The sequence below is a fragment of the Adiantum capillus-veneris genome, chromosome 22 (genome assembly GCF_014529385.1).
Source record: "Adiantum capillus-veneris isolate H3 chromosome 22, ASM1452938v2, whole genome shotgun sequence".
NCBI lineage: Eukaryota > Viridiplantae > Streptophyta > Polypodiopsida > Polypodiales > Pteridaceae > Adiantum > Adiantum capillus-veneris.
Genome location: NC_140952.1, coordinates 115508883 through 115653061, shown reverse-complemented (window position 1 = coordinate 115653061; position 144179 = coordinate 115508883). Strand labels below are relative to the sequence as shown.

Genomic DNA, 144179 nt, shown 5'->3' with positions numbered 1-144179 from the left:
GGAAATAGCTGGCACAGTTCATTCCAGATGGATGTTCTTCTTAGAACGTTTCATGAAAACGCTTAAGGGATATGTGCGTCAAAAGTCACGTCCGGAGGGTAGCATGGTAGAAGGTTGGTTGGTATCAGAGTCCCTAGTGTACATTGGAGAGTGGCTAGACGGATTTGATAAATCCCGGGACACGCTATGGCGAACCATAGATGATGAGCGCATATCTGGGATTGTCATGTGCAATCTCAGTGTTGAGAAGAAGATGATGGAAGATCTAGAGGCTAAAATCAACCGATTTTGCATGCTTCACAATCCAGTGATGCAAAAGTGGATTTCACAATATGAGGATGCAAAGCAAGAGCGACAAAGGGCACGAATAGAGTGGAGACGGGGAAGACGACCACCGATACACTATCCAGCGGTTCTGGAGAGCCTGCCAACCTTCATGAGCTTAAGATGGTTGCACAACCAATTGAAAAGCGCACAACAATGCGGTGACGAAGTGACTGAAGAAGAGTGGGAGTACTCTCGGGGTTGCGCGACCAAGGTAAGTTTGCAATGTACGACTAGCAAGTGACTTTATTTATAAACGTTTGAACGGCCACTCATAATCTTTGTTCGTTGTAGTATAACTCATACACAGCAGCATGGTGTAAAGGTCGACATTTTAGGGTGGAACGAATCGACAAAAAGCGTTTTACTCAAGATTGTGGAATCATGGCAAAATTTGAACAGTCTAGTCGACGACGTTCCTCTGATGCAGATCCTGTTGTGGCGGAACTCACTTACTTCAGCACGCTGCAAGAGATTTTGAGGATCGATTACAGAGGATTTTTTGTCGACTTGTTCGACGTGCAATGGTTCAAGATAATCATGGAGGGTCGCAACGCTACTGTGCGTAGAGGAGAGTCTGGTTTTCTTGAGGTGGATTCTACTAAGAAATGGACTGACCTAAGAGACACTTTCGTACTACCCGAGCATTGTGAACAAGTAAGTATGTAAATAGTTAACATCCCCCTTTTACAAGTTATGTGCTTGAAAGCTCTCATGTAAGTTATGTGGCTCTGGCAGGTAATATTTCATCCTACAAAGTCTACATCAAACTGGTGGTACGTCATAGAGGTAGCCCCTCGTGGTGCAAGGACGTATGAAGGCTACCATGTGCCAATCACAACGACATCAATGGAGGAGATCAGAGAAGATGCTCAATCAGAAGCCGCTGCGGTGGTGCCAGACGAGCATCAAGATGCTACTACTCTATATGGGGTGCATGCAGAGGAGCTACAAAATGAAACAGAGGATATGTGTTTAAACGGAGAGCTCTATATAGATATAGGAAGTTATGCTGAGTTATGCGAGGATGAGAGAGAGATCTCTTAAAGCCACAAAAATTGTATTTGAACAATTTTGCTCCGTGTTGTAAAAGCTCTGGCTCTCTAAGTACCTTCCATGGTGTATAACGCTCTTTTCTACTCGCGCTCACATCTTTTGATTGAAAATTCTGAGTTTTCGACTTGCCTCTTCTATCACTCAATTCATTGCGTCATTGTATTTATATGCGTCATTACGTCATTGTATTTAATGGTCTTTGCGTCATTGTCTACTCTATTCATTCAATATTAAGTTTAAATATTCGTGTGTTTAATGCAGGTATGGATGATGAGGAGTTTCTTTCTTCTTTGTCACCGCAGCAGAGACAGTGGTACGTGGAGCGTCATCACTCTGGCGCATCATCGCGCATTCCTACTCCATCCGCATCTCCCTCTCTTTCGGAGCATTCGGCGCGCTCCGAAGCTTCGGTGTCGACGAGACGATCTTCACACTCGTCTAGACACCGGCGCTCTAGTGGTGGCGATGGCGGTTGTTGTGGGGATTCTGCCGCCGATGCCTCCACACCGCCTCATGTTCGACGAGGCTCTTTACCCTCCCCTTCTTTGCCCGCCCCCACACTAGCCACAGCATCGCCATCTACGCCAGGTTTTGCGCGGCTGACTGTTCCTAGCAGCTACACACCTCTACCTACTCCGCCAGGAGCCACCCCACTCGACACTCCTCGCTTCGGGGCCCAGACGCCGGTGGAGACACCTGACGTCCGTACCCCCATCGACACGCCGCTAGAGACCCCTGCCGGGACACCCAGGTTCATGCGTCAGCGGCCAGAGGGCTTGCCTTACTCCGTCGACATCAGCGGCGGCATCATCATGGATGATGACGGCAAGAAGGTGATCTCGCGCATGCGTGGTCTTTGCTCTCAGCTGTTTAGACACTACATACTAAACAAATGGAGTGAAGTACCAAGTGATTTAAAAAACAGAGTCATCAGCATACTTCATGATGAGTTTCCCGTTCCAACACGAGATCAGCGCTTCAATGAAGACCTGATGAAGATTCGAATGCGCGAATACTGCAAACTCAAGCGTTCCGAAGTGCAAAAAGCAATCAAGAATGGGTGGAACAGGCCAGATTGGCTGGCCAAAGAAGATTGGAAGAATGCGAAGAAAGCAGCGCGCGAGAATCTCGACAAGTGGAAGCAACAAAAGGATGCAGCCAGAGCGCGAGTAGAGGCAGGGAGCTCGCACCACTTGGGGAGCGGTGGATGGGCATCATTTGAGGCCGATTTTGTAAGTGTTTTCACATTGCTCTTTATGTTCGATAGTTTAGGGTTTATGAGTTTTTTAGTTCTAACATAATGAAATCTTTGTATGTTTTGACAGTGGTCGATGACAGGACGTGATCCCACATCGTACGAGCGCGAGTACGCAGGCAGGAAGGGCTTAAACGCCCTGATGGACATTCTCAGTTCTCGCGGCGGCATGGTTAGTATTAGGGTTTACTCTTTTTTATTATTTGTATTGTTTTATAAATGTCGTTATATGTTTATACTTACTGAAAGCTGTCTTATTGTCTTTTTTTGCAGAATCCGACAGATACGCCGCTTGGACGCGATGAGACGTCTGACTAGACGACGTCAGTTTAGCCGTAGCTAGATAGCATTAGTTTAGGGTTTCTCATAGCTTATGTATCATGAGACGGATTTTATACGTCTTTTTGAACCATGTATATTATTACATTTGTCACCGCAGTTCCTTTTGCCAATCAATTCTTTATGCCTATGATGTTGTACAATTGTCATTATTACATTTGCCAATCAATTCATTTTGCCTATGATGTGTACAATTGTCAATTTTCCAAACAATGCGTCTTGTGGGTGACTATTTTGGGTCTATTATTTTTCCATTGCACTTTTTTTAAAAAGTGAATCAAGTACAATATGGTTGATGGGTGGAAGAGCATTCAATGCCCTGCCACCAAAAAAAAATTCTCTCGGGCGTCGCTATTTATGGCTCTGTAGCGTCGCTATGAGTGTCGCTATAGTCTTCTGTGTAAACGTCGCTATAGGCGTCGCTATAAGCGTCGCTATGAGCGTCTCTATATAGCGACGCATATATCGATGCCTATAGCGACGCATATAGCGACGCTCTGGTAGCGACGCTCATAGCGACGGTTGTAGCGACGCCGGGGGTTATAAAAACCCAATGTATTTCCGTCGCTAACAGCGTCACAAGAGCACACAACCTCTTGTAGTGTTCCTTTAAGGTAGACTGAATCCCTATATGCCTTGCATAAGGTGAGCATGAGATACATACATTACTTTCTCACGCAGTGAGTTAGTAACACATAGTCTATTACCATAGAGAAGATAACCATCTTGTAAAGTAAATGGTTCTTCTTTCTTCCCTAATGCAAGGGCTGAAATCACATCTCTAAAATCGGGATCAATAGCATACTCATTTATCATTGAAGATAGATCATTGTGAGTTGCTATGGAAACCGCATTCACTCTCGACCGTCTTGAGAGTGCATCAGCTACTTGTTTATGCTTGCCAGCAATGTGAGCAATATGAAAATGACATTGCGAAAGGAAATTTGCCCACCTCATTTGTTTGTCGGAGAGCTTGGTTTGCGTCATGGAGTACTTAAGACTTTGGTGATCCGTTTGCAGAATGAAAGGAGTCCCCAATAAATAGTGCTTCCATGAGTCTAAGGCATGTAGAACTGCAAGGAGTTCCTTTTCATATATGCCTAGAGCTTGCTCAACAGGGTCGAGCCTTCGACTTTCATAGCCTATGGCGTGCCCTTCTTGGAGCAAAACAGCTCCAAGGCAATCACCACAAGCATCACATAGGACCTCAAATGGTTTTGAGAGATCCGGTAGTGTAAGCACATATTGAGAGATAAGCTTTTTGAAAGCATTGTTCTCCTTAGCAGACCATGTATACCTAACGCTTTTCTTTGTTAGGTCATGTAATAGTCCCACAATTTGTGAGAACTTTTCTATGAAGCGTCTATAGTATGCACACATACCTATAAAGCTTCTTAGTTCATGAAGATTTTTTGGTTTAGGCCATCCTTTTATTACCTCTAACTTTGATGGATCCATTTGGATGCCATGTTGAGAGATAATGTGACCTAAATACTGAATCTCTTGCAAGAAAAATTCACTTTTCTTTCGATTAACATAAAGTTTATTCTCTCTTAAAACTTGAAATATTACCTGGAGATGTTGCTTGTGTTCGTCTAATGAATTAGAGTAGATGATAATATCATCAAAGAACACTCCAGTGAAGGTTCGATGAGGCCTGAACAGCTTCTCCATCAAGCGGTTGAATGTGACTGGTGGATTGGTCAAGCCAAAAGGCATGACAATGTATTCGTAAAGACCAAATGTGGTGCGAAATGCGGTCTTTACAATGTCTTGATCAACTATCCTTATTTGATGATAGCCACTTTGTAGGTCAATCCTACTGAAGTAGGTCGATCCTTGTAGCTTATCATATAGGTCTTCTACCCGTGGAACGGAAAACCTATTCTTGATAGTGATCCTATTTAGTGCTCTATAGTCGACACACATACGATATGTGCCGTCTTTCTTTTGCACTAGTAGCGCAGGTGAGCAAAATGGAGATGAGCTAGGCCTAAGCATGCCCTTCTCAAATAACTCATGCACTTGACGCATAATCTCCTCTTGTTGAGCTTGAGAAACTCTATAAGGAGGTTTGTTAGGCGGTGAACATCCTGGAAGAAGTTCAATTGCATGGTCATCATTACCTCGTTCAGGAGGTAGCTCACAAGGGATGTCGTCAATAAAAACATCTTGAAACCCCTTGAGAAAATTGGATAACTCTAATTCCTTTTGGTTGCTTTTATTTTCTTTTGCTAAAGCATTAGGTTCATTTTGATAATCTTTAACAAAAATCATGTACACGGAAATAGATCTCTTTATTGACTTGTTGAAAGCTGGTGTATGTACAATGGGAATAGTGTTACCCATTTCCTTAGCATCTATATACATGTCTTTTTCCCTGAACGTAAAGGAGATTCTCCTTTCAGGGAATTTAACATTGGCAGCCAGGCGATCAAACCATGGTGCCCCTAGGATTCTTTCCTCATGCTTGAGAGGAGAGATAAAGAAGTCCTCTTTGTCCACATAGCTTTGGACATGAAGCCTCAATTTCCCGATTAAGGGAGTGACTGAAGCTTCTTGCCCCTTGAAAGCACTATCTGCGGGTAAGACATCTCCGATCTCGTAGGCTTGTATGCCTAGCTTGGTGGCCAACTCTATAGATATAAAATTGTGAGTAGAACCAGGGTCAAAGAGAATAAAAGAATCATGTTCTCTTACCTTTCCCCAAGCATGGCATAGAGGATATCCTTTGTGGTGAGTTTGGTGAGTCTCCTCCTCTTGGATTTCAACCAAGGTATCTCTAGGAGGATCTTGGCGGTTGTTCTTTTGGGGACAAGCGCGGTACGCTTGCCCTTGTTCACCTCACTTGAAACACTGGTTATCCTTGCGATAACAATCAAGCTCTTCAAGAGAGATTTTGTTTTTACCTTTGTAAACTCCCTTCTCTTTAGCTTTGTTGGAGTTGCCCTTAGGAGACTTTTGGACATTGTCCTTCCCCTTAGGCTCGTAGGAACCCTTGTTTTTTGTGGGCTTATTATTTCTTTTAGCCCCCGTTTGGAAATTGATTTGAGAGGCCACCATAGTATTGTGTATTACCGTCGATATGGTACGTGGCCTTTGGGAGTTAGCATACTCCGCCATTTCTTCGGTTAAGCCCGCACAAAATTGTTGCTTTTGCTCTCCAAAATCCAACCTTTTGAAGACAGTGGCTTTGAGTTGTAGGTCCCAAAACTTGTCTACATATTTGTGGATGGATTCATAGGGAGAGAGCTTTAAGCTTCGCCATTCGGTGAGTACTTTGTCTTTGGCATCGGTGGCCAAAAACTGCTTCATAATGGAAGCTCTTAAAGCTTTCCATGTTTGCGGAGCTTCACCGTTGGCTCGTAGGCTAGACCACCATTGTCTGGAGGACTTTTGAAAGTGCATAGCTACATGGCACAGCTTAGAGGACTTCGTGAAGCCCTCATCTCCAAACGCCGCATCAAATTGCTGGATAAAGGCCAAGACTTTGTCCATAGCACCAAAGGTGCCATCATAGGTAAGGAAAGAGATGCTCTTCCCTCCCTCTTTGAACTTCCTCAGCTTGGACGACCTCTTCCATACGGCATAGGATTTCCTATGGCCTCTTCTTTTTGATGGTTCAAAGGTTGTACCATCACTTTTTTTAGACGGTGACGAATTTGAAGAAGGTGGAGAAGAGGGTGACCTCTTTCTCGTCTTTTTCGTGTCTTGATCTTCGTCGTCTTCACCATCACTTTCATAAGAGGAAGAGGATGAAGAATATGGAGAAGAGGGTGTCCTCTTTCTCACATTTTTCTTCTCTTGCTTTTTATCATCCCTCTTTGAATTATGGTGTGGAGAAGGGTGCGATGGTCTTCTCCGCTTTGGTGGTGATGGAGAGCGTTTAGCCCGCCATCTTTGTGGAGCCATATCCATCGAGGTGGCGGTAGACTCACTTCTTTTTCATTCCTTCGGTGGAGGCTCTTGAGTTCTCCTTTGGGAAGGAGATGCATCATCAAGAAGTAAATTCTTGAGCCCTTTGTATGGATTCTCTTCTTCTTCCCGAATCGGAGAGAGACCTCTTTTGGGAGTCTCACAAGGAGGCTTCCTAGGTGTTCTCTCGTCATGGTGGTGAGTTTGGAGAATCCCGTGAGCACGGAGCTGCCGTTGCACTTCACTTTGGAGAGATGGATTGCCCATGGCTTGTTGAAGCCTAGAAACAAGATAGTTAACAAGCATTGAAGCATCATTAGTAGCTTGCTCATTAGCAAAATCAAAGTTATCAACATTTAATTTCACTCTCTTTACTCTTGTCAGCCATTCTAACAACTTTTAGGTGTAAACTTTTCAGGTGTACTTTGGCACTTCAAGCCCTAGTTGCTACTCCTCTTTACCCCTTTAGAAAAAGCACTCAAGCTACTGTACCCGTGGCTCGAATACCATTAATTGCAAGGAATAGAAGAGAGGGTCTTTCAACACCAAAACAGCACCGGCTCCTGTCAAGCTTCTAATAGCTCAATAGTGGTTAAGCCGTAGGCAATCCCCGTAGGACTCCACCATTAAGACCATAGCTCTCGACGGTGATGTCCCGTTAACTGCACGAAGGCAGACGCACTGCAAGGCTGAAAAATCCCTATTCTACTTACTCACAGGCAATTAATAATACCAACCATTTATAGCTAGCTTGAGGACCTCCCTTCTTGAGCAAGAAAAGAGAAACCTTGTGCTCTAATACCAATGTAACATTTAATGGCCTAAAAACTTGTGTGTAGCGGAAATTAGCATGAACATAGTGGGCATTTCATTAGAATAGATTCCTAATGAGAATTACAAGAGTGCTTCGGTGGAGAGTGCAACAAAAAGCATAACACCTAGTTAGATAGCATCAATAATACTTTCAAAAGAGAGAAGAATTAAGCTATTGACAACAGTTGAGGACCGGATTTGCATGGAGCCTGTCCCCCCTCCAAAAGGCTTTGTATTATGGTTTCTCCCATCAAGAGAGACATTGTACAATACAATTCTTTGTGTTCCTTCAAAACTAGCTAGTGCAATGAAGATGAAAGCTTCATGTACTAATCAAAACACTTAGCAAACACAACATCAATTATCCCCTGTCTCAGACCCAAGATCTCACACACCTTCAAAGATGGTGAGAGCTAGCAGGGTATGAGAGTAGATTGAGAGGAAGAAGGAGTATCTTACGAGTAAGATGTACATCTCCTCACATAATCACTCATATTAGTATATCTTAGCTTAGTAATTAGCATGGTAGAGGAGATGAGCATGCATTGAAGCTTGGCTCTTGGTTGGATTTGCATCCACATGCCAAGAGTGTGTCGACGTAGGCTTCTATCTCACAAGCTTGGAGTAGGTGATGAGATCTCCATTAAAGCTTGGGAAGAGATAGTCTTTTTCTTGCTTCTCACATAGACTGTCTGTGAGTGTGTGTGTGTGTGTGTGTGTGTGTGTGTGTGTGTGTGTGTGTGTGTGTGTTAATGCCTTGCAAAAATCAGCCCCCTCTCTCTCTTGGGCGACCCCTCTTGCTATTTGCTCTTGCTATTCTCTCATTGGACCTCCCAGGCCTAGCCAATGGCAATTAAGCAGCATAAGTGATAGCCTTCTGACATGTGTCCCCCTTTCCCCTTTTGTGAGAGCTTTAGGTCATTTAATGATTCAACTAAACTCTCATTGGACCCCTTTGCCTCCTGGCCACTAGGAATCAGGCAAGCCATTGGGCTGCTGAATGCTCATTGGCCCCCTTGGGAAACTGTCCAATAGTCATCCAGGAGACTTAATTTTCATTGGTTATTTTTATTAAGTGTTTTTAAATTAATTAAACTAGATTTACTCTAGCCTAATTCTCATTGGTCCACCTCCAAGGCCATCCAATAGGAATTGGGTACACCTTGTGGGCATCTGGCCTAGGGAGCTAACATGTGTCCCTCATTCCCTTTCTGTAAAGGGAGCTTGTGTGTGTGTGTGTGTGTGTGTGTGTGTTTTCTCTCTTATGCCCTACATGCAAGGCTTGCCCCCTCCTAAGTGGGGATTGCAAAGACTTTTTTGTACACACACAAAGCATCCAATTCCCCTATGGTTGACCTTTGGACACAACCTTTGAATTTTGGAACCTTAGCATTTTGGAAGTCTTAATGAGCTGAACCTTAGGGTCTTTTTAGCCCATTGTTACACATGGCTCTTTTGCAGATGGCCCCCCTTTTGGATCCCTATTTTCCCTCCTTTGGATCCCTACAGTGGCCGGTCTCCTAGCTTAACCAATATTCTAGCTTTTTCTCCCCTGGGACTTCCCCATATTAAATGATCAGTTTAACATGAGAAAATCATTTAGGAGAATTAGATATTGATTATTATGACATATTCATTATTATTTTCTCTCTACTCTCTATCTTCTAAACCCTGATCCTAATATTATATTTAAACCATAATCTTAAAGACAAGATTAAATATTGAACCTAAACCCTAATCTTAATACTATATTTAAACCCTAATCCAAAAGCTATATATATATTAAATCTTAGTCCTAAATAATTTTTTATCCCTCGAGCATTGTTGATGATCATGATGACGATTTTAGTCTTTCAGTTTACTTCCTTTTTTATAAATTTTTATCTCCATACATTGGATTAGATCCACCACGATTATTAGTCTCATAGGTCATTTTGGCCTTTTGAAGACGTTTAATAAAACATTTAATTTTGTCTCTCTCTCTCTCTCTCTCTCTCTCTCTCTCTCTCTCTCTATATATATATATATATATATATATATATATATATATATATATATATATATATATATATATATATATATATACATATATATGTGTGTGTGTGTGTGTGTGTGTGTGTGTGTGTGTGTTTCAATAATATTAATACATAGACACCAAAGAATTTGACCAAATTCAAAAGACACTAGAAACTATGTCAGGAAAGAGGGCTGTATAATTCCATTATCATGTCAAAAAATGGTCTTATACACAAGTGGGGAAATTTAAAAAGCTTCCCTAGTAAGGATGAAGAGATACAAGTCCTACAAATCTCCAAACCAGCAAAAATTTGATAGCTTAGAGTTGAGAAGGTAACCCTCACCTGCATCCATAGAGACAATATAACATTTAGTTAGTATTGGCACTGACTGCAGGTGATGCATAGGTATCCCGCTTGTTATCGATGTCACCCAAATTTAAAATTGCTATCAATTAAAGTAAAGAGATGAAAAACTTTTAACCAGTGCGATGGGAAAAAATGTTTTAGACTTATGTGTTTCACGATATCAAAGACCATACAACTCTATCAGTTTAACAATCATAAAAAACCAAGCTGTATGGGGACAAAATGTAGTTTTAATTAGCAGAATTCCTGATATCAAAACAGATTTGTCTAACCAGAACAAACTTAGATTTAGGAATTCTAAGTGGAGCTCTTTTTAATTTTACAAGCTCTAAAAAGGAAAGGTCGCAGGCGAGCTTTGGAGGCTATCTTTGCCCCGAAGTGGACTACGTACGCCCATCTCTCACTTGGCGGAGTTTGGCATTTATTGCCGCAATTTTTTAGGTTCTGAAATTGTGCTCATGCGTGCCGTTAATGTATATTTTGGTGTTTCCTGTAAATATACAAGTATTAGCTCCCAAGGTAAATAATAATAACTTGAATTAGTTACTACCTTTTAGGTGTTTTACGGGTCATCTTAGCCATATAAAAAAAGTTGCTGCTATTAAGGTTTTAGTAGAAAGAAACTCTCAACATCCCAATAGCTAGGTTCATTCCGGTCTTCAGAGAGCAAAAGAGATGACACAAAGGTAAATATCAATACTCTTACTAGGTGACGGCCCTGCCAGAATTATCAATTACAAGAAACATATCATAAAGTTTCAAAAAAAGAGCCATAAGAAGTATAAGCCCTCTTTTAGCATGTAAAAAGAGATGACACAGTCAGCTGGTACATGTAATAAGCTTTTAGAAAAACAAGCAAAGTGCAAAAACCAGTTACAGCCAAGTGGAGTTGGCCTAAAAAACATCTGTCTGAGATTTATAAGACTTAAAATACCAAGAAGACTCAGCTCAGTCCTGGTAGCATACTCCCGAGGAGATCCTACCAAGTTCCAAAGATCCCCAAAAAAAAAAGGTCAGTAAATAGCAAATAAAAAGAGGGACCAGTCTGACAAGAAACTGCAAATCAATCAAATATATAAAAAATGTGTTATAGAGCAGAGCTATTGTTAGAAAAAAAGATATTTAAAGTAATCAACCAAAGGAAAACCACTCCCAAGCTTTATTTAGGCTTTTAAACAGCAACCATCAAAGTGATGACAACTGCTATATTTTTTTCAAAACCAGGATCGTGTTTTTTAAGCATTGATCCAGTAGATCCCAGCTCAAAAAGAAACAAAGGTATCCTCTTCCCCATCTTGGAGGTTCAAGGAAACCATAACATAAACACATAAGACCTAGTGTAACAGGTGTCAGCACTCATTATTTACAAGGGCAGCTCAGTACTGAGTAGAAACTAGTTATTACGGCAGTATATGGCTGTTATCATCATCTACTAAGCCATAAGTATTTACATAACCTGATGTACGGAAGAAAAGTAAGTTCTAACCGATAACCGTTAGCCAGCAGCCAGCTTATGAGCGCCATATTTGGTTATGGCTAAACATCCAAAATAAGCAAGACCCAGCCCAAAATCTAGTACAAAAAATCAATCAGCACCCAGTGAAAAAGGGCCATGAGATACCCTTTAATACAAAAAACCTGGATAAATTTTTAAGAAAATTATTCTCAAAATTTTTCCAGATCAACATGATCAAAGTTTTCCACTATAGCAACATTCCCAAAATCTCTGGCCAGCAAAAAACAAACCAACCCAATGAGATGCTTCTACCTACACTACAAGAGGTTGTGTGCTCTTGTGACGCTGTTAGCGACGGAAATACACTGGGTTTTTATAACCCCCGGCGTCGCTAAAACCGTCGCTAATAGCGTCGCTACGAGAGCGTCGCTATATGCCTCGCTATAGGCGTCGCTATATAGAGACGCTCATAGCGACGCTTATAGCGACGGTCATAGCGACGGTTATAGCGTCGTTTACACAGAAGTCTATAGCGACGCTTATAGCGACGCTCCATAGCCATAAATAGCGACGGTTATAGCGCCGCCCGAGAGAATTTTTTTTTGGTGACAGGGCATTGAATGCCCTGCCACCCATCAACCATATTGTACTTGATTCACTTTTTTAAAAAAAATGGAAGGGTAGATAATAGACCCAAAATAGTCACCCACAAGACGCATTGTTTGCAAAATTGACAAGCGTAAAAGTGACAATTGTACACATCATAGGCAAAATGAATTGATTGGCAAATGTAATAATGACAATTGTACAACATCATAGGCATAAAGAATTGATTGGCAAAATGAACTGCGGTGACAAATGTAATAATATACATGGTTCAAAAAGACGTATAAAATCCGTCTCATGATACATAAGCTATGAGAAACCCTAAACTAATGCTATCTAGCTACGGCTAAACTGACGTCGTCTAGTGAGACGTCTCATCGCGTCCAAGCGGCGTATCTGTCGGATTCTGCAAAAAAAGACAATAAGACAGCTTTCAGTAAGTATAAACATATAACGACATTTATAAAACAATACAAAAAATAGAAAAGAGTAAACCCTAATACTAACCATGCCGCCGCGAGAACTGAGAATGTCCATCAGGGCGTTTAAGTCCTTCCTGCCTACGTACTCGCGCTCGTACGGTGTGGGATCACGTCTTGTCATCGACCACTGTCAAAACATACAAAGATTTCATTATGTTAGAATTAAAAAACTCATAAACCCTAAACTATCGAACATAAAGAGCAATGCGAAAACACTTACAAAATCAGCCTCAAATGATGCCCATCCACCGCTCCCCAAGTGGTGCGAGCTCCCTGCCTCTACTCACGCTCTGGCTGCATCCTTTTGTTGCTTCCACTTGTCGGGATTCTCGCGCGCTGCTTTCTTCGCATTCTTCCAATCTTCTTTGGCCAGTCAATTTGGCCTATTCCACCCATGCTTGATTGCTTTTTGCACTTCGGAACGCTTGTGTTTGCAGTATTCGCGCATTCGAATCTTCATCAGGGCTTCATTGAAGCGCTGATCCCGTGTTGGAACGGGAAACTCATCATGAAGTATGCTGATGACTCTGGCTTTTAAATCACTTGGTACTTCACTCCATTTGTTTAGTATGTAGTGTCTAAACAGCTGAGAGCAAAGACCACGCATGCGCGAGATCACCTTCTTGCCGTCATCATCCATGATGATGCCGCCGCTGAAGTCGACGGAGTAAGGCAAGCCCTCTGGCCGGTGACGCGTGAACCTGGGTGTCCCGGCAAGGGTCTCTAGCGGCGTGTCGATGGGGGTACGGACGTCAGGTGTCTCCACCGGCGTCTGGGCCCTCAAGCGAGGAGTGTCGAGTGGGGTGGCTCCTGGCGGAGTAGGTAGAGGTGTGTAGCTGCTAGGAACAGTCAGCCGCGCAAAACCTGGCGTAGATGGCGATGCTGTGGCTAGTGTGGGGGCGGGCAAAGAAGGGGAGGGTAAAGAGCCTCGTCGAACATGAGGCGGTGTGGAGGCATCGGCGGCAGAATCCCCACAACAACCGCCATCGCCACCACTAGAGCGCCGGTGTCTAGACGAGTGTGAAGATCGTCTCGTCGACACCGAAGCTTCGGAGCGCGCCGAATGCTCCGAAAGAGAGGGAGATGCGGATGGAGTAGGAATGCGCGATGATGCGCCAGAGCGATGACGCTCCACGTACCACTGTCTCTGCTGCGGTGACAAAGAAGAAAGAAACTCCTCATCATCCATACCTGCATTAAACACACGAATATTTAAACTTAATATTGAATGAATAGAGTAGACAATGACGCAAAGACCATTAAATACAATGACGTAATGACGCATATAAATACAATGACGCAATGAATTGAGTGATAGAAGAGGCAAGTCGAAAACTCAGAATTTTCAATCAAAAGATGTGAGCGCGAGTAGAAAAGAGCGTTATACACCATGGAAGGTACTTAGAGAGCCAGAGCTTTTACAACACGGAGCAAAATTGTTCAAATACAATTTTTGTGGCTTTAAGAGATCTCTCTCTCATCCTCGCATAACTCAGCATAACTTCCTATATCTATATAGAGCTCTCCGTTTAAACACATATCCTCTGTTTCATTTTGTAGCTCCTCTGCATGCACCCCATATAGAGTAGTAGCATCTTGATGCTCGTCTGGCACCACCGCAGCGGCTTCTGATTGAGCATCTTCTCTGATCTCCTCCATTGATGCCGTTGTGATTGGCACATGGTAGCCTTCATACTTCCTTGCACCACGAGGGGCTACCTCTATGACGTACCACCAGTTTGATGTAGACTTTGTAGGATGAAATATTACCTGCCAGAGCCACATAACTTACATGAGAGCTTTCAAGCACATAACTTGTAAAAGGGGGATGTTAACTATTTACATACTTACTTGTTCACAATGCTCGGGTAGTACGAAAGTGTCTCTTAGGTCAGTCCATTTCTTAGTAGAATCCACCTCAAGAAAACCAGACTCTCCTCTACGCACAGTAGCGTTGCGACCCTCCATGATTATCTTGAACCATTGCACGTCGAACAAGTCGACAAAAAATCCTCTGTAATCGATCCTCAAAATCTCTTGTAGCGTGCCGAAGTAAGTAAGTTCCGCCACCATAGGATCTGCATCAGAGGAACGTCGTCGACTAGACTGTTCAAATTTTGCCATGATTCCACAATCTTGAGTAAAACGCTTTTTGTCGATCCGTTCCACCCTAAAATGTCGACCTTTACACCATGCTGCTGTGTATGACTTATATTACAACGAACAAAGATTATGAGTGGCCGTTCAAACGTTTAGAAATAAAGTCACTGGCTAGTCCGACATTGCAAACTTACCTTGGTCGCGCAACCCCGAGAGTACTCCCACTCTTCCTCAGTCACTTTGTCACCGCATTGTTGTGCGCTTTTCAATTGGTTGTGCAACCATCTTAAGCTCATGAATGTTGGTAGGCTCTCCAGACCCGTCGGATACTGTATCGGTGGTCGTCTTCCCTATCTCCACTCGATTCGTGCCCTTTGTCGCTCTTGCTTTGCATCCTCATATTGTGAAATCCACTTTTGCATCACTGGATTGTGAAGCATGCAAAATCTGTTGATTTTAGCCTCTAGATCTTCCGTCATCTTCTTCTCAACACCGAGATTGCACATGACAATCCCAGATATGCGCTCATCATCTATGGTTCGCCATAGCGTGTCCCGGGCTTTATCAAATACGTCTAGCCACTCTCCAATGTACACTAGGGACTCTGATACCAGCCAACCTTCTGCCATGCTACCCTCCGGACGTGCCTTTTGACGCACATATCCCTTAAGCGTTTTCATGAAACGTTCTAAGAAGAACATCCATCTGGAATGAGCTGTGCCAACTATTTCCACCTCATCAACTATGTGAACAAGAAGATGCACCTGAATGGTTAGCATGGTAGTAGGAAAATGTTTCTCAAACATGCACACAAGCTCCGCAGCATTTAGTTTGGCGAATGGTATGGAGTCTACGTTGATCTCCTTTTGTGAGATCCATTGCACAAGATTTGCAAGTTTGTAGATTGTGTTACGGATGTCGAGAGACAAACATCCCTTAATGGCAACCGGTAAAATAAACTGTAAAGTATGTGCAGCAATGATATTAAAGTCCACATTTTATGCAATGATATTAAAGTCCACTATGAACGTACCTGACACATTTTATGCCAATCGTGTGACTTCAAACCGGTAAGCTTTCCTTCTTTAGTAAAACACGTTCGGAGCGAGTGCATTACGCCAGTGGGGGTCCGCAAAGATCGAATGGTCTCTTTTACTTTGCGTTCTTGGGCTCCTGTGAAAATCCATGGTGCTTTAGGGAGTTTTATCGATCCATCAGACGCTGTTTGCAGCCAATATTGCTCCATACGATCCACATTTCTAAGGTCAACTCTGGCTCCCAAAGTATCTTTCTTGCCGGTCAGATGGTCCCATAGTAGATTACCCACATTCTTGAATATGTGCATTGGATCGAGCAAGTGATTGATCATGAGTCGGGGCCAGTATGGTAACTCGTACCATAGAGATAGTCTCTTCATCCCTGGAGGCAATCCGTCATCGCACATCTCCTTCTGCTCTAACCATGCTTGTGCAGACATCCTTGGTGGCTCTCTTCCCAAAAAGCCGTCGCGTAACACATGATTCTTTGGAAGATATGCTTGATGACCTTCGTAGATTTTCTTCTTTAGTGAGGGCGCCCTACGTGCATTCAGTCTAGGTCCACATGTGACACATGCTCTGTATCCGCTTGTTTGAACCCCTGCATGTATACACATGATAATAGATCAACTATGGGAAAAAACAAGATTTACAGTGTCTGAGTGAGGAGTGTCAATAGATCACCTGAGCATTCTGTTAGCCCAGGATAGTCATGCATGGTCCACATTAGAATGCCTCTGATCAAAGCATTCCGTCGTCCTGTGTGTCGGCTCATATCCACCACCTCTATGCCAATCCACAATTGTTGTAGCTCTTCCAATAGTGGACGAAGATACACATCCATATTCTCCACTTTATATCGCCCTGGCACAATCAAGCTTAGCCATAGGTGCCCCTTCTTCGTAGTCAACCACGGGGGAATGTTGTAGTTGACGATGACAACGGGCCATACACTGTAAGATGTTGATCTTTGACCAAATGGATTTACGCCATCCATAGCCAGGCCTAAGCGCAAATTTTGAGCTTCCCTGGCAAAATCCGAACATGTTCCATCTATATGTTTCCAGGCTGCACAATCTGTAGGAATTCGTAGCACACCATCCGAAGATTTATTCTCCTCATGCCATGATGCTAGGGCGGCCATGGACTTACATTCGAAGAAATGCTTGATGCGAGGAAGCAAAGGAAAATGTCGCAAAACCTTTTGTGGAATTTTTGTCCCGTGGAGATCTACTCGATATCTTTCGGAATCACATTTCGGACACTTCTCCATGTCTATGTATTCCCCTCTAAAAAGAATGCAGTCATTAGGACAAGCGTGGATAGAATTGTAATCCATCCCCAAGTTTCGCAAAATCTTTCTTGCTTCATCTCGGGAATCTGGCATCACATTGTCAGCTGGTAGTATGTGCTCTTTAAGCAATCTACACAACATAAAAATACGATACAGTCGTGTAAAAATCTATCAGATCATTATACATTTAGAGTTTTATTAAAGTAAACTAATTGTAATAGATCACCTGAAAAGCGTTGTGACGCTAGTGTCACTCCATCCAAACTTTGCCTGCATGTTGAGAAGAACCAGGAGTGCTTTCAATCTAGACATACGTGCTCCATTATACAATGGCGTATCGGCTTCACTTTTCATATCATCATAGATAAGCCTTTCTGAATCCATGATCGTCTCGATCATTTCATCAATCTCGGGCTCAAACATTGCCTCGTTGGGAATGTGCTCTGCATGATCATCCCCTGAGCTATCAGAGGCTACATCTTGTGGCCTCACATATGCTGCTTGACCAAAGCGCCTGCGAACACGTCTATTGGGTTGCAAGATTGCTGCTTGTTGGCCAGCGTCAGAGTCCGACGAGTTATAATTGGCAACAACTCGATCTATAATAGATGGATCAAACTCGCCAAATTCATGAACGTGCTGCAAAGAAACACGTCTTGTCCATCGCACAGCATGCTTGCATTGATTACAAGGACATAAGACCCTCGTTGAGAGATAGGTGTTTCGGTTGGACGGTCCCACATCCTCGTCACTACTCATAATGAGGATAAAAATCTTATAACCTGGACAACAAATTTAATATTCTATTGGCATTCTTCGTCTTATCTCTCTCTCTCTCTCTCTCTCTCTCTCTCTCTCTCTCTCTCTCTCTCTCTCTAGTCATGTCCAATCCCCGCACACCTCGGTCTAGAGGTGCACGGAGATCAGAACCACCGGGTTATAATCTCGTCTTTATTGGTCAATACCTATATTTGTGGGTAAAAGAAATCTACAGACCCACGTCTACATGATACTGCATGTAGTGGACAAAACCCCTTTGCCTCTTCTCTAGCTGTAGCACTTCACAGCATCTTAACATCTTTTCATAGTAGATCTTTTCATTGTTCGTCTAACTCTAAACCCTAAACCGTAATTAATTCTTGCATGGACTCGATCTAACGTAAATAAGCGTAAATCTAAATAAACGTAAATCTAACTAAAAATAAACCTAAATCTAATTTAACGTAAGTCTACATCTAACCTAATCTTTAACGTCTTTTGGGATAGTTTCCTACGACGTTAAAACTCTCTTCTTCTTGTGTGTATGTGTGTGTGTGGGTAAACCTAAATAAACCTAAGTCTAATCTAATATAACATAAATCTAAATCTAACGTAAATTATGTTATATTAAAAACAAAGAACTAAACTAACAGGGATTATAAGAACCTTAAACTGATTTAACACATAATTTTTCACAGAACTCGGCAAGAGTTGGCATTCTCATCACTAAAGATGTGAGAGTTAACTTCCTGCAGTGACGCTGCCTCATCTCCATCCACATCTGACAACAGCAATTGGCCCTTTGGACCGTTCTTGCTCTTGTTACTAACTTTGAAGTTACTGTTGAATGACTAGAGGTTGTCTAGATGGTCATTGTCGGGGATGTAGTGACTCTTGCCGCCCTGAAGATCCACCTTCTTCCCTATCTTCTCAAGACATTTCACCAGTACTTTTGGATCGATGGAGCCCACCATGAGTGAAGGCAGCAATACCCTATATTCCATTGAGGGCTTTCTTCACCCGCTTCATGCAGGCATCGCAGTCTATGGAGACCTAAATCTAATCTAATATAACGTAAATCTAAATCTAGCGTAAATAAACGTAAATCTAACTAAAAATAAACCTAAATCTAATCTAATTTAACTTAAATAAACCTAAATCTAATTTAACGTAAGTCTACATCTAACCTAATCTTTAACGTCTTTTAGGATAGTTTCCTACGACGTTATAACTCTCTTCTTCTTGTGTGTGTGCGCGTGTGTGGATGTGTGTGCCAATAAAAAGAGATAAATGGTATAACCTTTCTATCACCCATGCCAAGTATGATAGATTGGTTATGCCATTTCCCTCTTGATTAATAGGTCTTGAGTTCAACTCCTGTCGGCTAGATCTTTAGGTCTTTTAATTTTAATTAGTTTCCTACGACGTTAAATTAGTTTCTCTCTCTTACTCTCTCAATGTGTGTGCGTTTTTTTGTTTATGCATGTTTTCTCTCTCTTTTCCTCTCTCAATGTGTGCGTTTTTTGTTTATGCATGTTCTCTCTCTCTTTTCCTCTCTCAATGTGTGTGTTTTTTGTTTATGCATGCTCTCTCTCTCTCTTTTCCTCTCTCAATGTGTGTGTGCATTCTTTGTTTATGTATGTGTGTGTGCGTTTTTGTTTATGTTTGTACTCTCTCTCTCTCTCTCTCTCTCTCTCTCTCTCTCTCTCTCTCAAAAACACTATGTGTGTGTGTGTGTGTGTGAGAGAGAGAGAGAGAGAGAGAGAGAGAGGGAGAGAGAAAGAGGGGAAGGGAACATGAGATCAAGTGAGGAGAGGGAAGGAGCATACCTGGCTCTCCTTCCTCTCCTCGTGTGTGTGTGTGTGTGTGTGTGTGTGGAGAAGAAAGAGAGAGAGAGAGAGAGAGAGAGCGTTACCTGCTCCTTGCTTGAGGGCGCCGAAAAACTCAGATCTGAAATCTGAGTTTTTGGGCGCTCTCTGTTATTTTCTTTAGCCCAGTCGGCGTCGCTATGAGCGTCGCAAATTTACAAGTAAATTTGCGACACTCATAGCGACGCCGGGATTTTTTTTTTTGAGCGTCGCTGTGTGAGCGTCGCTAATATGAATAGCCTCTTGTAGTGCTATTTAACCATGGATAGAAAACTATAGCCAAGATACGAAACCATCGTAGGCCACATGCTGTTGAAACATCCAGGCCTAAAGGACACAAACCAACTATATTGTGTGAAGTAAAAGAGAGACACAAAACCATTTAGACCGCTTCAAGATCCACAAGCTATCTTGACAAAAAACCAAGAATCCGGTATCCGAATGTTGCCAAAGTTGTGTTCTTGGACACCATAGCAGCCAAAAAAAACACAAAAAGCTGTACAAGAATGATGCTCAATTCAAATGCAGGTATAAGCATTCAATCAACAAAGAGACAGCCAATACCACAAGATAGCATAGTTGCATTAAGTCACAAGCCAACTATATAGTTGCATAAGCAAAAAGTTCAGGTTAGTAACAAAACAAAAGAGACTGCAGCCATGATTAGCCACTCCATTATCCAACACATTGACCAGATTTTCATAGAGTTATACTGATGCACCTCAGCCCCAAACAGAGAAGCGGCCTAGCTCCCAACCAGAGCTCCAAAACTCAAATATTCCCAAACCCATAGTCAACCTTAGTGGAGTTCTAGCATGCCAAGTTCTATCAAAACCATCGGCTATATCAAACAAGCCATAATGCTTTCATGAGATGTTGGAAAAAAGACCATAAGAACCAGTCCATAAGCCATATAAGTCCTATTAAATTAAGAAGAGCAGCAACAAGACGTGAAGCTTAAAAAGCAAGGTATCCACCTCATAGTTGTATAGGTAAATTGATTGCAGAATATAACCGATACGGCTTTCCAAACAAATAAATAAAGTTCATGCCAATAGTGCAAAAGTGAATTCAGTCACAATCAGTTGCCCCCTTAAGCAAAGCGGTGAAATGGCCAGACTTTCTTGGAGCCATATAGATGTAGCTCAACCCCAAACAGAACAGTAACACATCTCCCAAACAGAGAACCATTCATATTCCATAGGCAGACCTAGAGAAGCTCCACAAGGCCAAGTTCCACCAAAATCACCAGTCATAATATGTATGTTATATTGCTGTAATGCCACACATGGCCTATCAGAATGGAAAAGAGCAGCTACAAAACCACATGAAGCTGAACCTAAATAAAGCTCAATATAAATGCAGGCATAAGCATTCAATCAACCGAGTTCTGCGAGTATCCTTAAGTTAGGCATGGTATTCACGCCAAAAGACCAAAATCCCACTACTTAGTTATAACCATAGAACATAAGTTGCTTGGCTAAGCACAAGAGCCCTTTAAAAACAGTCCGATCTCCAAAGCAAGCAAGCCTAGACAGAAGTTCATAGAATAATCGACAAAATCTGGATATCCTTTACTAGTACAAAATAGAGACAGAACCTGGGTGATATTTTAACCTCAGAATTTTCCAGATCAGAGTTTTCTCATTACATCACCATCCCCAAAATTTCCGGCCAGCAGAAAACAACCAATCCAATGAGATTTTCCTACTCATTTAGTCATGGGTAGATAACCAAAACAACGATATGAAAATGTCGTAGGCAACTTACAGTCGGATTATAACGGAAACAACCAACTACATTGAGTTAAGTAAAGGAGAGAAAAAAACTATTTAGACTGCTTCCAAACCGCAAGCCAGCTTTTTACCACAAAAATTAAACAAGAGATCAAGTATTTGAAAGCCCATGTCCAATAGTAATACCTGTGTTTGAGTTGGAGCAGCCAGCTCCACAACTGCCAATTTATCTTTCCCTTTAACCATCACTCAAAGCTTTTCCCCAACAAGAGATAGTGCGACTACTAAGTGGTATTTGCAAACACACAACGAAATGAACAAGTGCACAACGCTAAGTGAGCTCCAAGAGAGCTCACCTTTATATACAACTCGCGCAGCAGCTGGAGGAGTGGGAGAGATCCATACGGACGATCCCCGAGGTTAATGCCTTCGGTGGCGTTCTGAGTGAGCACAGCAGAGCGTATAGCTAGGAACCCGCGCGACAGAGTGCAGGAGTGAGGGAATGAGTGCGCCGTGTAGAGTGGGGAGACAGAACAGAGATCGCAGGCCGGCTCGATTTGGGGGAGGGCATTAAGTGTAATGGCCATATGCCCCCCAATATTAGGAGATAATAAGTTATATCATGTAAGGGTAGTGCCCCATGCAAGAGAGTTTAATAATCCAGTTTAAAGGTAGGTAGTATTAGAGTAAGTGTACGAGTGTCTAGGAATAAATGTCAAGAGTAATGTAGGTTTTTGAATAGCTAGCGGCCTTCATAGGTATTGTGTGTGTGTGTGTGTGTGTGTGCCCCATGCTAGGGGGTTTAGGAATCTAGTTTTAAGGTAGGTAGTGTAAGAGTAGGTGTAAAGGTCTCGGTAGCGGCCATAGCTAGAGAGAGTTAAGATAGATTGTGTGTGTGTGTGTGTGTGTGTGTGTGTGTGTGAGAGAGAGAGAGAGAGAGAGAGAGAGAGAGAGAGGGGGGGGGAAGGTGAAGGCGTTATCTTCTTCTTCGCCGCTTGCTCGAGAGCGCCAAAACTCAGGTCCAGATTTGAGTTTTGGCGTTCTCGGGTATTTTTTAACCTACTATCGATGTCGCTATATAGTGACGCTCATAGCGATGTCGCTAGTTTTGAGCGTTGTACAATGAACTTCGCTAAGCTTAAGAGGCTCTTGTAGTGGTTCATGACGGATTACAATGTGCACCTTTTACCAGGACATAAGGATTTTGTTGTGGACTCCTACAACTCTATTTCGTATAATCTAATTCCTTCGAAACAAACTTAGACTCCAACCCAACCAGGGCTAGAAAAATACATTTTTCCTAACCGAAGAAAATAAGGGCAAACTTGAAATTGTACCGGTTTTTAGGTCAAAATTTGAAGCTTTTGCGGGTATTTACACTAAAAATTGTGTAAATTTGTCGGTTTTCTTCAAGGCAAGCTCAAAATCTAACCGGGATTTTATGATTTTAGCTGGTTAAAATACATTGTACCTTGGTTTTTTTCTAACACTGAACCCAACCCTTGTACACAGAGTGAGTGGATCAAATTGCAGATGAACTTGATCGCCAAGTCCATAAAGCTGAAGAGAAGATCGCTTCTACTAAATCTATCTCAGGAAAAAGCATGATTTATAGCTCCGCAATGAAGGTAGCTACTCATCTTGCGCTCCAATTAATTATTGCAGAGATGGAGAGGGAGGCAACTCCATATGGGGTGTTGTTATGGGCTGCTAAGAGCGCCTGCCCATAGAAGCCGTACAACTTCCTCTGAGCAAACGGGCCGTCAAAAGCAGGTGGCCTACTTTCTATGGTTATGCATTCCCATACACCAAGCCTACAACCGGTTGAAGGTGTTGTTGGTGCCTAACTTTGTGTACACAGTTTGGTCATTACTGGCTTCAAAGATCAGGTTGACTGCCTACATCTAGTTCCGGATGCGATTCAATGTTTTAGAGGGTGGTCCAACGACTCTCCACATTGGAGGCGAAACCTGCTCCGAAGTTCATTGAGCAGCGTGTTCAGCAGGTTACGGGAGGGGGTGTGAGAGAACGAAGGCCCTTTTTAAAAATCCCGCTAGTAGTCTTATGAGAAAGCGCTCTAAATTAACAGTGTTACATTGCTATACTAAATTGTTTCTTTGTCAGCATGTGTGTGAGTGAGGCCTAACGGCGCAATTTTGGGCTTCTCCGAGCGCCCATGTGTGACACAGGCCTAAGTGGAAGTTTGCCATACATTTTGGTGCAGCCGTTGGTGCATGCATCCCAGCTGTTCAAGCTTGACTGTAAGCAGTGAACAGCATCTCTCGCGACGTGATACCCGAGCAAGTACGGTGGCCGGATCCCGGCGAATCGATTCAATTTATTTGATTCTGTGAGCCCGACCAGTACGTATTGAAATTTGAGAGAGAGAGAGAGAGAGAGAGAGAAAAGAGGAGAGGGGTGTACCTGTCGCCCACTTGCAAGATCAGATCTTGAACCAACGAGTAGAGTCGACTTGAGAGAGAGAGAGAGAGAGAGAGAGAGTGAGGGTGCGTGCGCGCACGAGAACGAGAGAGAGAGAGAGAGAGAGAGAGAGAGAGAGAGCCTCTGATCGGCAGCAAAGCTCTATATATTTACTAGTACGGGCATCAAATTAGACCCAATCAGCTATCTCCAAATTAATTCATCAGCTGTCAATTGTCTTTTCAATCTACGCTCTCTGGAATAATCTCCAAGTTGATTCATCCACTGTCAATTGTCGTTTACTCGCTCTCTCTCTCTCTCTCTCTCTCTCTCTCTCTCTCACACACACACACACACACACACACAGAACACTCTCTTTCACAGACACGTACGCAACGCTATCTTCTAGCAGCAAGTGAGCAACCCACTACTTGTACACATCTCCGGCCGACGCTTTGAGCCCTAGTGCAGCGCGCTCTCTCTCTCTCTCTCTCTCTCTCTCTCTCGATAGTCTCCTACGACGTTAAATTTCTCCTCTTCTTCTCTCTATCTCCAGGGATGCAACACCAGATTCCAGAGTGCTGTGCTGGCGCGTGATTGAGGATAGCCTGGAACGAAGCACGGAGGATTCCCTCTACGTCGTATTACAGGAGAGCAGCTTTAGTGGCGTTCTTGCATGCATGGTGCTATTGCAGCAGGCAAAGAGCAGCTGTAGCTGATGAGAAGCTGGGCGCTCATGAGGAGCGACGAGGGGCAGCGCCTGCGTGCTTCTTTCCAGGCTTGCCACAGTCGAAGAGGTTCGCCAAGGCCGAAAACCATTAAAGGGGTGGTAAAGTTATCGTCATATTAATGACGAAATTTTAACTCTGTTGATGCTGTGCAGATCATTCGACTAAGGTTTGAAATCCAATGGATTCCTTCCAAGGTTTATGAAAACGATTCGCGATCGAGTCACTCATATTCTCACACGGATAACTACAGGTGCATCATCCTTAAACCCCAAATCTTGATTTCGGTGCTCGAATGCTTTGCTATGCTTGCCTTCAAGGTGTTGATTCTTTGGTTTCTTGTTAATCTTTTCTACGGTCGTCACTATATATACACAAGAAGTTTTTGATAAATTCTCACAATAATTCCCACATTGTGACTTACCTTAACATCATGAGGTTCTGTGAGGGAGGCACCACATACTTAGCTAGGTCCGATTGGGGGTAAGGGACTGTTGGCTCGGTGGTGGGACCGGTGGTCCCCTGTCCCCAATCGTACCTAGTTAGGTATGTGGTGGCTCTCAAGCAGAAGCTCATGGTGTTATGCATGGTATGAAAAACTGTCATAATAATCAATATCTAATTTTTCTAAATGATTTTCTCATATTAAACTGATCATTTAATGTGGGGAAGTGTCAAGGGAGAAAAAACTAGAATATTAGTTAATATAGCAGACCGGTCACAGTAGGGATCCAAAGGAGGAAAAATAGGGATCCAAAGAGGAGGCCATCTGCAAAAAAACCATGTGCAACAATGGGCTAAAAAGTCCCTAAGGTTCAGCCCATTAAGACTTCCAAAATGCTAGGTTTCAAAATTCAAAGGTTGTATCCAAAGGTCAACCCTAAAGAAATTGGATGCTTTGTGTGTGTAAAAAAAAGTCTTTGCATATCCCTACATGGAAGGGGGCGAGCCTTTCTTCCAAGGATGAGCGAGAAAGCCCCACACACACACACACACAAGCTCCCTTTACACAAAGGGAATGAGGGACACATGTCAGCTCCTTAGGCCAGATGCCCACAAGGTGTACTTAATTCCTATTGGATGGCTTTAGAGGTGGATCAATGAGAATTAAGCTAGAGTAAATTTAGTTGAATTAATTTAAAAACACTTAATAAAAAGAACCAATGAAAATTAAGTCTTTTGGATGATTATTGGACAGCCCGTGAAGGGGTCCAATAGGAATTGAGCAGCACAATGGGCTACTTAATTCCTATTGGTCTTAAAGGGGAAAGGTCCAATGGGGATTTAATTCATTTAAATCAATTAAGTTTAATTGATTAAGCTCTCACATAAGGGGAAAGGGGGACACATGTCAGAAGGCTATCACTTATGCTGCTTAATAGCCATTGGCTTGATTTGGGGAGGTCCAATGGGGAGCTTGCAAGAGAAAATAGCAAGAGCGACTCGTCCAAGAGAGAGAGAGGGCTAATTTTTGCAAGGCATTATCACACACACACTCACACACAGTCTATGTGTGAAGTAAAGAAAATTATCTCTTCCCAAGCTTTAATCGAGAGTTCCTCATCTACTCCAAGCTTGTGAGATAGAAGCTTACATCGACACACTCTTTGCATGTGGATGTAAACCCAACCAAGAGCCAAGCTTCAATGCATGCTCATCTCCTCTACCAAGCTAATTACTAAGCTAAGCTATGCTAATATGAGTGATTATGTGAGGAGATGTAGATCTTTTTCGTAAGATACTCCTTCTTCCTCTCAATCTACTCTCATATCCTGTTAGCTCTCACCATCTTCGAAGGTGTGTGAGGTCTTGGGTCTGAGAACGGGGATAATTAAAGTTGTGTTTGCTAAGTGTTTTGCTTAGTGTATGAAGCTTTCATCTTCATTGCACTAGCAAGTCTTGAAGGAACACAAAGAATTGTATTATACAATGTCTCTCTTGATGGGAGAAACCATAATACAAAGTCTTTTGGAGGGGGGACCAGCTCCATGCAAATCCGGTCCTCAACTGTTGTTCTAGCTTAATTTCTCTCTCTTTTGAAGTATTGTTGATGCTATCTAACCAGGTGTTATGCTTTTTGTTGCTCTCTCTCCACCCAAGCACTTTTGTAATTCTCATTTGGAATCTATTCTAATGAAATGCCCACTATGTTCATGCTAATTTTCGCTACACAAGTTATTAGGCCATTAAATGTTACATTGGTATCAGAGCACAAGGTTTCTCTTTTCTTGCTTAAGAAGGGAGGTCCTCAAGCTAACTATAAATGGTTGGTATTATTAATTGTCTGTGAGTAAGTAGAATAGGGATTTTTTAGCCTTGCAGTGCGCTTGCCTTCGTGCAATTAACGGGGCATCACCGTGGAGAGCTATGGTCTTAATAGTGGAGTCCTACGCGGCTTGCCTACGGCTTAACCACTATTGAGCTATTAGAACCTTGAAAGGAGCCGGTGTTGTTTTGGTGTCGAAAGACCCTCTCTTCTATTCCTTGCAATTAATAGTATTCGAGCCGCGGGTACAGTAGCTTGAGTGCTTTTTCTAAAGGGGTAAAGAGGAGTAGCAACTAGGGCTTGAAGTGCCAAAGTACACCTAAAAAGTTTACACCTAAAAGTTGTTAGAATGGCTGACAATAGTAAAGAGAGTGAAATTAATGTTGATAACTTTGATTTTGCTCATGAGCAAGCTACTAATGATGCTTCAATGCTTGTTAACTATCTTGTTTCTAGGCTTCAACAAGCCATGGGCAATCCATCTCTCCAAAGCGAGATGCAACGGAAGCTCCGTGCTCACGGGATTCTCCAAGCTCATCACCATGACGAGAGAACACATAGGAAGCCTCCTTGTGAGACTCCCAAAAGAAGTCTCTCTCCGATTCGGGAAGAAGAAGAGAATCCGTACGAAGGGCTCAAGAATTTACTTCTTGATGATGCATCTCCTTCCCAAAGGAGAACTCAAGAGCCTCTACCGAAGGAGCGAGAAAGAAGTGAGTCTCCCGTCACCTTGGCGGAGATGGCTCCACGAAGACGGCGGGCTAAACGCTCTCCATCACCACCAAAGCGGAGAAGACCATCACACTCTTCTCCATGCCATAATTCAAAGAGGGATGATAAAAATCAAGAGAAGAAAAAGGCGAGAAAGAGGACACCCTCTTCTCCATCTTCTTCATCCTCTTCCTCTTATGAAAGTGATGGTAAAGACGACGAAGATCAAGACAAGAAAAAACCGAGAAAGAGATCACCCTCTTCTTCACCTTCTTCAAATTCTTCACCTTCTGAAGAAAGTGATGGTGCAACCTTTGAACCATCAAAAAGAAGAGGCCATAGGAAATCCTATGCCGCATGGAAGAGGTCGTCCAAGCTGAAGAAATTCAAAGAGGGAGGGAAGAGCATCTCTTTCCTTACCTATGATGTTACCTTTGGTGCTATGGACAAAGTCTTGACCTTTATCCAGCAATTCGATGCGGCGTTTGGAGATGAGGGCTTCACGGAGTCCTCTAAGCTAGCCATGTAGCTATGCACTTTCAAAAGTCCTCCAGGCAATGGTGGTCTAGCCTACGAGCCAACGGTGAAGCTCCACGAACATGAAAATCTTTAAGAACTTCCATTATGAAGCAGTTTTTGGCCACCGATGCCAAAGACAAAGTACTCACCGAATGGCGAAGCTTAAGCTCTCTCCCTATGAATCCATCCACAAATGTAGACAAGTTTTGGGACCTACAACTCAAAGCCACTGTCTTCAAAAAGTTGGATTTTGGAGAGCAAAAGCAACAATTTTGTGCGGGCTTAACCGAAGAAATGGCGAAGTATGTCAACTCCCAAAGGCCACGTACCATATCGACGGTAATACACCATACTATGGTGGCCTCACGAATCAATTTCCAAACGGGGGCTAAAAGAAATAATAAGCCCACGGAAAACAAGGGTTCCAACGAGTCTAAGGGTAAGGAAAATGTCCAAAAGTCTCATAAGGGCAACTCCAACAAAACTAAAGAGAAGGGAGTTTACAAAGGTAAAAACAAACTCTCTCCTGAAGAGCTTGAGCGTTATCGCAAGGATAACCGGTGTTTCAAGTGCGACGAACAAGGGCATGTGTACCGTGCTTGTCCCCAAAAGAACAACCGCCAAGATCCTCCTAGAGCTTCCTTGGTTGAAATCTAAGAGGAGGAGACTCACCAAACTCATCACAAAGGATCTCCTCTATGCCACGCTTGGGGAAAGGTAACAGAACATGATGCTTTTATTCTCTTTGACCCTGGTTCTACTCACAATTTTATATCTATAGAGTTGGCTACCAAGCTAGCCATACAATCCTACGAGATGGGAGATGTCTGACCCGCAGACTCAGTGCCTTCGAGGGGCAAGAAGCTTCAGTCACTCCCTTAATCGGGAAATTGAGGCTTCATGTCCAAGGCTATGTGGACAAAGAGGACTTTTTTATTTCTCCTCTCAAGCATGAGGATGTAATCCTACGGGCACCATGGTTTGACCGCCTGACTGCCGATGTTAAATTTCTTGAAAGGAGAATCTCCTTTAAGTTCAGAGAAAAAGACATGTATATAGATGCTAAGGAAATGGGTAACACTATTCCCATTGTACATACACCAGCTTTCAACAAGTCAATAAAGACCTCTATTTCCGTGTACATGATTTTTGTTAAAGATTCTCAAAATGAACCTAATGCTTTAGCAAAAGAAAATAAAAGCAACCAAAAGGAATTAGAGTTATCCAATTTTCTCAAGGGGTTTCAAGATGTTTTTATTGACGACATCCCTTGTGAGCTACCTCCTCAACGAGGGAATGATGACCATGCAATTGAACTTCTTCCAGGAAGTTCACCGCCTAACAAACCTCCTTATAGAGTTTCTCAAGCTCAACAAGAGGAGATTATGCGGCAAGTGCATGAGTTAGTTGAGAAGGGCATGGTTAGGCCTAGCTCATCTCCATTTTGCTCACCTGTGCTATTAGTGCAAAAGAAAGATGGCACATATCTTCCAAAAATAGGAGGTATCAAACTCAATTCCTTTGGTTGAAGACTTTGTGAGTAATCTCATAACGAGTCGCGTTGGCACACGAAGTTGTTGCCACTATCTATTAAAAAAAACTAGATCTTCTAGCCGTGCCTTGCTCGTGTTCGTCAACCGTTGCCGCCTCTTCGTTCTCATGGCCTCACCTCCCCCGTCACAGGTCGCCACCTGCTTGCGAGCAATCACTACACTACGCCACCCTTCTGCTCCGTAACCTTTCGCTTTGCTAGTGAGGATCTTCGTTGATTCTCACTATTAAAACTTTAAGAAAGATAGTAGCACCTACTGACCTCCAAAAAAATTTTTTAACCTTTTATACTATATCCAATTTTCCAAAATCTATCTACAATATATCTAAGAAGTTTTGGACAAACTCTCACAATAATTTCCACATTGTGACTTACCTCAACATCATGAACTTCTGTGAGGGAGGCACCACATATCTAGCTAAGTATGATTGAGGGCAAGGAACCGTCCGCCCGGTGGTGGCTTCAAAAAAAAATTATTATGTACCTTCCATACTATATTCAATTTTTCAAACTCTATCTACAATAGATCCACTGTCACATGCCCACTTCACTTGCGTCACGTGGACACGCTACTGCCATAGTCTAGCATGAGTCTTAGCTTAGGACTGAACCTGGCACCTTTGTGAGCCTCTAGTAGGACATGCATGTCCAGGCTAGTCACACTTGCATACCCTCTCTTGCACAAGAACAGACATTTCATCATGCATGCATTTTATCGTGCGAACCACCTTTTATAAGTCATTTTATTAAAAGTGACTTTTGAAATTCTTTTTGTAAGTTTGTTGGAAAAGTAGGTAGGTCAAATTGCTAAAGATCTATAAAAGAAACTCATTGGACAGTCAGTAGAAACAGAAGAAGCAGGGACACAAGGAGGAGGCACCCAGCAGTCAAGCAGCACCTTAGCAGGAGCCCTAGCGTTTTCTCAAGAAGAAGAAGGCCCAGATCAGCTTGGCGTTTTCAGTTTTCAGCAGATAGCCCAACGTTTTCAGTTTTCAGTCTTGACATCGTCATCGTCGACACCATCGTTGTCATCGTCATCGCAGCCCTTATCTTGACGAGGACACCTTCGTCATCGTCATCGCCATCGTAGATCCCTATCTTGACGACGACACCTTCGTCATCATCATCGCAGTCCCGGACTTGATGACGACACCATTGTCGTCATCTTCACAGTCACCATCGTCATCGACATAGACCAGCAGTACCCGTCATCGACATCATCGTCTTCGACATAGATCCCGTCGTCGATGTCACCGCCGTCATCGACACAGAATCGTCGTCGACTTCACCGTCTTCGACACAGTACAGTCGTCGACTTCATCATCATCGACAAAGACCCTTAGTACCTCGTCGTCGACTTCATCATCTTGGACATAGACCTCGTCGTCGATCTCCCCATCTTCGACATAGAACCCGTAGTACCTGTCGTTGACATCATCGTCTTCAACATAGAACCTCAGTACCCCTTCAGTACCTTAGTACCCAGTACCTAGCATCAATAGTGTCAGTACCCATTAGCATCAACATCTCAGCATTTAGTCATTGTAGCAGCATTGTGCAAGAATAAAGAAAGTACTTGCTCTGGCAACAGAGCAAGGGGGCCCTTCAGGGTTGGGACCCGACATCCTTGTGTCTTCTCTTTTCTCTCTCCTCGTCTCTCTTTGTTTCAATTCAGTTCAGTTTTTTCAAGTGAAGTAAAGTGTCCCTTGTGTTTGTGTGCGGAGTACTAGATCCGAGCAAAATCCTTATTCTCTTCCGCTGCACCTGACACCCACAAGAAGTTTTGAACAAATTCTCACAATAATTTCCACATTGTGACTTATTTCAATATCATGAACTCCTATGAGGGAGGCACCAGTTACCTAGCTAGGTACGATTGGGGGCAGGGACCCCCGGCCCGGTGGGGTGCTGGTGGTCCCCTAGCCACCGGGCCGACGGTCCCGTCCCCAATCGTACCTAGCTAGGTATGCGATGCCTCTCGCGCAAAAGCTCATGATAATATGCATTTGTATGTAAAACATTGAAAAAGACTCCAACTTTCTACATGACAAAATTTTTGAATCTTCTTGTGATAGTGAAAGAAAAGAACGGTTTTCATTCATATGAAATTGATATTTTTTTTAGGACAAGGCATCATGCCTCAAAAGAAAATGGAGGAGAATGACGTGTGGAGGAAAGATGTAGGTTGAGCAGACAGAGCGGAACGCAAACAAGCGGCGAGGCACAGAGAGACACAAGGATCAGATTGCACAGAGTGGTGAACCACTCTCTCTCTCACTCGTTCTCTCTCTCCCTCTCTCTCTCCGTGTATGTGTGTGTGTCTGTGTCCTGCATCTTGAGGCGAAGCGCATCAATGACGGTGATGGCGAGCAGGAGTGGCCCTGGTGGCAAAGAGCCTTGGCAGATAGTAGACAAGGTCTTGCATGGGATGCAGCTTGCGCATCAGCTCAACCAGAGCATGGAGTGGGAGCGGGACTTTGAGCGTGTCTCTCTCTCTCTCTCTCTCTCTCTCTCTCTCTCTCTCTCTCAGGCTTTCAACTGAGCACCGACAGGGTTTTGTTTGTATGTGCGAGGAATGGATGCACGCAGGGGGAGGGAGCGATGGTGGAGACGATCACTCCAAAGGGAAGGGGTTTCGTGCGGTGTTGCAGAGGGTTGGGTCACTGCCTTGGCAGGAATGCACCCCAATGGGTTTTGCTTGATTTTGGAAGATTCATTTTGGAATCGAATCCATCAAATTAATGGGTTTAGAGTGGAATAGGCCCAAAAAAAATTAAATTTAGGTCTGTACGCATGCTTCTTAATAGGAATCTTGAAAGCAGTAAGTGGGGGAGAGAATGACAGAGAGCGGTTCTATGTGTCACATGGGGAAAAAACACGGTTAGGGGATTTTTTATTTCTACGTGCAGAGAGGTGAACTTGTGAGGCAGCCATGCACAAGCACTGTTCTCTGTCTCTGTCTGTCTTTGTGTGTGTGCCTTTGCCAGCGCAGGCCGACGAACGGCAGATAGGGCCAAGGCGAGGTACTGTGGCCAGAGATATTGTGGGCAATGCCTATTGGAGCACAACATTGCGCCGAGAAGGGGGGGCGGCACCTCGTACTCTCTCTCTCTACATCATTTGTATGGAGCGGAAGATGGCCATTCTCTGAAGATCCACGTACCCCGCTGCAGGTGATGTTGAGAACGAAGAATGTGGGCGGGGTGCACCAGGGGACGGGCACCATGAGAGAGAGAGAGAGAGAAAAGAAGAAGAAGGCAGAGCTGCCATTTCTCCCTATTCTTCTTGTCGGCACAAGCCCTGACATCATTCGACTGCCATCCCTGTGTGTGCAGAAAAGACCAGACAAGGCCGCGAGCTGAGTAGGGAGCTCTCTCTCTCTAGGATTGTGCGCCGACGACCATGGGTTTTATTGCAGGCACCCAAGAGCAGGGAAAGGTGATGTATCATGCATGGGGCATCACCTGGAGCGCAAGGCACACATGAGCTCCGCTCGCAGTAAGACTTGCTCTGCACGCATTGTTGTGCAATTTTCAGACATGGCAGACACCACGAGCAGTGTGGGGGGCTCTACGAGCAGGGCGAGGCGGTTTGGGGGGGGGGGGGGGGGGGGGGGGGGGGGGGGGGGGTGGTTGGGGTTGCCTAGTTGGGCACATCCATTCAGCTTCGAAAGGATCTTACGTGATTCTCTCTTTTTTCCCAGCGGGGTACCCCTTACCTGGGTCCATTCTACAAGTTACTCATTAATCAAACGCAAAGATTCCCTTTCATCGCACTGTCAAAAGTATAAACTCTCTTTTTTCCCTTGTTCCAAAGCACACAACCGAAAAAACCTTCCACCCTGTTGTGTGCAAGAAAACAGTTTTCACCCTCAAGCTTTGCAGCAAAGATTGGATATAGCCTTGACCCCCTCTCAGCTCAGGCACTCACAGTCTACTTCCCACTCTGGTAGGGACTTGGTGGTGAACAAGCAGGGCTCCAAAAGCAACTGCATAAACGCAACTTCCCGAGATTTTGGACGCTCCACCGAAAGCTAGTCGCTTGTGTTATGAATGCATGGAAAGCACATCTTCATTTTCCCTTTACAGAACGCGCAGGAGGGGGAGCAAGGAAGATGGCAGGGGTGGTGCATGATGCAAAGGACATGGGAGGGCCCTGCTTGATCGCAATCCACAGAGAGAGAGAGAGAGAGAGAGAGAGAGAGAGAGAGAGAGAGAGAGAGAGATGATGCATTGCTCCCCCTATGCTGGGCCAAAACGAACAGAGAAGGAGAGAGAGCACGTGCCACTGCAAAAGAGCTTTGCGTTCTTGCAGCCTCCACCAAAACTTCCAAAAGTCTCCCCCCTCTTACCCTCAAGCTCCTCACTCTTGAAAAATTTCACAAAAGAAGATCAAGAAAATTTGTGTCTCTCTCTCTCTCTCTCTCTCTCTCTCTCTCTCTCTCTCTCTCTATCTATCTACGTCGCTCTCTCTCTCTCTCTCTCTCTCTCTCTCTCTCTCTCTCTCTATAGCTCTGTGTCTCGCTCTCCCTCTTCCTCTCTCTTTCTCTATGTCCCCAGTGTCCCTCTCTCTCTCTCTCTCTCTCTCTCTCTCTCTCTCTCTCTCTCTCTCTCTCTCTTCATTCTCATCAGCCATACACATACTACATCACATGTAACTTTGGTCCCATAGGTCATATTTGATCTCCGAGGACGATAATAAAATCTATCTATCTATCTCTCTCTCTCAAAATCACACCCGACCATGTCAATCAACTTCAAAATCTAAAGCAATCTTGTGTGCATCTTCCCTAGATTTGGGAGTGGATTTGTCGCCGCTCGGCGCTTAGTGATAACAAAATAGATGAAGCTGACAGGTAGTTGCAGGCTTGGTTCTTGCGTGTGTATGTGTGCATGCAAGCATGCATGACTACATTCAAAGTGTATGCCATCATTGTTCAACAACTTTAGGTAGCTCACTGTAGCTAAGCGCAGTGTTTGGGAAAAATGCGTCTCAACTTAATTGTGCCGTTCTCAATTTCAAAAATGTCGGTTGAGGGCAAGGGAAAAAGGAGAAACCCCGTCCAATAAAGAGAAAAATAGTGTGAAACCCCAAAAAATAAACCTTTTTTTTTAAATTTCCTCCGACAATGTTCCGAAGGAGAGAGCGAGAGGCCCCCTATTGATGATGTTGATGATAATCTGGCTCTCTCTCTCTCTCTCTCTCTAGCTCTCTCTCTAGCTCTTTGTCTTGCTCTCCCTCTTCCTCTCTCTTTCTCTATCTCCCTAGTGTCCTCCCCCCTCTCTCTCTCTCTCTCTCTCTCTCTCTCTCTCTCTCTCTAGTGAAGACGTTAATATACCATGATTTTGTTGGTACAGTGGTCATTGACAATGTGTTGTGCGTGCATCACTCGAGACCGTCCTGACTTCTTAGCAACTTCGACCTTACCCCATCCCTCCTTCCCTCCCTCGTCTCGTCTTGCCCAATCTAGCTTGCACAAAAATATTGGGGGAGCAGGATGCGGAGGTGTAGAGGAGCTTGAATTTAATGGAGACAATGGAGGACGTGCATGCACCGACGTCAAGAATTATCTCTGATTGGCTCAAGGCTAAGCAGAGGCACACTTTTTCCAAACACTGGTGCGACTCACATTGATGCGACCACTGCGGTGTATTCAGTCCTCTCTCTCTCTCTCTCTCTCTCTCTCTCTCTCTCTCTCTCGTATGCTCGTGGCTCACCCGCTTGCCTCGAAGTTGCTAAGTTGGCCTAGGCTAGATTGGAGCTAGTCTACAACGGGGGCAATGCTCTTTACTCAATGCATGTGCACTGTGGCAATGAGGGTGCCACTGTCCAGTGTCCACACCTCTCAACGGTCCAATCGCGCCTCCTCATACTCATGATCCCACAGTGGACCACACAGACGCACTCACAACACAGGCGCTGCTCGCTTACGGTCTCACACAATCCGGACCAATCATTTTTTCAAGCATACAAAATTCTTTCCCTTGAATTTTTCAAGAGGAAAATTTATAAAATTACCATATTTTTTTCTGGTTTTTGAGTGTTTTTCTCTATTTCGGGATGGAATTTCTCCTTTTCTCCTTGCTCTGAAGCGGTGAAAACGGCACAATATAAAACTGAGGCATTTTTCCCGAACACTGTCCGACTCCAGGCCCTGAGCCTCTCTCTCTCTCTCTCTCTCTCTCTCTCTCTCTCTCTCTCTCCCCCCCCCCCCCTTTCATGAAATTGAAATTGAAACCGCCACGGTATTAAGCTAAGACGCATTTTTCACGAACCAAAGGACTCCAGGAAATTGAAATCGGCACTATATTAAGCCGAGACGCATTTTTCACGAAAGCAAGGACTCCCAACAGGACGCGGAGACTGCGTGACACGACAAAGAGAGAGAGGCTCAGACTCAGCCCGTGCATAGTAGTCCTGGTCAGTGCGTGCATATAGGTGCCGGCTCGCCAAGGCCTGTTCTACTGTCTCCATTCCGCCTGCACTGTGCACGCACGTGCTAAGTCTCTCTCTCTCTCTCTCTCTCTCTCTCTCTCTCTCTCTCTCTCCTACACATGTCGCATTGTCTCATCTCTGTTTTGCTCAGTGCACACCAACCAGATGAATCTCCTCACCGTGAGCCCGCCTGAGTCCTCAGGAGATGACATGTGGCAGGGGGGGGAGTCGGAATTCCCTCCCCCATTATCCTTAGTGTAGATTCCTTCTTGATAATTGAGATCCGCTTTTGAGTGCTCAACATGTAATTTGTCACAAAATACCTTGCAAAAGAAAGCAATTATGTCTAAAAATAATGAAGCGATTCATCTTTGCAGCCTGCAAAAGCAGCTCGAATTCTAGTTTTTATGAATTACTCTCGTAACCAGGAGTGTTTTGGGAATTTTTTAAAATTTAAGGGCAGCAAAGCACTCGTGGTGGAGAGCAGATACTTTGCACGCGAACAGAGGGATTGCGAGGCACGGAAGATTGGCGAGGAGGGGGGAGACTTTTGGAAGTTTTGGTGGAGGCAGCAAGAACGCGGAGCTCTTTTGCAGCGGCACAAGCTCTCTCTCCTTCTCCGTTCGTTTTGGCCCAGCATAGAGGGAGCGACGCACCGTTCCTCTCTCTCTCTCTCTCTCTCTCTCTCTCTCTCTGTCTCTCTCTCTCTCGGGATTGCGATCAAGCAGGGCGCTCCCATGTCCTTTGCATCATGCACCACCCTTGGCATCTTCCTTGCTCCCCCTCCTACGCGTTTTATAAGGGAAAATGAAGATGTGATTTCCATGCATTCATAACGCAATGAACTAGCTTTCGGTGGAGCGTCCAAAATCTCGGGAAGTTGCATTTATGCAGTTGCTTTTGGAGCCTTGCTTGTTCACCACCAAGTTGCTAAGAGAGTGGGAGCTAGACTGTGAGTGCCTGATCTGAGAGGGGATCAGGGCTATATCCAATCTTTGCTGCAAAACTTGAGGGTGAAAATTGTTTTCTTGCGCACAACAAGGTGGAAGGTTTTTTCGATTGTGTGCATAGGAACAGGAGAAAAAGGAGAGTTTATACTTTTGGCAATGTGATGAAAGGGAATCTTTGCGTTTAATTAATGAGTAACTTGTAGAATGGACCCAACAAAAATAGACCCTGCCAATTTTGCATTTGGTAGAATTTAGAGAGATACTTTTGTTTAAAAGGATGTAAAAGTTTGAATAGGAAAGCATGCATCCGGCCACGTGTATCTATTTTTGTTGGATTGTTCAAGATTTTCTAATCTTTATTCCTTCTTGAGAATTGAGATCCGCTTTTGAGTGCTCAGCATGTAATTTGTCACAAAATACCTTGCAAAAGAAAGCAATTATGTCTAAAAGTAATGAAGCGATTCATCTCTGCAGTCGCAAAAGTAGCTCGAATTCTAGTTTCTATGGTTTACTCTCGCAACTAAGGGTGTTTTGGGAATTTTGGAAAATTTAAGGGCAGCAAAGCACTCGTGGAAGAGAGCAGATACTTTGCACGCGAACAGAGGGACTGGAAGGCACGGAAGATTTGCGAGGAGGAGGGAGACTTTTGGAAGTTTTGGTGGAGGCGGCAAGAACGCAAAGCTCTTTTGGAAGATTGGCGAGGAGGGGGGAGACTTTTGGAAGTTTTGGTGGAGGCGGCAAGAACGCAAAGCTCTTTTGCAGCGGCACATGCTCTCTCTCCGTTTCGGCCCAGCATAGGGGGAGCGATGCATCATCTCTCTCTCTCTCTCTCTTGGGATTGCGATCGTGCAGGGCCCTCCCATGTCCTTTGCATCATCCCCCTCCTGCGCGTTCTGTAAGGGTGCGCACATGAGCATGAGAGTTCACCGCTGCGGCTAAAACCCGTGACCTGGCAGGAATCTTACAGCCACTACGTCAAACGCGTTTAAGTAGGGCTTGCTACACAGTTAGACGTTGCGGCCCGACATTCCAGGTGCTTAGCAAAACAGGAGAGAGCGATTTCCATGGGTTACGTGCTCTCATGTCCGCAAAGGGGCTTCTGCGGCAACCTCCTGAATTCTCGGCTGAAGTACTGTCTCTGTTATGAAGATCTCATGTGCGTAGCCTTTGTAAAGGGAAAATGAAGATGTGCTTTCCATGCATTCATAACACAAGCAACTAGCTTTCGGTGGAGCGTTCAAAATCTCGGGAAGTTGCGTTTATGCAGTTGCTATTTTGTCTCTTGGCTATGGCGTCCTATTGAGGGCGCTGCACGCAGGTGGGCGATGGCCTTGGCTTGCAATGTGGGGTGAGTTTGGCCGCAAGGTAGCGTTGCAATGGTAGTTCTAGGTGGCGTGACCGCTCTCAGTGGTTGGAAATAGTTGATGATGTGGCAGCCCGTTGGGGCAATTCAAATGGCCCTAAGGGCCCAACATTTTTTAGGACGAGTGCCCTTTCCCTTGAGCAATGATGACATCGTCACTTCCTTGGGAAGGGGGGTTTCCTACAGGACTTAAAGGGATGGGAAAGCCTCATGGAAGAGAAATTCCTCATGCAAGCTAAAGATAGATGAGTGGTTGCTAAAAAAAGGAGGGTGCCAAAAAAACGCACGCCCTATAAGGGCATAAGTTTTTTCATTTTAGGAGGATCTAGAAGTCAGGGAAGTGGAGAGTTCTTAGAGGAGGTTTTTTCCTCCGGAGAAGAAGGATTTGAGAGTTTACAAAGGAAGAGAGTGAAGCCAGATGAGAGCTATAAGGAGCGTTGTACCAATGTTCCTTGATTGAATCAAGTGCACATTAGAAAATTTCGGAGGTCATTTGGAGGGCCTTGTAAGAAATTGTATTTCTCTCTCTAGAAACTTTTTTAAAATGCACTTGCACCTTGTGAGTACGTCCAAAAGGACAACCAGACACTGTAAAAAGTAGATTTATATTCCCAATATTCCTTGAAAACGATCACTTTTTTATTTAATGCGAGCGTCTTTTTCAAGAGGCAAGTACGGCACATTCAATGCAGCTTTACGTCATTACTAAAAGTTGAAAAGTCACAAATTGTCAAGTAGTGATAGATTTTGACGCTTTTGACACCACCAATGTGTCCGGAACGCCAAAATACCCTAAAAACGAATGTCTACTTGTCTCATTCCGACATCCGGAGAAGCAAAAAATGGGCTTTTTACTTAAGGCGCGCGATGAGGCATTCTAAAATTCTAGAATGCCCCTCTGCGCGCCGTTAGTACAAAGCTCCTTTTAGTGATTTTTGGACACTTATCTTTCCGGAAAGCCCCTTTTTAGAGGTTTTTGGACATTTTCCTCTCAAAAAGCTCCCTAAAAAGAGGAAAAAAGGGGCTTTTTACCAACGGCGCGCGAGGAGGCATTCCAAAATTTTGGAATGCCCCCTCGCGCCCCGTTAGTAAAATGTTCTTTTAGGGGGTTTTGACATTTTTTGCCTCTTTGGATGTCTGGCGAGGCAATTGGACATTCATTTCTGGGAGATATGTGCGTTCAGGACGCATTGACAGTATCAAAAGTTTCAAAATCTTCCACCACTTGATAGTTTTGTGACTTTTTGAGTTCTAGTGATGACGTAGCCCATATCAAATGCACCGGATCTACCTTCTAAAAAAGGTGCTCGCATTAAATGAAAGAGGGTGCTCGTCTTCAAGGACCACTAGATTATTAAATGAGGAGAGGGACACCTTTTATATTTTTGTTAATATCAATCTATTTTTCTACGTAATGTAGGCTCTTCTCTCATTGGAAGAGCTTATTTTCCTCTCTCTTCCAAAAGGTCCTCCAAAAGACCTCCGAAATCTCCTAATGCAACCCTTGTATTGTGTGTTAAACCCCCCTACCCCTTCTGCTCTCTGCTATCTACTCTTTTGAATAGGTTAAAAATATAAACAAATAGCAAACATGCTCGTATGAACAAATGGTATAGTGGTGATCATGAATATATGATGGACAAGCATGTCAAATATTGTTCAATTCTGATGGCAAAGATGGGAATCCCAATTAGGTCGACGATGCCTAATTTTACAAATTTTCTAGAAATTGAGCAAACAAAGTTCAAATGATAAGATTTGTGATGGGAAATAAATTTCACAACTTGGTGGGACTAACTGGAAGGTATGGGAGAGTTTGGATGGTAGGGTCTATAAATGTTTATACTAGGTAGGCCAAAACATGCCTCATTTTTACTTGTCACCTTGAGAGAGAGCTCCTAGAGGCCTATCTTTGTGCAATTTCTTGAGCTCCTAGCGGACACCATAGTACACAACTTTGCACCGGACATGAGGGATAAGTTTCTAACCTACTATTACAACTACTACTCGGTCTAGAAAAGCGAAATCTCAATTAATTTCTTCAGAAGATTCACATTGCAAAGGAAAAGTTTTCCTCCAGTCGCCGGCACTCCGTGCGTTCATACTGCCTCTTCCTTTCACCCCTTCGTCCATCTCCTCTCTCTTGAGGTCTGCGTTGCATCTACCATAGAGCTCCTCAAAGTCTTTTAGTGGAGCCCCATCGCGATCCCGCTCCCCGTCTGCCAATCTCTTCCACGCAGCTCTCCAAACCCCTCGCAGCATGCAGAAAAAATGAAGCTCCCTCTCACTTCCTGCGTGCACTGCCATGTCTCTCTCTCTCTCTCTCTCTCTCTCTCTCTCTCTCTCTCTCTCTCCACGCCTGCGATCTCCCTCTCACCATCTCGTTTGCGTCTCTCTGTCTACGTAGCTTGCTGCCAACACGAATGCGCTCCCGCCGCCTCCGACCTCCTCTGCTCCAGCACCACGTGACAAACTGTCGCCTGCAAATTGCTATCCCCTATGGATATCTCTAGATTCCACTCACCAAAAAGTTTGGCCCACTCTACTTGGTTGTGCCCGTCTGCAACGCATACCTGCGCGTATGCTGCACCAGCTGCCTTTCGCTCATGCTTTGCCACCTTAACCGACATCTGGCATTCATACATTTTTGGGAAAATTACCTAGGTAAGACCCTAAAAAAACAAAAATTCAATTTCCAGCAAAATTTTTGGTGCGATTATTTAATAATGGCGATTTTTATCATCATCCCCAAAAGATGCAATTTTTCTATCAAAGTCACCGCATGATGTGCTCATATATCCACCCCATATATCAAGAAAAAATCCATTTTGACATTTTTACTTGGTTATACCATCAAAAAATGCACCAAGTATCTGAGATTCCATTTTTGGACCCAAAGGCTACTTGGAAATTTCCATTTACACTCAAAGTTTTATTAGAGCCTTGTTATCATATGTATAACAACCCTTCTATAGCATCAAATGTGCAAAAAGTTGGAGGAAACTGACCTCAAATAATAATCTTGATTACTATCTTTTTGTCCAAAAATGAGTTTGTTTTCTCAATTCTTTGTTACTCATTGATGGAATATGCTATTACTAGCTCATATAACAGACTAGAAGGTTTTCGGATCACAAAAATCCAAAATTTTCCATGGTTAGACTTTCTTCAAAGTCATTTTTCCAAAATCAGACCTAATCATGGTATATTTTTTATCCAAATTCTTTTAAAACTCAAATCTAGCATGTTCATGAGAGAGAGAGAGAGAGAGAGAGAGAGAGAGAGAGAGAAGCTATGAATGAAAGCTCCAACCATATGGCACATTGTTTCTCCACTATGACCCCGCGTGCGTGCGTGCGTGCGTGTGTGTGTGTGTGTGTGTGTGTGTGTGTGTGTGTGTGAGAGAGAGAGAGAGAGAGAGAGAGAGAGTGGGAGAGAGTGGGAAAGAGGAAGAACAACTAGTGCTACTTGCAGACTTGCATTTGCTATGGTTATTACGCTCGCATTTACCTTTTATCTCTATAGCCAACTATGTGCGCCTTCCTTTGAATTCAATGCATATAATGGTTAGTTCTCTGTATTATCTTGTCGTATATAGCCTATCGAGCTCTTGCTTGCCAATTATAGGTAGCTAGCTTGTTTGCTTGTGCTCACAAGATGCATTGCACCGATGGAGGTGGATACATTGCGTATTTATCCAAGGGCGAGTATTTATCAAAGGGTTATTATTTCCCTTCCTAATTACTCCTTAAAAACAATGAGTATTTATCAAAGGGCTATTAATTCCCCTCCCAATTACTCCTTAGAAACAAACTTTAATACAATTTATATGCATGCTTTCACCCTTTTAATCCATTAAAAATCCGGATACGTATACAAGAGGTTTTGTTCCACCTTTTATATGAGAGTTTTTGTTAATGAACACCCAAGTTCCATTATTATTGGCGAACTCGCTATAGTTCAATCTAACAAACCATGTTCCAATAAAACATACAATGGTTTTAGTATGGGACCATATTTTTTGCTCAAACATCGAGTTAAGCCTTATAAAAATACGCTTATTCATAATCAACCATACTGAGACCGTGGATTTTGAGAGTTGCCATAATCCACCATACTGAGTCTGTAGCTTTTGTTCCATCTAGTTTGTACCAATAGAAGCGGTTGTCTGCATTTGGCATAAAAAGTTGTCAGATATGTAAATATGTGTTTTATTGTAAGTGGCATACTATGGTGTGTGTATATGTATACTCTTTTGTACTTGGATTACCATGTGGTATGTGTGTCCTAGTTTAGCTTTAGTCATCTTCTAGACCATTGGTATATATGGCTTATGTGTGTGTGTGTGTGTGTGTGTGTGTGTGTGTGTCCCTCTCCCCCATCCTTGAGGAAAGGTACACTTGGTGGAAGATAGGCCACCAAGTGGACCTAATTTATCTTCTTTTCCAAGACGTTGGAGAGGGGGAATGGGAGAACACGCCCGACACAAACACAAGGGTCTCTCTATAGCTCACGGTATCCACAACACCCCTATCCTCTCAGAAAACACCTTCAAAAAACACACCTTACACTAGCAGACCACCGTCTGCTCAATTTCCACTACTCACACTCCACAAATCCACCACACAAAGCACACCTACTGCCACGGTCTGTCTCCACCCTTACACACACTCACAGAAGCTCAATATCACTTTCTCACATAAAACACTGTCCATCCGGGGGGTCACACACATCCGCACTACCGACACCGAGGGAAAACACTAGAGCAGGAGAAAGAGAAGGGGGGAAGGGGAAACAACGACAAGACGGGGCAACGGTGGCTCAATTGCACTTCACCAAACATGTACACCGGCTTACACTGCCATCACCATGGCCATTTTCACGAGAAAATACAAAGGGCTTTGACATGCACACTCCTCCGTCAGAGAGCTCCACTTTGCAGGCTTCAAATGGCACAAAAAAGCCCAAAAAAAGCCCCTAATTTGATGAAAATTTGAGTTGTACAGGGGGGGGGGGTCTTCAATTTTGGAAATTGGCATCTCATTGGTCCATCTGGTACCCTAATTTGGTATCTTTGGGAAGGGGAGACCGCTTTGCTTCATCTGCTCAATTCCTCTCTCTTTTGCAGAGGGGGGGGGGGGGGGGGGGGGCATTAGTGATGTCGTTATTGCCCCCTAGGCTTCTTTTTATTTATTTTTATTTTTCTTCATTTTTTTACCCCTTTGGGGGGCTATCTTGCACTGCTCCTTGATTTTTCCCCTTGACCATCTTTTATCCAGCTCCCATCATCCCTCTTTCTCATTTTCTCTCTCTTCATTTGCTCCTTTTTTGGTCCGGCCTCCACCTTGCCCTTTGCCTTGGCTTGCCTTACCTCGGCTCGGGCTCCCTGGGAATGAGCCTTGCCCCTTTCATTTGGTCCATATAGCTGCCTTCGGGCCATCTCTCTCTCTTTCTATGCTCACCCTACCGCCGCGGGACATCGCCTTGACTTACCCTTGTCCACGGCCTTGGAATGCTTCATTTCATTGTGGGACCCCTCCCCTAGTCTTGCAATAGCGATGTCGCTATTGGGGGGGGGGGGGGGGGGGGGGGGTGACTCTTCCTCTAAAAAACGGGGGCCGTTTGACACGCAGGCACACTGACTTACAGAGCTGCCACGTCGTCAGCGGGGCATCGCCTCCTCCTCTCTCCTCAAGCGGGCGTGCGCCACCAGCGCCGCCCTTCCTAGCCAAAACCCATGCATCGTCCGCCAGGGCCACCTGCACAACGCCCGACAAGGCTACGCCATCACCCACGAGCTCCAAGCTCCCCACATTCCCTTTGTGTACCTACTGGGGCTCATGGTCAGGGTAAAATACCCCATGTCCGACTCCCACTGCATTGCATATGGGTTCATTTGCGGCCACATGGCAATCACTGGATCCCCTAAGCCTTTAAAGGCTTTGCAAATTTTCCAAGGGAAAAAAACTTCATATATAGCTTTTTTGGACCCTTCTTCCCTATGCTTCCTTTTACTGCTCCCATGCCCGATGGCCGAGCCATAAAGCCGTGCCGAATCATCATCGCATCGGTCAAGGGCCGTTCCAATCTCATTATCTTCGGACTCCTCTGAGCTCGCTATCCAAGGCCGCCAAAAACGAGAAAATTATCTGCATGCACTCCCCCGCCAAATGCTTCCTTTTCTCCCAGACCGTAACTCGGTGCTCGAGCTCAGAATCATGAACCGTGACTTCTTGCTGACTCCACTCGGCATTCTCTACCTGCTTGAACCCTGTCGAGGCCCTAAAAATGCCAGGTGGCACATTCTTCAATGCGGGCAAGTGGGCACAAACCCCGCCCTCGACAAACCTTCAACAACTCACATCTTGCTAACTAGAGCTCCGATTGGCAATCCGAGAAGACAGGCATGCTCCATAATTTGCGCTCTATGCATGTATCCACTGAAATTAGGTTGGGCCACCTGTTCCTAGCTGCTCTATCCGTCGAGGATCTACTACACCTTCTAACTTTGAACTGCAATATCTTGAGCACCGGGGCTCCGTTTGACGAGCCATTTGGACCGGCTTCTAGAGTACATCGAGCACTACATTTCAGGACATTGATAGAGCACTTTGGGCACCTTCACCTGCTACTCCAATTGAGCCATCTTTGAGCCTCCTTGGCCTAAAAAACCACATGGAGCATACACTTCCACTATCCTTTGGCTGCCCAGGACCTTGGTTCCTGCCTTAGCCTTTTGCACTGCAGTTGCCTGTTGCCTGCTGCCTCTGCCTTGCATAGACCATTTCCTAGCTCGGACCAACTTTGGCTGCACCATCATTGCCCACCCCCTTGTTGAACATTTATGTTCAACCACACATAGACTTACTACACTAAAAAACTGCACACCAAACACAAACTCTCTGTACACCACAAAAACACCTAACATATGTACAGAATTGGCATCTGCTACCCACTGCCTTTTCTCATGGGGGTTGCCCAACCCCCTGCTTTATCTATCATCAATCTCCTGGGTCAAACACCTTGCATTGGCCTCGTCCGTCCACCTATAACACCCTCGCACAGTGCCACACTAAGGCACACAACCAACTACATAGCCAAACTGCCAGCATCATACTTCTACCACTTCAAACACTCCTTGGCAAACTGCCTGCTTGCAATAGAGCACCTCTAAGAACACCAAATAGAGTATCCTCGTGCTCACCATCCAAAATCATGCTTGCACCATCGCTTGTACCAAGTAAACCTGACATACTTGACATACTTAACCCACCCTCCCAAGCATGTAAAGCTAGATCATCATTTATCAGATCCTGCACTTGCTCAACAACATACTTCACAACTGCCTTTATCACTATTCCTTTCAACCACCATTCACAGACCTCCTTAGAAATCTTGGACACCGCCTTGGAATCCACATCACTTGTCATAGAGGGCACTGACTGCATAGGAAGTACCTCTAACTTTAAGTTTGCCGTGTTCTTCTCACCTACCATGCACTCAATTCCAGCATCGTTGAGCTCCTCTTCATCAACTGGCCCTTCAAGGTCGATAAGCACCACCTGCTTGTCGGCTGCAACTATTTGCTCTTCTACCGCTGCATCATCAAGCTCTGCCAAGGAAGAGAGAAACTCATTCTCTATCGCATCACCCTTGTCCTCTTCCACCGGCACGACTGCTTCACGCCTTTTGGAAAAAATTTACATGTGTTGCACCATTATGGCACATTCCATCGCTACCTTCATCAACAGGCCCATTAGCATGGCACCGCACACCAGCCTTACCTGCACACCATCACTCGTAGGCCTATCACTAGGTACCTCAGCTTGCACTTGATGCTGTTCTTCGCACACATTCACTGCCTCTCCACTCACATGTAAGAGGTCAAACTCATCATATCTGGATTGGAACGACTTGGTCTCCCAACTAGAATCTGCGTCCATAGAGCTACTGTCACTTGGCTCAACCTCCTTGTCTATTTCAAGCTCAAGAACCTCCTCTAGCTTCACCGCTTTGACCTCGTCTGCAAACCACACCCTTTGGCCTTCACCCCACTTCAATGGAGCTTTAACAGCCGCACTTGAACTTGGCATCACATTCTTTGTCCACTCTAGAACCACCTGCACTTCCTCCACCATTGGAACCGCCCTAGCCGGCATATTCGGCATAGGAACCACCCTGTCTCTTTGTAACCAAGGAACCCTTGGTTCCTCTCGCACTTGCACTTCTCTTTGCATCACTTATGGCTCGGCTACCACCACATTACACTGCTTTGGCATTATTGCACCTTGCAAACCCTGTTTAGCCTCGCGCTTCTTCAAAATCTTTTTGGTTCTCCCTTTTGCTAGAGCTACCGCCTCCTCATACGACATCGGGCCATCTATCTCCACCTTATCATGCACTTCCTCATGCAGGCAATCCATAAATTTACTCAACTTCCAAAAACTGGGATTTTATGCAGTAGTTACCTTAATTAACTTCCCCCAAAGGGCTTCAAACTCCCACTCAAACGCTCAAAAATCATCCTCCAAGATTTGCTTCAAATTGTCCAGCTTACGCTTTACTTCATCCAGCTGCGCATCCGCAACACATTTGCTTCAAAAAGCCGCCTCCAGGGCCTCACAATCTGCCTTTTCTTCATCACCAAGGCTATCAAACCATAGCCTTGCTTTACCACGAACTAGGAGCGGGAACACATGTACCGCACCGTCTTCTCTCGATAAACCGCTTTCCAACACGAAAAATCCATAATCTTGAAGCCAGGTTTCCCCATCTTCAACCCCAGTGAAATGGGAAATCCTGTCCAAGCCATCACTAGCAACACACCTGCTCTTCAAAGGCCACACCTTTGGCATCACCGAAATCACCACTTTGCCATCAACTAGGAGCATCAGCACACTCCTCCATGGGGGCACCAAAAGATGGAGAGGGGGAATGGGGGAACACGCCCGGCACAAACACAAGGGCCTCTCTATAGCTCAGAGTATCCACAGCACCCCTATCCTCTCGGAGAATACCTTCGAAAACACACTTTACACTAGCAGACCACCGCCTGCCCAATTTCCACTGCTCACACACTCCACAAGCCCGCCACACAAAGCACACATGTTGCCACGATCTCTCTCCACCCTTACACATGCTCACAGCCACTCAATCTCACTCTCTCACATAAAACACCGTCGGTCCGGGGGGGCACACACATCCGCACAGCCGGCACCGAGGGGAAACACCAGAAGAGAAGAAAGAGAAGGGAGGAAGGGGAAACAAGAACAAGACGAGGCAACAGCGGCTCAATTACATTTCACCAAACATGTACATAGGCTTACACTGCCATCACCATGGCCATTTTCACGAGAAAATACAAAGGGATTTGACAGGCACACTCCTCTGTCAAAGAGCTCCACTTTGCAGGCTTCAAACGGCACAAAAAAGCCCAAAAAAACCCCTAATTTAAGCCCCTAATTTGATGAAAATTTGACTTTTATAGGGGGTCTTAATTTTTGGAGATTGCCATCTCATTGGTCCATCTGGTACCCTTATTTGGTATCTTTGGGAAGGGGGCACCACCTTGCTTCATCTGCTCAATTCCTCTCTCTTTTTCACTTTGGGGGGGGCATTAGCGATGTCGCTATTGCCCCCTAGGCTTCTTCTTTTCTTTTTTCTTTTCTTCATTTTTTACCCCTTTGGGGGGGCTATCTAGCATTGCTCCTTGATTTTTCCCTTTGACCATCTTTTATCCGGATTCCATCAGCCCTCTTTCTCTTTTTCTCTCTCTTCATTTGCTCCTTTTTTGGTCCGCCGGCCTCCACCTTGCCCTTTGCCTTGGCTTGCCTTACCTCGGCTTGGGCACCGTGGGAATGAGCCTTGGCCCTTTCATTTGGTCCATATAGCTGCCTTCGGGCCTTCTATCTCTCTTTCTATGCTCATCCTACCGCCGTGGGACACTGCCTTGACTTACTCTTGCCCACGCCCTTGGAATGCTTCATTTCATTGTGGGATCCCTCCCCTAGGCTTGCAATAGCGATGTCGCTATTTGGGGGGGGGGGGGGGGGGGGGGGGGGGGGGGGTCTTCCTCTAAATAACGGGGGCTGTTTGACGCGCGGGCACACGGCCTTACAGAGCTTCCACATCATTAGCGGGGCACCGCCTCCTCCTCTCTCCTCATGCGAGCGTGCGCCACCGGCACCGCCCTTCCTGGCCAAAACCCGCGCATCGCTCGCCAGGGCTGCTTGCATAGTGCCCGATAGGGCTACGCCATCACCCATGAGCTCCAAGCTCCCCACATTCCCTTTGTGTACCTACTGGGCTCACGGCCCGGGTAAAATACCCCATGTCCGACTCCCACTCCATTGCATATGGGTTCATTTGTAGCCACATGCCAATCACTGGATCCCCTAAGCCTTTAAAGGCTTTGCAAATTTTCCAAGGGAAAAAAACTTCATATATAGATTTTAATGATCTCTTCCCTGGGATAATCACTTTGCTATCAAAATAGATTGGTTTGTATCACTTACGTACCTTTTGCATCAATATTGCACCTATAACAACCATACCCACGGGCCACTGTCATGGCCACATAAAAAGCATCCTCATTGTTAGGAGGACACACCATAGGCAACTGACACAATATTTTCTTCACTTTATCAAAGGCTACCTATGCATCTTCAGTCCATCGAAAACCATGAACCTGCTGGCTCAACTTTTGAAGGGGGTACACATACTGGGAGAGCATCCAAAAGAACCTAGCCAAATACTTGAGTTTGTGCACAAAAGAAGCCAAACATGTCGCATCGGTGGGAGGCTCCATCAAAACTAAAGCCCAAAAGATGAGCTCGCGACTGTGCCAATTTGCACTTCTTCGGGTTCAATTGCCCTTCTTCTTCATCTAGTCTTTGGAAACACAACTTTAACTTGGACAAGTGCTCCACCCTGGAACTATAGCAACCAATATCATCAATAAAATCTCTGATAAAATTATCGAGATATGGTCGGAATACCCTATTCATCCAATCTTGAAATGTCGCATATGCATTCACCAATCCAAAAGGCATCCGGTGATCAGTAAAGCACCCCCATGGTGAGATGAACGTAGTCTTTAATTGGTCCTCCAACACGATACCAATCTGAAAGTAACCTAAAAAATCATCCATAATAGAATACCACTCATGTCCTACAACTTGGTTCAAAATCTCATCCTGAAACGGCAAAGGGTAGTGGTCCTGCTTGGTAGCAGCATTGAGTGGTTTATAGTCTACACAAACTCTCCACTTCCCATTCTTCTTTGGTGTAATGACAATAGTGGAATCCAACTCAACCTCTTTTACGGGTTTTATATAATACCTTCCTCCAATAGCTTATTGATCTCTTGTGACAAAGATTCCTTTTGAATGTCTCCCAGCCTTCTCAGTTTTTGTGCCTTTGGCTTGCCCGTGTGGACAAAATTTTGCAAATGCAATTGCAGATTCAAGGGCTATTTCAGATGCAAAACTTTGGCATGCACGTTTTGATCATCTGAATTTTGCCAGTTTGCTGCGTTTGTAGAAATCTGATATGGTTGCTTCTTTGCTGCCTCTTGAAACACCTGTCAAACATGTTTATGAAGGTTGTATTTTGGGTAAGATGCAACGTTCAAAGTTTCCAAAGGATGGTTTAGTTCAAGCCACATGCAGGTTGCAGCTTGTGCATAGTGATGTTTGTGGGCCCATGCAAACTCCGTCCTTGGGCAATTACCTTTACTTCGTGACTTTCATTGATGATTACTCTAGGCATGCATAGGTATCTCCGCTTAAAGCGAAGTCCAAAGTTTTTATGTGCTTCAAAAAATTTCTGGCTATGGCTGAAAATGTTTCAAAATGTACTATGGGCACCCTCCGTTCCGATCAAGGGGGGAGTATATGTCTCATGAATTTAATGCATTTCTGGCTTGGGATAAAACACCAATGTACAATGCCTTACACACCTTAGCAAAATGGTGTTGCTGAGAGGAAAAACACGTCACTTATGAAAATGGCACGATGTATGGTCAAAAGTCAAGTTTTGCCACATTCTTTTTGGCCTGAGGCCATCATGTGTGCCACTTATGTACTAAGCAGGTGTCCTACAAAAGCTTTGCAGTCTATTACTCCATATGAAGCATGGCATTATAGCAAAAAAAATTAGGATACGATGCACATAGCTCCACATAGCTTTTCTTTTCTTGCTTGGTCAGATCCTTCCCCAACATGTTCTCTACTTCACTAGCTTCCAAACCACAAATTGGAGCTTGCATACCTTTAGAGGGTTTAGTAGAATCAACCATGACTCCAAATAGGTCCGTGTCTAGCTAGCTTTAACCAATATTTATCACTCTATTCCTCCTCCATACTACTCAAGCCTTCATCATAAGTCGACTCCATCTCATACTCGTAGCTTGTATTGGAGCCATCTTGACCATCCTCAACCCCTGGGTGAAAGCGGATTCCTTTGTTCTTCAAGTCAAGCACAATTTTCCCGCCATTCTCTTGATCCGGCAAGGTAAAAGCCCCTGTTCCCCAATCCTATTTGGCCCCGATTGCCAACAACCATGGCTTCCTCACTATGATTGGATATGCATTTTCACATGCTTTCATAACAAAAAAGTCAATGAGGCATTCAATACCCATAACTTTTAACTTCAGATCTTGGGCCACTCCCAAACATTGAGCTTTCGCATGGTTGGCCATTCTCATTCGAACATTAGACCTGACCATAGACTTGATGCCTATATCTTTCATAGGAGACTCCATTATCACGCAAACTTGGGCACCACCATCAATATAGGCTTGCACCTGCTCTTCCTTTCCACCAAAACCTCCACCACTGGAAGAACATTTGTGGGACTTCCCACCCTTAAAGCCAGATTTTGCACTGCATGTGCATCACCTCTTGCACGGGGTAGCCTTGTACTAACACTAGTCAACCATTGTCTCCTCAATTTGGATTTAATGCAAGCAACTATCCAAAAGTGATATTAGCTTTTTATTTTTGAACATCACTCACCAAATCATATTATGGGTGACCTTGTCCCAACTAAAAATCTTCCTGCTTAATCTTTCATCATCGTCTCCGTCTACTCGAATCAGTTGCTCTTTCCTCTCATTCACTTTCTCTTTCCTAGCTCTAGCTTCTCGCTCTGTTTCGGTCTCCCTTCCACCTCTTGCTCTTTTATTAGCCATAACATCAACTTCCTGCAGATCAACCCCTATAATATTCCCTTTTTGCACTTTATCATTACCTAGCGGAACCGGTGGTGCCTAATTTTCAATAGCTTGCTGCTCCCTTTGACCATTGAATTGTGCTTGTCCTCTGCCTCCACCAAATAGAGGGTATATGCCACCTCTTTCCCTTGGCGAATGAGGGCAGTCTGGAGCATTATGGCTCTCTTCTCCAAAATTATAACACCTACCAGGTAGTTGCTTGGCCCTGCCTCTAGCTGCTCTTGGTTGCCCTCTATCCATTACACTCAAACGTAGTTCTTGCATTCGCTCACTTAAAGCTTAGACAGTATGTACCCATTGTTGAGGAAATTGCTGCCATCCCTCCGTTCCCTTGGTTGTCCACTTGAGCTTCCTCCCTTGGAGTTGGAGGAGGGCTCGGGACTATCAAATCGTACTCCAGTGCGCCTTGCTGGATTTTTTTTTTCCTACCTCATTTTTGTGCTAATTTTTCTCATTTAATGCCCTATCAACTACCTCATTTTTGTGCTAATTTTTCTGATTTAATGCTTCTTTTAGTGCTAGGCTTCATTATGGCCGATTCTGCCCTTGATCTCCGGAGTCATGACAGAAACTCAGTACGTTGAACTTTGTGTTGATGTATGCTCGTGTGTGTGTGTGTGGTGTTGTGTTTGGGAGCATATGTTAGTACCTGGTTCTACACCCACTATTGGGCACTGACGACGTTAGTGGGGATGTCGTGGTATTTAGTCAATACTATGCATGATGGAGCTGATGGTTATATTGTCATCAAGGCAGCCAACTAAAATCAAATTGCATGTCAAAGCTAGGACATGACGCACATTGTGGATCACAAAATGTACGCCATTTTCCATAACCATAGCAATGCCACCGACACCCACGATGTCACACATAGCTGTCTCCAAGTGTGAAAGATCCAATAGTCTCTTCATAGGTGGTAAACCACTCTCTATGCGGAGTAACATGCAAAGAAGCACCCCAATAAAGTATCCAAGTGTGCGACACCTCATCGCTGACAAGCAATTTAGTTGGCAATGAACTTTGCAATGATAGAGATTCATGTGCATCAAACAACACATCATCAATCTCTGTCAGCATATTGATATCTTGTGCATCACAGTCATCTGAAACCACATTGATTTCTTCAATTTTCACTGAGCTCTTTGATTTCTCCTCTTTACCATCATTATCTTTACTTTTGCACTTTCCTTTATGGGTGAATCGGGGCTTATCCTGGATTCATCTAGGTATATTTGTTTTTCCTACTTTTGACATGTGCAATAGCGACAACCCCGTTGTAATTTTCCGGGCTTTCAAAATCCACTTTTTCTTTAACCTTGGGATAGAAACACACCGTGAACTTCTCTAACTTGAAGAACTCACTACCACCTGCCAACTACATGGTGATTGCAAAATCCCTCCAATGCTCTTCAAAACGAGCGAGAAAAACCCCAAATTCTTCGTTCACATCTTGCTTCAAATTCTTCAATTTTGCATCTAAATCAACATGAGATACCTCTTTTTGAAAGTCCTCCAAAAACCGAGTCCGCAATGCTGGCCACATAAATCTCAGTTCGCCCTCCAAAGTATAGAACCAAGTCTTTGCCCTTCCTTGCATCAGTAGTGGAATCATCTGCATCTTGTTATCCTCCGTAGGAATATGCACATATAACTCAAAGTCGGTTGTCCACTCCTCCGAATCTTCTTCTCCGGTGAAAATTGGACCATACCCTCTTGCTGCCATCTTTCTTTGATGAAAAAAAATCTTTGATCAAATCCGAAGAGCAACCAGATAGCTCCTCCTTGGGTACACCAGAAGATGAAAGGGGGGAAGGGGAAACACACCCGTCACAAAATAGCAAGCCTCTCTATAGCCCAGGATAACCATTGCACCCCAATCCACTAGAGTTCACCTTCAAAACTCAACAACTCGTCTACAAACTTTGCACACGACCGTGCACACACAACCTTTGCACTCACCTAGCCTGTTGTTAGCTCCCACACAACACAAACCACTCTCTCTTTCTCTCCCACTCACACCACAGGTCCAGAGAGGCACACACTTCTCAAACCGGCACCACACAATAAGAATAGAGCAAAGACGAGGAGGAAATAGGGGGAAGAGATAACACCAAACTCGGCTATGGCTTCCTTCAATTAATCACCAAAAAATTTACTACAACTACAAGAATCCCCTGCTATCACAAGGATTATTCGTCTCCAATACGACGAGCAACAAGGGGTTTAGAAGGCTGATGCCACCTCGGAATGGTTCCCCTCTTGAGAACGCAAGCAAGAGAGCCTTTGTTGGCTCGAAAAGGCCTCAAGAACTCCTTTGCACGGCCGTCGGAGGCTTCCTTCTCAAGCCCTATACCCAAAAAAAACTTCGTCTCCAGTGCTCGTGGAGCATCTCTCTTCTTCTTCTACTTCTTTCTTTCTCCAAAAACTCCACCCTCATGCAAAAGGTCGGCCTCCTTTTTGGCGTGTGGGTGTCTCTGCTTATTTTTGGGCCCCCTTTCTATTTTAGGCCCCTCCTTTTTTGCATGTGATGCACCCTTGTGGCCCTGCCTTGAGCCCCAAGTATTGCCTATGAACCACCTCTTCACTATTTCCTTAAGCCTTACAATCACAAGGTCGTGACTGTGGGTACCTCCCCTTCATCAAAATATTTGGTGCCTTTACAGCACATGGGAACGCCCACTGATGAGCTACCACATCATCACTTCCCTACGCACCAGCAGCGCCTCCACAACCGCCTACGGATTCCGACGCTTGGCCTAAACCACTGCTCTTAACCCCGCTCGTCCGCTAGCATCGCCTCTGCAGGCACCACATAGTAGGTCGTCGCCATAGCCCACTGAGCTCCCTAAGAGATCGCCTCCTTGAGACGCTTTAGGTGGGGCCATGTTGCGGCATATATACCCCCAAATCTTTGCTTTTGCATGCGCATGTGGGTTCACCCCTTCGCCACGTGGTAGCACCACAAGGCCCCCCTCTCCTTAGTCCTCCAAGGCCCAAAATGCACACTATAAAAACTCAAGAAACTTTATTTTTTCCCCGACTTCATACCCTTGTCACCTGCTGGTTCCAACTCCCACTCTCGAGCAATTGAATCCTTATGCAAGCCGCCATCCTCGGCTTGAGCATGTGCAAACCTCACCATCTTCTGACTTTCCCGGGCACTCCAATGAAGCACGCTAAAACTGAAAAAGCATCTGGCATCACTTCACCGCAATCGCATTCCACATTCAAACTATTGTAACCTCCAAACTCGGACTCCATTTGATTCATTGTAACTTATTGTAGCCTTTACTTTCCGCATAGAACATATACAATCCTTGGCGGGGCTCTAAAACCATCACATGGCACATCTCCCAAGGCGGCCAACCTTGCACCAACTTGGCTTCTGGCAAAACTCCATTTGGCAATAACATGGTATCTGAGACTCAGATGGCCGATCTGAAAAGACCGGCAGGCTCCATAAATTGAGATCTACAGAGCCATGTCTCCAAACTGGCTTGGACCACATGTCATCATCTGGCCTATCCATCTTGGATCTACAACCACCTCCAACTTCAAAGGCCCGTATCTTGCACACTATGGCTCCGTTTGACGAGCCATCTTGACCTGTTCCTTTAACACTTCAAGCTCTATACATCTAGGCCAAAAACAACACTTTTTTCACCCTTCCTTTGCCACTCTGTCAGCAAGCCCTATCTGGAGCCCTTCTGGTCTAGAAAACCACATAAAGCATACATCTCCGCTGCCATTTGTCTGCCCAAGATCTTCCCATCTGCCCTAGCCCTCTTCTATGCATCTGTAAGTATACACATCGCTGCTTGTGTCCTCTGTTAAGATCGACACACTTTGGCTGCACCAGCGTCTGTTTGAGCGCGGTTCACTCATGTACATTGAGTTGCGGACATTGCCCATTAAACTACATGTGGAGCCATTTTTTGGCTATTTTGGCAGTTTTTCTGGTCGTTTTTGAGACTCAAATTGGAAGAGACCTTTTAGAGATTCTCGCTAGTCATAACGTATCTACATTAGCCTTTGGAGGGTCAATAGCGTGAGGTTTTCTTTGAGTTGGGGTATTCTCAAATATTGAGATACCTTCGGTGGTACAGGTAGTTGGACTTTCCCGTTACGATACCCTCGCCATAGGACATGTATCTGGATGGATTTTTGTGCTTTTGATGCCTAGTTAGTGGTCACACAGCAGTGGTCTTTTGCAGTATTTCCCAGTGATTGTTCTTTTGAATAGTTTATGCGTTTTTGAGTTGAGTTCTGACTCCTCATCCAATTTTCTAAATTTTGTGCTTCATCAAAAGATAGAGGTTCCTCTACATCACGTAAGCTAGAAACAAACAAAGCATAACAATTTGATGCATCAGATGCATGGTGAGAACCCGAACGAGTACAACTAGACAAAGGTGCATGTTTGCCATAAATACAATGCTCACATAAAGAGAAGTTAGATTAATCTTACACAAGAATATAACCAGAATGTTGCAACAATTTCATTCCCTTTTGACTCATATGTCCTAGCCGGCTATGCCACAGCTCTATAGACGGTAGCTTGACTACACAAATAGAATTCTCTTTCATAGAAGTAGTGAGTACAATGAACCATACTTCTGGCCTTTAAGCATGACCAAATTTTCCTTCTTGATAATCCAAGAACCATGAGAAAATATGTCCAATTGACATTAAACTCTTTGTTGATTTGCATACGTGTCTGATATTATGCATGTAATAGAATTTGCCTATTCAATTTGAGAGTAGCGGAATTTAATGAGAGTACTTTCAAGAAATGATTTTGTGAGCATAGCGGGTAGACATAATTGAAGATAGCAACATAATCATAGAAATTGGTTAACTTGGCATGGACAATACTTTTTCAAGAGAGAGAATTTAGAGAACATGACAACAGTTGAGGACCGGATTTATGTGGAGCCGGTCCCCCCTCCAATAGGCATTTGTATTATGATTTCTCCCATAAAGAGAGACTTGTTACAATACATTCTTTGTGTTCCTTGTGACCTAGGTGAAGCAATGAAGATGGAAAGCTTCATGCATCACCATCATAGCATAACCTAAACTTGAAGAAAGCTTTAACTATACCAAGCCTCAGTCCCAAGACCTCAAACACCTTCGAAGGTGGAGAGAGCTAGCAGGGAATGAGGGTAGGGAAGAGGAAGAAGAAACATTTCATACGAGAAAGAGCTAGTTCCTCACTTATCATAACTCTTGTGCTAGCATACATAATAGCATAGTAATGAAGAAGAAATAGATGGCAAGCTCAAGCCCTTGCACTTTGCATAGTACACAATGCGAGTGTTTGTGAGTGTGTGTGGGTGAGTATACCCCCTATGCACCCCCTTAGCTTGCTTGGGTCGACCCCCCCTTGTAGCTCATGCTTGAAGCTCATTGGACCCCTCCAGGTCTAGCCAATCACAAGCAGGAGCCATTACAAGCAACATGGGTAGCCTTGGGACAAGTGTCCCCCTTTCCCCTTTGAGAGAGAGGACTTGATAAATGCAAAATCAATTAATTAAATATCCTAAATTATCATTGGACCCCTTGGGAGGCCAACCAATACGCTTCAGGCACACCATGAGGGCAACATGAGGAGGAACTTGACAAGTGTCCTTGCTGCCTCTTCAAGCTGGGGCTTCCCTTGTGTGTGTGTGTGTGTGTGTGTGTGTGTGTGTGTGTGTGTGTGTGTGTGTGTGTGTGTTCTCTCTCATCCCCCCCCCTTGTAGGCTCGCCCCCCTCCTTGTAGGGATATTTTTGACTTTGGATGAGCAAGCCCCTTAGTCATCAAGCATGACTAAGCACTTGAAGTAGGGGGTTTTCCCACAAGCATCTCAGGCAAGCTTCTCAAGGCACCTCAAGCACCTTAATCATGCACCAAGTCAAGCACCTCAAGCATGGAGCCAGTCAAGCACCTCAAGCACGACAAGCACCTCGAGCTTGGGCCGGGTTCCCACCTCAAGCTCAGCCCTAGCTTACCTAAGGTCAAAGGACTTTTACACACATTATTAGAGGTCTTCAATGAAGCTAACCCTAAGGTCTTATGCTCCATTGGTTAGCCTTGCTCTTGATAGACCATCTCCCATTTGGGCCCCTTTACTATTGGCCCCGTGTTGAGATAGATCTATAAGCACATATATATATCTTAACACTTGTTCCCGTTTATTCTCCCACATTAAGTGATCAATTTAATATGAGAAAATCATTTGGGTTGGTTAGATATTAGATTTTATGACATTACCTCTCTCTTGAAATCATAGTCGTCCTCGACTATGAGGTAGAAGAGATAAAGCCTTAGTCATTAGTCAATCGTACTTAGCGGGTAGAGGATCCCTTTTTTACCCTACGACATCTTTCCAAGCTGGATGACTAATCCATTTGGTGCTTGGGAGACATAACTGCCGCAAGCATGTCTGCTCTTTAGTCCATTTCATACTCCCAAAGTAGAGTGACAAATTCTACTTGGTGTTTGAGAGACGTCGTCATCACAAACATGATTCTAAGCATGCATACTAGTTAAATTTGTGCACAATTAAAAAGAGGATTAGTCTTATAAGACAAAAACATGAGTCATTTAAAAGAGAGTTGTACATTTGCTTACTCTAATGTAGCATTGTAAGCATTGACAAGGTTCATACTATCCTTAAGTTGTACTCCTTGCATCCATTTAGCATCTCCTTTGTAGGGCTTAAGTAGGCTTACATGAAAGGCATTGTGTATAAGCCAATGGTTGGGAAACTTGAGTTGATAAGCCGTCTCATTGATGGGCTTCAAGATTTGGAAAGGACCAGAGTATCTTTTTGCTAGTTTAGTAGAATACTTTTGATGGCCCGTAGGATTTTTGCCCGTCGTTTGCCTTAATCGAGCCTTAGGAAACTTGAGTAAGACCCAATCATTTTCTTTGAACATTAAGGATCTTCTGTGCTTATCAGCAGCAGCTTTTTGCCTTTGTTGAGAGATGGCTATAGCCTCCCTAATCTTTTGAAAAGATTCTTGTAGGTCACGGCTATACTCATCGGCGGCGAAGATCTTCCCATGTACTTTGAGTAGCAAGGGACATTTAGGTCTTCCCTCTATGATCTCGAAAGGTGCTTTCCCCGTAGAAGTATGTACAGTATTATTGTAGGCATACTCTACTAGAGGTAAATACTTTTTCCATTGTGAGCGTTGATCTACTTCGGTAACATAAGTCTTGAGTAGATCGAGTATCGTAAGATTGGCTATCTCACTTTGGCCATCCGTTTGTGGGTGATAGGCCGAAGAGAAATTCAATCTTGTTCCTAGATTTTCAAAGAGACCTTTCCAGAAATTACTGGTCATTCTAGGATCTCTATCTGACACGATGGATGTGGGTAATCCATGGTGCTTGAAAATCTGAGATATGAAGAGAGTTGCCATTTGATGTGCCTTAATAGTCTTTTTGACAGGAATAAAATGTGCTTGCTTGCTAAACCTATCGACTATTGTCCATATTCCTGTATTCCCATGGATAGACTTGGGTAATCCAAAGATGAAATCGATGGATATACTCTCCCATGGTGAATTTAGAATAGGCAATGGCTGGAGTAATCCAGGTTGCTTCCCTCTATCATACTTGGTCTTTTGGCATACTACACATTTTGAAACATACTCTTGTATGTCCACTTTCATGGTAGGCCAATAAAAATATGTCTCTACTCCTCAGAGAGTAGGTTGAATACCTCTATTCCCTGCATATGGAGGAGCATGGGATTCATACATAACCTTCTTACGAAGGGAATGGGTAACACATAGCCTATTGCCGTGGAGAAGATAACCATCCTACAAGGTGAATGGTTTCTCTTTCTTCCCCAAAGCAAGGGCTGACATTATGTCTCTAAAGTCAGGGTCAGTAGCATACTCATCTATCATAGAGGATAGATCATTGTGAGTAGCTATAGACACCGCATTAACTTTTGGTCGTCGTGAAAGTGCATCGGCAACTTGATTGTGCTTACCAGCTATGTGAGCAATATGGAAATTAAATTGTGAAAGAAAATTTGCCCGTCTCATTTGTTTGTCGGAAAGTTTGGTTTGCGTCATGAAATACTTGAGACTTTGGTGGTCGGTTCGTAGGATAAATGGAGTCCCCAATAGGTAGTGCTTCCATGTATCTAGGGCATGTAGAACAGCTAAAAGCTCTTTCTTATAAATGCCCAAGATTCGTTCATCACTATTGAGCCTTCGGCTCTCATATGCTATGGCATGCCCTTCTTGAAGCAAAACCGCTCCAAGGCAATCACCACAAGCCTCACATTGGACCTCAAATGGTTTTGATAGATCCGGAAGCACGAGGACTGGTTGGGAAGTAAGCTTCTTTTTGAGTTTTTCAAAAGCATTTTGCCCCTTAGCAGTCCATACAAACTTAACGTTCTTCTTTGTTAAGTCGTGTAGTGGTCCTGCTACTTGAGAGAATTTTGCTATGAAGCGTCTATAGTATAAACACATACCAATAAAGCTTCTTAGCTCATGTAGATTCCTTGGGTTAGGCCATGATTTTATTACCTCTAACTTTGATGGATCCATACGAATACCATCGTGAGAGATAATATGACCTAGATATTGAATCTCTTGAAGGAAGAATTCACTTTTCTTTTGGTTGAGAAAAAGTTTGTTCTCCCTCAAGGCTTGAAAAATCACTTGGAGATGTTGCTTATGTTCCTCCAAAGACTTGGAGTAGATGATGATATCATCAAAGAACACTCCAGTGAATTTACGATATGGTCTAAAAATTTTCTCCATGAGACGATTGACAGTAGCTGGTGCATTAGTCAAGCCAAAAGGCATGACTAGATATTCATAAAGACCAAATGTTGTGCAAAACGCGGTCTTTAGGATATCTTCATCCACTATCCTTATTTGATGATAGCCACTCTTAAGGTCAATCCTACTGAAGTAGGTAGAGCCTTGTAGCTTATCAAACAGATCTTCTACCCGAGGCATGGGAAATCTGTTTTTGATAGTGATATGGTTTAGTGCTCAATAGTCCACACACATACGGTATGTACCATCTTTCTTTTTCACTAAAAGAACTGGAGAACAAAAGGGAGAGGAACTAGGCCTCACCATCCCTTTGTCTACCAATTCCTGTACTTGCCTCATAATCTCCTCTTGTTGAGCTTGTGAGACTCGATAAGGAGGTTTGTTAGGCGGTGAGCTTCCTGGAAGGAGCTCAATACGATGGTCATCATCCCCTCGTTTTGGAGGTAGGTCCATAGGGATATCATCGATGAACACATCTTGGAATCCTTTTAGAAAAGTAGACAAGTCTAACTCTTCTTGATTCCTATCATTTTCATTTGATGAAACATTATTAGCTTTTAGAGACTCTTTGACATAACTCATGTACACAGAAACTGAGCTCTTCATTGATTTATCAAAAGAAAGAGGATTTACAAGTGGAATAGTGCGACCACGCTCACTAGCATCTATATACATGTTCTTTCCCCTGTAGGTGAAGTAAATTCTCCTTTTAGGGAACTTCATGTTGGCAGCCATGCGATCAAACCATGGTGTCCCTAGGATAACATCCTGATGTTGGAGAGGAGAGATGAAGAAGTCTTCTTTGTCGACATAGCTTTGGACATGAAGCCTCAACTTCCCAATCAAGGGAGTAACGGAGGCTTGTTGTCCCTTGAAAGCTGCATCAGCTGTTACTATATCTCCCATCTCAAAAGCTTGAATGCCCAACTTGGTGGCCAACTCTATTGATATGAAGTTGAGAGTAGAGCCAGGGTCAAACAAGATGAAGGCATCATGCTCTCCTACCTTTCCCCAAGCATAGGAGAGTGATGATCCTTTGCAATGAGCATCCTCTTTTGGAGCTTCGATGGTGGAAGCCCTAGGAGTCTCATTGCGAGTATTCTTCTTGGGGCAAGAACGATAGCCATGTCCTTGCTCCCCACACTTGAAACATTTATGGTCCTTGCGAAAAGCTTCAAGCTCTTCAGGAGAGAGTTTGTTTTTACCTTTGTAAACTCCCTTCTCCTTGGACCGATTGTTGTTGTTGTTATTGTTGTTGTTGGAAGTGCCTTGGGAATTATTTTGAGCATTGGATTTCCCCTTTGCATCATTTTTATCTTTGTTTTCCATGGGCTTGACATTACGTCTAGCCCCTTGATGGAAATTGATGCGTGAAGCAACCATGGTGTGATGGATTACTTTGGTAATAGTACCAGGCCGTTGAGAGTTGATGTATTCGGCCATCTCTTCAGGTAATCCCGCACAGAATTGCTGTCTTTGCTCGACAAAGTCTATCTTTTGAAAGACAGTAGCTTTGAGATGTAAATCCCAAAACTTGTCTACATACTTGTTGATAGACTCATGAGAGAGAAGCTTCAAGCCGCGCCATTCGGTAAGAACTTTATCTTTAGTATCGCTTGGAAGAAATTGCTTCATGATGGAAACTCGTAGAGTTTTCCATGTCTTTGGGGCTTCTCCATTGCCACGAAGGCTAGCCCACCATTGACGAGCTGATTTTTGGAAGTGCATAGCTACATGGCGTAGCTTGGAGGACTCTGTGAAGCCCTCGTCCCCAAAGGCCGCATCAAATTGCTGGATGAAGGCCAACACTTTGTCGGTAGTACCAAAGGTGCCATCGTAGGTGAGAAAAGAGATACTCTTTCCTCCCTCCTTGAACTTCTTTAGCTTTTGTGACCTTCGCCATGCAGGAAATGATTTGCGATGTCCTCCCCTCTTGTATTCTCTAGGAGAATAGCCATAACTTTCATCGGAAGAAGAGGAAGGTGAAGAACAAGGAGAAGAGGGTGACCTCTTCCTAGCCGTTTTCTTCCTTTGTTTCCTCTCTTGCCTTTCAGAGTGATGAGGAGAAGGACTATAGGTTGCTCTTTTCCTCTTGGGAGGAGTAGGCGATCCTCTAGACCGCCGTCTTCGTGGAGCCACATCTTCAGAAGAACTTAGACTTTCTTTGCTTCCTTTCTCTTTCGATTCCTCCTCTCAAATGGGAGAGAGTATTCTTTTGGGGGTCTCTTCAAGAGGCCTCCTAAGCTCTCTCTCCTCTGGGACAGGAACGGAAATTCCATAAGCAGGAAGTTGTTGAGTAACTTCGGCTTGCAAAGCAGGATTGCCCATAGCTTGCTGCAACCTAGTGACGAGATATTTCACAAACATGGGAGCATCATCATTAGCACCTTCATGTGCAAAATCAAAGCTATCAATGTTCATTCTACTCTCTTGATTATTGTCAGCCATGTTAACAAAATTTATGTTTATACTTAGTGTATGCTTTGGCAATTCAAAACCTTAGTTGCCACTCCTCTTAGCCTTTGAAAATCGGCTCTTAAGTATCTACACCCACGGCTCAAAGTGGTTAATTATAGAGAGTAGAGGAGTAGGTATAATATAGCAGAGTTGCCAAGGGCTAGCTCCTTTTGGACTTCTTATGGCTCAATAATGGTAAAGCCGTAGGAAAGTCTAAAAAGACTCCATTATTAAGTCCAAAGCTCCCAAGGTGTGCACCATCCCCCACATAGTGGGCTTACCAAAACCGATATTAGATCCCAGTTCGACTTACTCTATTATAATTAACAACATCAACCATTTATAGGCTACTTAAGGACCTCTCTTCTTAAGCAAGAAAAGAAAAACCAAATGCTTTGATACCAATGTAATGGAATTTGCCTATTCAATTTGAGAGTAGCGGAATTTAATGAGAGTACTTTCAAGAAATGATTTTGTGAGCATAGCGGGTAGACATAATTGAAGATAGCAACATAATCATAGCAATTAGTTAACTTGGCATGGACAATACTTTTACAAGAGAGAGAATTTAGAGAACATGACAACAGTTGAGGACCGGATTTATGTGGAGCCGGTCCCCCCTCCAATAGGCATTTGTATTATGATTTCTCCCATAAAGAGAGACTTGTTACAATACATTCTTTGTGTTCCTTGTGACCTAGGTGAAGCAATGAAGATGGAAAGCTTCATGCATCACCATCATAGCATAACCTAAACTTGAAGAAAGCTTTAACTATACCAAGCCTCAGTCCCAAGACCTCAAACACCTTCGAAGGTGGAGAGAGCTAGCAGGGAATGAGGGTAGGGAAGAGGAAGAAGAAACATTTCATACGAGAAAGAGCTAGTTCCTCACTTATCATAACTCTTGTGCTAGCATACATAATAGCATAGTAATGAAGAAGAAATAGATGGCAAGCTCAAGCATTGAAGCATGGCTCTTGGATGGATTTGCACTCCATAGCCAAGAGTGTTGGTGTAGGCTCTCAACCTCTACTTGCTTGGAGAAGGAGAGGGAGCTCTTGCACTTTGCATAGTACACAATGCGAGTGTTTGTGAGTGTGTGTGGGTAAGTATACCCCCTAAGCACCCCCCTAGCTTGCTTGGGTCGACCCCCCCTTGTAGCTCATGCTTGAAGCTCATTGGACCCCTCCAGGTCTAGCCAATCACAAGCAGGAGCCATTACAAGCAACATGGGTAGCCTTGGGACAAGTGTCCCCCTTTCCCCTTTGAGAGAGAGGACTTGATAAATGCAAAATCAATTAATTAAATATCCTAAATTATCATTGGAGCCCTTGGGTGGCCAACCAATAGGCTTCAGGCACACCATGAGGGCAACATGAGGAGGAACTTGACAAGTGTCCTTGCTGCCTCTTCAAGCTGGGGCTTCCCTGTGTGTGTGTGTGTGTGTGTGTGTGTGTGTGTGTGTGTGTGTGTGTGTGTGTGTTCTCTCTCATCCCCCCCCCTTGTAGGCTCGCCCCCCTCCTTGTAGGGATATTTTTGACTTTGGATGAGCAAGCCCCTTAGTCATCAAGCATGACTAAGCACTTGAAGTAGGGGGTTTTCCCACAAGCATCTCAGGCAAGCTTCTCAAGGCACCTCAAGCACCTTAATCATGCACCAAGTCAAGCACCTCAAGCATGGAGCTAGTCAAGCACCTCAAGCAGGACAAGCACCTCAAGCACGACAAGCACCTCGAGCTTGGGCCGGGTTCCCACCTCAAGCTCAGCCCTAGCTTACCTAAGGTCAAAGGACTTTTACACACATTATTGGAGGGCTTCAATGAAGCTAACCCTAAGGTCTTATGCTCCATTGGTTAGCCTTGCTCTTGATAGACCATCTCCCATTTGGGCCCCTTTACTATTGGCCCCGTGTTGAGATAGATCTATAAGCACATATCTATATCTTAACACTTGTTCCCGTTTATTCTCCCACAGTAAGTGATCAATTTAATATGAGAAAATCATTTGGGTTGGTTAGATATTAGATGTTATGACAATGCAACACAAACTGAGTGCCATTACGCATACAAAACTTGACACTTCCCACACCGCATATATCAAGCTCCTAAGAATTTTCCTAGCTTCATCGTGCCATGTGTGGCAATGTATGTAGAAAACCACTCCTTGTGAGGAGTCACATGAAAGCTAGCACCTAAGTCCACTATCCAATTTTGTGCATAACACTCATCATGAGCTAACAATGCATCGGGACTCAAACCCGATGTGAAAATCAACACATCATTTGACACTTCAAAAACATTTTCAATGGATGGAGACTCAACTACATTAATCTCTTTAATTTTCACGCTGCTTTTCAGGTTTATCAGACTTTGCTTTCTCTTTGGCCTTATCATGTTTCATTGTGCAACAATCTTTCTTCAAGTGTTCCTTTTTGTGGTAGTAGTAACACTCTACATTTCGTATATCTTTGTCATGACTCTTGCTACAACCTTGCTTGCAATCTTGTGAATGACCACGGCTACGACCACGTTGCTTTTGCTTGTCACGATTGCCACTAGCCACATATGCATCACCATGCCCACTCGCATCAAGAGATTGATGTCAAATATCCTCAGTGAGCAACATACCAACAACACTACTGAAATCTAGCTTGCCATTGGGTGCAAGATTGCTTATGGCTGTGTTGAAAGCATCCCATGACGATGGTAGCAAACATAGCAAAAAATGACCTTCATTTCATCATCAAAATTGAGACCTTTTGAAGTAAGCTATGAAAACACGTTGTTGAACTTGTTCAAACGAGAACTAGCATTACTGCCTTCTTTCATATTCATGCGCATAAATTTATTTTCAAGAAAGGCTTGTTCGGGGCGTTGTTGCCATCCCAAGCTTGACATGGAGCATCCCACAAATCTTTGGCATTTGTCTTATCCATTATGGTAAAGTAAATGGATTCACCAAGGTGCAGGCAAATGGTTGCCATAGCATGCTCATTCAAGTCATCCCACTCATCATTAGTGTACACATTCTCTCTTCTTGCACGCCAGTGTCCTATCAAGCCTTTGTTGATCAAAACATCTTGCATGCACTGCGGCCAAATGACAAAGCTTGATCCATCAAACATTTTGACGTAGTACTCTTCTCTTTTGGAAGCATTACTCCCAGTCATGATTAGGAGAATGTAGCCAAAAACTTTATGGCGAATTTCTTGGGATAACAGAGTTTCCCCTAGAGTCAGAGCAAAAACTCAAACCAAAATGTAGAGCAATCACAGTGTAAGAACAACTAGAAGTGCCAAGAACGCATAAAACGAACTCGCGGTTGGCAGAGTCTCCTTTGTAGCCATGCAATCAGATTATGGTGCAATTATAGAAAATGACACATGGACTTTATGTGATTTGCCTCCTGGAAAAAAGGCCATTGGCACGAAGTGGGTTTACAAGTTGAGACGCAATACAGATGGTCAGATTGATCGCTATAAGGCTCAACTTGTTGCAAAAGGCTATGCACAATAGAAAGGCATAGCTTATGAAGACACTTTTTCTCCCACTTGTTGTATGACTATTGTGCATTTTCTATGTGCATTGGCAGCTCATTTTGGATGGGGTGTACATCAATCATAGATATTGTTACTGCTTTCTTGAATGGTGACCTATTTGAGGAAGTTTATGTAACGCAACCTCACAGTTTAGTCATTAAAGGGCAGGAAGATAAAGTGTCCAAATGAGGCACATGTTGTTGAATTTAAGGTTGATTTGAATGCTACTTTCAAGATGAAAGATTTGGGGCTGTTGCATCATTACTTGGGCATATAGTTTAAGCAGTGTGATGGTGGTATTTCCTTGTGTCAGAAAAGTTATTAAGAGACATTTCTATGTAAGTTTTGGACTTGAGGCCCCCATGGAAACAAGTTGGGAATTGAGTGTTCATGATGCTAGTGATCCTGTCAATGTCACTCTTTACCAAACTACTGTTGGATGCCTTTTCTATGTATGCAACACGAGACTGGATATTTTGTTTGCAGTCTCACAAGTCAAAAAAATTATGCATTAGGGTCTAAGCATTGGCAGGTTGTCAAGTGGATCTTTCACTTACTTGAGTGGCACTCTACATCTTGGGTTGTTTTATTCAAGGGGGGATCATTGCCGCTAGATTTACATGCTTTTTTGACTTGGATTGGTCTGGTTATTTTGACACATGAGTGTCCACAAGTGGTTTTTGTTTCATGCTCGACAGCTCATGCATATCATGGTTGAGCAAGAAGCAACCTATTGTGGCCACTTATAGTTGTGAGGCTAAGTATATGCCAATCTTCACAGCAACGATTGAGTGTGTATGGCTCAGATGCCTTATGATTGATTTAGGTGTTGGACATGAAGCTACCAACATCATCTACACTGACAGGCAGAGCGTATTGGTAGTTGCAAGGAACCCTTGATATATGACCCACCTTGAAGATATAGAAGATTATATTGATTATGTCCATCATATCGTAGATGTCAAAAATATCTCCTATAGAGGTTGAGTCTGGCTCTATGACTTCATAGGTCCTATTCAGTCACCAAATTACAAAACACATGCACAATATATTATTGTGGCCATTGACTATTTTAACAAGTGGGTTGAAGCATAGGAGACTATGAATAATGATGCAAGAACCACTATTACATTCTATATGAACATATTTTCACAAGATATGGACTACCAACATATATTATCAGTGAGAGGGGCACTCATTTACTTACAGGCGCTGCAAGAGGTTATCAGTCCCTCAAAAAACTGAGACACAAATTACTACTATCAAGTGTCAATCTCCAATGACTGTCACTCACGAAAGGCTAGTCTTCCAAAATGCAAACACGCTGTCAGGAGTTTTTTGGAGAAGTGATTGCGCATATGTACATACCCATGCATGGTGCATCAAATAAAGAATTGCCCATTTTCTAGAGCTAGGTGGTTACGTGGGGCCCACATGTGTGCAGGTAGGACAGCATGTACATAGTGCATCGATTTTCACTATCACCAGTACCAGTATGTTTTTTCTACAATAATGAGGAGCTGGTAGCGTGTAAAAATTCTTGAGGAAGCTATCCATGTATCCGTGGGCCGATGACATGAGGTAAGCAGGTGCGTCAGATGGCATCTAGTGGCGTAAGGAGGTCGAATGGGTCAATACTTGAACGTGGATAAGTACGGACACAACGTGGGTGTTTCCTTGTGATAATTATGCAGAGAGTTCATCATGAGGAACATATTTTTGGGCCACTTCACGTCGTTGCGGGATGCATTATTGGAAAAAGTTGAGCGCCAGGCGTGCGGATGGATGCAGCAGGGCGACAACTATGCATTGTGAGGCCACTTTTTGGCATGTTCGGGATCCGTTTGAGGTCAACTAAAAAGCCAAGGGTGCCCAAGTAATAAACCTAAGTGTGGGAACTGAAAAACAAGAGAGAAGACCAGAAAAAACGTGGAGAGAAGAGGAGGAACAGCCGCAACTGTGTTTTTGCTATTTTTGGAGCATGTTTTGGCCATAAACTACTCATCCGACGTCGGATTTGAGCACTTTGACATTGTAGACTGGGGTTTTGGGCCGTTCTGGACGCGATGACGCTTTCCATTTTGCCAAATTCCTTACTTTTTTTCTATTGTTTTGGCTGTGTAAGTTTCTCCTATGAGTGAACCTTCTGCTCCAATTTATGATTGTATCTGGCATATTTTACTCATATTGTGTGAGCTATTTGTCCCATTGGTGTTGGCCCAAGCTCAGTTGTATCTAAACATAAAAAATTCTCCTTTTTTGAGCTGATTTTTTTGGGTGTGTATGTGGGTGCGTCTCTCTGTGTGGAGTGGATAAATGAGTAGTCTCTCTCCTCTCACTCCATCGGTGTGTTCCCTGTCTCGGCCAGGTGGGTTGTGTAAGCCGAGTGGTGCCCCATAGTGTGTGTGTGTGTGTGTGTGTGTGTGTATCATCTCAAGAGTGTGTGTCGGGTCATTATAGAGGCGTTGTGTGTGTTTTTATCCCGCTCACATTCTTTTGGCGCCCCCGCGGAGGATCTTCTTCGAGTACCTTCTTCTTCGAGATTCGGGACTACAGGTTACAGGTTATAGGGACAGGTACAGGTACAGGGGATTCACACAAGTACAAGTAGCTGGAGTAGAGTGATACACTGGCAAGTGGGAGTCACTTGCAGTCGCCATGGGTATGCATCATTTGGCGTCTGTTTGAGCGCACTGTCTGTTGGTATTGTACGTTACTTGTGGAAACTGCCATTGTACGCCTTTGTGGATCCATACTTGGTTTTATTTGGCAGTCCCAGCCATTTCTGAGACTTGTTCTGGAAGATTGTCATTTCTGAGACTTGACTATACGAGATTTGCATAAGCCTTCGTGAGAGGGTCGATAGCGTGAGGTTTTATTGAGTTGGGGGATTCTCAAATGTGAGATCCTTTCGGTGATACAGGTAGTTGGAGCACCCTTTTTGTGACCTCGCCATAGGCTATGTATTAGTGATTCCTATTTGATGCTCAGGTTCTATTGTTAGCAGTTTATGCATACATATACAGTTTATATTTTGGGTTCTTACTGCTCTATTTCTGGGGAAACTCTGCCAAAATTTTTCCGAGTTGTGATGGCTGGTGTTTTGGTTTTTTGAGCCATTTATGCTGTTATGCTGCTGAAATTTTGGCAAAATCAGAGGATAAGACATGTGTGCTTTCTTGGGAGCTGCATCGTTGACTTTAGTGGATGATCAAAATGGCCCTCAATTCACTCCTTTTCAAAGAATCCAGATAAATGTTCATGTGTCCAAGAAGATTTTTTTCTAGCAGCGCATAGTCTTTATGTTCGGGCCAAGAAGATTACGAGAGATCCTGGAATGTCCTTTGCCTGTTGTAATTTCGATGATTAACTATGAAAACTCATTTGATGTGCATGTGTTTGTCTTCATCTAAAGTTGAGCTCCATTGAAGTTTCTGGGAATTGAGTCAGTCAAAAGTTTTAGGTTCTTGCACGTGTGTTCAAAGGGGTTCTTAAAGCATCGTAGGTTGGATAGCCATGGCTTTCTCTTATCCGGAATTTCATGGAAGAAGTGATGAAGATGTGGAAGACTTTTTGGAAAAGATGGAGGTTGTCTGTATTAGCAACCAGATTCATGACCCGGCGCAGATGTTACGTCTTCTCCAAATTTGTTTGAAGCGTGATGCACGAGTTTGGTCCAAAGCATTTGAAGACAAGTTGTGTGTGGTTGATCCACCTGTAAGATTTAGTTGGGACAATCTAAGGCATGGATTGGAAGTGGACCTTGTGAAGACAGAAGATCCTGATAAAGTGTGGCAAGAAGTACAAGGTTTGGTGCAGAAGGAAGGTGAGCCAGTAGATGCATACATACGTAAGTTTTCATTGGCATGGGAGAGGATGTGCAAGGCCTTAGCACCACAGGTACCCCCACCTGATATGATGAAGAAGGACAGGTTCTTAGCTGGTCTTTGGGAGAATATACGTTAAAGAGTGGATCTAAAGAAGCCTAGTACATATGAAGATGCATTGGAGGTGGCAAAAAAAAAAAAGGAAGCTAAGAAAAATGAGACAGGTAGGGGTGGAGTCTTTGCCCATGAGGTCTGAATTTCAGCCTATGGATTCCTTGCAAGGTCGCATGCCAGGGATTCATCTGTAAAGAATGAGGATGCAAGAGAGCTACACAAGACAAGCACAAAGCACACAGAGATGGAAAGCTTCTTCTTCTTCTTTACAGAAAAGAGAGTACAAAATGACTAAGTGCTAAAGCTGAAAAGTAGCACATATGTACATGCGGTCACTAAGTGTGAACTCGCTAGAAGCGTACTAGGCTGGCACTATAAGTGTAGTCCAGCTGTAGAATCACTGGCAGAGATCCTCCGTGTCGGTCACCTAACGCGCCAGTGAGTAAATGCCGTAAGCGGCCAAGACCCGTAGTGGATGCCAGCTCAAGGTGTAGAGCTCGACATCTCAACACTCCCCCTCGAGCTCTGCATGTCGCAAAGTCCAAGCATAGTCCGAAAACGTTGAAGCTTCTCAGCTCCGAGGGCCTTGGTAAAGATATCCGCTATCTGCTCCTCTGTGCTGACGTAGACCAAGTCGATGTCGCCCGCCAACACTCGCTCTCGAACGTAGTGGTAATGGACCTCTATGTGTTTGGTCCTGGCATGGAACACTGGGTTCCTAGCCAACTGCATGCTGCTGAGATTGTCACAATGGATGAAAATCTGCTGGTCCACCTGCACTCCCAAGTCCTCAAGTAATGTGCGTAGCCAAGCTACCTCGCACGCCGCAACTGCTGCACCTCTGTACTCGGCCTCTGTGCTCGATAAAGCAACCGTAGGCTGCTTTTTGCTGCTCCAAGTAACAGCAGCACTACCAAAAGAGAACATGAAGCCACTCGTAGATCTCCTATCAACAATGCTACCTACCCAATCTGCATCTGTATACCCATACAATGCTAATGGTGCATCTGCTGCATAGAACAATGCGTAGTCAAGAGTACCTTGCACATACCTAAGTGTGCGTCGTACTCCATCCAAATGTGGCTTCCTCGGAAGCTGCATGAACTGACTCTCCAAGCCTACTGTGTAGCTCAAGTCTGGCCTCGTGATAGTCAAGTAGATTAGACTACCCACAATCTTCCTGTACATGTTGACATCCTCAACAACATCACCCTTCTCTGCACTCAGCTTTGCATTCACATCCAAGGGAATAGAAATTGGCTTACAATCAGCCATACCATACTTTGACAACATGTCCAAAGCATACTGTCTCTATGATAGCCATACACCCTCTAGAGTCCTGATCACCTCAATGCCAAGAAAGTAGCGCAACTCGCCTAAATTTTTCATTTCAAACTCCTGTTTGAGAAGACCCTTCACATGGTCAATCTCCATAGCATTGTCACCAACAATAATAAGGTCATCTACATATATGGTAATGACCACAATCCCCACATCACTCTCACGTACATAGAGTGAATGATCAGCATGAGCTCTCCTAAAACCAATACTGACAAGATACTTGGCAATCCTGTCATACCATGCTCTAGAGCCCTGCTTCAAACCATACAAAGCTTTGAGAAGTCTGCATACATAATCTGGGTAACCTGGATCGACATAACCAGGTGGCTGATCCATATACACTTCCTCTTGCAACTCACCATTCAAGAAGGCATTCTTTACATCCATTTGATGCATAATCCATCCTCTAGATGCAGCCACTGCTATGACAGCTCTCACAGTCGTCATCTTTGCCACTGGAGCAAAGGTCTCCTCATAGTCTATGCCATACGTCTGTGCATAACCCTTTGCGACCAGCCTTGCCTTGTGACGCTCAATGTTACCATCAGCCTTATGCTTGGTTTTATACACCCATTTACAGCCAATAGCTTTCTTGCCACTTGGCAATGGCACCAACTCCCATGTGTCGTTTGCTTCCAATGCAGCCATCTCTTCATTCATTGCATCATCCCAATGTACATTTCCAACTGCATCCTCAAAACATGTGGGCTCCACATCCTGTATCACCTTAGCCATGTAGGCTCGGTGATGCGCTAGATACCCATCATAAGTCAATTTCTGAATTGGATTTCTGACTCTATTAGATATGCGCGGTCCTGGGTCACTCCTTTGCCCTCTAGCATCTTCTTGTACTTTCCTAACACCAGGTGTCCTGACAGCCGGAATTCCAAATTCCTCATGAAGACTTTGTTCAGAACCATCTGAATCCATGTCTACATGTGAAAAACCTGATGATGCATCAGCCATAAAGGGAGGTTCATCAACCTTTTCCTTTCCTTTTCGTGATACATTCCCTGTACCTGTTGGTGGAGTAACCTGCGTACGTAGTCTACCATTCCATGGTTTCTCAACAGAGCCACGAGAAGAGGACTCTTGTGGTCCACTCAAAACCTGTGACTGTGGCCTCACATTTTGTACAACCACATCATCTTTTACATCAGCCCCAATAGTGCCATGTGCATTACTGTACCAGCTGCTCATCTCATCAAAGACTACATCTCTGCTCACTCGTAATTCTCGTGTAGTAGGATTGTAGCACCTGTACCCCTTTTGTTCAAGGGAATATCCCACAAGAATACATTTCTCTGCTTTAGGATCCAATTTCCTACGCAACTCATCTGGTACATGCACGTAAGCTATGCAGCCAAACACTTTCAAGTGTGCCAAATCAGGCTTTGTACCTGTAAACTTTTCCTCAGGTGTTACATCATGCACCGCAGCTGTAGGTGTCCTGTTCATAATGTACACAGCTGTATTTATGGCTTCAGCCCAGAAATGATGAGGCATGTTCTTCTCATTCATCATTGCACGTGCAACCTCTGCAATGTGCCTGTTTTTCCTTTCTGCGACCACATTCTGTTGTGGAGTATATCTGCATGTAAACTGCCTACGTATACCATGCATTCGCAGAAAATCTGAAAAATCATTAGAGAAGTACTCTCCCCCTCCATCTGACCTCAATGTCTTGATTTGCATATCTGTCTCCTTCTCAATCATGACTTTGAAGTTTTGAAAGTGACCAAACACTTCACTTTTGTTACGCATGAAGTAGACCCATACTTTCCTTGTATGGTCATCAATGAAAGAGACATAATACCTGCAACCATGTATACTTGCAGTATCGGTTGGACCCCAAACATCTGTGTGCACCACCTCAAGTGGCTTTTGATATACATTGCGCTCATGTGGAAATGAGCCCTTTGACTGTTTTCCAAACTGGCATGCTGCACACACTTTATGCATACCATCCACCTTGAATTTGGGCAAACCTTTTACAATCTGTTTTGATTGCATGCTACGCAATCTCTGCTCATTGACATGGCCAATGCGTTTGTGCCAAATGTCAACATCAGCCACAACACCTGTGCCCTGTGCAAATAATGCAGCTTTTACCTCAGGCATGTCTACATTCAGCGTAAACATTCTGCCCACACATTTGCCCTCTATGATCAGCTTACAGCCATTCTGGAAATCTTCTACATAACAGCCATTTGGATTGAAGCGAACCTGCAAACCCTGCTCAACCATTTGTCCGACATGAAGTACATCTGCTAAGTACTTTGATTTCCCACTCTTCGTATTTAGAGGTATGTCCCCTACATGAGCAATGGGGTGAGCTGTGTCACTCCTGTCTGCACATAGCCTGACACATATGGTTTGCGCATATCTCTAAACCACTCTCGACGAAACGTCATGTGATTAGAGGCACCTGAATCCACATACCAAACATCATCTTGGGTGGAATTCTCTACAGTCATTGTATTCATTACATGCTGCATAACAAACATGCGCTCGTTTTTGCTGTCATCTGCATCTCTGCTAGTAGATGCATAGTTGCCCTGTTCTCTCTTTCTACTTGCTTTTCCCTTTGGACAGTCACGTGACATGTGACCTCTTTCACCACAAGTCCAACATTCTCTACTATCTGGAGTATGTTGCTGCCTGCTTGATCCTGCACCACGACCTCTTTGACTCCCCCTGCCTTGAGACTGGTTTCCCCTGCCACCTGTATTGTTTTGATTTGATTGACCTTCCAGAAATTGGCCCCTGCAACCCCTTGGGCCTTGACCATGACCTCTACCTCTACCTCTGTTGGAGTTAGAATAGAAGGCCTGTTCAGAATTATTTCTGCCATGAGAAGAAGATGTGTCAAGGTTCTTCTCCTCAAGAATAAGCATAGAAATCAAATCTTGGAACACGGGGATGTCGTCTCTTGTATTCATGGAAGACCTAAAATGTACATACTCATCTCCTAGACCATCCAAGCATGCACGGACAATGTCATCGTCTTCCACTGAGACTTTTATAGATCCAAGAGCCTCAGTGATACTCTTGATCTTCAAAGCATAATCATTGATGGAGAGGTTGTTCCTCTTAACCTGATTTAGCTCCGACTTTAGTTGAAGCTTCCTGGCCTTGGTGTTCACCTCGAACACTCTGCCTAAGTTTTTCCATGCAATGGCGGGGGTTTCAGCATCCTGTAGATAGCCCATCATGCCATCTGTGATGCTCATAGAAAGCCAATACATCACTTTGCTCTGGCCTTGTTGCCAGTCCCTCAAAGCTTTCCTTTGTTCTGCTGTAGCATTTGCCTCGGGAATCTCTGGTTCCTTTTCATTGTCTCCTTCTACATAGTCCCAATAACCTTTTCCTTTTAGGAAATTTGTTATTCTGAACTTCCATGCAAAGTAGTTATTTTTCTCAAGCTTCTCAGTAACAATCTGACTGAAACCGTCAGACATCTTGAAGCACCAAGACAAAATAGCTGCAATCTGCAAAAACCTGCAAATCTGCTGAACCTGCTATCGTGGTTCCTGTAACGCTTTCTACACTCAACGAGTGTCCACAATCAAGCGTTTCAAAACCACTGTACTTGTACAGTAAATCTCTGTATACTGCACTTTGGAGACCTGTTCAGAAACTTGTGCATCTGGTCGTGGATTGCGAACGAAGGGATTGTGATGCTCTTGCTCTCTTAGCCTCTCTTGCCTGCACCAGGCTCTGATACCATATAAAGAATGAGGATGCAAGAGAGCTACACAAGACAAGCACAAAGCACACAGAGATGGAAAGCTTCTTCTTCTTCTTTACAGAAAAGAGAGTACAAAATGACTAAGTGCTAAAGCTGAAAAGTAGCACATATGTACATGCGGTCACTAAGTGTGAACTCGCTAGAAGCGTACTAGGCTGGCACTATAAGTGTAGTCCAGCTGTAGAATCACTGGCAGAGATCCTCCGTGTCGGTCACCTAACGCGCCAGTGAGTAAATGCCGTAAGCGGCCAAGACCCGTAGTGGATGCCAGCTCAAGGTGTAGAGCTCGACATCTCAACATCATCATGAACCAGTGGTTTCTGTTACTCCTCAGGTTATGCTATCAATGGTCACTATATCAATGCAAGATGATGGGCTAAGGCAAGACATGAGGCAAGTGGTTGATTTAATGAAGAATCTCACCCTAAACATGCTAGGTCAAGTGGGAAATAATCGAGGTCGAGGGAGGTTTGCAAATCGGTCAGGAGGTGAAGAAAGACCTAGGAATGGTGTTGAACAAAGCAATGGTAGGTTTTGGAGGCAGACACCCACGTGTTATAATTGCGGAGAGTTGGGCCACATCAGTTCGCAATGTGATAAGCCACCAAGGATGGGGGGAGACACGTATCCATTGCCAAGATAGGTGCTAACTAGGTCAAATGATTATGGCATTGAAATTAAGGGAGAAGAAGGAACCAGTGGATTAACCCAGGAGGAAAAGGGAAAGACAAAAGTGATAAGTATAGTCACTTTGGAGAAGGCATCAAAGCTAGAGGATACATTAGTGATGCCTATTGGGAAGAGGACCACACGGGACAAGGAAGGAAGAACTGCCCCAGGTCCTAGTAAGAAGAAGGGAAAGAGCCATGAAGACAAGGATGTTAAGGCCAAGAGGAAAAGGAGGGCTCGTCGCAAGTTTCATGTTTCAGATTTTCCACTAGGGGATGGGCAATTAAGCTATGACTTGAAGGAGGATTTGACAAGCAGGGAGGCAGATGTTACTTTTGGGAAGCTTATAAAGATGGTGCCTAAGCTAAAGAGACAATGGAAGAGGATGGTTAACCCAATGGAGAAAGAGCCAGAGAGAGGTTCAGTGAAGGTATTGGTGATGGATGAGCTACCAGACATTTGTCCAATAGTAGATGTGTGGCATAAAAGAAAAAATCTGGGACAAGGTTATGTTGATGGTGGAGTCCAAATATGTGCCATAACACACTCATCCGTTGAGAAGATGGGTCTCACAGTGACTGGGGTGTCATGCTTTCGGATCAGATTGGAAAACCATCAAAAAGTAAAATGTTTGGGTGTTGTAAAGAGCTTAGAAATGGAGGCGTATGATGCAAAGGCAGTGGTTGATTTTCATGTGATACCAGCGGGGTTGGGAGCATATCCTATTATATTGGGCAGACCATGGTTACGTGGAGTGGGAGCTGTTCAAGATTGGAGACGTGGTACGATTAGCCTCTATGGAAAGAAAAGTGCCAAGAAGCTATATAATATGGACACAAGGAAGGTATTGGAAGAGCTTTATGAAGATGAACATGAGTTTAGTGATGAAGACTATACCACAGTGTCTGACGAGGACAGTGATACTACTACTAGCAGTGATGAGGATGTTGATGTTGCATTTCTTTTGATGGACAAAGAAATCCAGGAGTCTCGTTTAGTCGCATTTGCAAATGAGGTTGAAGATGAAAGTGAAGGGCCTTATGAAGTGATTGAAGGGCTGATGCAAACCAAGGTTGAATTGTCAAAGAAGCAGGAATTGATGACACAAATGATCAGTGGAGACCTCTCAGCTATGGATAAGGAGATATATTTGCACATGCTGGCTAGTTTTCCTAATTTGTTCATTACTTCATATGAAGAGATCAGAGGGTTCAAGGTCAAAGAGATGCATATAAAGCTGAAGGAAGGTGCTAAGCCAGTGCGGCAAAGGCTAAGAAGGATGGGTCAAGAGCAAATGGATGCCTTGCGGGAAGAGGTGGACAAGTTATTGAAGGCAGGGTTGATAGTCCCAGTGGAGACCACAGAATGGGCGAGTCCAATAGTATTCAGTCCAAAGAAGAATGGTAAGTGGAGGATTTGTGTAGATTTTAAACCCTTAAATGCAGCCACTAAGAAGAACCCATATCCTCTCCCATTCATCGATCAGATCTTGGATTCAGTGGTACAATGGTACAGTGTGTGTGATGGTTTTTCAAGCTATTTTCAATTGAAGATTTCTCTTAAAGACCGAACAAAAAAAGCTTTCATTACGCCATGGCGTTGTTATTGTTACCCGGTATTGCCATTTGGGTTGACAAATGGACCATCCTTTTATCAAGAGAGAGCAAATTGGGTGTTGGAACCATTCATTGGTAGTTGTGTTAATGCTTTTATGGACGACTTCTGTGTCTACAGCAGTAGGGTTGAACACCATGAGAAGTTGTAGATTGTATTGGCTCGATATGATGAATGGGAGGACAACTAAATCCCAAGAAATGTCATCTAGCACAGCCAAGGGTGAAGTTATTGGGCCATATGGTGTCAGAAAATGGCATTGAGGCTGATCCAGACAAGGTTAAGTCTATTATTCTTCTTCCATCACCTACGAGTACAAAGCAATTGGCAACCTTTATACACAAAGTGAAGTACATGGTGTGGTTTATTCCATTGTCTTCATAGCTCCTTTATCCATTACAACAAGTGGCAAAGCATGATCCATTGCAGTGGGATGACACGTGTGAAGAAGTGTTTCAAGAGGTGAAAGAGGTGTTAGGGGGGTTATCAGCCAGGCATGCTCCTGATTGGGAGCAAGTGTTTTATGTAAATCCATCGGTAGGGGATGATTCCATTGGAGCCATGCTATTGCAAAAGGGGAAGGGCAGCCATTATATGAGGCCAGTGTATTGTGCAAGCCGAGTGAAGCTGGTAGCAGAGAGAAAATTCTCGGAAGTAGAGCTAGTGATGGCCAGTGTAATATTTTCTTGTCGATCATTACTTGCTACCATGACCTTTTGTTTTCTTGATGAGTTATGCTTTTTTGCCAAAATTAATTAATGGAATTAACATGTCAAATATGGTTAAGAAATGGGTAATTGAATTGCAAGAGTTTGAGTTCTCTTTCCTAGTGGAAGACAGTACAAGGGCTACCCTAGCCGATCTATTGACCTACAAGGAGAATCCCTTTCTTGTTAAGGAAGAGGCGGTGAGAAGGGTAGTGAAGAAGTGCCACAGATCAGCAATGCACATGTGTTGTTCTTTGATGGCTCATACAGAAAGAGCTATGATGCGGCTTCAGGGGGTATAGAACTTTATGATCCAGAGGGGAAGCTAGTATGCAAGAGAGGGTTCAAATTGGATGCACATAGTAACAATGAGGCTGAATATGCAACTTTGGAAGCTGGATTACACATTTGTTTGAAGCATGGGATTAGAAGGTTGAGCATAAAAGGTGATGCCTTGTTGGTTGTGAAGCAAGTGCTGGGTGTGTGGAAGAGCAAGAACACTTCTTTGAAGGAAATGTGTTTTAGAATTAAAGGCCTGTTAAAAAAGTTCGAAGCATGGAGCATCAGACACATTGAACGTGCTCTAAATGGAGAGGCACACGAAGCAGCTCAAAGCATGATTGGGGAGCTATTTGTGTTGAGGACCAATTTACCTCTTTATCATGGCCAGGAAAGTTTGGCTCAAGAAGAGGAGTTTTTGCTAACAGGAATCATTCCGAAGGACATTCAGAAGTCTAAGAAGTATGGCTTTGTGCGTAGAGCATACATGTACAAATTGATTGGTGATGTCTTATACATGAAAGGGGTTGATCTCGTGTTGAGACATGTACCTTGGCGGGACGAGCTTTACAGAGTGCTAGAAGAGAATCATGAAGGTGCATGTGGCGGACATTTTGCTCTAAAGATCACCTTGCATAAGATCTTGCAAGAGGAGTATGTATGGCCTAGTTTGCACAAGGATGTTCACCATTGGTGTAGGTCTTGCAATAGGTGTCAAGCATTTGGGAAGAGAGTGTTGAAGCCAGAGCTACAAAAAACCATTATGGCGTTTGATGTGTTTGAAAAGTGGGGGATTGATGCAATCGGCCAGTTACCTATCACAAGCAGAGGCAAAAGCTATATTTTGACTTCAGTGGACTATCTCTCTAGGTGCACAGAGGATATAGCAGTAAAACAAATCACTGCAAAGGATGTGGCAAAATTTGTGTATGATGAAATATGTTGCAAGTTTGGGGTGCCATTGGAGCTACTTTTGGATAAGGGGCCAGTATTTAGAGCTAAACTGCTAGATATTTTATGCGCAAAGATGAAGATTAGGCACCAGCATACCACTCCTTATTACCCGCAGTGTAATGGTTTAAATGAAAGATTCAATGGTGAGTTGGTACAAATTCTTTCGAAAGTGACAGAGCACCAAGGAAAGAATTGGGATTTGGAATTGCCTAGTGCATTATGGGCTTACCGTACTTCGGTGAAGACAGGTACAGGGTTTACTTCATTTCATTTGGTGTATGGAAAGGAAGCACTATTTCTTGTGGAGGTAGAGTTTCCTGCAGTCAAGATGTTAGAGAAGCTGCTTGGGCCACCTGGTGATGCATTCAAAGAGAGGCTCTTACAGTTACAAGAGGTTCAGTTGGATAGGATGTGCGCATTAGAACATTGTGTTAGAAAAGTTACATAGAGACATTGCTACGTAATTTTGGACTTGAGGATTGCAAACCTATTTCCACTCCTATGGAAACAGGTTTGAACTTGAGTCTACATGATGTTGGTGATCTTGTTGATGTCACTCTTTACCAAATTGATGGTGGATGCCTCATTTATGTATGCAACATGAGGCCAAATATTCAATTTGCAGTCTCACAGGTCAACAAATTTATGCATAGCTTAGGGTCTGAGCATTGATAGGCTGTCAAGAATATTTTTCACTACCTTAGTGGCACTTTACATCTTGGCTTGTTTTATCCCAAGGGGGAATCATTGCCGCCAGACTTACATGCTTTTTTGGACTCAGATTGGGCTGGTTGTTTTGACAGCGAGTGTCCACAAGTGGTTTTTGTTTCATGCTTGGAAGTTCATGTATATCATGGTTGAGCGAGAAGCAACCTACTGTGGCCACTTTGAGTTGTGAGGCTGAGTACAGGGTAGTCTTCACAACTACAGTTGAGTCTATATGGCTCAGACGCCTTATGGTGGCTGATTTGGGTGTTGGACAGGACACTGCCAACACTATCTACACTGACAGTCAGAGCGCATTGGCAGTTGCAAGGAACCCAGTTTTTCATGCTTACACAAAGCACATTGAGGTGCATTTCCACTATGTCAGGGAGAGGCTCTCAGCAGGAGAGATCAGCTTGGTTTATGTGCCAACACAGGACAACCTTGCAGATCTTTTCACAAAGGCATTGTCTCGTGAGAAGCTCAAAGCTTTTCGTAAAGCTTTGGGCTTAATCCCCTTTGTGGACTGATCATGTCCTCAGGGCATGGCAATTCCCTTTACTCATGTGCCAGCTCTCGTTCATAGCATCACTCCAGGGGGGATTTGTTACCATATACATGTGGTAGTGATGTGTGTGAACACACTAGGACCGCCGGGGAATTTTTTCCCTCTTTAGGAGGTTTTTTCCCCCGTGCATTGTATATATGCCCATAACTCTAGGGCTATCTATCTTTCCGTTGCACACTAAGTAACACACTCTCTATTGTGTGCCTTGAGCTTCCTTCATCTTCTCCAAGATGTGTGCATTTCTCTGCAACCCTTATTCCAACAGAAACTCGCACCATTCTCTACTCTTTTATAGAACTCCCCAATTCCTCACTCTCTCTCCCTCACTCTTTCTCTCTCATACCCTTTTGGAGAAGAAGAAAATATATTTTTTAACTATCTTTACAATTGTGCCATAAATTGTGACTCTATGCAAGAGACTGATACGGGCATGAAAATTCACGTTGATATTGTTATTTAGGGAATGTTGAGAAAAGATGACGTGCTTGATAATGCCTTGGTTGACATGTTTGCTAAATGTGGTGCACTTCAGAGAGCACAAAAAGTGCTTGAGGAGCTTCCAATTTAGAGTGTGGACTCTTTGAATGCAGTGATTGTAGCATTTTCCCCACAAGGACAGGGCCAAAAAGTTCATAGCACATGCAAAGTGAGGGCCTACTTCTTCCAGATGCAATCACCTATGCATGCATCTTGAAGGCATGTGGCTCGATGCAAGATGTTGATATGGGCACAAAAATTCATAATTATATTGTTAGTCAGAGGCTATTGAAAAAGTATGTCATGCTTGGAAATGCCTTGGTCGACATGTATGCCAATGTGGCGCGCTTCAGAAAGCACAAAAATTGCTTGAGGAGCTTTGTGTTTGGGACATCGTCACTTATAAAATGCACTGATTGTGCGATACATGTAGTAAGAGCAAGGCTAGAAAGCTGTAGGCTATTTTCAACGGCAAAGTGAGTGTATCTCTCTAAATTTAGTCACCTAAGACGCTGACGTTGGTGATGAGATTCCTAGCCCAACTTTCCTTTCAATGTTAAAGAGATATGCATCAAGTACGTCATTGTCTATCCCTTCTAGAGCTTCTCTGTTTGGTAGCTGGACAGGTGATGAACCAGCCTTCTTAAGATATTCCATTGATATGTCACTTGTGAAAATCATAAGAAATCAGAATGGTTCACTTCGAGAGCTGCAATGACACAACCAACTTTACCCAAGAGATAAGAGAATTGCAAAAGAAAGCAGCAAAGGACATGTTGATTCCATCCAAAGGATCTAAATGTTCCCTAGGAAGATCTCATGCAAACATCTTCCTCAAGAATTGTGGTCTAGGATTCTCTGCATCTTTATCCAAAGAGAGGAGAGATGTGCAAAAGTAGCAGCAAAAGACATGCTTGATTACATCCAAAGGATACAAATCTTCCTTGGGAATATCACATGCAAGAAACATAAGAGGAACATCTTGCTCAAGAATTGTGCTCTAGGATTTTCTACATAGGACATATCGAGTTGGAAGAAGGTTTCATTTGGTAAGGCACCCACATACAATACATCCAAGTTTGTGCTTGGATGGGGTATGTCATCAATGCACATACTAGTGGCTTGGTGGTGGAACAACGAAAGGAACATTTGGTGATCGATCCACATCAAACTTATTGAAAATATTGTAGATGTATGTGACAAGGATTGAAGAGCTTTTGTGAGGTCCAACGAGGGGTTACTTCGAGAGTACACCACGTCATGGCAATTTAGAATATCACAAGCCAACATAAATCAACGGTAACATTTGTGTTCTTCCTCGTGCAGCTGAAAGATTTTTGAAATAAGAAAGTCCTTCCAACACTGGAGGAGAAGCTTAAGTCCCCCTTCAACAGTGAAGGGGATAAGAGTGGCGGGGGAAGGGCACATTCCCTATGGTATTATTATTGATGTGGAGAACGGTGCCAACTCCACCCTATACGTTTGTATGGTTTTTTTATTATTTTAAAATGGACATAAGCATCTCAATGCACGAGATGCATCTTCTTCCATCTTTAAAATTTACTGTTTGCAATTTTTTTCCTCCACACATCCCTTAATGCCAAATTTCATTTATCTTGCTAGGTCGTGGAGGTTTTGGTAAAAGCTTTGAGGAGAGATTATATGAGGCCTCCAGAATAAGAGACGATATGAGGTGAAAGGTACAACACTGCTCCTCTTATTTAATTCACACAATTTCCAGAGAATCAATCAAAGATCTAGGCTATTTTAGCAAGTGCACCTCCACAAGTTCAGTCACCTATTCTTTCATCTTGAAGGCGATGCTTACATCTTGAAGCATGTGGCATTACAAAAGACGTTGATGTTCGTAATAAGATTCTTAGCCTAACTTTTGTTTCTTTTGCTCCAGAAAGCCTTCTATTGAGCACATGCGTGTTTTTGGCTGTTTGGCATATGCTTTGGTGCCACAAACATAGCATAGAAAATTGGATGATAAGGTTGCCAAATGTATTTTTGTTGGTTATAGTGCTAAAAGCAAAGGTTACGGGTTATATAATCCGCAAACAAAGTGTATTCTGGTTTCATGGGATGTAGTGTTTGTGGAAGATTTGGTTCAGCCCTTGTTGTCATGTAACTAGAGACAATAATGTAAGCTCATAGGACATTTATGACACTTTGTTGCCTCTTTTCAGTGGTGGAAATACGAATGTAAATTCAAATGAGGCAAATATACAGCCTATGGGGGTTTCTGAAAATGTTATAGATCAGCCTATTACTGATGCAGATGTACATGATGTACTTGATGAGGAAAGGGCTGAAAATGAGTAGGCTAGAGGTATGCCAAAATGGTTGTTGCATACATTGCGTGACAGTAAATTGGATGCACCTTTGTCTAGTCATACTCATTCAGGCTCTTGCCATGCATCTTATGCATGAGATTGTTATGCTTTGGATGTGTCTATCTTACATGATGTTGAAGAACCTCTGTCTTTTGATGAAGCACAGAATTCAAAAAATTGGATGGCTGCCATGCAATCAGAATACGATGCACTTATAGAAAATGACACATGGACTTTATGTGATTTACGTCCTGGCAAAAAGGCCATTGGTACAAAGTGGGTTTACAAGTTGAAACGCAAGCCGGATGGTGAGATCGATTGCCATAAGGCTCGACTTGTTGCAAAGCGTTATGCACAACAAAAAGGCATAGATTATGAAGAGACTTTTGCTCCCACTTGTCGTATGACTACTGTGCGTTTTCTATGTGCATTGGCAGCTCATTTTGGTTGGGATGTACATCAATCAGACATTTTTACTGCTTTCTTGAATGGTGACATATTTGAGGAAGTTTATGTAATGCAGCCTCGCGGTTTTGTCAAGAAAGGACAAGAGGACAAAGTGTGCAAATGTAACAAGGCTTTGTATAGGTTGAAGCAATCTCCTCATGCTTGGTATGAGAAAGCTGACACTCATTTGGTCAAACAAGGCTTTCATAACAGTCCAATAGAAAGCACACTGTATGTAAAGTGTGAGGGTGATGTACTTCTTATTGTGGTTCTTCATGTAGATGATTTGCTGATCATTGGATCAAATGAGAGACGTATTGCTGAATTCAAGGCTAATTTTTGAATGCTACTTTCAAGATGAAAGATTTGGGACTGTTGCATCTTTACTTGGGTATACAGTTTAAGCAGTGTGATGGTGGTATGGGTACGCTTGGATAGGTTGTTGGCTTTTGAGCATTATGAGCAGGTCTTGAATACAATCAAGTAAAGGCAAATGAGAAGGTGAAGGACAAGGACATCAAGAAGGGTGACATGGTGCTTCATTACAATACTAATCTTGATAGCACTTTTCAAAAGAAATTTCAAATCAAGTGGAAAGGTCCTTTCTTGGTCTTAAACAAGTTTCCAAATGGCACATATTAGCTTACAAAGTGAGCTTATATAGCCCATGGCACAAAACCCCAGATGCAACGATTTCCTCACCAAAACTGAGATCATGAACTGTACATCTGTCATCCACAAATTTGACTACAAGTCTAAGTCTAGCAAGTGCAGATATAGACAAAAGATTCTTCTTGATCCCATGTACATAAAGTGCATCAACAAGTGTGAAAGAACTGCCACTAGCAGTAGTAAGCACAATCTTTCCAACTCCCTGAATCGGATAAGAGGCATTGTTGGCACAAGTGACTGAATTCCCATGAGGGACAGACTCGAGAGAGGTGAACAATTCATGATGTGAGGTAATGTGCTTTGTAGCACCACTATCGAAATACCACACATGTGAATCTACAACAACTAACATGCATGCATCATGGACAACAGGATTGTAAGTGCACTCTGTACTAAAAGCCCATTTTGCATCAACACCAACATCACAGTCTCCTTTTGCAAAACACTCAACAATGGCTACATTTGTAGTGGAACCAGCATTTGCAGTGGAACCACCCTCTTTCTTCTTAGCCTCTTTGGCCTTCAACATAGGACACTGCTTGATCAAGTGATAATTAGCTCTACAATAATGGCAACGCATCTTCTTTTTGCCCTTATCACCAAAATTTCCAGACGAAGTCCTGCCAGCAGAAGCATTGGGAACAGAAGTTTTGCCACTCGCATCAGAACCATAAGAAGTGTTTGCATTGCTGTTACTGCCCTTTCTTTGAGAAGCAATAAAAGCCTATTCAACTGCACACTGTCTAGTCTTTTTTTTTTTGGAAAGTGACTCTTGCAATAGCAATGTGCATAATGCATCAAACTTGACAGCTTCTGGATTTCCTTGGTTCATAAGTCTCCAAGTACTAGCAAAAGTCTGGTAAGAATCTGGTATGTGTTGTTGTCAGCCGTGGTAAATGCTGCACCTGATGTGAAAACTGCCCGCGAAGAGGAGAAATGGAGCGGGACCAACACATGCTATATAGCACAAATGGTAGAAGATTGTAAGGCACCTGTTATACAGAAAACAACACTAACAGAAATTCTGCACAAAATGACGAAATTGCCTGTGCAGACCTTTCTGTAGTGGAAACGGAGGCCGAAATGAGTCCGAATCAAAAATTTGAGTAGACTAAGCTTTACAAGCACTCCCAATATATTTTTTGACCTGTGAACGCTCGCCAAACTTCATTGACATCGAAGAAAGTGAGCAGGCGTGTACTGGAGCAGCTCACGACTAAGTCCGAGAGAACGCAACCTGCTTTGATCTGCTTTGATACCAATTGTTGGAATTAGGGTTGCAGAGAAACATACACAACTTGGAGAAGACGAAGGAAGCTCAAGGCACACAATAGAGAGTGTGTTACTTAGTGTGCAATGGAAAGATAGATAGCCCTAGAGTGATGGGCGTATATACAATGCACGGGGGAGAAAACCTCCTAAAGAGGGAAAAAATGCCCCGGCGGTCCTAGTGTGTTCACACACATCACTACCACATGTATATGGTAACAATTTCTTCAAGCTATGGCATAGTTGTGTGCTTCTCCGTGCGTTCTCCTCATCCTTTATCACCAGATGTAGGCCCCCAAAACAAAATGAAAGACTTTAGAATTGTGTTCAGATTTGATGAGCGGAATTATCAAATATGTGCTAGTACTTTGGAATGAGATATTCCCCGTTTATGAACAAAATGAATTTTTTTTGGGCTTGGACTTTTTCAGTGATATATTTGAAACCTATTGGTACCCTTTATGAGAACTTTGTAGATCTCATATAGGAAGTATGCATGGTTTGGCACTCTCCAAAATGAACTCCCTAGCCTTTGACTTGACCTCATTTACTTCTTCATCTGCTTCCCATTCTCCTTGATGGAGTGGTGTTGTTCAACTTGAAGCCTCCGTCTAAAGCCTCGGTCTACTCTTGGTAAAGCATAGCTGAAGAATATGTCTCATATCCAATTCTTTTTCCATTGAGAACTTGTGGTAAGCCTCCTTATTCATGTATACCATGTAGAAGAAATATGTACAAGAGGATAGTGGTGACATTTTCTATATTACGTTTCAAAATCTAGATGACCAAAAAACCTAGTGGGAAAAAAATGCCTTTGGTATATGGTCATATTTAAGTTGAGCATTAGACATTCAAGGACCTGCTTATGCATGTGACTGTGTGGGAGAAACAAAACAAGAGTTCATACTGCAAGTGCTAATTATGGAACACATTATATGAAACAAGAGAATTTTCAAGAAAGGCACGCGATACAATGATAGAGTTGATGGGTGCTTCAAGGAATAAACATAGCACATGTGACATCAAAGGATGTCTCAATAGCTTCCACTTTTCCCAGAAGGGTTTTTGATGTAGAAGCATATGTATGGTATATCTCACATTGCTAAGTGTATCAGTGTCTTTTGGACTCTTCTGCTTCACTCCTAGACTTAAAATACATAGAATTTGGCTCTTATGCTCACCTATACTAAGATGAGAGACACAAATCTGATATGCTCAACTCTACTAGCTTGAGCTAAACCTAGAATATCTAAGACTCTAGACCAAAGAAAATATTACTTGAATCTTTGAAACTAGTTCCTTGCTCATTTATTGGCTTAGGTACTTGACTTTCACTATGGCATAGGATGTTTTTGCATCCTAGTGGCTTAACTTCAAATTCTTGAGCTTGTATCAAAGACATTTTCAATAATAAGCAATCTCATACCCTAAAGAAGGAAGATGAGTGACCAATTTGGAATCCTTTTCTTATTTTGACATACCTAAGCTGTCATTGTTTTCTCCTTCTCAAGTTTGTTGCCATGGTGCTTGGTTGACTTTGATGACAACTCCTTCTCTTTGACTCTCCATTTGTACTTAAGTGTCGGTGTGCTTGACGTTGTACTTGGATATGTTCGCATCTGTTGAGGAGGTTATCGGTGGTTAAACTTAGGTAGTCAAATATGTATGTTGTCCTCATAGAACCCTTGTTCTTGAAGTACCTTCATAGGAACCATCCGTTGTTGTCTATGGATAACATTCCACCCATTTGTTATGCCCCTAACTAGAAGATTCAATTTGATATTTTTTGCTACCATCTACAACTTTAAAGCCCAAACTTGCTCAACCTTTTGTTGTTCATGATGGTGCATAGTGGCATTCCTCTTGGACTTCACATTTGCTTTGATTTCCACCTTTTGGTTGTTGCTTTCATGGAAAATTTTTTGTCGGGGTAAAGGCAGTGTGCCTCTTACCTCGGGGCTAGCTGCACCAAAGGCATTTGACGGCCCATCATTTGTACAATTGTAGAATTTCCAGTACTATTTTGCAATAGAGATTTGACTAAGCAAAAAGGAATTTTTCAGTTTAGTTCTCACAATCCTTGCAAAAAATTCCATGGTCTAGAACTTTCTAGTTGAAAGTTTTTCCAAACTCCGCAATGATTTTGTTGTACATTTGGCAAACTACCTATAGGTCAAGGGTAGACAACATTAAATTTTTACAAATTTGTTTTGATATGTAAAAATAGCTTCATTGCATGCCCATTCCCGTGACTCCTTACCATTTTTCTGCGATCTACAACTTAAAAAAAGAACATTTTTACAAATTCTCTACGTTTTCAAAAACATCGGCTGACTAGTTGCAAGGTGTTCTGAAAGTTATAGATTGATCTATGCAAGCTATGCATGCATATTTTGGTGATTTAGAGTGATTTTGGAGTTGATTTGGTACATCGAGAGAGCTTGGATTGATTTTGGTTATTCACTTGTTTTGTGAATTTATAGTTTTCTCTCAGTGAAGAGAGTGTGGGTTGAAAATTTTAAAGAAAATATCTACATAAGTTGAGAACATTTGGTGGATGTATTCACTCTTGTGGAGTCTCATGATTCAAGAGCGAATTCATCATAGGCAATGCGCATTGGCTCATGTAAAGGGTTTTGCAGGACGTTTTGACATTGATTCAGTGCTTTGGTTTATGGTCATTGATGGCAATTTGCATATGGGTTCTAGCGCTTGTTTATGCACGGTCACTCCATTTGTGTACATTGAGTGAAAATTGCCATTGTATGCACATTGTGGAGCCGTTTTAGCATCTTGGATGTGGTTTATTTTGAGAGTTTGCATTGAGATTTTGCTCATTTTGTAGAAGAGACTCTATCCATCGATTTTTCCTAGATTTCTTGCTATAGTTTTGGCATGATTTTCATACACTTTTTTGATGCATTTATAGTCATTGGATTGAGAGTTTGCTCATTTTGTAGGGAAGACTTTGTCTATCTATTTTTCCTAGATTTCTTGCTATAGTTTTTGCTTGATTGCTATGCACTCTTTTGATGCATTTACAGTCATTGAATTGAAATGGTGATTCCCTCTTGTTGTGGTCAACTTTGCTCCCACATTGACATGCATATGGTTGTTTTGGACATAGATAGGTGTTCACGTACCCACTCTTAGGAGTGTGTATGAGATGTATGCTCCTATGGCTACAAGTTACAAGAAGCCAGATTTGAGCTTTGGTAGTGGTTGAGTTGTTCTCCCACTTGCTCTGCAGCTCAGGGAGATCACTTAATAATTATGTGACAATCACGTGAGTGCATCAGAAGGAGTTATTAAATTTCAAATTTTTTTCACATTTTCACATACAGAAGGGTTCCATAAAATGGAATTGAGAAAACAATCTATAGATTGAATTGGAAAAGGGTGTATTTTATTTGTCAAAAATTCACAGGTAAGGATTTTATAAAATAGTCCTTGAATGCATGTGATAAACACAATTTATACTTGGTCTATCGTATGCATGTATCTGAGGTGCAAGATGACAAAGTGTTGATTACACTAAAGTCATTTCAGTGAGAGACTAGACACATATCTTTCATGAATGAGCTGCAAAGTGTTGTGCACAACATGTTTGTAGATGCAAAGTTAGAACGGCCATGCTCTAGCAAGACACGACATATTGATCCTCTTAGAAAAGATGCCTCACAAAAAATGAAAGAAAAAAACATGAAAGCAATGTCAATGTGTGGAGCCTCACCAGTCATCAAAGGAGAGGAGTGGAGCCTCACTAGTCGTCAAAGGGGGTTACTCATCATCAATATCGAAATAGGTAGAGGCCACCTCTCGAGTTTTCTTTTTAGGCTGAAACAAAGGTAGCACATAGTATGTGATCAATGGCTCATTGATGTACATGTCAAGTGTAGCACATGCACGTCGGTCCTGATACTAGTAAGCATGGAGCCATTAAAAGAGAGGTACCACCCCTTAGATCCAAACAAATACCTCCCAATGAAACATTTTGTTAGGATATCGAATAATTCCTTTGACACCATATAACCCAAAGAATTTCAACCCTAGCTTTGTTCCAAGAAAAGACTAAGGTAGCCCACATAATCTCCTAAAATAAAATGTTTTCCACGAGTGAACCCGAGGACTTCAACCAGAGGGGCTATATATAATTGCCTTATTAGCTTGACAATTAAGAAAAAGGTAAAAAATATCCTTGATATCTTGTTGCCATTTGCAACATCTCCCATTCCATGTGTTAGCTTGAACCATCCTCTTCCCAATCCATATTGCCTTGTAGAGTATTAATTACTGTAGAATATACTTATTGGGATCAATGGAGGGGGACCAGATAGAACCAAATATGAATTTCCATTGCTTCCTAGTGAGGTCCTCCTTCCGTCTTTTGTCATCTTTTGTTAAGGGTGATTGGAGAGGGGCAGAAGGGTCATTAGCTTTCCAAGTGGGATAAAACAACTTGAAGCCTCCAGCCTAAGTATAGGCTTTGAGATCAAGAGAGGGAGTCCATGCCACTTTTGATGCTTTATGCATGAACAAATCCCTTGCCCAGAGAAAGTTATGACAATCTTATCAATGTAATAGTTTGGTGGACACCAACAGCTGGATGGGTTGACAAAAAAATATAGAGCAATGCAAAGGTTTGGATGGTGCAATGCTGGTCAGAACACACCATGAGAAAAGGTTGTAGTGTAGTCATTCCTCTCTCTCTCTCTCTCTCTCTCTCTCTCTCTCTCTCTCTCTCTCTCTCTCTCACACACACACACACACACACACACACACACACACACTTGAGATCATAACCTGTTGAAGCTCAATCGTCTAAATCCTTAAGTCTTGTAAACAACAAACCCTATTTTCCACTTGATGAAACCAAAATTTAACTTCGCAATGTGCATCTCACATTCAAGAAGCTTTTATATACATAAGACTCTCAAACAAGTATGCTTATGTCAAAGAGCATAATGGGATCATTGATAGTCGGCTGCAATCTTCATTTGAACAGGGCCATTGTGTCTTTTGGCATCACCTCTAACACCCATCACTACTGCACCGTTGTGCTCAAGTTCATGAAAATGCTAACCTTGGCATTATCGCTGCTAGTTGACCAAACTCAAAGCCCTTCATCACTATTGTTTAATGGATGCGATCGTGCATGCTTAATTACTCAATGTTAATTTCCTACTTTGATTCTAAAATTGCCTTGTCAAAAATGTATGTCGAGATTATTACTTCCTTGCTAGGAGGTTGTTGTCTCCGAGGCTGAAACTGGTGCATGGACGAAGTTTTAGGGCTTCACCTTGCTTTTGTATTGTGCTGCGAGATACTTTTGTGAGGGAAATGGATGCTTGTTTGTTTGAGGGCTTCACCTTGCTTTTGTATTGTGCTATGAACTACTTTTGTGGGGGAAATGGATCCTTGGACACCTCTCAAAAGACCCTCAAATTTTGAGATGGATACCAGGTGATACACATTGTGAGGAAGGGCTTGCAGTGTTGCACCTCCAGAATCAACGGACACCACCGTGCAGTGTTTGTAGAGAGTGTGGTCACACGGGGCTTACATAATTGATGTCTGTTGTGCACATAGGATTTGCAGTGCCGAGCACCTCCAAAATCAGTGTATGTAGCCGTGCGGTGTTTGTAGAGGGTGTGGTCACACGGGGCAGATAGGATCGTTGTCTATTATGCACATAGGATTCCAAGGACCAGGCACCTCCAAAATCAGTGTACGCCGCTGTGCGGTGTTTGTAGAGGTTGTGGTCACATGGTGCATATAGGATTTCTCCCCAGGTGAGGGTACTTTGCCTAATCCTATGTAGCTATTAGGCCATAAAAACTTGTACTTGTTTACATACATAAATGCACAACTATTGCAAGTCCTACTCGTAGACAAGTATGGGAGAGAGTACAGTATTGTTGGACCAAATGAGATAGAAGTGTACACTTATATGGGAACTCTGATCTCTCTCTACTACTTTAGCCAAGCGTAAGCTCACTAGGTAAATTTGAGACTGACCCACATGGATTAGAGAGTCTAATTGTGATAAGAACATGTTCAATGAGCCTAGAGAGCATACACGTGTTTTGGGGACTCAGGGGTCACAAACTTCCAAGATTGTTGTCTATGGAGCCAAAATACCAATTAAATTAGCCAACCAAGAGGATATACCATTGTAACAAGAAGGGAATAGGTCAAGATGATCACAATTTGGGGATGGGTAAGTAGAAAAGTAATGAGAAGAGTTCCATAGGATTCCCTCCAAGAGTATAGGATTTTGATTGACACTTCAAGGAATAGCTTTGACATGCTTTCAAAAACTAAATTGAGATGCCTTTGGCACAATGGAGAATCTATTGATGAAATTTGTGAAAGAATTTTCTAAACGGGGAATCAAGCATAACATTGTTTTATAGATATATGCAATCAAATAGAGAAACGACGAGAAGGTGAGAGACGCTTTCTTAAAATTTAAGCAATACCTCAAGAGATGCCCATCTAGAGGGGTATCACACCAAGGCAAATTGTTGGTGCTATTCATTGAAGTTCTTCAAAAAAAGCTTAAAAAGAATCCATTTGAAGGGTTTCAATTCTCCAAAGGGAGTGACAAAAGAAGCTTTAATGTATCTTGTGGATAGGTGGAAAGCTTATGGCGATGTGACAAAAGAAAATAACACTTAGACCATTAAAACTAGCTTACAGCAAGTGAGACTACAACTAAAAGAACAAATGCTACACAATAGGTAGCTAATATAGAAAAAATCACTGGAGGAGATAGTAAGAAGGATGCATCATGTTTTCATACAAGCACAGAATGTCAAATAACCTCAAACAAGGAAGTGTGACATTTTGTGGGGGCAATAATCCTCATCAAGTGCTACATGCATCCAAAACCTACAATACCAAAATAATGGTGTGCTATTGAAAAGAAATGGGCAAATCTTGAAACTAATGAGTGTTATTACAATCAAAATTTGGTGAGAGAACGACCTTACAACCCTCCACCCATGAGCCAACCACCACTACCAAGATATCTAGTGGGGCAAAACACTATTGTTCCAAGGGCCAACACAACAACCACCAATTCCCAAGGACGATTGAGTTGTTGTTCATTTCACTCGGCCAATTGAGTCTCAAGAAAATCAAGCTCTAGTGCCTATTTCAATGTACTATGAAGAGCCTAGTGATGCTTATGGTATGTGAGGGCCATACCCAGACTCAACCCTACTCACCTCCCTCAGTCCTCCAGACCATTCCAAGGAATGACGTAGATCTATCTGCAGGTATCCCTCCCACTTGGACCGACACTCAGACAGGACTCCGGCCTATCTCGAACGCCATCCCAATGTGAGGGCCATACCCAGACTCCACCCTACTCAGCTCCCTCAGTCCTCCAGACCGTTCTAGGGAATGACGTAGATATATCTGCAGGTATCCCTCCCACATGGGACCGACACTCAGACAGGACTCCGACCTATCTCGATTGCCAACCCAAGGGGGTACATCCCTTCATTCAATGATTCTATCCATTTCTCATAATCAATCTGTCCTTGACAGATTTCCGCACCCAAAATCGTGGTCCTTAGTCTTGAATCTCTTGATCTTTAACTTGAGGATCTGCTCTTGATTTCTTGTTCTCCCTTAGTTCATGGTGATAACCCCTTTTTCCTAACAAGCAGGCACGGCAGTTATCACTTTCCCCTAAGAAGAGGGATCTTACAATCCTACCTGGTCTCGCTCGTCCCCGATTACCCATTTTTATCCCACGTAGTCCTAACGCTTAACATAAAATTTTTAAATCAACATCCGGCCATCTGACCCTCCGGATCCGCCTAGCCACCGAACCATTTCATGAAAATCCCTTCCCAAGGTAGTACTTAACTACTACAAAATCAGGAAGACAGTAGTCTATCAGACATCATCAAACAACAAGCAGCATGCAATCTGTTGCATACCCTCGTTCAGGGAAATTCATCTGGTTGTTCCCACCAGATCTTTATTTAGAAACTTTTAATTCATTTTCTTTCCTTTATTTGCTATAATTAGCTTGTAACTAGTTTTATTACTAATCATGCAATACATTTAGTTTCAACCAATTCATCTTACCTCCCCATTCAGGCCAAGATAATCGGTTACAGCCATCAAAATGGCAACACCTTCACAATATTCCCAGAATTAAGTGTTTGGGAAAGTCTCATCAAGTAATTTAATCATTCCTTCCTAAGCATTTTATTTCGAGAGGTATAGCACCATCTGGTGATAGATGCATAGGATAGCCCCTATATTCCTAGCCTTTCCAGTTCCTTTTTAAGCAACCATGTCGAACAAATTTCCTTAATTAAATTCACATCATCCTCCCTGAGTATAACCTTCTCATCCAACCATTGGCATCAGGCCATACCCGGATTATGGCCGATTTCCAATAAGATAACGCAGGTACTTCACCCGGCCGTGCAAAAATAAAACAAACCCATTCATCCCTTACCCCTCGGGCATGAATGACCTAGGTATAACAACTTGCCGGTTACGCTGCCCTAGCCAAAAAGGTTCAATCTCCGACAAGTTCCCCAAGAGAATCCACTCAATGGGCCGGCCTTTCAATCAAATTGACTCCAGGAAGATCCATCTTGGTTCCCGGTCATTTCCAAACAATCTTCAAAACTCCTAGTTTAATCTATGTTTTGCAATGGGCTATCCCTATCACCTCTCGAGATTCCTTTTAACTCCTAGTTGGTAATTTCCAGGTTCATTCATTTATCAACCTTAATTCCTACTTTCCTTAATTATCTACCTGCCAAGTTTATTTAGAAAATGCAAGTGAGTTTTTGCCATAGGCATTTGATGGTTAATGTCTCTTCGAAAATGCCAACTTTTGAAGTTCAATCCCCGTTTTTGTCGATTCCCAGGTTTTTTGTTTGCAATCCTTTGCCATCCATGGGGCATCTCCATGGAAGCTTGTAGAGTTTTCGGTTCAAACAACATGGAGATCAATTCCGCGAAGTTATCCCCTATCTCCCCCATCCCGTATTTGCAAACAAACTTGAAATTGAAAACTTTAGAAATACTCTTCAATACCAAAAATTGAACTACTTCTATCGAGCTTAGATAACTACTCTTTTCTTATGGTACCTAGCTTTCCATTTTTAAAAAGCTAGAATGTCATTCTATAATTTATGAGTTTTCGAGCTTTCCATTAAAGCTTAAACCTAAAATACAAGGTAGTCACTAAGGCTTACACCTAAGTGGAAAGTTACCATTAATGCTTAGCTTAAGGGAGAAAATCTATCTTTGAAGCTTAACTTTATGATGCGTAGATACTCTTATCACTTAACCCTAATTGCAAGGTTTCCATTAAAGCTTAAAACCTAAAAATGCAAGGTAATCACTAAAACTTACATCTAAGTGAAAAGTTACCATTAAAGCTTAGCTTAGGAGTGCAAATCTACCTTTGAAGCTTAGCTTTATTATGCATAGATACTCTTATCAGTTACCCTAATTACAAGGTTTCCATTAAAGCTTAAAACCTAAAAATGCAAGGTAATCACTAAATCTTACTTCTAAGTGCAAAGTTACCATTTAAATCTTAGCTTACGAGTGCAAATCTACCTTTGAAGCTTAACTTTATGATGCATAGAGACTCTTATCACTTACCCTAATTGCAAGGTTTCCATAAAAGCTTAAAACCTAAAAATACAAGGTAATCGCTAAAGCTTACATCTAAGTGCAAAGTTACCATTAAAACTTAGCTTACGAGTGCAAATCTACCTTTGAAGCTTAACTTTATGATGTGTAGATACTCTTATCACTTACCCTAATTGCAAGGTTTCCATTAAAGCTTAAAATCTAAAAATGCAAGGTAATCGTTAAAGCTTACATCTAAGTGCAAAGTTACCATTAAAGCTTAGCTTTATGATGCATAGATACTCTTATCACTTACCCTAATTTCAAGGTTTCCATTAAATCTTAAACCTAAAATGATGTACATAAACCTTCCTAGTATTAAAACACATTTAATTAAACCTACTAGAAATGAAGATTACCTCCTCTAAGCAAGAGGGATGTGGGGTTGAAGTCCTTCTTGAAGAGATGTGAGGGTCAAGGAGGAAGGAAAGGGATTTATGGTGAAGAGGAAGGAGAGAGGAGCTTCTTCACAAAACCCTCAAGGGTTTAGCCTTCAAGAGAGGAAGAGAGTTGAGGGTTTGGCCTTCAAGAGAGGGAGAGAGCAAGAGCAAGGTTTAATGGAAGCCTTGAGTTACTTAAGCATAGTCTTGAGCATGGCAAGTATGCAAGTAGCTTAGCAATATGTGTGTCAAATACAAAGGAGAGGGGGTGCTTATATAGAAAAAAGGTGGGTGTAATTCTCTTCTCAATTCCTATTGGACCCCAATTTTTCTTCTCAATTCCTATTGGACCCCAATTCTCTTTTCAATTCCTATTGAACCCCAAATTCTCTTCTCAAATGCTATTGGACCCCAATTTTCTTCTTAGTTCTTATCCCTTAACTTTATCTTTCAATTAAGTTAGTCCCTTTTTCTCCTAGTTCTCGATCTAGATCAATTCCCACGCGGATCTTCACGAAGAAGCATAAAAATCATCTTAATCTTTTAGGAAAAATATAGGGACGACGTAATTTCTCATCTAAAATATCCTTGTCTTTTCATTATGGAGTAAAGTATCGTTGTCTGCATGACTTCTTTGTCGGTCTTGCCTTTTCTAAATTATTTTCTAGGCTAAAAAAATTTCTGAATGGCTTTAGGGTTTAGGGAGGGACCTTACATGGTATAGCTATAGAAACCATTTCATATGGGGGAGAATCATATTCTCCATGGAAAAAAGCAGAGCCAAGTAGGAAACCATTGTACTCGAGGGGGGGGGGGGGGGGGGGGGGGGGGGGGGGGGGGGGGGAAGGGGGGGTGTTCACTATGTGTAAATTGTGTATTATCATGTGCGTTTAAGGGCTATTTCTAAAACTCTTTATTTGTAGAAATTTTAGAAATAAAATACACCCTTTTCTATTGAATCTTTTTTTTTTCTGATGCCATTTTATGGTATCCTTTTGTATGTGAAAATGTGAGAAAAAATAAAATTTAGTAACCCATTCTATTGCACTTACATGATTGTCACATAATTATTCAGTGACACCCTCCCCCCATGAGCCACCATATATGCCTCATCCAACAAGTGATCATTCCTTGATGATTGAAAATACTCTGATGTTCATAGTGAATCCAAATTGCAAACCAAATGTATATCCACCTAGATGAGTATAACCACCTCAACAAATTGAACCATACTATGAGTTGGGAGTGACCAATGGGCTAGGAACTACCCACACAAGGGAGAAATATTGGGGTAAAGGCGTTACACCTTTGCCGATGACCGGGCGACTGGATGCCTGTCCATTCCCTGCATTTCTGCACTTGCCCTACTCGATGCAAGCTCTGCACTCGTTTTTGCTTAACCAACATTGCCATAGTGATTCTTAGATCTGCAGTGTTTTGCAGATTTCAATGTGTGTATGTGTGTGTGTCATCACACAATCACACACAATTTTCCCCAATCTTTGATTCTCGATGGCTCAATTTTCTATAGGCTTCAAGTTCTCCAAAGCTTTGGTTGCCTTGCTTAATTTTGAGCTGCTCCAAAGCTCCTGTTGCTCAATTTCCAAAGTTCTATTCTTTGTAGAACCTCCAGACAACCCGATGCTCTATTCCTCTCTGTAGACTTGCCGTGATTCCCTGTTGAATCTCGAAATCCCCTCAAGATTCCCTCTTCTTGAAAGGGGTTTCACATGCCGTGTGCTCCAAGATCCATGATCTGCTCGATCTGACTTCTCCCTGTCGGATCTATCGCCGCCGATGATCGAGCTCCATCGTCGTTGTCGAAAGCTCACGTAAGAGGGAGAGGGGGGGTTTTTCCGTGCCACGATATTTGCCACGTCTTTGATACCATTTGAAAGTGCTCTCATATGCGGGTGCGTGCAGTGCGCGGAAGGGACGCAGCAAGAGAACACGGTTGTGTGGGTGAGCAAACCTCTAGTACGAGGAGCCCCTTATGCAATATGTATATATATGAATAAGGGGCTTCTCATACTAGAGGTTTGTTCCACCCACACAACCGTGCACTTTTCTTCTCTTCTTCCCTCTCCCGTACCGCACTGCGCACACACGCATCTGCAGACGAGCGCACTTTCAATGTTACATTTTCCTTTAGCTTTCTTTCATTGCAGACTATGTGGCACATATACTACTCATGTATGACTATTTGGGTCATTCCAAAGAGTTTTTAGCCACTCCTTCAAGGGTGAACCAGTTTGATAGGCTTTTGGCAGTGCATGTATACCATTTGTGGACTTTTTTTACTTAGACACTAAGTGTTTGTTCATGCTCTATGTGGTTTTTGTGAAGTTTTTTAAGAGCCACTCGTTCAAGAGTGAACCAATTTGATAGGCTTTTGGCAATGCATGCATACCATTTGTGGATTTGTTTACTGAGACACTAAGTGTTTGTTCATGCTCTATGCGGTTTTTGTGAGATTTTTTAAGTATTTACTCAGTTTTCAAGGAAAACTTTGCCAAATTTTTCCCAGATTCTAGCCATGGTTTATGTGTATCTACAATTTTACTCTCTGATGGTGTAGTGGTTGAGTTTCAATCCCACTTTGAAAGTTTTTGTCAGCTTGGACATAGTCTAATGTTCTTCCATCCACTCTCATAGGAGTGAGAGTAGCATATGCTCGTGTGGCTACAGATTATAGGCAGACACACTGGCTGTATAGGTTTCTGGCAGATCTTTGCATGCAATTTTCTTGTGGGATGCATTTTGAGCGTGTTTTCTCACTAGTTGCATATATGGTTATGCGCTTTATGCTCAATTGAGCTATTTGTCCCAGATTGTATGCCTCCAGATAGTAAATTTTGGAGCTATTTTATGCAAATGTGAGCATCATTTTTTATGGGATTGATCATGTTTTTCATGGATGTGTAGTGGGCGAGTTGATCCCCCACTCTAACATTCACTTATGGTAGCAAACATGTGTGACAGTTCAAAGTCTATAGTGATGACTCGAGTGAGAGACAACGGTATCATAGTTGTTGATACTTTCATTGTTGGCATTGTGGTCTTACATGGCACATTACATGCCGTTGTTTCGGACGTACAAGGTAGCAACAAAGATCTATGCGTGATGGAGATGAGGCTTTGACACATGCAAGAGCGATGGCCTCATATGCTAGTGACGGTGATGTCACGTTTGCCTTTAGCATTCCTCTTGCTTACATGTCTTTGAGAGGTGACACTTCTCCTCATTAGTTGGCTCGCCTATCAATAAAGCCAATATGGCTGCATGTAGATCGATTGAGCAAGCCATGGGGCATAGGTCAAGAGAGTCTCTCACCAATTTACTTATGTATACTAGTAGTTTAGCTAGTAGCACTCATTTATCGATGCATCACTTTTAAGTGGGAGTTTGTTGGGGTAAAGGTGTTACACCTCTGCACGCGGTCAGGTGGTCGACTGCCCACCCACTGACCATACACTCACCATATTCATGTGTATATACATACTAAATAAGGGGCTCCTCATACTAGAGGTTTTCTCCATCCACATAGTTGTGCTCTCTTACTTCTTCCCTTCTCGGCACTGCACCACGCACACCCACACCCACACATGAGTGCACTTTTAAGGAATAGTGGGGTCTTTGGATTTCTTTGGATAGAGAAAAGAAAGACACCAATGAACATGATATGGCATTCAACCAACTTCAAGTGGTTCATAATTCAAAGAGAATTGCTCCTATTAACATGGTAATAAGAGTTGGATGATATTATTTTCCAAGCGCAGAATGAGCGACAAAATGCCAGTGAGAGTAAGAAATCAAGAAAAAAACAACACAATATGTTATCATACCCTTAAGAATAAGCATCCTTCTTATTTTTATGTGTACATAACTTCTCAAAACTTTATTATTGATAAGTCACTAATTAGGTCTCCCCAATCTCGAAAAAATAAAAATTCTTTGGAAACATCCTAAGCGCGTAAGTGAAGGGTGAGTTTAGGAAATGAAAAGACGCATGAAGGTGGAAAGTCAAAAGACATAAGAAGGTGGAAAGTCAAAAGACCTTTTTTGTCCATATAAAGAGGTGGTCGATTACCCATTGGTCCATTTGTGTTTCTTTTCTCCTTCATTTTTCCTTAAGCGTTTTCTTTTCTTTTAAGTCTCTCTCTCTCTCTCTCTCTCTCTCTCTCTCTCTCTCAATGTTGTATCCATCCTTCTCATGACTAGTCGATACTATTGGTTTTCCATTGCACTCGTTGTTGCATGTATAGACTAGTGCAATGTTTTTGCTATTGTTGAGGGAATATTTGAATTGGGAATATCTTTTAATTTTTTTGAAGCCATTAGGAATACCTTTTAATTTGACAAAAAAATTAAAAATCAATTAAGTCACTAAAAAATCACCTACTTTTGAAAGCTTATACTTCACATCTTAAGCCTGGACATCAAAAGAAGCATAAAAATACACTGACTATAATGTTAAGAACAAGGTTTCTTAAATGAACAGGAATTCCTTTTAGAAACAAAACTCATGCTCACATTTTTGAAACATCTATTACTCCTTGATTTGCAGCTTTGACCGTTGTTTTATGCTTCTTTGATTTGGTCGTAGTAAGTAGCACCATGGCAACCCCCACATACACAAACGTCCTTCAGTATTGATGACATCACAAGCTATGGAAAACTTCAATGCTGACAAAGCAAAAAACTTTGGAGATAGTAGATAGGTTTTGTGAGTTTCATTGGATTTTTTTGTAAATTTGGAATTTTTTGTAATGGAAATGGCCTATGCACTTTGAGAATAGCGGAATTAAGAGAAATAGAGTGAGCATTTTTGTGAGATTACTTTGAGAACATAGAGGGTGAAGTTAATTGATGGTAGAAACATAAACATAGTACTTACTTAACTTGGCACGAACAATACTTTTACAAGAGAGAGTATTAGAGAACATGACAATAGTTGAGGACCAGATTTACTTGGAGCCGGTCCCCCCTCCAAAAGGCATTTGTATTATAGCTTCTCCCATCAAGAGAGACATGGTACAATACAATCTTTGTGTTCCTTGTGACCTAGTTGATGCAATGAAGATGGAAAGCTTCATGCATCACGAGCATAACATAAACTTTGCAAAAATCATTAACTATCCCAAGCCCCAATCCCAAGGCCTCAAACACCTTCGAAGGTGGAGAGAGAGCTAGCGGGGAATGAGGGTATGGAAGAGGAAGAAGAATCATTCATAGGAGAAATAAATAGTTCCTCACTTATCATCACTCTTCTTGCTTAGCATAGCATAATAGCATCGTAATGAAGATGGAGAAGATGGCAAGCTTAAGCATTGAAGCATGGCTCTTGGTTGGATTTGCATTGCATAGCCAAGAGTGTTGGTGTAGGTTCTCAACTTCTCAGCAAAGCTTGGAGAAGGAGAAGGAGCTCTTGCATTTTTCACTTCACACAATGAGAGAGAGAGTGTGTGTTTGGGTGAGTATACCCCCTCTCATTCTTGGTCCACCTCTCTCTCTCTCTCTCTCTCTCTCTCTCTCTCTCTCTCTCGTATTATTTAATTATATCATTTGGACATGTGTCCTCTTTTTCTTCTTTGAGAGAAAGAAATTATTTATTTATTTTTATGCATCTAAATTCTCATTGGATCCCTTTAAAGCCTATCCAATAGGATTAAAGCACATCATGAGGGCCAAATGGGGAGGATCTTGACATGTGTCTTATGCTTCTTAAGATATCATGTTTGAATTGAACACTTCAAACACCTTAGTCATTTAAGCATGAAAATGATTTATGGCTCTTGAGAGATCATGTTTGAATTGAACACTTCAAGAACCTTAGTCATTTAAGCATGAGAAGCGCTTCAAGCTTGGGCAAGGTTCCCACACACACCTTAAGCACCTTAGTTAGCAAGCATGACAAGCACCTCATGCTTGGGTAGGATTCCCACCTCAAGGTCAGCCCTAGTTTGCCTAAGGTCAAAGGTTCTAACCCTTGTTCCTGTTATTCTCCCACATTAAATGATCAATATTAGATTTTATGACATTACCTCTCTCTTGAAATCATAGTCGTCTCCTCTATGAGGTAGAAGAGATAAAGTTTTAGTCATTAGTCTATGTTTATTAGTGGGTAGAGGATCCCTTTTCACCCTACGACATCATTCCAGAATGGATGACTAGTCCATTTGGTGCTTGGGAGACGTAGTTGCCGCAAGCATGTCTGGTAATTTTTAGCCCATATCATACTCCCAAAGTGAATTGACAAATTCTACTTGGTGTTTGAGTGATGTCGTCATCACAAACATGATTTCTAATCATGAATACTATTTAAATTTTTGCACGAAAGAGGATTAGTCTTGTAAGACAAAAACATTGTTTATTTAGAAAGCATTTACATTTGCTTACTCTAGTGTAGCATTATAAGCATTGACAAGGTTCATACTATCCTTAAGTTGTATTCCTTGCATCCATCTAGCATCTTCAAAAGGATAATTTTTGAAGTTAATAAGATACCGTTGGATAATCTTACCATGTCATAGTACCTTGTCTTCATGCCAAAGGATAGCTTCGAGTTGTAGCACCTCTTCTTGGTCTTTGATATCTGGAGGGTCTTCAATAATTGGTTCTCTTGGTGGCTCTCCTTTGTAGGGCTTAAGTAGGCTCACATGAAAAGCATTGTGTATGAGCCAATGGTTGAGCAACTTGAGTTAATAAGCCATGTCATTGATTGGCTTCAAGATTTGAAAACGTCCATAATATCTTTTTGTTAGTTTAGCATAATACTTTTGATGGCCCATAGGATTTTCGCCCGTCGTTTGCCTCAATCGAGCCTTGGGAAACTTAAGTAAGACCCAATGATTTTCTTTGAACATTAAGGCCCTTCTGTTCTTGTCAGCAACAACTTTTTACCTTTGTTGAGAGATGGATATATCCTCCTCAACCTTTTGAAAAGATTCTTATAGGTCATGGCTATACTCATTAGCAGCGAAGATCTTCCCATGTACTTTAAGTAGCAAGGGACTTTTAGGTCTTCCCTCTATGATCTCAAAAGGTGCTTTTCCCGTAGTAGTATGGATAGTATTATTGTACGCATACTTTATAAGGGGTAAGTATTTCTCCCATTGTGAGCGTTGATCTAATTTTGTAACATAAGTCTTTAGTAGATCGAGTATCGTAAGATTAACTATCTCATTTTGACCATCATCCGTTTGTGGGTGATAAGTCGAAGAGAAATTCAATCTTGTACCTAGATTTTCAAAGAGATCTTTCCAGAAATTACTAGTCATTGTAGGATATCTATCTGACACGATGGATGTTGGTAATCCATGATGTTTGAAAATCTGAAATATGAAGAGTGTTGCCATTTGGTGTGCCTTAATAGTCTTTTTGACAAGAATAAAGTGTACCTGCTTGCTAAACCTATCGACTATTGTCAATATTCTCGTATTCCCATGGATAGACTTGGGTAATCCAAAGATAAAATCCATGGATATACTCTCCCATGGTGAAGTAGGGATTGGCAATGGCTCGAGTAATCCATGTTTCTTCCCTCTATCATACTTAGTCTTTTGGCATACCACACATTTTGAAACATACTCTTATGTGTCCACTTTCATGGTAGGCCAATAGAAGTACGTTTCTACTCCTCGAAGAGTAGGTTGAATGCCTCTATTTTCCACATAGGGAGGAGCATGGGATTCATACATGACTTTCTCACGAAGGGAGTGGGTAACACATAGCCTATTGCCATGGAGAAGATAACCATCCTGCAAGGTGAATGGTCCGCTTTCTTCCCCAAAACAAGGCTGCATTACATTTTTAAAGTCAAGGTCAGTAGCATACTCATATATCATAGAAGATAGATCATTGTGAGTTGTTATAGACACCACATTAACTTTTGATCGTTGTGAAAGTGCATTGGCCACTTGATTGTGCTTACCAGCAATGTGAGCAATATGAAAATAACATTGCGAAAGAAAATTTTCCCACCTCATTTGTTTATTGGAAAGCCTAGTTTGCATCATGAAGTACTTGAGACTTTGGTGGTATGTTCATAAAATGAATGGAGTCACCAATAAATAGTGCTTCCATGTGTCTAGGGCATGTAGAATAGTAAAAAGCTCTTTCTCAAAAATGCCCAAGACCTGTTCATCGGTATTGAGCCTTTGGATCTCATATGCTATGGCATGCCCTTCTTGAAGCAAGACTGCTCCAAGGCCATCACCACAAGCATCACATTGGACCTCAAATGGCTTTGAGAGATTTGGAAGCATGAAGACTGGTTGAGAGGTAAGCTTCTCTTTGAGCTTGTCAAAAGCATTTTGCTCCTTAGCAGTCCATGAATACTTAACGTTCTTTTTTGTTAAGTCATGTATGAAGTGTGCGAGCGAGAGCATGTGTGAGTGTATGTAGCAATGGAGAAGAGAGGAGAAGAGGAGACCTTGTATTTACAGGGGCTAAGACTCACTCTCTACATGTGAGCCCCCTTATTCTATCATGTACATAATGAATAAGTATAGTGGGCGGGCACCTGGCCTAACCGGCCACATGGGGCTTTACCCCAACAACCTCCCACGTAAAGGCCAATGTGGTCGTGAGAGAGAAAAGAAAACCATACAAAACCTGTACAAGGCCATCACAAGTATGACCTCAACCAACGCCCACTGGTTCACTGAATCTATGTGCATCCAGCTCTAATTGTAGAGAAAGTATAGAGCGATCGACACCATACTCCTCACCAAAGCCGCACACAGCCTATAGGTATCTCACATACGCTGCAAAGTGCCCCTATGCTCAAGGCCAATGGCAATCATTGCACGACTGACTGCTCCCACTGCAAATGCACCTACCACAAATGCAATCTCGGGTCTCAAGATGAGTATAGCGTACATGAGACTCCCGAATGATGATGCAATCCTAGCAATATCTGCCAATTTGATTGTCTCAGTCAAATCTGGCTCAGAACACCACTCATGGAAATCACCCTGACACCCGAACTCCAATCCCTGGAATTCATCTTTGTGTCCATCACATGTCACATGCGTACCAAGAGCATCTGTCTGTCCTAAACCCTGTGTGGTAAGAGCAATGCCTATCTCTAACTCACATACATCAGCCTTTGGTCTAAACATATCCATGAATGACTGAATCACGGCTGAATCATGAGCACTCAAGCCATCCATATCCGTCATCGTATCCACAAATGACATGCCCTACTACACAATTATCTGCACAACTGGCTCAACATGCTCACAAACTGGAGCATCATGCAACCTATCCGCAAAGGAGACGTGCCTCGTCTCTCTGCATGGTTGCGTACTCACAAAGACTGTGCTGTCTCATATGTGATGTACTCGCATCGCATGGATCGTTCCAACACTAGCACCTCTCGCTATGACTAGCTGTCCATGATGAAATGTGAAATTGTGCTCATCCAACACTACCTAGCATCCGCTGTCTCGTAACTGACTCACAGAGATCAAGCTCTGCAGCAAACCTGGCACATGGCGTACATCTCGCAACACGTATGATGCACCACTCGGCAACGATAGTCTGACATCTCCTGCACCAAGTATGTCATGCACCGAACCATCAGCTAGACACACACGTCCAAGCATACCACTAGCATATGTGCTAAACCACTCACGACTCGGCGTGACATGAAATCTAGCACTCACATCTAGTATCCAATGCGAAGGTAATGTGTCGTCACAAAAACCGACATAAGAAAGTCAAGAGTAAATGTGGAAGCAAAGGAGACATCTCCGTCATGCATAGCCACATGCGCTACATCTGCTCCCACATCATCCAAAGTGATAGCATCCCTCCTGTGATGTCTCTTGCGTTGTCTCATCAATCGAAAACAATGCCTAAGTACATGCCCTGTATGACCACAATGCCAACACACAACATCTCTATGCCTGCAAGATCGTCCTTTGACTGTAGGCATCTCTCTAGACTCATTTGTGCCAAAAGCATTGCACAATCTTTGCCATAACTCTCTAGATGTACATGCATCCAAACCAATGCGATAGACAGACTCACCAAGGTGTAACCTGATCGTCGAACATACAAGCTCATCCAAGTCCTCCCACTCATCATCAGTCATAGACTCTGGCCTAGCATCCATGCCCTGTTCTTGGCCTAACTGAGTCAATGCATGCATACCTGCTTTCCAATGCTCAAAGTTTGAACCATCAAACTTTGTATGGAAAAGCACAAACCCTGACAATGATGTACATGCCAAATCCATGGCGATAACCTGTGACAAGATTAAGCACAAATCAATCAACTGACAATAGCCAAAGCCTGGCTAACTCATACACCAAGTACTGTCAAAATACAACATAAGCTGGCATAAGCTGTCTAAGAGAAGTATCAGCAAATATGTCGATTGATGCCAAAACACCCGCTCTAATCCAAGAGCACTATGTGGTAATCGATGAAACTATCATCAACAATCTCCCTCCTGAAGAGATTACCACATGTATGTCAAATGACATAATCCGGTGAGCAAACACTCTCACAATGTGATGCCAAAACACTATGGCAAAGCAACCACTGAGTGTCAAATGCAATCAAAACACGATTGCAAACCATGCGCATAATTAAAATCGCAAGAAAAATCCGGTAGAGTTTTGGCAGTATTTGGCTATCTAACCATAATAACCATACACACCATAAACATGCTAAAAACCATGAGCAAATCATATGCAAAATCCGCACTCAAGCATACATGAGCTGCCCCAAAGTTTCAACTCCATAAACTTAGAAAACAATCTTGCAATCCGAAACACAAAGTGCATCAATCGCACTCTATAAGCGAAACATATACTAGCATAAACTTGGATACAAACCAACCAAAATATGGCACAAATTGATGCTCAAAACAGCTGAAAATCAGCCCACATATGCCATTGTAAGGCGACGGATACCATCTGTCGAAAAGCGCACATCATGTGCATCCACATGGCAATATAAACGAGCATCAAGCATGTACCAAATGCGTATCAAAGAGCATCCAAATTAGCTGAAAATTCAGCTCACAATCATGCTAAACATGCTTGTGAAAACTCTCTGCAAATCCGTGCACCACACTTTTCAAAATCTGCTTTATCGCACAAGTCAATGTACATAACCTGTGAGTGATGAATCAACTCTTGATTCCTGAGAGTCCAGAAGAATGCATACATCCACAAAGTGTTCTCAACGTATGCGCATAAATGTGTTGAGATCTCAACCCACTCTCTTCTTACTGAGAGAAAAGCATCAACGCGCAAAACAAGAGAATGACAAGGTTGAATCCGAGCTCTCCGAATGTAGCAAATCACCACAATAGGCATACATAATCTTCAACTTTTCGAATACCCTGCAGAGCCAGTCAGCCATATCTTCCAAACCAATCAGAATTTGTAGAAACTTCCTTCTGCAAAGTTGTAGACCACGCAAAAACGATTGGGATTTGAGGGAATGGACCTGAAATGTGATGTTTTTATAGGTCGAAACAGATCTATAAAAATCTACAGCTGTGTACCCTAGACGTGCATGCAGCCTGAGTAATGTATCTCAAATTTGGTGAAGATTTTGAGAAAACTTTCTTCTGCAAAGTTAAAGAGGACGAAAAACCACTCAATTATTGTGGGAATCGGCTTGAATGAAAACGTTTTGGTAGGCCAAAACAGATCTGCAAAAACATGCTATAGTTTTTGCTGCTTCTCCACCTGCTTGCCTGCCAAGCTCCAATGGTACTCCCAATCCCTGAGCTCTGATACCAGTTGAAGTGCACGAGCAAGAGCATGTGTGAGTGTGTGCAGCAATGGAGAAGAGAGGAGAAGAGGAGAGCTTGTGTTTGCATGGGCTAAAACTCACTTTCTGCATGTGAGCCCTCTTATTCTATTACGTACATAATGAATAAGTATAGTGGGCGGGCACCTGGCCTAACCGGCCACATGGGGCTTTACCCCAACAATGTAATGGTCTTGCTATTTGAGAAAAAATTTCTATGAAGCGTCTATAGCATGCACACATACCAATAAAGCTTCTTAGCTCATGTAGATTCCTTAGATTAGGCCATGCTTTTATTACCTTAACTTTTATGGATCCATATAGATACCATCTTGAGAGATAATATGACCTAAGTATTGAATCTCTTGAAGGAAAAATTCGCTTTTCTTTTAGTTGAGAAAAAGATTTTTCTCCCTCAATGCTTGAAAAATCACTTGGAGATGTTGCTTGTGTTCCTCCAAGGACTTGGAGTAGATGATGATATCATCAAAGAACACTCCAGTGACTTGCGGTAGGGTCTAAATATTTTCTCCATCAAACAATTGAATGTGGCTGGTACATTGGTCAAGCCAAAAGGCATGACTAGATATTCATAAAGACCAAACGTTGTACGAAACACGGTCTTTAGGATATCTTCATCCACTATTTTTATTTGATGATAGCCACTTTTAAGGTCAATCCTACTGAAGTAGGTAGAGCCTTATAGCTTATCAAAAAAATCTTCTACCCAAGGCAAGTGAAATCCGATTTTGATAGTGTGCTCGATAGTCCACACACATACGGTATGTACCATCTTTCTTTTGCACTAAAAGGACTGGAGAACAAAAGGGAGAGGAGCTAGGCCTCACCATCCCTTTGTCTACCAATTCTTGTACTTGCCTCGTGATCTCCTCTTGAGCTTGGGAAACTCGATAAGGAGGCTTGTTAGGCGGTGAGCTTCCTAGTAGGAGCTCAATTCGATGGTCATCATCCCCACGTTTTGGAGGTAAGTCCATAGGGCTATCATCAATAAAAACATCTTGGAATCCATTTAGAAAAGTAGACAAGTTTAACTCTTCTTGATTCCTACCATTTTCATTTAATAAATCATTAGCGTCATTAATCATGTATGCAAAAACCAAGATTTTTATTGACTTATCAAAAGTCGGTGAATTTACAAGTGGTATAGTACGACCAGACTCATTAGCATCTATATACATGCTCTTTCCCCTATAGGTGAAGTAGATTCTCCTTTCAGGGAACTTCATGTTGGTAGCCATGCGGTTGATAGCATCCTCATGTTAAAGAGGAGAGATGAAAAAGTCTTCTTTGTCACATAGCTTTGGACATGAAGCCTCAACTTCCCAATCAAGGGACTAACAGAGGCTTGTTGTGCCTTGAAAGCTATGTCAGCAATTATAGTATCTCCCATCTCAAAAGCTTGAATGCCCAACTTGGTGGCCAACTCCGTTGATATGAAGTTATGAGTAGAGCCAGGGTCAAACAAGATGAAGGCATCATGTTCCCTTACCTTTCCCCAAGTATAGGAGAGAGGTGATCCTTTGCAATTTGCATCCTTTTTTGGAGCTTCGGTGGTGGAATCTCTAGGAGTCTGACTGTGGGCATTTCTCTTGGGGTAAGAACGATAGCCATGTCCTTGCTCCCCATACTTAAAACACTTATGATCCTTACGAAAAGCTTCACGCTCTTCAAAAGAGAGTTTGTTTTTACCTTTGTAAACTCCCTTCTCCTTGGCCTTGTTGTTGTTGGTGTTGGTGTTGTTGTTGCCTTGGAAAGAGTTTTGAGCATTTCTCTTCCCTTTAGCTTCATTTCAATCCTTGTTTTCCATGGGCTTGAAACTTCTTCTTGCCCCTTGTTGGAAAATGATCCTTGAAGAAACCATAGTGTGGTGGATGACTTCGGTGATAATGCTAGGCCGTTGTGAGTTGACATACTCGGCCATTTCTTCAGGTAATCCCGCAAAAAATTGTTGCTTTTGTTCAGTGAAGTCTATCCTTTGAAAGACTGTAGCTTTGAGATGTAAATCCCAAAACTTGTCTACATATGTGTGGATAGACTCGTTGAAGAGTAGCTTTAAACTTTGCCATTCAGTGAGCACTTTGTTCTTGGCATCGCTTGCAAGGAATTGCTTCATGATGGAAACTTGTAGAGTTTTTCATGTATTTGGGGCCTTGCCATTGCCACAAAGGCTATCCCACCATTGAGGAGCCGATTTCTGGAAGTGCAAGCTACATCGTGTAGCTTGGAGGACTCCGTGAAGCCCTCGTCTCCAAAGGCCCGCATCAAATTGCTGGATGAAGGCCAATACTTTGTCGGTGACACCAAAGGTGCCATCATAGGTGAGAAAAGAGATACTCTTTCCTCCCTCTTTGAACTTCTTGAGCTTTTGTGACCTCGCCATGCAGGGTAAGATTTGGGATGTCCTCTCCTCTTGTATTCTATAGGAGAATAACTATTGCTTTTGTCAGAAGAGGAGGAAGGTGAAGAAGATGGAGAAGAGGGTGACCTCTTTCTTGCCCTTTTCTTCCTTTGTTTCCTCTCTTCCCTTTTGGAGTGACGAGGAGAAGGACTATGGGTTGACCGCTTCCTCTTAGGAGGAGTTGGCGACCGTTTAGACCACCGTCTTCGTGGAGCCACATCTTCAGAGGAACTTAGGGATTCCCTTCTTTCTCGTTCTTTGGATTCCTCCTCTCTTATGAGAGAGGGTTTTATTTTGGGGGTCTCATCAAGAGGCCTCCTAAGCTCCCTCTCCAAGAGGAGAGGAAAGGAAATCCCATAAGCATGAAGTTGTTGAGTAACTTTGGCTTGCAAAGCGGGGTTGCCCATAACTTGTTGCAACCTAGTAACAAGATAATTAACAAACATGGGGGCATCATCATTGGCACCTTCATGTGCAAAATCAAACTTATCAATGTTCATTCTACTCTCTTGGTTATTGTCAGCCATGCTAATTATACTTATGTGTTTACTTAGTGTATTCTTTGGAAATTCAAATCCTTAGTTGCTACTCCTCTTAGGCTTTGAAAATCAGCACTTAAGCATCTACACCCACGGCTCGAATTGGTTAATTATAGAGAGTAGTGGAGAGGGTCTAACAAAGCAGATTTGCCAAGGGATAGCTCCTTTCGGAATTCTTATGGCTCAATAATGGTAAAGCCATAGGCAAGTCTAAAAAGACCCCATTATTAAGACCAAAGCTCTCGAGGTGTGCACCATATCCCACATAGTGGGATCAACAAAACCGATAATAGATCCCAATCCCACTTACCCTAACATAATTAACAAAATCAACCATTATTAGGCTACTTAAGGACCTCTCTTCTCAAGCAAGAAAAGAGAACCAAATGCTCTGATACCAATGTAATTGAAATGGCCTATGAACTTTGAGAATAGCGGAATTAAGAGAATTAGAGTGAGAATTTTTGTGAGATTACTTTGAGAACATAGAAGGTGAACTTAATTGATGGTAGCAACATAAACATAGTACTTAATTAGCTTGACATGAACAATACTTTTGCAAGAGAGAGTATTAGAGAACATGACAATAGTTGAGGACCGGATTTACTTGGATCCGGTCCCCCCTCCCAAAAGCATTTGTATTATAGCTTCTCCCATCAAGAGAGACTTGGTACAATACAATCTTTGTGTTCCTTGTGACCTAGGTGATGCAATGAAGATGGAAAACAGGAGAAAGAAATAGTTCCTCACTTATCATCACTCTTCTTGCTTAGCATAGCATAATAGCATAGTAATGAAGATGAAGAAGATGGCAAGATTAAGCATTGAAGCATTGCTCTTGGTTGGATTTTCATTCCATAGCCAAGAGTGTTGGTGTAGGCTCTCAACTTCTCAACAAGCTTGGAGAAGGAGATGAAGGTCTTGAACTTTGCACTTCACACAATGAGAGAGAGAGAGAGAGAGAGAGAGAGAGAGAGAGAGAGAGTGTGGGAGAGTATACCCCCTCTCATTCTTGGTCCACCTCTCTCTCTCTCTCTCTCTCTCTCTCTTTTGTATTATTTAATTATATCATTTGGACATGTGTCCTCTTTTTTCTCTTTGAGAGAAAGAACATAATTATTTATTTTTATGTATCTAAATTCTCATTGGACCCCTTTAAAGCCTATCCAATAGGATTCAAACACATCATGAAGGCCAAATGGGGAGGAACTTGACATGCATGTGTCTTTTATGCTTCTTAAGATATAGTATTTGAATTGAACACTTAAAGCACCTTAGTCATTTAAGCATGAACACTTCAAGCACCTTAGTCATTTAAGCATGAGAAGTACCTCAAGCTTGGGCAAGGTTCCCAAAAACACCTTAAGCACTTTAATTAGCAAGCATGACAAGCACCTCATGCTTGGGTAGGATTCCCACCTCAAGGTCAGCCCTAGCTTGCTTAAGGTTAAAGAACTATTTAACACTAAATTTTGGAGGTCTTTAATGAAGCTAACCCTAAGGTCTCCATTAGGTAGCATTGCTCTTTAATATACCATCTCTCATTTGGACCCCTTTAACCTTGGCCCCGTGTTGAGATAGATCCATAAGCACATGTCTATATTCTAACCCTTGTTCCCGTTTATTCTCCTACATTAAATGATCTGTTTGATATGAGAAAATCATTTGTGTTGGTTAGATATTAGATTTTATGACATTTTTTGTAGATGGGATCTTGTGAGTTGTGACTTTGCAAATTTGGCTATTTTGTGGATGCTTGGAATCCCCAACAAAAAACTTATGAAAATTGTCACTCACAATAACCCACCTTGGCTACTTTCAAGCAACATTTTTATATTCTCAAGTGTAATTAATGCCTCTTGCATGCCAGTGGTTGCAAAAATTTGCATCACATTTTTCCAATTGTTGGAAATCACCATGAAAAAAAAACTTCAGGATCATAAAAAACTAGCCTCATCATGATTACTTTCATAGCTTTGTCAAAAGCCTTGCATATCCATGATGATAAACCATGAAATCATAGTGTCCTATCTTTGGTGCAATGCCATATTTTCTCCTTATAGTATCAAAATGCACATGCCCCTCCTGCACCCAAATGACTGCAGTCACCACAATAACAAAAGTGATTGTATTGAAATCAGTACAATAGCTCAACATTACCTCTCACTCTGCATTTGCTAAAATTCCCCAAGCTTCTCAAACCTGGCCTATCCCAAGAGAGCCCACCTCAAACAAGGAGCTCATCAAGAACGCCAATTGATATTAAAAGTACCCTATAACATGTCAACAAGCAAGCACAACATAATATGATTATCTCGTCTTGAGTTTGTTTGCCCATGTCAAAGTCTTGCAATATTGCCTCATTCCTTCAACATACATGCATAGGTGATCACATCTAGTCTCCTTGACCTACATACTTTAAAATTAGCCAAGATCATCATCATCGTGGTGGATGTGTTGTGGGTGTAGTAGGTGCTTATCATCTAGTAGAAAGTTGTATGGCACATTTAAGTAGGCACACACATACTAGGCATCAAAGAGGAGCTTCATCATGAGTATGGTGCAACTCAATGTGTGTAGATCTTATGAGATGCTTATGAAAGAGAGTTGTTCTCATAATGTACTGTGTACCCATGTACATGTACTACAAGGTATGCTAAGTTGCTATGTACTACACCATAGGGTGGCAATCATGAAGGATATCCTTATACTTGGCTCTATCGTGCGATTAATGCATTCCAAGAAGCTCATAAGTTCTCATTAGCATTAGATCTCTCTCATCAACATGGAATAGATCTTGCATGTGGGAAATCCTCGCATCAAAGCTTGTCTATGATGCAAGCAAATGCTTTTACATGGCATGGAACCCTGTTGGAGACCTTGCCTATTTTTGTACCATATTAAGCTTTTGATTTGAAACTTTTCTGAGAGACCTTTTGTCTTCACTAACCTTACTTGGTTTGCATTTAAAAATGCAACTTGGGGATGCTTGGTGAGCGTCATTAGTCTTCACCGACATCTTCACTGACTCTTTTTGGTTTGCATTTGGAAACGCAAGTTGGGGATCCTCAATAAGCTTGATTTTCACCTTTTTATTCATCAACCCTATTTGATTTGCATTTGGAAAATGCAAGTTGGGGACCCTTGGTGGGTTTGATTTTCTAGCCTTGTCTTTACTGACCCTATTTGGTTTGCATTTGGAAATGCAAGTTGAGAGCCCTCGATGAGTCCATCATGAGCTTGATTTGTCTTTTGTGGCCCTATTTGGTTTGCATTTCAAAATTTCCCTTGAACCCTTGAACCCGTATTCACTAGCTCTATTCGGTTTGCATTTTGAAACACAAGTTTAAGGGGCTCTCAGCAAGCTTGATTCACAACTATCTTCATTAAATGAAAAAATGTATTCACGAACTAGTTTCAATTTGCATTTTAAAATACATGTTTGAAGGATACAAACTCTAGACCCTTTATACAACTCTCAAAAATGATAAAAATGAGTTGGGATCTTAATGAGTGCACCAATGTGCACATTCAAGCAAAATCTTTGATTGTACTAAACAAAAATAGAAGCGTTGTGTCCTCAATATTCCTTCTCTATTGGTGGAAAGAAGGCATGCCCAACATTGGGCACCAAGCTTGGGTATCCAACATTTGACAAAGCTGGGTACTTGTTGGCAATCAAGTTAGCAATTGGGTTAGTGGGATAGCTAGGGTAGCTAGCTATGTCTCAAAAGTGAAGATGAAGTGCATACCCTTTTAGTAGGCCATGTCACCCCTAGGGATGGCCTAGGTTTGATATGTGAATGATTGAGCTTGAATGGATAGAGAAGCTATGGAATACAATGTTGTGTCTTCATCACGTGGGTTGCATTTCAAAACACCAGTTGCCCAAAGGACATGAGTTGATCAACTTGATTTCCTAGCTTCCTCATCAAGTGTGAAAGTTTTAGTTGTTAGATTCTACAAGAATCATCAACATATAGAACGTTCAATCATGTCGTATTGACAATTCAACAAGATTAACTCATTAAAACAAAGACTTAATGTCTAGTTAGCATTTGGTAAATAATTCCTTGAGTATTATTGAACTAGGCCATACCAACTTGTGTTATTAAATACTTTCCAATAGTAGGACATGATGAAGTCCAAATCAAACTAATCCTCAATCCACACTTGCATCATAGTCCATGTTAAGACATTAGAAGGGGCACATTAAGAGATTTTGAAGATAGTTTACAAGGCCTTGTAAGAAATTATATTTCTCTCTCTAGAAATCTCAATAAAGGTGTGTCTCAAACGCTCTGAAAAGTGAAGCTGACATTGTGTAGTTTTCAAATTTCAAAAAAAAAAAAAGTGATGTTAGCATACAAATATAGAACTCTCATTTGGAGGTGGAATTTGATGATTCTAATATCACCAATGCATTTGAAATGCCCAAAAACATTAGAAACCGCTTTCTACTTGTCACTGAAGGAGTACGAGCGGAAGTGTGACGCGAGAGAGAGTGCGAGAAGAAGAGCACGACGATATGGTGAACTCGCTCTACTGTAATGTGTAGAGCATAGTGAGTTCTTATTAGGTTTTCACAAAAGAATATGTGTACATACCTGGAAGCCCGCCCACTTACCTAGGCGACCACATTGGGCTTTATACCCCAACAACCTCCCACTTAAAGTCTAATGTGGTACTTTAAGTGTGAGAGAAGCTACTATACAAGCTAATATACAAGAGATGTAGAGAAGTGATGTACTACCCTACACCTAACTGCTTGCAAAAATACGCAAAGATCTCTGAGGGAAGTCCTTTTGTAAGTAGATCAGCAGGATTTTCTGTGGTGTGAACTTTGACAAGCTGAAGTTGCTTATCCTCGAGCATTTCCCTGATGAAATGATAATTCACATCCACATGCTTTGTCTTTGAGTGATAAACTGGATTGCGAGCCAATTGTATAGCACTTTGACTATCACAATATAACACAGGCATCTCTTCTTTGATTCCCAAATCTGTTACTAGTCGATTAAGCCAAATTGATTCTTTGCATGCCTCTAATGCTGCAACATATTCAGCCTCTGTAGTAGACTGAGTAACACAATCTTGTAATCTAGAACGCCATGATAAAGCCATAGTCATTAGTCAATTGGTCTTAGCGGGTAGAGAATGCCTTTTTACCCTACGACATCGTTCCAAGATGGATGACTAATCCATTTGGTGCTTGGGAGACATAGCTGCCGCAAGCATGTCTGCTCTTTAGTCCATATCATACTTCCAAAGTAGAGTGACAAGCTCTACTTGGTGTTTGGGAGACGTCGTCACCACAAACATGATTGTAAGCATGCATACTTCTTAAATTTGTGCACAATAAAAAGAGAACTAGTCTTCATTGTTCATTTAAAATGCATTTTCATATGCTTACTCTAGTGCAACATTGTAAGCATTGACAAAGTTCATATTATCCTTAAGCTAGGTTCTTTGCATCCATCTAGCATCTTTAAAAGAATAATTCTTAAACTTAATAAGATATCGTCAGATAATCTTACCGTTTCTTAATACCTTGTCTTCATGTCATAGGATGGGCTCAGGTTGAAGTGCTTCTTCTTGATCTTTGATTTTTGGAGGGTCTGCAACTATTACTTCTTTTGGTGGCGCTCCTTTGTAAGGCTTACGTAGGCTCTCATGGAAAACATTGTGCAACATGAGCCAATGGTTGGGCAACTTTAATTGAGACATCTCATTGATTTGTTTAAGAATTTAAAAAGAGCCATATTATCTTTTTGCTAGTTGAGCATAATACTCTTGGTGGCCCGAAAGATTCTTGCCTGTAGTATGCCGTAGATGAGCCTTGAGAAATTTTAGCAAGACCCAATCATTTTACTTAAAGGCCAAGGCTCTTCTGTGCTTATTAACAGCAGCAGCCGCTTTTGCCTTTGCTTTGAGATAGATATAACCTCTTTAATCTTTGGTAAAGATTCTTGTGAGTCTCTGCTATATTCATTAGTAGCGAAGATCTTCCCATCTACTTTAAGTAGTAAGGGACTTTTGGATCTTCCCTCTTTAACTTTGAAAGGTGCTTTCCCCATACAAGTATGTACAATGTCATTGTATGCATACTCTATAAGAGGTAGGTACTTCTCCAATTGAGAACGTTGATCTACGTCCATGACATAGGCTTTTAGTAGATCTAGAATTGTTAGATTAGTTATTTCACTTTGGTCATCCGTTTGTGGATGATAGGCCGAAAGAGAAATTTAATCTACTTCCTAGATTCTCAAAGAGACCTTTTCACCAATTCATGCAGTTGCCTCATGATCTCCTCTTGTTGAGCTTGTGAAACTTGATAAGGAGGCTTGTTAGGTAGTGAGCTCCCTGGTAGGAGCTCAATTGCATGGTCATCATCCCTCATTTTAGAGGTAGCTCACTAGGGATGTCATCAATGAAAACATCTTGGGATCCATTTAGGAAATTAGATAAATCTAATTCCTCTTGATTCCCTTTATTGCAAGGATATGGTGTCCCCAACTCATTAGCATCTATGTACATGCTCTCTTCCCTGTAGGTGAAGTAGATTCTCCTTTCAAGGAACTTCATGTTGGAAGCCATGCGGCTAAACCATGGTGTCCTAACAAAAACATTCTCATGTTTGAGAAGGAAGATGAAGAAATCCTTTTTGTCCACATGGATTTGGACATGAAGCCTTAGTTTTCCAATTAAGGAAGTAACTGAGATGTCTTGTCCCTTGATAGGTCCATTGGCTTTCAATGCATCTCCCATCTCGTGGGCTTGTATGCCTAGCTTAGTGGTCAACTCCCTGGATATGAAGTCGTGAGTTGAACCAGGGTCAAACAAAATAAAGGCATCATGCTCTTGCATCTTTCCCCAAGAATAGGAAAGGGAGAAATCCTTGGCAATGAGCATCCTCTTTTGGAGCTTCAAACATAGAGACGCTAGGAGTCTCATTACGGGCAATTCTCTTGGGGCGACGATAACCATGGCCTTGCTCCCCACACTTAAAACATTTGTGGTCCTTAATAAAAGCTTCTAGCTCTTTAGGAGAGAGTTTATATTTACCTTTGTAAACTCCCTTCTCCTTGGACCGATTGTTGTTGTTGTTGGAATAGCCTTGGTAAGAATTTTGGGCATTGGTTTTCCTCTTGGCATCACTTTTGTCTTTATTTTCCATGGGCTTGACATTTTGTCTAGCCCCTTGTTGGAAATTGATGCGCGAAGCAGCCATGGTGTGGTGGATTACTTTGGTGATAGAACCAGGCCATTGAGAGTTGACATACTCGGCCATCTCTTTGGGTAATCTCTCTCTCTCTCTCTCTCTCTCTCTCTCTCTCTCTCTCTCTCTATCTCTTTATGTACCTATTATATGTGGCACATCTCTATCTATCCATATTCATCTCTCTCCCTAATTTTCTTAGTAGGAAGTCTCTCTCTCTATCTCTCTCTCTCTCTCTCTCTCTCACACACACACACACACACACACTCTTTTGGTTAGTTCTGGCATGATACTGCTCCACCAGCCAATGTAAAGACATACCCTGACATAGACCTTCGGTTGTCTAAGTCACCTGCATAATCTGAGTCTGTAAAACCCTTTACACTTAGCTCCTGACTCCCACAGCATATACGCATACTCTTTGTAGCTTTCAGGTATCTCAATATTCCTTTCACTGCCTCCCAATGTTTCTTTCCTGTGTTTGACATGTATGGACTTACTACTTCCATTGCAAATGCAATGTCTGGGCGAGTAGCAATCATTGCATACATTAAACTACCCACTGCAGACGCATATGGAATCTTATCCATTTCAGCTTGTTCTTCCTCAGACACAAGACAATCTTGTTTGCTAAGTTTCACATATGGTGGCAATGGAACACTCAATGCCTTTCCCTTCTCCATATTGAAACGTTGCAAAACCTTGTCAATATACTCTGTTTGAGATAACCAAATCAACTTCTTTGATCTGTCTCTCTCAATGCACATACCAAGTATATGACTTGCCTCACCCATGTCTTTCATGTCAAACGATTTTGCCATCTTTGACTTCAAAGCTGAAATTTCTTCCAAGTGCTTGCCAGCAACCAACATGTCATCCACATACAAAATAAGGATCAACCAACTACCATCCTTAGCCTTCTTTGTATATAGACAGTGATCGAACTCACTACGTTTGTAGCCTTGAGAAAGCATAAACTTGTGGAACTTATGGTACCATGCCCTCGGTGATTGTTTTAAGCCATAAAGACTCTTGAACAACTGGCATACCAAATCTTCCTTGCCTTTCTCAACAAACCCTTCTGGCTGCTGCAGGTAAATTTCCACATCTAAATCACCATGCAAGAACGCTGTCTTGACATCCATTTGGTGCAACACCAAATCTAATATGGCAACCAATGCAAGAAAGCATCTCAATGTAGTCATCTTGACCACCGAAGAGAAGACTTCATCAAAGTCAATGCCTTGTTCTTGCTTAAAGCCCTTAGCAACAAGCCTTGCTTTGTACTTTGGCTGACTATCATGAGCGGTGATCTTATACCTGTAAACCCATTTACAAGGTAGAGCCTTTTTGCCCCGTGATAATTTAACTAGCTTCCATGTCTGGTTTTTATGCAGAGCTGTCATCTCTGACTGCATGGCCAATTGCCGATTCCCGGAGTCCTTCATTTGCACTGCTTCCTTGTAACATGAAGGCTCATTGCAATCAGTCAACATGACATAGTTCATAGATGGAACAAACCTATCAGGAGGTCGCGTGATACGTCCAGATCTACGCACAATAATTGGCTCAAGCTCAGCCACAACCTGTGGTTCCAATCTATCCTGTCCTTGCTCCTCTTGAGCCCTGACATTTTGTCTTGCACGTGCAGGTCCATCTTCTTGGAAGACAACTCTTCTAATCTCCTCAACCCTCTCTGGTTTAGAATGATATTTGGATTCATTAAAGTGAACATCATTGCTGCGGACAACCTTTCTGGATTCGGGATCCCAAAGTCTGTACCCCATCTCACCAGAATTACCATAGCCTAGAAAGATGCACTTTCTACTCTTTGGCTCAAGTTTGTTCCTAAATTCCTTTGGAACGTGAGTATATGCCTCACAGCCAAAGACTCTGAGATGCTTGTATGAGGGCATTTTGCCTGACCACACCATTTCTGGCAGTGAATCCTTCTGCAAAACCTTGCTAGGAGATCTATTTACAAGATGAACAGCTGTTGATACAGCTTCAGCCTAAAACCCATTTGGTAGTTGTGCATTAGACAACATACTTCTGACCTTCTCTTGTATGGTCCTATTCATCCTCTCAGCAACACCATTTTGAGGAGGATTGTAAGGAGCAGTAAGTTCACGTTTTATACCTTTTGACTCACAAAAGTCCTGAAAGGCCTTTGAAACATACTCTCCACCATTGTCAGTGCGTAATCATTTAAGCTTCTTGCCACTCTGATTCTCCACAAGTGTCACAAACGTTTTGAAAACACTAAACGCTTCATCCTTGTGCTTGAGAAAGTAAACCCATACTTTCCTCGAGTAATCATCTATAAATGTCATAAAGTAAGAAGCTCCCCCTAGAGATAGGTTAGGCATAGGTCCACACAAATCACTATGAACAAGTGCGAACTGTGTATCTCTTCTACTGCTTCTATGCTTATGTGGCTGCTGTGTTTGCTTACCATACAGACAATGTTCACAGAATTCAAAATCATTAAATGAAAAGCCAGGCAAATAACCAGAATGAGACAAGATTTCCATTCCCTTCTTGGACATATGTCCTAACCGGCTATGCCACAAAGAAACGTTCGGCTGCTCGGTTACATTGATTACATTTTTAGAGACATTTGATACATAAATCATGTAAAGTCCTCCAGACTTTACTCCATGTGCTACTGTCATAGAACATTTGGATATCTTCCACATGTTATGTCCAAAAGTGGTGACGTAGCCAACATCATCAAGTAAACTTGTGGTGATCAAGCTCTTTGTAATTGCGGGAACATGTCTCACATTCTTCAACGTGAAAGAAGAGCCATTCTGAAACTTCAATTGAACATCTCCAACACCTAAGATCTCACATGTCTGCCCATTGCCTAGCCGAACATGATCTTTAGTGGTCACATAAGAGGTAAACCACTCCTTGTTTGGAGACACATGAAGTGATGCCCCTGAGTCTATAATCCAGTCACTCAGTGCATTTCCATCAGATGTTGTAAGAAGAGCTGAGTCCATTGTATTCTTCAAGAAGTAGACGTCTCCTGACACTAGACTGTCATCCTCTGCAACAATGTTTGTCCCATTTATTTCTTGAATCTTCACTGAGGACTTGTTCTTCTCGCCATGGTCTTCAGCTTCCTCTTTGCCTTTTTCTGCTTTCCATTCTCTGCAGTCTCTTTTCATGTGACCCTTCTTGCCACAATGGTAGCATTCTATGTCACTCTTGCCTTTAGCACTGCGGGACTTGCTACGAGACTGATTCCTCTTTCCACCTTTGTACTTTTCTTTGGTCCTTCCCCTGACAACTAAGGCTGTTCCTTTGCCTTTGTCCATTGTCTTTCTATTGGTTTCTTTAGTAAGCAGACTTCCTTCTACACCTGCTATGTTCAAACCATATGGAGGTGCAGAATTACTCAAAGCTGTGCGAAAAGTGTCCCAACTTTTCGGCAATGTGATCAACAGAAACATAGCTCTAACAGGTTCATCAAACTTGACACCTTGAGCTGACAACTCACTGTAGATTGTGTTGAATTCATTCAGATGATTGGACATAGGTGTCCCTTCTTTCATCTTCAAGTCAACAAGCTTCTTAAGCCAGTATACCTATGAAGCTGCACTCTGCTTCTCATAAAGATCACTCAGCTTCAACCATGCTTGATAAGCCGACATCTTGTCTGCTACATTGAAGCAAACGCTTTCTGTCAAAGTCAGCATAATGGTAGAAAGTGCCGATTCATCCATTTCGCTCCATTCATCTTCGTCCATATCTTCTAGTTTTATCCCCTTGAGCTTTATAGGTTTTATCTGCTTCTTTTGTACCAACACGTGCCAAATCTGCTTCTTCCACAATGGGAAATTGTTTCCATCCAGTTTCTTGATATTGTAAAGAGCAGTGTCCTGTGATCCATCCATAGCTACGCTTCACAGTAGTTTACTTTCCTGGGAAAAATTCGGCAGAGTTTCCCCTGTAAACTGACCTCTGAACCAATATCAACCTGTCAAATGAACCAAGAAAGCTTCAGATTCTGCAGAAATTTCGGCAGAGTCTCCTTTGTAAAATGGCTCTGGTGTACTCAAAAACAGCTCAAAAAACCACTATCTCTCTAACATTGTAAGCTGTGGGTAAACCTGTCCTGCACCTGTACTGTCTCTCACTGTCCTGTAAGCATAGACTGCGACAATGCCTCAACGGCAGTAAAGCAAAGATGCAATCCCAACTGTCTAACTCACAGTCAATACATCCTAGCTACCTATCTAAGGGTGCTCAAGGGATCGCTCCAAGACCTGTATCACCGAAAGGATCTCAACATTCGAGAATCCCCCAGCTCAATAAAACCTCACTCGACCCTCAACATAGGCTGCAGTAGATCTGACAGTACATAGACTTCCCACAAAGTCATACATCCACAAATTTCCCACTATATGCTGTAACCGCTGCGGCGGTTGTTTGCTGCGTGACTCACAGCCAGCAAACCCTCAACAGACATACATCATTTTTGACAATACATCCCTTGTGGAAGTACCTGCAACGTCAGGATGAAATCTAGAATATCAAGCAGTAAACACAAGCTACCTGATGAACTAGTGGATGTCGCCTACAATCTGTGTGTAGATGTGTCCGTGTCGTATGTGACACGCCTCCAAGAACTGTGAGCCGTCCTTTGTTGTGTAGACAGCCACAAATCAACACTCTGGGAGTGCCGATATCCTCAGCACCTGCAGTCGTAGGCCGAAACCCCAAATTTGTAGAGTCGGATCTGCACCCGGTGAGACCACGTAGTCGAAAATGGCCTGCGTAGAACTTTGTCGAAGCCGAACGGTGGCCGAGATGACCTCAGAATGAAATTCTGAGAACACCAAGCCCTTTGGGCTTACCCACAAGATTTGGGGCCGTGTCTTTGCCTGTCGAATCTCACTCCAATTCCACTTCGATAATATTTATCAGTCCCATTTGGAAACGTTGCTTTTGATGGAAGTTAGTCTAATCCTCTAGCTGTAGTACCAGATGCCACAGACTTAAAAAGTGGGAATAGGTAGTACACATTGTTTTAAGCCAAAGGTGAAGAAAGGGTTGCTTTTAACAGAAGAAAATAAGGATACATCTAAAACTTTGTAGGTTCAAGTCAAGTTTGAAGCTTTTGTTGATATTTATGCGAGGACTTAGAAGCTTTTGACCGTTTTTGTTAATTAAGCTCAAACTTGTTGTGGAGGTTTTGAAACTCAAGTCGATTGGAAAAACATACAATGAACTTGATTTTTCTTGAACTATGTCTTGTCTTATTGTCGTTCTCTCTTGAGTAAGAAGCTCAAGTTCAAGACTTGATGGATAGATCTTTGAAGTCTCTTGGAATTGCATGAAATTCCTCTTCTTAAAGGGGAACGTGTGAATGGAGATCAATTAGAAAACATTTTTCAACAATTTTTTAGGAGCTTTTGGTTGTTTTGGGTTGAAATGGTATGACAGGAGAGAGAAGGGCGCAAGAAGAAGAGAGAGAAGTAGTCAAAGAAGAGGGGGAAGCTTGTGAGTGTAGGAGAAGGAGATATATACCTTGTGAGTGTGTATGTGTGCTATGCGTGTGCAATTATTGTGTATGTGAGAATTAGGGAGAGAGGGTTCCCTATCTCTAGTGCAAAGGATTGAGAGAGAAGGGGATGGGGATAAAGAGTGTGTATGTGTGTGTAGTGCAAGAGAAAGGAGGAAGGAGTGTTAGTGAGAGAAGGTTGAGAGAGGGTGTGTGTGTGTGTAATATGAAGAAAGTGGGAGAACATGGTGTGTGTGTGTGTGTGTGTGTGTGTGTGAGCTTAGTTAGGGGACCATTGTGTGAGTTGGATTACGAATATAGGAAGGCACTCATTTTTGGTGCGTTCACTGAGATGGCACAAAACTTAGGTTATGGATTAGGGTTACGCCATGCATAGACTTTGCATGTGTCGACTGAGGTTCTAACAAATTACTTCCTATGACGACAATATGGTTCAATGAATACTCACAATTATCCCTAACCCATGTTTCCAACAAGTATGGCATAAGTACATCTTAAGGCATTGATCAAAGCACCAAGAATCTTCTCCACTTCTACAAATACACTTCATCTTCATCAAATATGCAAGAATCTTCTATTATCACTACGTTACAAGTTCATCAATTCTCTTCTTCTATCACTTTAGTTTTCTTGCATGTTTTACGAACTCATGAGACACTCCATTCTCAAAAATAGCTATCGGTGGATTTTGGATGACAAAATTCTTGTAGATTCGTGTATACTGATTTACAAGAAGAATCACATGGGCATTTTAAAACAGAGAAACGCACAAGGCCCATTGCGAGTCGAGACCCTTGCTGACTGAAAAAATGTGTGTCTTTGTCGAATGACGTGCTGTGATCAATCACTGCCTCCGAAACATTAAGCTCTTGTATCGGCAAGCCGACAATCTCGAGACAGTAATCGTCTCGTTTCTGCAGCCTGCCGAGCATTAGTTTGGAGGGCGCAAGGAAGGCATGAGTGACCTCTTCTGCAGGTGCTTCTTCTCCGACAACGAGCGCAAGTATGTACACAGACTCTCTCTCTCTCTCTCTCTCTCTCTCTCTCTCTCTCATATCTCATGTGTGTTTAAGGCCACCCTCCATCAAAAGCATCCACGTCGTTATGGGTTTTCATTGCTTTGCTCTTCCGTTGTCGGGCATTCTGGAGCGTTCGTCCAGAGTGTGGCCTTTTTGAGCGTAGTTCACTACCATCGTCTTCGCTGCGGTTAGTAATGCTGCCATGGTTTTCGAAATGGAGGCTCTAACAGCCTCCCTGTGCTCCCCAATGCGCAGCAGCTTCTGTTTCAGCCGCAACCATTTTGCGCAAAATCCCAGGCTCTCCTCAAGGTATCCTGATTTCTGCGCTCCAGCTCGCTTCTCTTCTCCCTTTTGCTCTCTCAGTGCTCAAGAGTTGGCTACGGCTCCCTCAGATGTGGAAGCAAACAGGTACTATCTTCTCATTCTCTGAGAGAGGGGGGGGGGGGGGGGGGGGGGGGGGTGACCCTGATTACGACATTTAATACACCAGACTCTGTATGAAGCGTTACTGGATGAGAGAGAGAGAGAGAGAGAGAGAGAGAGAGAGAGAGAGAGAGAGAGAGAGAGAGAGAGAGAGAGAGAGAGAGAGAGAGCTTGCCTTCTTTTTATCCTACTTTGCGGTCTGTTATCTTGTATTTGATCATTAACCTTGTGGAAAACGTACCATCATTTACCAGTTGTATATTTCAAGCTTATATTTGTTTGCTTAATGAGTTTCCTCACCAGTCATATGTCACGTATGTCACTGGACGTTAGGTTACATATTTAGGCGTTAGAAAGAGATGGCAAAGTACATGTTGTGGATGTCCAGGAGACACACGTACATGTCTGCTATATAACTAACAATCAACTTCATTGCAGATCATCAAGGCCACTTGAAATAGTTGCAAACCCTGCTGGAATCAGCAAAGCTTTGTTGGATGGCTTGCCAATGCTGAAGCAACTATACAAATCATATCCTTTGATAAGAAATAGGCACCAAGAGACTATTTTTGCTTCATTCTTTCGAATTCTTCCAAACATCATTTTCAGGAGAGAATGCTTGAGGATGGAAGACAATGGGACTGTTGCTTTGGATTGGCCTGTTGGAGGAGCAGATTGTGAGGTCGGACCAGATCATTCTATGCATGAAGGGAGCCCTGTTCTGATTCTATTGGTAAGAATGCTTCTATTTTGTACCAGCAAAAGGCACTCTAAAAGTACCTATGGTCTTGAACCAGGCACTCCAAAAGTGTCTGCGTATATAGTGTAGGTGCTCCAAAGTGCCTTTGGTCTTGGATAAGAATTTCAAAGGAAACTGGGTACATGTTGAAGGTACTCCAACAGTATCTTGGGCACAGAAGTAAGCAGTGAAAAAAAACCTTTAGTTTGGGCACAGGTACTCTGGGTCACCCTTGGAATTTGAAGACACATGGGTTTACTAGATGTCATAGGAGCACATATGGCTAAGTCTCTTCCTCTTCCAAGACAGTATCTTGGGCACAGAAGTAAGCGGTGAAAAAACACCTTTAGTTTGGGCACAGGTACTCTGGGTCACCCTTGGAATTTGAAGACACATGGGTTTACTAGATGTCATAGGAGCACATATGGCTAAGTCTCTTCCTCTTCCAAGACTGTACTATGTATGTTGTGGGCATAAGCTTTTCCTTTTGATTCTCCATGAAAGCTGGATTGTTTCTTCACAATAACTATACCAAAGGCTTTGGCTTTGACAAGACTGATGAAGACTGGTGTGTAAGCAAGGTGTTGTGTGCTCTACTCACTCACCTTAGTAGTTTCTGTCACAAGTTTCTGGACACCTAGGGTCCTCCTCAACTTCCAGTAAGTCTAGTGTATAGTCAATCGCAGTTTTCTGATGTTGATCTTCTTTACAAGTTTGTCTTATATATGGGGACCTACCTCTTTCTTCCAAGTCGCCATCACTCCCAGTGAAGGCTGCATAGCTTGGTTGGGAGGAAAGCTCAAGGTCAATGGATTTCTCGTAAAGGATTTCGTTGTCTTAAAACTGTACAACTCCTTGTTGAAGTCCTATCTGTGTCAGTGTAACTAGGAACATTCAAGCTCCACACTCAAATAGTTTACAGAATTTGTTCGAAGAATAAGTGTTAAGTCTGTTTTTCTGACAATATTTGCTACAGCTAGAAAGAGTTCTTAGAATTTTGACAGAATGCTTTTGAGATCATGAAATGTTCAGTTGAAGCTGAAAGCCAGAAAGGAGCTAACAGCCTTTGATGCATGTTGCATGATTATCTTGCAGCCTGGCCTTACTGGGGGAAGTGGTGACACCTATGTGAGACATCTATTGGTGCGAGCTCGGAAGCGTGGCTGGAATGTAGTTGTTTTCAACAGTCGTGGTTGTGCGAATAGTCCAGTGACTACTCCTCAGGTTGGTCCTAATTTTGTTGTCGCCTTTTCTTTGTTGGTGCGGATTATGAGTAGTTGTGAAGTGCTGCAAACTGCCATGTTTGTATTAACAAGGCCATAGCCTTGTATATGAGAAACACAAAATGTTGATGGGCCCTCACCACCACTTGTTGCAACTGACGCGTATCAGTGTATTCTTAGAGAGGATGAAGATGAGATTCTTCCATGTCCTATGGTTGCATTTGACTGACAAAGCGAGAGTCCTTTTTGAAGAGAAACTTCTTGTTCCTTTCTTTTTTCAGTCTCCCAATATTTTGTTGACGGTGTAGGTGAGTATCACTTCTTCTTTGCTGACCCATGCCATTATTGTACAGTTTTATTCAGCATCTTTCACAGAGGATCTCCGACAAGTAGTCAAGCATGTTGGAGGTCTTTTCCCTACTTCCCACCTTTATGCAGCTGGTTGGTCCCTTGGTGGCAATATTTTGGTTCGATATATTGGGCAGGTATATAAACTCTCATGGGTGTTTTAGACATTTTACCACGTGGCATGAAGTCTTTTGGCCCTTTAACTTTATGAACATTTCAGCTAGCTTTCATTCATTCAAGTATGGTGCTGCGGGCCTAGTCCAAAAAAATATGCCTTGCTTGTGAAATAGCAACTATGTTCAAGCTTTTCAGAAACAACAAATTGTGTTGTTTTTTCTCTGCTGTTGCTAGGAAATCCAGGATATGCATATATTGGTCGTTTAAGACCGATCCAAAGCGATATGAAAAGAAATTACTTTTCTGGTCGAAAATGAGGCTTGTAATTGAAAACTATGGCTTTAGATTATGAAAGAGAATTTGAATAAAGCACACAAATTATAGAGTCCTTGTAAGTTTATGCAGGAGTGTCTTTTTCACCTCATCATGGAAATGCTTCTAAGCTTGTCGTGTAAATTGCATCATGTTAGTCTGGAAACTCTGGTGAATGATAGCAGCAACGACAGTATGGTGTGAGTTTAGGAAGATTACTGGAATGTTTTGAGATCAGCAATGATATGTAATTATACTTTGGGTAAACGAGTGTTAAGTATCCCTATGAGCAGGTTATAGTGGCATGGTTAGTTTCTTCATCTTCTTGGTGTTTCGGGTGTCATAGTCATTCTAGCATTGTGAACATCAATGTTATATCGATGAAGTTTTTATATGTACTCAGGAAGGAGAGAATTGTCCATTGACTGGAGCTGTATCATTGTGCAATCCATTTAATCTTGTTATTGCTGATGAAGATTTCCACAAAGGATTCAACAATGTGTACGATTCAGCTCTCGCAAGGTCACTTCGAAAGATCTTCAAGAAGTAAGGTTTGACAATTGCCTTTAAACACAAGTACTACTTGCTATGCCACTATTCATCATTTGAGACTTAGGCATTTTGCTTGCCGATTTTTTGTGCTTTGGCTAGAAGGTAATGATGTATAATGCTAATGTGTCTTACCTTACTTTTCAAATGTTGAATCAAATTAGTTATGCCTCAAAAATCAATGTTTTCTATGTGAAGCATATAGCTTGCCCTAGCTATCATGAAATAACCAACCAGTTATCTTTAACCTAAGATTTAATTGACCTCAAACAGTGCCAATTAGTCACGCACTATAATGAGGGTTTTCTTAGTTTTTTGGAGGTGGAATTGTAGATGCTGTGAGTGTGCCCTATGAAATTTTGGTGAACTTGACTCCCATGGAACCTATGAGTGAGAGCCTTATCTCTATACTTGTCACACGTGATCGAAATGGCCACCTTGAGCTCTGTATGAGGTATACTGAAAACAGGCATGATTAAGGGTAATCGGCCTAGTAACAAGTCTTCAAATTCTGGTAAAACACAAGCTATGGCTAAATCAAGATTTCAGTTATTTGAAGCCAACAATAATCCGCAGACAGATAAAGTATTGTGTCAGTGTAGTGAATATGTTTGTGTAGTAGCGAAGTGTCATAAATGGCCGACTAGTTTTAAGCCCACAGAGAAGGAAGCTCTTAACTTCTACAAGTTCATGATGGATTCTTGGATGGACTATACTGAAGTCCGAACAATGTAAACCATGGTGAACAACTTGTAGTTCATGTTTTCTTTCGCTGAACAAATGAGGAAGCCACAGTAAGTTGAAACTATGCTGAGTTACCTTTTAATAGTCAATCCACCCTGATTTAGTGGCCTTTCGATGACTTGGGTTGAAGACAAATGTATTAAGAAAAGAATATTTTGGACCAAGTAGGTTTCCTTATAATACAAGGATGAGCAGCTTAAAGCAGCATCACGTGGACAAAAGATCTGCCGCAATTTTGAGTTTTGATTCTAGCTGCATTCAGAAACTACAAGTGCAGGCTAAATTAACCATGATTGCTGAAACATGGGTCCTCCAAGATATTAAATAGAATTACAATTGCTATTGGTTGAGCGCTCCGTGTAGCAGGTATGTTCATGACACCAGACATTTTGAGGACAGTAAATATGTCAGTGCATAGCCAAATTAGACAAGGACTTGGTGCTAATGTTGAAAACCACAATGGATGTTTCTACTACGAAAGACAATGGAAGCCTCTCAGTGTTAGTGTCACCTCTCTTAAGGAGCTGCAGGTTCTGAGAGCATTAGAAACTGTAAGAGAGTGAGGCTGCTCAAAAAGCACCAAGTCTTTCATTAGTTGTGTCACAGGACAACATATCTTGCATGTTATACATGTTCCGATGGGGCATAAGTATGCAAGCATTCTTTTAGTGCTCTTTCCTATGTCAATCTTATGATCGATCCTGTGTTGTTCCTGAAAACCTTTGAGGGGCTTTTTACTATAACCCTAATATTGATCCTGTGTGTTGGAGCCACTGTAGAAAAAAATTGTTACTTTGCTAGTAACTGTATCCCTGTGGTTGTGATTACAACAATGCTTAAAAGCGTATTATTGCTTATGTTGTGGGTATGTGAAGGGTATATCACAAGTGCTGTTTTTGGCTACAGACATGCCCCTCTTTTTGAATGTATTGGAGGAGAATACAATATTCCAAAGGCTGCTACTGCAAGAAGTGTTCGGGATTTTGATGATGGACTCACAAGAGGTAACTGATAGTGTCTCTAAATGAGTAGTGCTCTTCAATGCGTCAGTGCCTTAGTCTATGTTAAAAAGGCTGCATGGATTTGTTGCAGTTTCCTTTGGGTACAAGTCAGTTGATGACTATTACAAGGATGCAAGTAGTTCTCGTGCTATTAAGGATGTTAAAATTCCTCTGCTCTGCATACAGGTGTGTCTTTATGGAACCCAAATAACTCATATGAGTGCACTAGTATGTTAACAGAACAAATTTTTTGTCCCTTCAACTGAGATAATCAAATGCTTGGTCCTTGTTTGGATCCAGGCTGATGATGATCCAATTGCACCCTCGTGCGGGATCCCTCGAGCTGAAATTCTGGTTCGGTCTTATTTCTTTTCTTTACTTCATTCTGGTTCAAGCCTAATTTTTACGAGCTTTTACTGGCATTCAAAATGCAGGAAAATGGCAATTGCTTTCTTGTGGTAACTCCCACTGGGGGCCATTTAGGTTGGGTTGCAGGCGAGGAAGCTCCATTTGGAGCACCGTGGACGGATCCATTGGTGATGGATTACCTTGAACTACTGGAAAGCTCTGGTCAAGTGGTGTCTTCAAAATGATCAGTGCAAAGTCGATTGTGCTGCTTGTCCCTGAATCGGGTCATTCATGGACCCCTCTAAACAACCATATCAAAACATTCAGACCATTTATTTCATTAATTTTGACATTACAAAGAGCGAATAAGAGATACACACAAGGCAATGCACCTTGATTTAATTGAACAGTAGGCTTCAGGTCCATGTTGTGTTTGGTGACCCACTCAGGTACATTGCCTTTGAACTCATTGGAAATCCTATCGGGTCAGTCAGTAACTTCAATTTTAATGTTTGCGTATTTACAGTTTTGCTGAGCAGGTGACTCAGGTACATTGTCTTTGAACTCATTGGTAATCCTATGGGTCAGTGTCCGGGTAGATGACCCTGATTTAAAAAATGCAATGTTTGGAAGGAATCTTGGGAGATCCTTTCACTTAGGTGCCTTCAAAAAGTGGTTAAAAAACGCAAGCGAAAACAGATAGCTCTCTCTCTCTCTCTCTCTCTCTCTCTCTCTCTCTCTCTGTGCATTGGAAGTCCACCTCATGCAACGTGTGTAGGGATAGAGTTCTTTGGGAAGAAAACGTTGTTTGAATCTTGCTCCTTTTGCTCCTTAAGTTATTATTCTCTTGTGCTCCGGGTAGCTTAGTCTTGACCCGCTTAAAAATACAAATTGGTCGGTTGAGAGGAGAAGAAATTCTGTTTGGATTCGCAAGAAAATATAGTATACTGTATTCTTAGTCTCTATTGACAACACCTAACTCCAATTCAGAGAAGCAAAGATACAAATAATAGGAGGCCTCTTATCTTTCACAGGCATCGATGCAAGGGTCCTCCACCACAAGCCAAGTTGCTAACCCAAAGGTTATGATGAGAGAACTCTTTTTTCTAAAACGAAATTTCACCATATTTAGGGTTTATAGACATCACATTTTCTCACATTAAAGAGGTATGGTTGTCATCCATAAACTCTTAGATATGGTATGAGACTTATCTCTAACTAACAATTAGCCTTAATGAAAAGTAGTTGATTAATAAGATCCATCCATATGTACACAGTTTCAATTGGTTACTATTCACACTTTCCACCCCACATTTATCCATGTCGCTTGTTTTCCTCATTGTTTTACATATACAATCAAATTTACTTTCTTAATCATGACCATGATTTCATTCACACAGCCCTTCAAACATCAGCTGTTTTTTTTTTCCAAACAAAGTTTAATGAAATCAGTTCTACCTTTTAACAAAATAAAATATTCCCTACAAGGGGTTTGTTGCTATCTAGGGATTTTCTCCGTTCAATCAATAGATTCTTTGCAAAGGTCTTCTTATTTCATGAACAGAAAGTCACAAAGTCTGTAAAATCATTTCCTTCTACTAATTGCTAAGGTTACTCACCCGTTGCGAAATGCACGTGTTGCTAATCACAACTTAATCTCTGTAAACTGCACTACTTTCTCTGTCACAAATTGATGATGTGGTAGTACTACACGGATGTACAGGTTGACGTAGACACTGTACGAACAGGCTATACGGAACAACCCGGATTTTGCGTTGAGTGCTGATGTGGCAGAACAATACAGATTCTCGTGATTCGAGCTGATTGATGATGTGGCTGTATGTAGGATCTTTGGATTTCACGTTGATTGATGGCATGATTGCCGTACGGATTTTTGCAAATTGCGTTGATGCTTTTTGCTGGCAGATTTTGGGACCAACTGCTTTTGAGTTCAACTGCTTTTGGGGCTCTGTTTTTGGCATCCCTTTGTAAGAATAAAAGGAACCCAAGGGCCTCACTCTTCAGGACATGTGGACGCAGAGTCTGAGAGCTGAGGACTCGCAGTGTTGTACTTTGATCAAGCATTAATATAAAAGAAATACCGAAAGGGGCACCAGTTTTTGGGGCCAATCTGTTTGGACACGGAACTACATCGGGCCGTGTCGACCAAGTTAAACTGTGATTTTAAAGTTTTGAAGTATTTTAAAGTGATTCTCCTGTGTGTCGTGCCTGATTCTCGACTTGGGGTGTCGGTCATATGATAGTCAGAACATCCGTCGTCGTCGTGTGCTTTTATCAAATCATATCGGTCCTATCAAAGAGCGGATATGGCACTTTGAAAATTAATGTTGAAGAATCTTTGTGGCCCGCCGACCCTGGACTTATTAGCCACTCCACCCTCCGTACATCGTGCATCGGGTGCGCTCCCGTCTTCATCGCTCTGTCTTACAGGGCATAAAGCCATAATAAATCCCAGATGACACATGGGTTCTCGTGGATGTGGCTGATATACAGATTTTTGTAAATTGCATTGATGCTTTTTGCTGGCAGATTTTTGACCAATTGATTTTGGGACTAAATGTTTTTGAGTTTAACTGCTTTTGGGGCTTTGCTTTTGGCATCCCTTTGTAAGAATATAAGGAACCCAAGGGCCTCACTCTTCAGGGCATCTGGACGAAGAGTCTGTGAACTGAGGACTCGCGGATGTTGTACATTGATCAAGCATTAATATAAAAGAAATACCGAAAGGGACGCCAGATTTTAGGGCCAATCTCTCTGGGCACGGAACTATGCCGAACCGTGTCGATCGAGTTAAAATGTGTTTTTAAAGTAATTCTTTTGTGTGTCTTGTCCGATTCCCGACTTGGGATGCCTAATCTTGTGACATTCTCCCTAACCAGGAGTTTCATCTGATAAGAAGATGCTCTATCAGTAACTTCCTTTTCAATAGAGATAGATAGGTGATTATGGAGCAAGATAGTTGGAGAGATAGATTAGCAAATAATGTAAGGGGGAGAGATAGATTTGGTTAGAGAACGAGATAAAGTTAGACATATAGGTTGGATTAGAGATGGAAAAGAAAACAACAAGAAACCAACAAAACCTCAATGTAAAACACATCTTACTTGAAAAACCCTTCGGGAGTTTTTCGCCATTTTGATGGAGAGAGAAGAAGAGGGAAGACTTCAATCCTTGATTGATGCACCAAGTTCAAGTCCTTCTTTGATTAGAGTTGATCTTCCAAAGATTTCTTACAAGATTGGCTTGTCTTCCTCAAGAAGCAATTGTAGACTTAGGCTTATGTTTATGGCTAAGTACAATTAGACATTAATCGTCTCACTCCCTAATGAATGGTTTTCAAAGAAGAAGAGGTCCCCTTTTGTAGGTGAAGGGAACCTCCAAGGGTTACTATCAATAGTGATCAAATAGGTTTGTCTTAAATCAAACAATACTTCCAGTAAACAACTCTTTCAACTTAGATTAAAAAACACATGCTTGGCTCTACATGAACCTGTCTTAGCTCCCATATAATAAGTGTGCTGATTAAGGCAAGGGCTAAAGGCAGCAGTAAGCACACACTCATTTTGAAGTTAAGGTCTTTTTCACTATTTATTGTTCATCGTGCCCCGTTGGAATTGGTGATCATCACTGGCATGGTTCCGATAGGTGTTGGAATTAGGGTTACAGGAAAATACACACAGCTTGGAGAAGATGAAGAAAGCTCAAGGCACACAACAGAGAGTGTTTTACTTAGTGTGCAATGGAAAGATGAGTTAGCCCTAGAGTGATGGGCGTATATGCAATGTACGTGGAAAAAAAGCGCCTAGTGAAGAAAAAAATACCCCGGCGGTCCTAAGTGTGTTCACACACATCACTACCACATGTATATGGTAACAAATCCCCCTTGGAGTGATGCAGTGAACGAGAGCTGGTACATAAAGGGAAGTGCCATGCCTTGAGGACATGATCATTCCACAAAGGGGAGCAAGCCCAAAGCTTTGCAGAAAGCTTTGAACTTCTCATGAGACAATGCCTTTGTGAAAAGATCTGCAAGGTTGTCCTGTGCTGGCACAGAAGCCAAACTGATCTCTCCTCCTCTGCTGCTGAGAGCCTCTCCCTGACATAGTGGTAAATACACCTCAATGTGATTTGTGCGAGCATGAAAAATTGGGTTCCTCGCAATTGTCAATGCGCTCTGACTGTCAGTGTAGATAGTGTTGGCAGTGTCCTGTCCAACACTGAAGAAGTGGCCACAGTAGGTTTCTTCTTGCTCAACCATGATATGCATGAGCTGCCAAGCATGAAATAAAAACCACTTGTGGACACTCGCGTGTCAAAAAAATCAGCCCAATCTAAGTGCCACTCAGGTAGCGAAAAATCCTCTTGACAGCCTGCCAATGCTTAGACCCTGGGCTATGCATAAATCTGCTGACCTGTGAGACTGCAAACTAAATGTTCGATCTCGTGTTGCATACATAAATGAGGCATCCAACAACAGTTTGGTAAAGATCATGAAGAATTACTTTCAAACTTGTTTCCATGGGAGTGGCAATAGGTTTGCAATCCTCAAGTCCAAATCTACGTAGCAATGTCTCTATGTAACTTTTTTGACACCAGGCAATACCACCATCACACTGCTTAAATTGTATAGTAATGATGCAACAGTCCCAAATCTTTCATCTTGAAAGTAACATTCAAATCAACCTTAAAGTCATCAATATGTCTCTCATTTGGTCTAGTGATCAACAAATCATCCCACGTAGAGAACCACAATGAGAAGTACATTACCCTCATGCTTTACATACAATGTGCTTTTTGTAGGAATGTTACAAGAAAGCCTTGTTTGACCAAATGAGTGTCAGCCTTCTCATACCAAGTACGTGGAGATTTCTTCAACCCATACAAAGCTTTGTTACATTTGCACACTTTATCCTCTTGTCATTTCTTGACACAACCGCGAGGCTGTGTTAAATAAGCTTTCTCAAATATGTCACCATTCAAGAAAGCAGTAACAATGTCTGATTGATGTACATCCCAACCAAAATGAGCTACCAATGCACATATAAAATGCACAGTAGTCATACGACAAGTTGGAGAAAAAGTCTCTTCATAATCTATGCCTTTTTGCTTCACATAACCCTTTGCAACAAGTCGAGCCTTATAGCGATCAATCTCAACTGGCTTGCATTTCAACTTGTAAACCGGCCACTTCGTACCAATGGACTTTCTGCCAGGAGGCAAATTGCATAAAGTCCATGTGTCATTTTCTAAAAGTGCATCATATTCTGATTGCATGGCAACCATCCAATTTTTTGAATTCTGTGCTTCATCAAAAGATAGAGGTTCCTCAACATTATGTAAGCTACACACAAGCAAATCATAACAATCTGAGGCATAAGATGCATAGCGAGAGCTCGAATGAGTGCAACTAGACAAAGGTGCATCCAACTTACTGTCACGCAATGTATGCACCAACCATTTTGGCATACCTCTAGCGTGGTGCTCATTTTCAGCCCTTTCCACATCAAGTACATCATGTACATCTGCATCAGTAATAGGCTGATCTGTAGCAGTTTTAACCCCCATAGGCTGTACATTTGCCTCATCGGAATTTACATTTGTACTTCCACTAGTGAAAAGAGGCAACAAAGTGTCATAAATGTCCTGTGAACTGACATTACTGTCTCTAGTACATGACACCAAGGGGTGATTTTTTTTCCCACAAACACAATATCCTGTGAGACCAAGATACGCATTGTTTGTGGATGATACAACCTGTAACCTTTGCTTTCAGCATTATAACCAATAAAAAATAAATTTGACAGTCTTATCATCTAATTTTCTGTGTTGTATTTGTGGCACCAAAGCATATGTCAAACAACCAAAGACATGCATGTGCTCAATACAAGGTTTTCTATCATGCCATGCTTCATATGGAGTCATAGACTGCAAAGCAGTGGCACACATGATGGGCTCAAGCCAAAACAAATGTGGTAAAGCTTGACTCTTGACCATACATCGTGCCATTTCCGTAAGAGACCCGTTTTTCCTCTCAGCAACACCATTTTGCTGAGGTGTATACGGCACTGTACATTGGTGTTTTATCCCACGACTAGCCAAAAATGCATTTTATTCATGAGACATATACTCCCCCCCTCGATCAGAATGGAGGGTGCCCATAGTACATTTCGAGACATTTTCAGCCATAGCAAGAACTTGAAGCACATAAACACTACGCAACTTAGCTTTCAACGGATATACACATGCATGCCTAGAGTAGTCATCAATGAAAGTCACGAAGTACAAGTAATTTCCCAAGGACGGAGTTTGCATAGACCCACAAACGTCACTATGCACAAGCTGCAATCTGCATGTAGCACAAACTGACCCATCCTTTGGAAACTTAGCACGTTGCATTTTACCCAAAATACAGCCTTCACAAACATGTTTGATAGGTGCTTCAAGAGGTGGCAAAGAGGCAACCATATCAGATTTCTACAAACGCAACAAATTGACAAAATTCAGATGACCAAAATGTGCATGCCAAAGTTTTGCCCACACTTGTCATACTGAGTGTGCTTGTACAACCCACATCATAAAATGGCACTAAAACAGATCATGTACTGTACATCTGTCATCCAAAAATTTGACTACAAGACCAAGTCTAGCAAGTGCGGATACGGACAAAAGATTCTTCTTGATCCCATGTACATAAAGTGCATCAATAAGTGTGAAAGAATTGCCATTTGCAACAGTAAGCACAATCTTTCCAACTCCCTGAACCAGATAAGAGGCATTGTTGGCATAAGTACCAAACTCCCATGAGGGACAGACTAAAGAGAGATGAACAAATCACGATGTGAGGTAATGTGCTTTGTAGCACCACTGTCAAAATACCACACATGTGAATCTGTAGCAATTGACATGCATGCATCATAGACAACAAGATTAAAGGTACACTCTGCACTAAAAGCCCATTCTGCATCAACATAAACATCAACATCACAGTCTCTTTTCACAGAAGACGCAACAATAGCTGCATTTGTAGTGGATCCAACATTACTAGTGGAACTAGTCTCTTTCTTCTTAGCCTCTTTGGCCTTCAACTTAGGACACCTGCTTGATCAAGTGATCATTAGTTTTACAATAATGGCAACACATCTCTTTTTTACCTTATCACCAAAATTTCCAGACGAATTGCTGCCAACAGAAGCATTAGGAACATGTGATGTTCCGCTCGCAGAAGAACAATGAGAAGTGGCTGCATTACTGTTACCACCTTTTCTTTGAACAACAATAAAGACTTGTTCAACTGCACGCTTTCGAGTCCCGTTTTTTCTCGAAAATGACTCTTGCAACAACAATGTGCATAATGCATCAAACTTGACAACTTCAGGATTTGCTTGGGTCATAAGTCTCCAAGTACTAGCAAATGTCTGGTAAGAATCTGGCAAGGCATCAAGACCAATCTGCACAAGGGAACTGTTTGAAATGACTTCACCTGCAAAAATAAGTTGCTCATTGTTATCCTTGACACAGAAACGAAAGTGTCCATGTCATCTTCCTCATGCATAATCTTCGACTCCAGCTCTTTGCGCAGCAATGCAATTTTTGCCTCATTGCGACTTGCATAAAGACCAGCTAGAATATCCCAAGCCTGTTTTGAAAAGTTTGTTGAATGAATGTGAGGAGTAATAGTGCGATTCACAGACAACGCAATCAATGCATGAGCATGCATATCTTTTACATCCCAACGAGCTTGTTCAACTGTAGGCAAAACAACTCTAACAGCAGCAATCCTTGCAGCAAGACCTGCAACATCCTCAACATTGCCTACATCCTCAGAACCACAACGTACATCAATGCCCTGCCCAATATTGCAGACACCCTTTGACACAAGAACGGGTTTTTTATTGTCGGCCATGACGAATACTTGCACTTGATGTGAAAACTGCCCAAAAAGAGGAGATACAAAGCAGGAACAACACTTGCTATATAGGACAAACCGTAGAAGACTGTAAGGGACCTGTTATGCAGAAAACAACACTGACAAAAATTCTGCACAAAATGACGAAATAGCATGTGCAGTACTGCCTGTAGTGGAAACAAAGACCGAAATGAGCCCAAATCAAAATTCTGAGCAGACCGAGTTCTTTGAAACCTGCCCAAAAATTTTGTCAACCTGCGAATGCTTGCCAAAGCTCACAGAAATCAAAGAAAGTGAGCAGGCGTATGTTGGAGCTGCTGGCGACTAAGCCCAGGAGGATGCAACCTGGCTCTGATACCAATTGTTGGAACTAGGGCTGCAGGAAAACACACACAGCTTGGAGACGATGAAGGAAACTCAAGGCACACAACAAAGAGTGTAACTTTCTTGGTTTCTCTTAACCCCCCAATGCCGTCTTGAGCTTCTGACATCACCCTATTGTTACCATATACATGTGGTAGTGATGTGTGTGAACACACTTAGGACCGTCATGGCATTATTTCTCTCACTAGGAAATTTGTCCCCCGTGCATTGTATATACGTCCATCACTCTAGGGCTAACTCATCTTTTCATTTCACATTAAGTAAAACACTCTTTGTTGTGTGCTTTGAGCTTCCTTCATCTTCTCCAAGCTGTGTGTGTTTTCCTGCAGCCCTAGTTCCAACAATTGGTAGCAGAGCCAGGTTCAAGGAGGTAGGAAAAGGCTTCTATGTTGCAGGATGTGCCTCCGAGCAAACCGGTCAAGGTCTGGTTATGTGAGAGAAGGCGCCTTGGATACATGAGTTTTGTCCAAACGGTTGATATATTTGTTGGCTGTGTGGCTAGGTTGTTTTTGTGAGTAGGTTGTTGGTAGATGCCATGGCTTGGTTTGAGCAAGGCTTACTTTGTAACTTTCTTGGTTTCTCTTAATATATACACCCACTTACTAGTGTGAGTTTGGCAAAAAAAAAAAACACATCTTGGCTCTCGTGATGATATTCATATTCTTGTCATTTTTGAGACATCCTAAGCTTCTTGTACTAAATTCAACTTATGTAGGAAAAATTCAAAAACTAACAATTTGGCTTACCAAAATAGGAGCGGGTGTGATGACAACTTGCGGTTGAGGATAGCCATCAATAACTTTATTCACTGCTGGTACCACAAGTTCAGGGCTTATTAAAGCTTCAATCATGACGTTGAAACTTCACATTCTCTTTCTTGGCGGGGCTATTCTCTAATTGCTAGTGCATGTATTCATAATATCCTTGTACGTATATATTTAATTAATTCTAAATATTCCTTCCTGCGCTCGGGGGGTTCACCGTTCAATACCCCCTTATATAACGTGCATTTGTGGGGTATTAAAAAAACCCCTCTTTTAACATGTCTAAATGAATAGAATGACCCCTTATTTTAGGAAAATTTTCCAAAACTGAATATAAAAACCCCTTATTTTAATGTATCTTTGCTAAATTGCCTAAATTTTATGCATTTTAAAACCCCTCATTTTGAACTCACGTTATACATTAACATGATTACATAGTGCACCCCCCGAGTTCCTGCGCTTATTCTACACATGGTTTAGCTTAAGTAGTCAAAAAATTTAGGGTTAACTTGACATTCTTTTTTAAAAATATAAATAACAAAGAGATTTAACTTAACAGTTGGTTATCTCGCGTTTAGACACTCTTCGGCCGAAACAATACTCGGATGGATGACCTCACAAATTTGTAACTTACAGTGAACAATTGTCCCTCACATGCAACCAACAAAGCTTCATTACCAACAAGTATGCCAAGGAATATGCCTTGGTTGCCACCTTGGTTAGAGTTAGGGGGGAAGGGGGGGAGGGTAGTGCTGGAATGATGTGTCCTCATTGTCGTGCATAAGTTTTGTTGTGGAGTTCTCTTGCTCTCTTTGTGCTTTGTGTTCGTCCTTTGCCCTTTTATATAAGCCTCCAAGGTGCATTATTATTGGCGTATCTATTTTGTCTCTTTGCTTCACATATTGTGCTATTTTTGGCTACACATCTCTCACATCACTGCTTTTTGTGCAGTTAATTGTGGCTGTCCTCCTCCTTTAGCATGGGCTCACATGAGCCTCTCTTTCTTTACTTCTTTTCTCCCGGTTATTTGAGGGCCAAAATGTAACATTTAATGGCCTAACAACTTATGTGTAGCGGAAATTAGCATGAACATAGTGGGCATTTCATTAGAATAGATTCCTAATGAGAATTACAAGAGTGCTTGGGTGGAGAGAGCAACAAAAAGCATAACACCTAGTTAGATAGCATCAACAATACTTTCAAAAGAGAGAGAAATTAAGCTATTGACAACAATTGAGGACCGGATTTGCATGGAGCCGGTCCCCCCTCCAAAAGGCTTTGTATTATGGTTTCTCCCATCAAGAGAGACATTGTACAATACAATTCTTTGAGTTTCCTTCAAGACTAGCTAGTGCAATGAAGATGAAAGCTTCATGCACTAAGCAAAACACTTAGCAAACACAACTTTAATTATCCCCGTTCTCAGACCCAAGACCTCACACACCTTCGAAGATGGTGAGAGCTAGCAGGGTATGAGAGTAGATTGAGAGGAAGAAGGAGTATCTTACGAGAAAGATGTACATCTCCTCACATAATCACTCATATTAGCATAGCTTAGCTTAGTAATTAGCATGGTAGAGGAGATGAGCATGCATTGAAGCTTGGCTCTTGGTTGGATTAGCATCCACATGCGAAGAGTATGTCGATGTAGGCTTCTATCTCACAAGCTTGAAGTAGGTGATGAGCTCTCCATTAAAGCTTGGGAAGAGATAGTCTTCTTTACTTCACACATAGACTGTGTGTGAGTGTGTGTGTGATAATGCCTTGCAAAAATCAGCCCCCTCTCTCTCTTGGGCGAGCCCTCTTGCTATTTTGCTCTTCCTCTACCCTCATTGGATCCCCCCCAAGTCAAGACAATGACTATTAAGCAGCATAAGTGATAGCCTTCTGACATGTGTCCCCCTTTCCCCTTTTGTGAGAGCTTTAGGTAATTTAATAATTCAACTAAACTCTCATTGGACCCCTTTGCCTCCTAGCCAATAGGAATCAGGTAAGCCATTGGGCTCCTGAATGCTCATTGGACCCCTTGGGAGACTGTCCAATAGTCTTCTAGAGGACTTAATTCTCATTGGTTCTTTTATTAAGCATTTTAAAATTAATTAAACTAGATTTACTCTAGCCTAATTCTCATTGGTCCACCTCCAAGGCCATCCAATAGGAATTGGGTACACCTTGTGGGCATCTGGCCTAGGGAGCTGACATGTGTCCCTCATTCCCTTTGTGTAAAGGGAGCTTGTGTGTGTGTGTGTGTGTGTGTGTGGCTTTGTCTCTCATCACCTAGAAGAAAGGCTCGCCCCCTCCCAAGTAGGGATGTACAAATACTTTTTTGGTCACACACAAAGCATCCAATTCCCCTAGGGTTGACCTTTGGACATAGCCTTTGAATTTTGGAACCTTAGCATTTTGGAAGTCTTAATGGGTTGAACCTTAGGGTCTTTTTAGCCCATTGTTGCACATGGATCTTTTGCAGATGGCCCCCCCTTTGGATCCCTACTGTGGCCGGTCTGCTAGCTTAACCAATATTCTAGCTTTTTCTCCCCTGGCACTTCCCCATAATAAATGATGAGTTTAACATGAGAAAATCATTTAGGAGAATTAGATATTGATTATTATGACATTACCTCTCTCTTGAAATCATAGTCGTCCTCGAGTATGGTGTACAGAAGATAAAGCATATTCATGAGTCCTTTTCTTAGCGGGTAGAGGATCCCTATGTTACCCTATGACATCATTCCACAATGGATGACTAGTCCATTTGGCGCTTGAGAGCTTGAGGCTGCCACAAGCATGTCTGCACATTAGTCCTATCAATCTTCCATAGTAGAGTGACAAGCTCTACTTGGTGTTTGGGAGACGTCGTCTCCACAAACTTGATCTAAGCATGCATACTACTTCATTTTTGTGCACAATAAAGAAAAAGAGAGTCTTATACGACAAAAACTTTGTTCATTTTTAACATTTTGTACATTTGCTTACTCTTGGGAAGCATTGTAAGCATTGACAAGGTTTAGGTTATCCTTTAATTGTATGCCTTGCATCCATCTAGCATCTTCAAAAGGATAATTCTTAAACTTAATAAGATATCGTCGGATAGTCTTACCGCCTCTTAGTACCTTGTCTTCATGTCGAAGAATGGACTTGGGCTGCAGCACCTTCTCTTGGTCCTCGATCTCCGGTGGGTCTTCAATAGTTGGTTCTTGAGGTGGCTCTCCTTTGTAAGGCTTTAATAGGCTCACATGGAAAGCATTGTGTATGAGCGAATGATTGGGCAACTTGAGTTGATAGGCCATCTCATTGATTGGCCTAAGAATCTGGAAGGGAACATAGTCTGACCTTTTTGCTAGTTTAGCATAGTACTTTTGGTGGCCCGTAGGATTCTTGCCCGTCTTGTGCCTTAATCGAGCCTTGGGAAACTTTAACAAGACCCAATCGTTTTCTTTAAAGGCTTGGGCTCTTCTGTGCTTGTCAGCAGCAGCCTTTTGCCTTTGCTGTGAGATAGAGATAGCATCCTTAATCTTTTGAAAAGATTCTTGTAGGTCTTGGCTATACTCATCTGCAACGAAGATCTTCCCATGTACTTTAAGTAGCAAGGGACTTTTTGATCTTCCCTCAATTACCTCGAAAGGTGATTTTCCCGTGGAAGTATGTACAGTGTTATTGTAAGCATACTCCACTAAGGGTAAGTACTTCTCCCATTGGGATCTTTGATCTACTTCCGTTACATAGGCTTTTAGTAGATCGAGAATGGTTAGGTTAGCTATTTCACTTTGGCCATCCGTTTGTGGATGATAGGCCGAAGAGAAGTTTAGCCTTGTCCCTAAATTCTCAAAGAGACCCTTCCAAAAACTACTGGTCATTCTAGGATCTCTATCTGACACTATGGACATTGGCAAGCCATGGTACTTGAAAATTTGTGAAATGAAGAGGGTTGCCATTTGATGGGCTTTGATAGTCTTTTTGACAGATATAAAATGAGCTTGTTTACTGAACCTGTCTACTATCGTCCATAATCCCGTATTCCCATGGGTAGACTTAGGCAATCCAAAGATAAAGTCCATGGATATGCTCTCCCATGGTGAATTAGGGATTGGCAAGGGTTGAAGCAATCCAAGTTGCTTCCCTCTATCAAATTTTGTCTTTTGGCATACCACACATTTAGAAACATACTCTTGTATGCTCACTTTCATGGTAGGCCAATAGAAATATGTTTCAATTCCCTTTAAGGTAGACTGAATCCCTCTATGCCCCACATAAGGTGGAGCATGAGATTCATACATTAATTTCTCACATAGTGAGTTAGTAACACATAGTCTATTTCCATAGAGAAGATAACCATCTTGTAAAGTAAATGGTTCTTCTTTCTTCCCTAATGTAAGGGTTGAAATCACATCTCTAAAATCAGGATCAATAGCATACTCATCTATCATTGAGGATAGATCATTGTGAGTTGCTATGGAAACCGCATTCACTCTCGGCCGTCTTGAGAGTGCATCAACTACTTGATTATGCTTGCCAGCAATGTGAGCAATATGAAAATGAAATTGAGAAGGAAATTTGCCCACCTCAGTTGTTTGTTGGAGAGCTTGGTTTGCGTCATGAAG

The 144179-nt window shown here is 42.4% G+C and overlaps 1 protein-coding gene across 7 annotated transcripts; it reads left to right on the top strand.

The window, feature by feature from the left end:
• Window positions 1-24329: 24329 nt before the first annotated feature.
• Window positions 24330-131038, top strand: LOC147430067 (esterase/lipase/thioesterase family protein). Of its 7 annotated transcripts, XM_086496256.1 has the most exons (11): window positions 24330-24642; window positions 24729-24826; window positions 83024-83100; window positions 125561-125855; window positions 126957-127085; window positions 127438-127569; window positions 128265-128407; window positions 130061-130158; window positions 130247-130341; window positions 130456-130509; window positions 130590-131038. In XM_086496256.1, the coding sequence occupies exons 4-11, from the start codon at window positions 125631-125633 to the stop codon at window positions 130746-130748; spliced, it is 1035 nt and encodes a 344-aa protein (XP_086352382.1). In that variant the 5' UTR covers window positions 24330-24642; window positions 24729-24826; window positions 83024-83100; window positions 125561-125630; the 3' UTR covers window positions 130749-131038. The 7 variants fall into 7 exon arrangements, with proteins under 7 accessions (XP_086352382.1, XP_086352381.1, XP_086352380.1 ...); XM_086496255.1 differs by lacking the exon at window positions 83024-83100; XM_086496250.1 differs by lacking the exons at window positions 24330-24642; window positions 24729-24826; window positions 83024-83100 and adding exons at window positions 124549-124683; window positions 124754-125107.
• Window positions 131039-144179: the final 13141 nt, after the last annotated feature.

Bases quoted from the DNA above. Each gene is read 5' to 3' on its own strand.
- LOC147430067 (XM_086496250.1), top strand. From the start codon at position 124,902: ATGGTTTTCGAAATGGAGGCTCTAACAGCCTCCCTGTGCTCCCCAATG. The intron at 127,570-128,264 runs GTATATAAACTC...ATATGTACTCAG, and splicing joins TGGTTCGATATATTGGGCAG to GAAGGAGAGAATTGTCCATT. The intron at 130,510-130,589 runs GTTCGGTCTTAT...TTCAAAATGCAG, and splicing joins TCCCTCGAGCTGAAATTCTG to GAAAATGGCAATTGCTTTCT.